At 44.6% G+C, this 107,187-nt stretch overlaps 1 protein-coding gene and 1 pseudogene across 3 annotated transcripts; one reads left to right on the forward strand and one right to left on the reverse strand.

Moving 5' to 3' along the window:
• Positions 1-22,754: 22,754 nt before the first annotated feature.
• Positions 22,755-99,600, forward strand: MRTFA (myocardin related transcription factor A). 3 transcript variants are annotated; one of them, XR_008844832.1, is made up of 16 exons: positions 22,756-23,148; positions 48,069-48,324; positions 51,753-51,818; positions 53,377-53,432; positions 57,474-57,549; positions 61,456-61,617; positions 66,097-66,257; positions 70,724-70,858; positions 71,429-71,676; positions 80,144-80,318; positions 85,935-86,720; positions 88,245-88,325; positions 94,609-94,743; positions 95,962-96,022; positions 96,617-97,676; positions 97,932-99,600. XR_008844832.1 is itself a non-coding variant. In XM_056523714.1 (15 exons), exons 2-15 carry the CDS (start codon positions 48,117-48,119, stop codon positions 97,096-97,098), a joined length of 2,832 nt encoding a protein of 943 aa, XP_056379689.1. In that variant the 5' UTR covers positions 22,756-23,148; positions 48,069-48,116; the 3' UTR covers positions 97,099-99,600. The 3 variants fall into 3 exon arrangements, 2 of the variants coding, with proteins under 2 accessions (XP_056379690.1, XP_056379689.1); XM_056523714.1 differs by having other exon boundaries at positions 96,617-99,600; XM_056523715.1 differs by lacking the exon at positions 88,245-88,325 and having other exon boundaries at positions 22,755-23,148; positions 96,617-99,600.
• A 4,895-nt stretch (positions 99,601-104,495) lies between these two features.
• Positions 104,496-104,668, reverse strand: LOC130278147 (U2 spliceosomal RNA; annotated as a pseudogene).
• Between the last annotated feature and the right edge of the window lie 2,519 nt (positions 104,669-107,187).

Below are 107,187 nucleotides of genomic sequence, written 5' to 3' on the forward strand. Positions count from 1 at the left end.
ACACAATCGTGGCAGCCATCTTGAGACTTTTTATCATATGGTCATGCAGGATTTTTCAAATTTATGTGATAAATCTGTTATTTTTAAGGAAAACGATAATCTAACTTCTGCTGAGAGAATTGCAATTAAATCCATACAGAACAATAAATCTATTATTGTTCGCCCTGCAGATAAAGGTGGGGGGGGTTGCTGTTTTGAATAGGGCTCATTATAAAAATGAAGCCCTTAAAATTTTATCAGACCTTGAATATTATACTCCGCTTTCTTATGACCCTTCCCCTCATATTTTTTCACAGTATTGTTTGCTTATAGGTGAAGCTACAGAAAAACAATTGTTGGATAAAAGGGAGCACACATTTCTCAATATTAAAAATTATAATTTACCTATTTTTATTATCTACCCAAATTACATAAATGTTTAACCAATCCCCCTGGTAGACCTATTATTTCAGGTATTGGTTCGATTACTGCAAACCTTTCTCACTTTATAGATCTATTTCTTCAACCCTTTGTTTTACAATTACCATCTTATCTGAGAGATTCAGCCCAACTTATTTCTGAATTACATGCTCTATCCCTACCCCCTTATTATAGTTTTCTTACCCTGGATGTGTGCTCCCTTTATTCTAACATCTCCACTGATTTAGGTGTTCCTGCAAGTAAACATTTTTTACAAGAGGACCCTTCACTTAACCCCAGTCAGTCAGAATTTTTACTGGAGTCTATTAGATTTATTCTTCTCAATAATGTTTTTGAATTCAATCATATTATTTATCGGCAGAATAGGGGCTGTGCCATGGGGACTCGATTCGCCCCTAGTTACGCTAATTTGTTCATGGGGCGATTCGAGTCCCTTGTCATGGCACAGTCCCTGTATTTTAAGTCCATTTTTTTCTTTCGTCGTTATATAGACGACCTTTTTTTGATCTGGGTAGGTACCAAACATGAAGCTGACCTCTTTGTACAAGAGTTGAACACTAACACATGGGGTATAAAATTTACCATGCATTATGCAGAAAATTCCATCCAATTTTTAGACCTTGACATCCATAAAACAGTCGATGGCACTATTTCTACGAAGACTTTTTTCAAATCTGTCGATATTAACAGTTTTTTACAGTTCGACAGTGCACATTATCCAAGCTGGCTAAGAGGGGTGCCATTCGGCCAATATTTACGAATTCGTAGAAATTGTACCTCTGATTCAGATTTTATCTCTCAAGCTGAGGTTTTAAAACAACGCTTTATACAAAAGGGCTATCCTAAATTGCTTCTTACTAAGGCATATATGAAAGTGAAAGATAAAAAACAATCTGATTTGGTTACATCTATTTCTAAAAAATCCAGTTCTAATCAGCTTCATAACCCCTTTAGATACAATTTTGTTACGAATTTCAATATTGAGGCATCTAATATTAGAAAAATATTAACTAAAAATTGGCCCATTATTCAAAATGATAAAATTCTAAACCAATTAATTCCCCCAGTCCCTAATGTCACCTACAGACGTTCCAAAAATCTCAGCAATTTATTAGCCCCCAGCAGATTTTCCGAATATCGTACACCACAGAATTCCTGTTCTATTAAACCATATTGTTTTCCTTGTAAAAAAAAGTCGCTGCCTCTGTTGTGAATGGATTATCCAAACTGATACTTTTTCTTCCTTTTTTACACAAGAAACATTTAAAATTAAGGATTCACTAAATTGCGACACCACTTTTGCTATCTATTTATTAACCTGTGGTTGCGATCGCCAATACGTTGGCCGTACCACACAAACGGTGCGCTCCAGGATGAACAAACACAGATGGAACATAAAACATGGTTTTTTGTTGCATAGTCTTTCCCGTCACTTCACTCTTTATCATCAAAAAAACACTGAAACTTTAAAATTAATTATTTTAGAAACTATCCCCATTCATTTACCTAATAGAATACAAAGACTGAACAATCGCGAATCCTTTTGGATTCACAAACTACATACTTTGCACCCTCAAGGTTTTAATGAATGTATCGATACAGTTAAATAATTTGATAATTTGGGATTTAAAAATTTCCCATCTTTCCATATGGATTAATTTCGAAAATATTATACCTTGATTTTTTATTTGTTCACTCTGTATTGTTCACCCTGGAGCGCCCCACGGTGTATTTATTTATTCCTTATGTTTTATTATCTAAGTTTTGTTTATTTTCCTTTCTTTTTTACATATAAACATCTTTGTATTTTTAATTTATTTATTGTTTGTTAATCTGGATTCTTGTACGAATATTCACACCCTGTGTTTTCGCCGGTTGCTGTATTCAATACCGCATTAGTTAATTGAGTTCATTTTATTCTCTAAGTAGTGTTCATACATTTCCTTTTTGATCAGTTGCGGTTTGGTTTATCGCACTGTCATTTATATATTTTTTTACTATTTTATTTTTTAATAAGGTAGCGATATACAATTAAATAATAATTTTTCTATCTCTTGAATCAATTGACATGACTCTTTATATCATATATATTTTTTGAAATAATATCCAACTTGTGTTGTTGAATGCCGCACCGGCGATTTAGCGGTGCGATTTCTTGAGTCGCTTGTGGTGTTATATTCACATCACATGCGATAATTATAATTACCGTATATACTCGAGTATAAGCCGACCCGAGTATAAGCCGAGACCCCTAATTTCAACCCAAAATCCCAGGAAAAGTTATTGACTCGAGTATAAGCCTAGGGTGGGAAATACCTCATCCCCCCCTGTCATCATCCAGACCCGTCATTAACATCCTCATCATCCCCTTGTCATCATCCCACACATCCCCCCTTCATCATCCCCTTGTCATCATCCCACACATCCCCTTATCATCCCACACATCCCCCCTTCATCATCCCCTTGTCATCATCCCACACATCCCCTTATCATCCCACACATCCCCCCTTCATCATCCCCTTGTCATCATCCCACACATCCCCCCTTCATCATCCCCTTGTCATCATCCCACACATCCCCTTATCCCACACATCCCCCCTTCATCATCCCCTTGTCATCATCCCACACATCCCCCCTTCATCATCCCCTTGTCATCATCCCACACATCCCCTTATCATCCCACACATCCCCCCTTCATCATCCCCTTGTCATCATCCCACACATCCCCTTATCATCCCACACATCCCCCCTTCATCATCCCCTTGTAATCATCCCACACCCCCCCCCCTTCATCATCCCCACCCCCCTTCATCATCCCCACACCCCCCCCCCCTTCATCATCCTCTTCTCATCATTCGCCCTCAGTGGTCTTCAACCTGCGGACCTCCAGAGGTTTCAAAACTACAACTCCCAGCAAGCCCGGGCAGCCATCGGCTGTCCGGGCTTGCTGGGAGTTGTAGTTTTGAAACCTCCGGAGGTCCGCAGGTTGAAGACCACTGCGGCCTTCAACATCATCCAGCCCCCTCTCACCCCCTTTAGTTCTGAGTACTCACCTCCGCTCGGCGCTGGTCCGGTCCTGCAGGGCTGTCCGGTAAGGAGGTGGTCCGGTGAGGAGGTGGTCCGGGCTGCTATCTTCACCGGGGGCGCCTCTTCTCCGCGCTTCCGGCCCGGAATAGAGCCGTTGCCTAGACAACGACGCATCTGCGTCGTTGTCAAGGCAACGTGACTATTCTGAGGCCGGGCCCGAAGCGCTTAGAAGAGGCCTCCCCGGTGAAGATAGCAGCCCGGACCACCTCCTCACCGGACCACCTCCTTACCGGACAGCCCTGCAGGACCGGACCAGCGCCGAGCGGAGGTGAGTACTCAGAACTAAAGGGGGTGAGAGGGGGCTGGATGATGTTGAAGGCCGCAGTGGTCTTCAACCTGCGGACCTCCGGAGGTTTCAAAACTACAACTCCCAGCAAGCCCGGACAGCCGATGGCTGCCCTGGCTTGCTGGGAGTTGTAGTTTTGAAACCTCTGGAAGTCCGCAGGTTGAAGACCACTGCGGGTGGGGGAGTTCACTCGAGTATAAGCCGAGGGGGGTGTTTTCAGCACGAAAAATCGTGCTGAAAAACTCGGCTTATACTCGAGTATATACGGTATATTATATTATATATATTTATATACATATGTTTATAGGATTGCATCGTGCTTTCATATTGCTGCCTTATTACTATTTTTGTGATTTCTGTTTATATTTATATTTATTTATATATTTTTTTCATACATTGTCATATGGATATATAATTCTATGTAACAACTCTTTTTAAAAAGCACTCTAATGGTTAATTCCTGGAGGTATATATACCTGTTACCAGCCTCCCCTTGTCATGCCTGATGAAGCTGCGCATGCGCAGCGAAACGCGTTGCATCTAATAAATCCATTGATTTTACTTGGCTGTCTGATGGTTCCTCTCTGCGCCAGACAAACTCCTAATGGAATGTGAAGGGATGGGTGAAAATGACTTACCTGAAGAAGATCGGGATCTGAAGTTTCCACAATGTCTGGATCTCCAGGCACGTCCCCTGTAGGGGAAAAAATGGGGTGGACTGTACTGGAGGGGTTGGGTATGTTGTAGGTGTAGGTTGGATGGGACCTCTATTAGATGATCTATAAAATGAGGCATGGCTGGGAGAGCGGCCCCTTCCTCTCCCAGCCTTGTTGAAAACCTTAGGGGCAAAAACTTAATGGAGTCCTGGGCCTTGTCTAGACTAGAGAAAAGGCCCACATATTTTGAAATTTCTTTTATGAAGGATTCTCCAAAGAGAAGACCATAAGTAGAAGAAGAAGACTCTTGAGAGGCCAAATGAGCTAACTGAGGATTTAATTTCAATAGGATTGTTCTGCGTCTCTCAGAACAAAATGAATAATTAACATTGCCAAAGAGGAATATAGCCCTTTGGGCCCATCCTTTGAGGATGTCTACATTAACAGGTGTGTTTGAAGTAGAAGCGACCTCTGCGAAGTCCAAAATTTTTGTTAATGGGCCTAATAGGTCCAAAAATTTGTCCTGACAGGTTTTGAAGGATCTGTCTAAACCTTTTTTGGGGTTCTTCCCAGATTTTAAAAGGTATATTTTGAGAATGGGGTCAATGTCGGGAGTAACCGCTGCGTTCATCCGTAAAGATGGACGAGGGCATTCTGCCCGAAGTTTATTTCTAGCCGCCTTATCAATATTCCTCCTAATCCACAATGAGATATATTTTTGTACCTGTGGTTGGGGGACCCATTCTCCAGATCTCGGATGGCGAATCTGGGAGGGATCGAAAAATGGTACTCCATCACCGTCCATTAAAGTATCAGATTGATGGTCGTCAGGGACCGTGTCTTGTTCATATTCAGAAGTGTCTGAAATTTGTTCCAAATCCTCAATGTTAGAAGGATTGGATTCAATAGTGGAGATTCCACAAAAGAGTCTGGTTTGTGTCATTTGGCCCAAACCATATTGTCTTCCTCTCGGGCAGAGGGTCTATGGTGTGACTTGAGGACACCTGCATGAGGGCTAACATCTTTAGATGAGCCAGGTAATTGGTCTTGAGCTACTCCTTTATATATCCTGTTATGGACAGAGGAGGTATGGTCGTCAGAATTTAAATGGCGCTTTTTGGCGGTACGTTTGCAACCCCTAGAAACATGACTAGTCTCTTCAGCTGACCAAAATTGCTCGGAACGGGCCGAAACAGATGCTGGAAGAGAAATATGGGGATCATTTTGAGAATTATCAGTATTAGTAGGATGACAAATAGATCCTTGCATTGACATAATTGCCGCTTGAACGGCTGTTTGGATGGATTTAGATACAGAATCTTGAACTAAATTCCTAATTTCATCTCTGGACATATGTTCAGATTCCATGACTTCAGTTCTATCATGAGCCGACATGATAGACAGCTGAGTTGTAAATAATGAGTTAAATATCAATAGTCTATATAGAATTAATTAAATATTAATTATTTATTTATGTATTGAAAGTGATGAAATAAAATAAATGTAATGTATTCAATGAAATTATGGTAATGTTAGGATATGTATATATATGAAATGTAAATTATGTGAGGGGGAGAAAAAATAAAGGTTTTTAAAGGACAACTGCAGCGGAATTACACATATACCCTATCCACAGGATAGGGGATAAGTGTTTGATCGCGGGGAGTCCGACCGCTGGGACCCCCCTCGATCTTCCTAACGGGGCGCCGGCATTAGCGCCCATGGTGACGTAGCGTCAACCTAGAGGTCGACGGTGACGCCCCGTCTCCTCCCCGTCCCCATACAATTCTATGGGGGATGCGGGGAGGCACGAATGCTGCCTCCCCGCCTCTCCCACAGAGATGTATGGAGGAGGTGTGCTGGCCGCAACGTCATGCTGCGGCTGGCACGCCCCCTGCACGGGAGAGCTGCGGCCCCGTACAGCAGATCACAGGGGCCCCCAGCGTTCGGACCCCCTGCGATCAAACACTTATCCCCTATCCTGTGGATAGGGGATAAGTGTTTGTACCGCTGCAGATGTCCTTTAATATATTGGAAAAGCCACAGGGTCCTGGGAAAGCTGGGTAAGTATTAAATGTAATACCTGTAAAATAGCAGTAGGTGGTGTAGTATTACTAGAGAGAGAGCACAGTGAAGGAGTCGGCAAATTAATGCGGAGACGGAGGCTGACAAGCTGTGAGAAGACTGGCAGCGCTGAGGTACGTGTGCAGACTGTGAGGAGAATGTCACACTGAGGGGAGCGGCGGGAAACTTGAAATTTTATTGAATTAGCGCACGATAGCGCGAGCGGAGGGTCACGTGACCGGGAGACGGACAAGGAGAGATTATGCCCACAGTACACAAAGTGTAAGAGCGTGAGGAGTAATGAAGTAGTGGAATGAAGGAAATGGAAAGAGAGATAATAAAAGAAGTTGAATGGTGAAGAAAGGGAAAGTAAAGGGAATAAAGGGAAAAGGATAGGAGAGAGTTATGGAAGTGAATGAATAGATTAAATTAAATAGATTTTCTGGCCAATAGGATTAATAGGATTGGAAAGTAAATGAATTGAAATGAAATACTGAATATTAGCAAAATGATGAATTTTTTTTAATAAGATATATGATAAACTAATAGTACAATGAGATATGAAGTGAACATGTACTTAACTTTCTTGTAGCAGCAAAGAAAGAGGAGGTGGACTTGAGTATCTCACCTTATATCACCTGTGTGGTTACCTGATTAGTGCTTGTAAAGATAGCATGTTTGGCTGCACTGTTTCAAGTTCAGTTTTCTGTAACCTATTGTTATTAACCTTTTGTTTGCTGCTATTTAGGAAAAGAAAGAGTGCATGCATAATGTGAAAAATAAAATTTTATTTTTTTACAATAACATGCTGGAGTAGACCCCAACTTTACCTTTTCATAAGGGTTGAAAGGAGAAAAAGTCCCCCAAAATTTGTAAGGAAATTTCTCCCGAGTACAGAAATGCCCCATATGTGGCCCTAAACTGTTGCCTTGAAATACAACATGGCTCCAAAGTGAGAGAGTGCCATGCGCATTTGAGGCCTAAATTAGGGATTTGCATATAAACTGACACAGATGCAAGAATTAAACTTGCCTCTGATACCAAAATTACCCTACGGCAGTGTTTCCCAAACAGGGTGCCTCCAGCTGTTGTAAAACTCCCAGCATGCCTGGACAGTCAATGGCTGTCCAGCAATACTAGGGGTTGTTGTTTTGCAACAGCTGGAGGCTCAGTTTTTCATTTTTATTTGGGGGGGGGGGGGGAGAGGTAACTGTGTAGGGGTATGTGTATATGTAGTGTTTTACTTTTCATTTTGTGTTAGTGTAGTGTAGTATTTTAGGGTACATTCACACAGGCTGGGGTTTACAGCAAGTTTCTGCTGGGAGTTTGAGCTGCAGAGGAAAATTTGCCACAGCTCTAACTTGCAGCGAGAAACTCATTATAAACCCCCGTCCATGTGAATGTACCCTGTAACCTCCATGTAACCTCACAAAACTACAACTCCCAGCATGCCCTTTGGCTGTCCGTGCATGCTGGGGGTTGTAGTTATGCAACAGCTGGAGGAGCACTGGTTGCAAAACACAGAGTTTGTTATTTAACTCAGTGCTTCACAACCAGTGTGCCTCCAGCTGTTGCAAAACTACAACTCCCAGCATCTACGGTCTGTCAGTGCATGCTGGGAGTTGTAGTTTGCAACAGCTGGAGGCACACTGGTTGTGAAACACTGAGTTAGGTAACAGACAATGTTTCCCAAGCAGTGTGCCTCCAGTTGTTGCAAAACTACAACTCCCAGCATGCCCAGACAGCCGAAGGGCATGTTGGATGTTGTAGTTATGCAACAACTGGAGGAGAACAGTTTGGAGACCACTTTATAGTGGTGTCCAAACTGTAGCCCTACAGATGTTGCAAAACTTCAACTTCAGGCATGCCCAGACTGCCCAGGCATGCTAGGAGTTCTAGTTTGGCAACATCTGAAGGGCCAGATGTTACCAAACTACAACTCCCAGCATGCCTGGACAGTCTCGGCATGCTTTGAATTGTAGTTTTGCAACATCTGGAGGGCTGCAGTTTGGACACCACTGTATAGTAGTCTCCAGGCCTGCTGGGTGTTGTAGTTCGGCAACATCTAAAGGGCCAGATGTTGCCGAATTACAACTCCCAACATCCCTGGAGTATCTGGGCATGCTGAGAGTTGTAGTTTTGCAACATCTAGAATGGCACAGTGGTCTCCAAACTGTTGCCCTCCAGATGTTGCAAAACTACAACTCCCAGCATGCCCAGACTGCCAAAGGCTGTCTGGGCATGCTTGGAGTTGTAGATTTGAAACACCTAGAAGCAGCAGTGAAGATCACTTTACGGCGATCTTCACTGCTGCATCTGACACCGCCGCCACATCCACTTGCCTGCGCCAGTCCCCCGTTGCCTGCGGCGTTCCCCGCTGCCTGCTGCCGGTGATCAGGTAACTGCTGCCGGTCCTGCCGCCACGCTGGCCCCTGCAGCCATCTTCCCCTGCTCTGCCCGGACTTCCAGGGGCGGGCAGAGCAGGGGAAATGAACTGTCACCCCCCGCACCTGCCCTGCCCATTCGCCGGTCAGTCCTTTAGATGATTGGGGCTGTCTCTGACAGCTCGGATCATCCCTATTTTCTGGACAATCAGGTACCAGAGACCCGATCAGCCCAGAATCGCCGATCTGAATTGATTTGTCCCCCCCCCAGGCATTTACATGGGATGCCTGCTGAATGATTCCAGCAGGTATCCTGCTCCAGTCTCCACCCGGCGGGGACCGAAATTCCAGATACGCCCTTGGTCCTTAAGTACCAGGGTGTCAGGGCGTACCCGTACGCCTGTGGTCCTTAAAGGGTTATACAAAATTAGTATGTTTTAAATCACTCTTTCTGACCACTTTAACACTCTAATTTTTAAGTATACAGGGCTGGCTGAAGACTTAAAATTATTATTATTTTTTTACGTTCATGCCATTCACCGGGATAATTGGAGATTTTCCTTGTCCTTATGACGGAAAATATGGATTTTATTAAAGACAAGAAATGAACATTATGCATGCACTCTTTCTTTACTGAAAATTAGCAGCAAGTAAATAGTTAAATAAATATTACAGAAAAAACAAACTTGAATGGAGAACAGCCAAACATGCTATCATAGGTAATTACCAATCAGAGTAGAGTACAGGTATATAAGGTGGTGATGGTCAAACTGACTCCCTCTTTCTTTGGTGATGTAAATAAGTAAAAATAGTGTCCAAGTTTTTGAAGGTAAGTAAGTAAATAAATCACAGGAACTGAAAAAGTCCAAGAACAAAGTAGGAACATGAAGAATCGAGATGTGAAGATGAAGTCGTCTGCGAAGGTAGGTATCACAGGAATCTTATGATGACAAGGAGAAGTTGAAAAAATAACATTGAATCGTCCATGAAGATTTAATATGCTGAAAAATAAGAGAAAATATATATAGAATTATAGGGAAGGGATAAATGGAAGGGATAATGTTTGTCTCCTGTCTTTAATATAATCCATATTTTCCGTCATAAGGACTAGGAAAATCTCCAATGTTATTACAAGACGGAGACCTAAAAGCTTCTAAAAGTTGACTCAGAAGACCAATTTCCGGCTTTGAGAATGTCTGAAAGAGAAACTCTAGATTGAAGTAATTTAGTAAACATGGCACCTCTCGTGGAATGAGCACTAAAAGATTATATATCAATGCCAGCCAAAGCCACAGAGCCAGAGTAGCAGAAGAAACAGGTAAGTGGGGTTTACAGTAGGAAATAAGAAGTTGGGAAGAAGAAAGTCGTCTAAGAGGAGAAGTTACATAGTTACATAGTTAGTATGGTTGAAAAAAGACATACGTCCATCATGTCCAACCAGGGAATTGAAGTGAAGGGTGTAAGGGAAAGGGATGTAGTTTTATAATTCTGCATAAGCATTAATGTTATTTTGTTCCAGGAATGTATCTAACCCTGTTTTAAAGCTGTTAATTGTTCCTGCTGTGACCAGTTCCTGAGGTAGACCGTTCCATAAATTCACAGTCCTCACGGTAAAGAAGGCGTGTCGCCCCTTTAGACTAAACCTTTTCTTCTCCAGACGGAGGGAGTGCCCCCTCGTCCTTGGGGGGGGGTTAACCTGGAACAGTTTTTCTCCATATTTTTTGTATGGGCCATTAATATACTTATATACATTTATCATATCCCCCCTTTAACGTCTCTTCTCAAGACTAAACAATTGTAACTCCTTTAATTGCTCCTCATAGCTAAGATGTTCCATGCCCCATATTAGTTTAGTCGCGCGTCTCTGCACCCTTTCCAACTCCGCAGTGTCCCTTTTATGAACAGGCGACCAAAACTGAACAGCATATTCCAGGTGAGGCCGTACCAATGCTTTATAAAGGGGGAGTATTATGTCCCTGTCCCTCAAGTCCATGCCACTTTTTATACATGACAATATCCTGACATTGCATGCTATTCTGTAGTCTGTGATCTACAAGTACACCCAGATCCTTCTCTACCAGTGACTCTGCCAGTTTAATCCCCCCTAAGACATACGATGCATGCATGTTCTTAGTACCCAGATGCATAACTTTACATTTATCCACATTGAACCTCATTTGCCAAGTGGATGCCCAGACACTTAGTCTATCCAAGTCATCTTGTAACTTATGCACATCCTCTATAGACTGTACCGTGCTACAAAGCTTGGTGTAATCTGCAAAGATAGAAACAGAGCTGTTAATACCATCCTCTATATCATTGATAAATAAATTAAACAACAGCGGGCCCAGTACTGAACCTTGGGGTACACCACTAATTACCGGGGACCAATCAGAGTACGAATCATTGACCACCACTCTCTGGGTACGATCCATGAGCCAGTGTTCAATCCAGTTACAAACTAAAGTTTCCAAGCCCAAGGACCTTAACTTACCTGTCAGACGTCTGTGAGGGACAGTATCAAACGCTTTGGCAAAATCCAGAAACACTATATCCACAGCCATTCCTCTGTCAAGGCTTCTACTCACCTCTTCATAAAAGCAAATTAGATTGGTTTGACAACTTCTTTTCTTAGTAAACCCATGCTGGCTATCACTTATAATACTATTATCCCCTATGTATTCCTGTATGTAATCCCTTATAAGTCCTTCAAACAATTTACCCACAATGCACGTTAGACTTACCGGTCTATAATTGCCTGGCGAAGACCTAGAGCCCTTCTTGAAGATTGGTACCACATTTGCCTTGCGCCAGTCCCTTGGCACAATACCAGACACCAGAGAATCTCTAAATATCATGAACAAGGGTACAGATATTACTGAACTTACCCCTCTAAGAACTCTTGGGTGTAGTCCATCCGGCCCTGGAGATTTGCTTACATTTACTTTACTTAACTTACCTTGTACCATCTCTACATTAAGCCAGTTCAGTACATTACATGATGTGTTACCAGCACTGACCTGGCCAATGTCAGCTCCTATTTCCATAGTGTATACAGAACTAAAGAACCCATTCAGTAGCTCCGCCTTCTCTTGATCGCCCGTGACAACCTCCCCATTATCATTATTAAGGGGTCCTACATGCTCTGTCATTGTTTTTTTTTGTATTTATATATCTAAAAAAAATATTTAGGATTAGTTTTGCTTTCTTTGGCCACCTGTCTCTCATTTAGAATTTTTGCTGTTTTTATTACATTTTTACAGATTTTATTAAGCTCCTTGTACTGTTTAAATGTTATAGCTGACCCATCAGATTTGAATTTTTTGAAGGCTATTTTTTTGTTGTTTATTGCTCTTTTAACATCATTTGTCAGCCATGTAGGATTTAGTTTTAATCGTTTATATTTGTTCCCCTTTGGTATATATTTAGCTGTATAGTTATTTAGAGTTGATTTAAAGATGTCCCATTTACCTTCTGTATCAGTATTTGAGAACACCTCCCCCCAGTCTATGTCCTGTAGTGCAGCTCTCAGCCCAGGGAAATTTGCCTTTTTAAAGTTATATGTTTTTGCCTTCCCCGTCTGTCTTTGTTTTCTACATTTTAAGTCAAAAGTAACTATATTGTGGTCGCTATTACCAAGGTTTTCCCGGACAGTTACATTACCAACCAGCTCTGCGTTGTTGGAAATGATCAGATCCAACAAGGCATCACTTCTTGTTGGGTCCTCCACAAACTGGCCCATAAAATTATCCTGCAATTAATTTAGGGATTTTCTCCCCTTTGTAGTTTTAGCCAGCCCCCGGCCCCAATCTATATCTGGATAGTTAAAATCTCCCATTATTACCACTGTACCTGCCCTGGCGGCCCTCTCTATTTGTTTATACAGCTGACCTTCTCTCTCTTCAGTGATATTAGGGGGTCTGTAGATTATACCAAATATTATTTTTTCAGTATTTCCCCCCTTTTGTAATTCTACCCACAGTGATTCCACATCCTCAGAATCATCACACACTATGGCATCGTTCACACTGACTTTCATACTACTTCTTACATACAGACAGACTCCACCACCTTTTCTGTTCATTCTATCCTTGCGAAACAATGTAAACCCCTGCAGATTGACAGCCCAGTCATGTGAGGAGTCCAGCCATGTCTCAGTGACCCCAACTATATCAATATGTTCCTCCAGTATCAAGGCCTCAAGCTCCCCCATTTTATTTGCTAGGCTTCTGGCATTTGTGAACATACACTTTACATTTCCATTAAGTTTTACACATATATATGGACATTTATCAACGGGTTTAGTCAGGTTTTCTTTACTATAATTGTCGCAAAATTGTCGCAACTGCGACTACACGATTTTTCGTGCGACATTTTGACTGGAAAGCGAGAAAAGCAAGTTTTCCTAAAATTTACTATGTAGTAATAATTTTAAAATGGACTACGGGTAGTCAGGTATTTATTAACTGCGAAAGTCGCAACTGCGCAAAAAAAAGTCGCAACAGCGTTAAAAATTGACTAAATTTACTCCAGCTCAAACATGGAGCAGAAAAAGCTACTACTAAAGTAAAAAAGGAAAAATTGCTTACGTGAAAGAAAATTATCAACAGGCTGAAACCAGTTGATAAATACGTCGCACATAAGCAAAAAAAAAGTAAGGAAAAAATTACTAAAAAAAAGAATACATAAGCGAACATTGATAAATGTCCCTCAAAGTCTCTGGGATTTTCAGAGTTATTGGGGTTAATGTTATTATTTGAGTTAATGGGGCTTATTGTAGTTATTGAGGCTAATGGAATTTTTTGAATTATTGGGATTACAATTTTTCGGGCTACATTTATTTTTACGGCTGGTTTGTAACGCATGAATCTCCTTATCCACTGCTCTTAACCTCCCCCCACAGGACTCCTCTCCACCCACCATTATGTCCTGACCCCTCTCTAATCTATCCATCCCACTGTCTGCTTTCTTTGCTTTATTATCCTCCCCCCACTCACCTAGTTTAAATACTCTGCCACCCCTTCCAGGATTCTCTCCCCAGCACAGCGGACCCCCTTCCATTCAGGTGCAAATTATCCGTAGAATAGAGTTTGTACCCCAATGAAAAGTCAGCCCAGTGCTCTAAAAACCCAAACCCTTCCCCCTTACACCACGACTTAAGCCATGCATTTAACTCCCTAAGCTCCCGCTGTCTTTCCTGCGATGTGCATGGCACAGGAAGTATTCCAGAGAACACAACCTTAGAGGTCCTTCCCTTCAGCTTGGCACCTAGTTCCTTGTAATTATTCTTCAAGGACCTCCACCTACCATGTATTCTGTCGTTGGTTCCCACATGGACCACGACAGCTGGGTCATCCCCAGCCCCCCCCCCCCCCTAGTAATTTGTCCACCCTTTCCACCACATGCCGAACCCTGGCACCAGGGAGACAGCAAACCATTCGGTTGAGGTGGTGTTGGCGACAAATTATTCTATCCGTCTTCCTGATTATAGAATCCCCTACCACAACTAACTGTCTTGGCCTACCTGCGTTACCATCCCCCACACTACTAGTTGAGCTGTTCCGACGGCTGTTAGGGAGACCAGTTTCCACTAGGGTTGCCATCTCTGATACTGAGGCCCTCGCATCATCGCCCAACTTGGCAATTTTACTTGGGAGATCAGAAGCAGAAGTGACCTTCCTTTTCCTTGCCCCCTTTCCAGTCCCTCTAACTACATTAACCCAGCTCCCTACTTGGGCCTCCTGGCTAGTTTCTCCAACCTCCATTTCTACCCCACTAACTGCTTGCTCTGTAAGATTGTCAATCGCCCTCAATGTAGCATTTTGCTCCTCTAGATTTCTAATACGAGCTTCCAGGTGGGCAACATGCTGACATTTGTCACAGCGGTATTCACCCTGAAGCTGCTGCTCCAGAGATGTATACATGTGGCACAATGTGCACTGAAGAAAACCTCCAATCCTGCTGTCCATATCCTTGGTGACAAACAGCTGTTATTAACTATTAAGAAAAGTGGTTCTGGTTTATAACAGCAGTGACCCACAGTGTATAATAGCAGTGGTTCTGGTTTATAACAGCAGTGACCCACAGTGTATTATAGTAGTGGTTCTGGTTTATAACAGCAGTGAACCCACAGTGTATTATAGCAGTGGTTCTGGTGTATAACAGCAGTGACCCACAGTGTATTATAGCAGTGGTTCTGGTTTATAACAGCAGTGACCCACAGTATATTATAGCAGTGGTTCTGGTTTATAACAGCAGTGACCCACAGTGTTTAATAGCAGTGGTTCTGGTTTATAACAGCAGTGACCCACAGTGTATTATAGTAGTGGTTCTGGTTTATAACTGCAGTGACCCACAGTGTATTATAGTAGTGGTTCTGGTTTATAACAGCAGTGACCCACAGTGTATTATAGCAGTGGTTCTGGTTGTTACGCCGAGCGCTCCGGGTCCCCGCTCCTCCCCGGAGCGCTCGCAACATCCTCGCTACTGCAGCGCCCCGGTCAGATCCACTGACCGGGTGCGCTGCGATACCGCCTCCAGCCGGGATGCGATTCGCGATGCGGGTGGCGCCCGCTCGCGATGCGCACCCCGGCTCCCGTACCTGACTCGCTCTCCGTCGGTCCTGTCCCGGCGCGCGCGGCCCCGCTCCCTAGGGCGCGCGCACGCCGGGTCTCTGCGATTTAAAGGGCCACTGCGCCACTGATTGGCGCAGTGGTTCCAATTAGTGTGTTCACCTGTGCACTCCCTATGTATACCTCACTTCCCCTGCACTCCCTCGCCGGATCTTGTTGCCATCGTGCCAGTGAAAGCGTTTCCTTGTGTGTTCCTAGCCTGTGTTCCAGACCTCCTGCCGTTGCCCCTGACTACGATCCTTGCTGCCTGCCCCGACCTTCTGCTACGTCCGACCTTGCTCTTGTCTACTCCCTTGTACCGCGCCTATCTTCAGCAGTCAGAGAGGTTGAGCCGTTGCTAGTGGATACGACCTGGTTACTACCGCCGCTGCAAGACCATCCTGCTTTGCGGCGGGCTCTGGTGAATACCAGTAGCAACTTAGAACCGGTCCACTAGCACGGTCCACGCCAATCCCTCTCTGGCACAGAGGATCCACCTCTTGCCAGCCGAATCGTGACAGTAGATCCGGCCATGGATCCCGCTGAATTTCCTCTGCCAGTTGTCGCCGACCTCACCACGGTGGTCGCCCAGCAGTCACAACAGATAGCGCAACAAGGCCATCAGCTGTCTCAACTGACCGTGATGCTACAGCAGCTACTACCACAGCTTCAGCAATCATCTCCTCCGCCAGCTCCTGCACCTCCTCTGCAGCGAGTGGCCGCTTCCAGCCTACGACTATCCTTGCCGGATAAATTTGATGGGGACTCTAAGTTTTGCCGTGGCTTTCTTTCACAATGTTCCCTGCACTTGGAGATGATGTCGGATCAGTTTCCTACTGAAAGGTCTAAGGTGGCTTTCGTAGTCAGCCTTCTGTCTGGAAAAGCTCTGTCATGGGCCACACCGCTCTGGGACCGCAATGACCCCGTCACTGCCTCTGTACACTCCTTCTTCTCGGAAATTCGAAGTGTCTTTGAGGAACCTGCCCGAGCCTCTTCTGCTGAGACTGCCCTGCTGAACCTGGTCCAGGGTAATTCTTCCGTTGGCGAGTACGCCATACAATTCCGTACTCTTGCTTCCGAATTATCCTGGAATGATGAGGCCCTCTGCGCGACCTTTAAAAAAGGCCTATCCAGCAACATTAAAGATGTTCTGGCCGCACAAGAAATTCCTGCTAACCTGCATGAACTCATTCATCTAGCCACTCGCATTGACATGCGTTTTTCCGAAAGGCGTCAGGAGCTCCGCCAGGATATGGACTTTGTTCGCACGAGGCGTTTTTTCTCCCCGGCTCCTCTCTCCTCTGGTCCTCTGCAATCCGTTCCTGTGCCTCCCGCCGTGGAGGCTATGCAAGTTGACCAGTCTCGCTTGACACCACAAGAGAGGACACGACGCCGCATGGAGAATCTTTGCCTGTACTGTGCCAGTACCGAACACTTCCTGAAGGATTGTCCTATCCGTCCTCCCCGCCTGGAAAGACGTACGCTGACTCCGCACGAAGGTGAGACAGTTCTTGATGTCAACTCTGCTTCTCCACGCCTTACTGTGCCTGTGCGGATATCTGCCTCTACCTTCTCCACTAAGGCCTTCCTGGATTCCGGATCTGCAGGAAACTTTATTTTGGCCTCTCTCAACAGGTTCAACATCCCAGTGACCAGTCTCGCCAGACCCCTCTACATCAATTGCGTTAACAATGAAAGATTGGACTGTGCCGTGCGTTACCGCACGGAACCCCTCCTAATGTGCATCGGACCTCATCACGAAAAAATTGAGTTTTTGGTCCTCTCCAATTGCACTTCCGAAATTCTCCTTGGACTACCATGGCTTCAACGCCATTCCCCAACCCTTGATTGGTCCACAGGAGAGATCAAGAGCTGGGGTACCTCTTGTTTCAAAGACTGCCTTAAACCGGTTCCCAGTATTCCCTGCCGTGACCCTGTGGTTCCCCCTGTAACCGGTCTCCCTAAGGTCTATATGGACTATGCTGACGTATTTTGCAAAAAACAAGCTGAGACTTTACCTCCTCACAGGCCTTATGACTGTCCTATTGACCTCCTCCCGGGCACTACTCCACCCCGGGGCAGAATTTATCCTCTGTCCGCCCCAGAGACTCTTGCTATGTCTGAATACATCCAGGAAAATTTAAAAAAGGGGTTTATCCGCAAATCCTCCTCTCCTGCCGGAGCTGGATTTTTCTTTGTGTCCAAGAAAGATGGCTCCCTACGTCCTTGCATTGACTACCGCGGATTTAATAAAATCACGGTAAAGAACCGCTACCCCCTACCTCTTATCTCTGAACTCTTTGATCGCCTCCAAGGTGCCCACATCTTTACCAAACTGGACTTAAGAGGTGCTTATAATCTCATCCGCATCAGGGAGGGGGACGAATGGAAAACTGCATTTAACACTAGAGATGGACACTTTGAGTATCTGGTCATGCCCTTTGGCCTGTGCAACGCCCCTGCCGTCTTCCAAGACTTTGTTAATGAAATTTTTCGTGATCTCTTATATTCCTGTGTTGTTGTGTATCTGGACGATATTCTGATTTTTTCTGCCAACTTAGAAGAACACCGCCAGCATGTCCGCATGGTTCTTCAGAGACTTCGAGACAATCAACTTTATGCCAAAATGGAGAAATGTCTGTTTGAATGTCAATCTCTTCCTTTCCTAGGATACTTGGTCTCTGGCCAGGGACTACAAATGGACCCAGATAAACTCTCTGCCGTCTTAGATTGGCCACGCCCCTCCGGACTCCGTGCTATCCAACGTTTTTTGGGGTTCGCCAATTATTACAGACAATTTATTCCACATTTTTCCACTATTGTGGCTCCTATCGTGGCTTTAACCAAGAAGAATGCCAATCCTAAGTCCTTGTCTCCTCAAGCGGAAGACGCATTTAAACGGCTCAAGTCTGCCTTTTCTTCTGCTCCCGTGCTCTCCAGACCTGACCCATCTAAACCCTTCCTATTGGAGGTTGATGCCTCCTCAGTGGGAGCTGGAGCGGTCCTTCTACAAAAAAATTCTTCCGGGCATGCTGTTACTTGTGGTTTTTTTTCTAGGACCTTCTCTCCGGCGGAGAGGAACTACTCCATCGGGGATCGAGAGTTACTGGCCATTAAATTAGCACTTGAGGAATGGAGGCATCTGCTGGAGGGATCAAAATTTCCAGTTATTATTTACACCGATCACAAGAATCTCTCCTATCTCCAGTCTGCCCAACGGCTGAATCCTCGCCAGGCCAGGTGGTCTCTGTTCTTTGCCTGGTTTAATTTTGAAATTCATTTTCGCCCTGCTGACAAGAACATTAGGGCCGATGCTCTCTCTCGTTCCTCGGATGCCTCGGAAGTAGAGCTCTCTCCGCAACACATCATTCCTCCTGACTGCCTGATCTCCACTTCTCCAGCCTCCATCAGGCAAACTCCTCCAGGGAAGACCTTCGTCTCTCCACGCCAACGCCTCGGAATCCTCAAATGGGGTCACTCCTCCCACCTCGCAGGCCATGCGGGCATCAAAAAATCCTTGCAACTCATCTCTCGTTTCTATTGGTGGCCGACTCTGGAGACGGATGTTGTTGATTTTGTGCGGGCCTGCACTGTCTGTGCCCGAGATAAGACTCCTCGCCAGAAGCCTGCTGGTCTCCTTCATCCTCTGCCTGTCCCCGAACAGCCTTGGTCTCTGATTGGTATGGACTTTATTACAGACTTACCCCCATCCTGTGGCAACACTGTTGTTTGGGTGGTCGTTGATCGATTTTCCAAGATGGCACATTTTATTCCTCTTCCTGGTCTTCCTTCAGCACCTCAGTTGGCAAAACAATTTTTTGTACACATGTTTCGTCTTCACGGTTTGCCCACGCAGATCGTCTCGGATAGAGGCGTCCAATTCGTGTCAAAATTCTGGAGGGCTCTCTGTAAACAACTCAAGATTAAATTAAACCTTTCTTCTGCTTATCATCCTCAATCCAATGGGCAAGTAGAAAGAATTAACCAAGTCCTGGGTGACTATTTACGGCATTTTGTTTCCTCCCGCCAGGATGACTGGGCAGATCTTCTACCATGGGCCGAATTCTCGTACAACTTCAGAGTCTCTGAATCTTCTTCCAAATCCCCATTTTTCGTGGTGTACGGCCGTCACCCTCTTCCCCCCCTCCCTACTCCCTTGCCCTCTGGTTTGCCCGCTGTGGATGAAATAACTTGTGATCTTTCCACCATATGGAAAGAGACCCAAAATTCTCTCTTACAGGCTTCATCGCGCATGAAAAGTTTGCCGATAAGAAAAGAAGAGCTCCCCCCATCTTTTCTCCCGGAGACAAGGTATGGCTCTCCGCTAAATATGTCCGCTTCCGTGTCCCCAGCTACAAATTGGGACCACGCTATCTTGGTCCTTTCAAAATCTTGTGCCAAATTAATCCTGTCTCTTACAAACTTCTTCTTCCTCCTTCTCTTCGTATTCCTAATGCCTTTCATGTCTCTCTTCTTAAACCACTCATCATCAACCGTTTCTCTCCCAAACTTGTTTCTCCCACTCCTGTTTCCGGTTCTTCTGACATCTTCTCTGTGAAGGAGATACTGGCCTCCAAAAAGGTCAGAGGGAAAACCTTTTTTTTGGTTGATTGGGAGGGCTGTGGTCCTGAAGAGAGATCCTGGGAACCTGAGGACAATATCCTAGACAAAAGTCTGGTCCTCAGGTTCTCAGGCTCCAAGAAGAGGGGGAGACCCAAGGGGGGGGGGGTACTGTTACGCCGAGCGCTCCGGGTCACCGCTCCTCCCCGGAGCGCTCGCAACATCCTCGCTACTGCAGCGCCCCGGTCAGATCCACTGACCGGGTGCGCTGCGATACCGCCTCCAGCCGGGATGCGATTCGCGATGCGGGTGGCGCCCGCTCGCGATGCGCACCCCGGCTCCCGTACCTGACTCGCTCTCCGTCGGTCCTGTCCCGGCGCGCGCGGCCCCGCTCCCTAGGGCGCGCGCGCGCCGGGTCTCTGCGATTTAAAGGGCCACTGCGCCACTGATTGGCGCAGTGGTTACAATTAGTGTGTTCACCTGTGCACTCCCTATGTATACCTCACTTCCCCTGCACTCCCTCGCCGGATCTTGTTGCCATCGTGCCAGTGAAAGCGTTTCCTTGTGTGTTCCTAGCCTGTGTTCCAGACCTCCTGCCGTTGCCCCTGACTACGATCCTTGCTGCCTGCCCCGACCTTCTGCTACGTCCGACCTTGCTCTTGTCTACTCCCTTGTACCGCGCCTATCTTCAGCAGTCAGAGAGGTTGAGCCGTTGCTAGTGGATACGACCTGGTTACTACCGCCGCTGCAAGACCATCCTGCTTTGCGGCGGGCTCTGGTGAATACCAGTAGTAACTTAGAACCGGTCCACTAGCACGGTCCACGCCAATCCCTCTCTGGCACAGAGGATCCACCTCTTGCCAGCCGAATCGTGACACTGGTTTATAACAGCAGTGACCCACAGTGTATAATAGCAGTGGTTCTGGTTTTTAACAGCAGTGACCCACAGTGTATAATAGCAGTGGTTCTGGTTTATAACAGCAGTGACCCACAGTGTATAATAGCAGTGGTTCTGGTTTATAACAGCAGTGACCCACAGTGTATAATAGCAGTGGTTCTGGTTTATAACAGCAGTGACCCGCAGTGTATAATAGCAGTGGTTCTGGTTTATAACAGCACTGACCCGCAGTGTATAATAGCAGTGGTTCTGGTTTATAACAGCAGTGACCCACAGTATATAATAGCAGTGGTTCTGGTTTATAACAGCAGTGACCCACAGTGTATTATAGCAGTGGTTCTGGTTTATAACAGCAGTGACCCACAGTATATTATAGCAGTGGTTCTGGTTTATAACAGCAGTGACCCACAGTGTATTATAGCAGTAGTTCTGGTTTATAACAGCAGTGAACCCACAGTGTATTATAGCAGTGGTTCTGGTTTATAACAGCAGTGACCCACAGTGTATTATAGCAGTGGTTCTGGTTTATAACAGCAGTAACCCACAGTGTATTATAGCAGTGGTTCTGGTTTATAACAGCAGTAACCCACAGTGTATTACAGCAGTGGTTCTGGTTTATAACAGCAGTGACCCACAGTGTATTATAGCAGTGGTTCTGGTGTATAACAGCAGTGACCCGCAGTGTATAATAGCAGTGGTTCTGGTTTATAACAGCAGTGACCCACAGTATATAATAGCAGTGGTTCTGGTTTATAACAGCAGTGACCCACAGTGTATTATAGCAGTGGTTCTGGTTTATAACAGCAGTGACCCACAGTATATTATAGCAATGGTTCTGGTTTATAACAGCAGTGACCCACAGTGTATTAGAGCAGTGGTTCTGGTTTATAACAGCAGTAACCCACAGTGTATTATAGCAGTGGTTCTGGTGTATAACAGCAGTGACCCACAGTGTATAATAGCAGTGGTTCTGGTGTATAACAGCAGTGACCCACAGTGTATTATAGCAGTGGTTCTGGTGTATAACAGCAGTGACCCACTGTGTATTATAGCAGTGGTTCTGGTGTATAACAGGAGTGACCCACTGTGTATTATAGCAGTGGTTCTGGTTTATAACAGCAGTAACCCACAGTGTATTATAGCAGTGGTTCTGGTGTATAACAGCAGTGACCCACAGTGTATAATAGCAGTGGTTCTGGTTTATAACAGCAGTAACCCACAGTGTATTATAGCAGTGGTTCTGGTGTATAACAGCAGTGACCCACAGTGTATAATAGCAGTGGTTCTGGTTTATAACAGCAGTGAGCCACAGTGTATTATAGCAGTGGTTCTGGTTTATAACAGCTGTGACTCACGTTGTATAATAGCAGTGGTTCTGGTTTATAACAGCAGTGACCCACAGTGTATTATAGCAGTGGTTCTGGTTTATAACAGCAGTGACCCACAGTGTATTATAGCAGTGGTTCTGGTTTATAACAGCAGTAACCCACAGTGTATCATAGCAGTGGTTCTGGTTTATAACAGCAGTGACCCACAGTATATTATAGCAGTGGTTCTGGTTTATAACAGCAGTGACCCAGGGTGTATTATAGCAGTGGTTCTGGTGTATAACAGCAGTGACCCATAGTATATTATAGCAGTGGTTCTGGTGTATAACAGCAGTGACCCACAGTGTATTATAGCAGTGGTTCTGGTTTATAACAGCAGTGACCCAGGGTGTATAACAGCAGTGACCCGCGGTATATAACGATAGTAGTCACTCCACTACATCACGGCAGTGACCTTGCAGAGGGGTCGCACCCTGGCGGTTTCTTGTAGCTTCTCCCCGCAGCAGCTCCCGTCTTGTCTCCGCTCAGTGCAGAAGCTGCTGCAGGGAGACGACCTGACAGGAACATAAACATCCTGCAGGCAGCCGCACACTTCCAGCGGCCCTCGCCATATTCTTCCGGGTTCAGACAGTCACTGTCGCCGAGTGGAACCCGGAAGTGCAGCGGCGGGTGAGTCACGGTGCGCACCGGATGCTTATACTGCGGAGTAGCGGGCGTACCGTGTCAGACGCCATGCTGTGCGGGTCCCGGCCGCTCCCGGTGAGGGGCTGTCACTGTGAGAGGAGCTGAGCCGGGCGGACACATGGGACTACTGTGCGGTGACCGGCTGCGATATCCGTGCCAGCCCCGACCAGGTAATGTGTACGAGGTCTGACGGCGGGGCGAGGATTTCCCGCCAATTGTCAGCAGCGGAGGGGGAGGGGTGTGGGCGCAGGTACAGTGTAGTCTATGGAGGGTGTACATAGCGTTATATAGAAGTCTATGGAGGGTGTACATAGTGTTATATAGAAGTCTATGGAGAGTGTACATAGCGTTATAGAGAAGTCTATGGAGGGTGTACATAGCGTTATAGAGAAGTCTACGGAGGGTGTACATAGCGTTATAGAGAAGTCTACGGAGGGTGTACATAGCGTTATAGAGAAGTCTACGGAGGGTGTACATAGCGTTATAGAGAAGTATACGGAGGGTGTACATAGCGTTATAGAGAAGTATACGGAGAGTGTACATGGCGTTATAGAGAAGTCTATGGAGGGTGTACATAGCGTTATAGAGAAGTCTACGGAGGGTGTACATAGCATTATAGAGAAGTATACGGAGAGTGTACATGGCGTTATAGAGAAGTCTATGGAGAGTGTACATAGCGTTATAGAGAAGTCTACGGAGGGTGTACATAGCGTTATAGAGAAGTATACGGAGAGTGTACATAGCGTTATAGAGAAGTCTATGGAGGGTGTACATAGCGTTATAGAGAAGTCTGTGAAGAGTGTACATAGCGTTATAGAGAAGTCTATGGAGGGTGTACATAGCGTTATAGAGAAGTCTACGGAGGGTGTACATAGCGTTATAGAGAAGTATACGGAGGGTGTACATAGCGTTATAGAGAAGTCTATGGAGGGTGTACATAGCGTTATAGAGAAGTCTACGGAGGGTGTACATAGCATTATAGAGAAGTATACGGAGAGTGTACATGGCGTTATAGAGAAGTCTATGGAGAGTGTACATAGCGTTATAGAGAAGTCTACGGAGGGTGTACATGGCGTTATATAGAAGTCTATGGAGAGTGTACATAGCGTTATAGAGAAGTCTATGGAGAGTGTACATAGCGTTATAGAGAAGTCTACGGAGGGTGTACATAGCGTTATAGAGAAGTCTATGGAGGGTGTACATAGCGTTATAGAGAAGTCTATGGAGGGTGTACATAGCGTTATAGAGAAGTCTACGGAGGGTGTACATAGCGTTATAGAGAAGTCTACGGAGGGTGTACATAGCGTTATATAGAAGTCTATGGAGGGTGTACATAGCGTTATAGAGAAGTCTATGGAGGGTGTACATGGCGTTATATAGAAGTCTATGGAGAGTGTACATGGCGTTATATAGAAGTCTATGGAGAGTGTACATAGTGTTATATAGAAGTCTATGGAGGGTGTACATAGCGTTATAGAGAAGTCTACGGAGGGTGTACATAGCGTTATAGAGAAGTCTATGGAGGGTGTACTTAGTTTTATATAGAAGTCTATGGAGGGTGTACTTAGTTTTATAGAGAAGTCTACGGAGGGTGTACATAGCGTTATAGAGAAGTCTATGGAGGGTGTACATAGCGTTATAGAGAAGTCTATGGAGGGTGTACATAGCGTAATAGAGAAGTCTATGGAGGGTGTACATAGCGTTATATAGAAGTCTATGGAGGGTGTACATAGCGTTATAGAGAAGTCTACGGAGGGTGTACATAGCGTTATAGAGAAGTCTATGGAGGGTGTACATGGCGTTATATAGAAGTCTATGGAGAGTGTACATAGTGTTATATAGAAGTCTATGGAGGGTGTACATAGCGTTATAGAGAAGTCTATGGAGGGTGTACATAGCGTTATAGAGAAGTCTACGGAGGGTGTACATAGCGTTATAGAGAAGTCTACGGAGGGTGTACATAGCGTTATACAGAAGTCTATGGAGGGTGTACATAGCGTTATAGAGAAGTCTGTGAAGAGTGTACATAGCGTTATACAGAAGTCTATGGAGGGTGTACATAGCGTTATACAGAAGTCTATGGAGGGTGTACATAGCGTTATACAGAAGTCTACGGAGGGTGTACATAGCGTTATACAGAAGTCTATGGAGGGTGTACATAGCGTTATACAGAAGTCTACGGAGGGTGTACATAGCGTTATACAGAAGTCTATGGAGGGTGTACATGGCGTTATGGAGAAGTCTATGGAGGGTGTACATAGCGTTATAGAGAAGTCTATGGAGGGTGTACATAGCGTTATAGAGAAGTCTATGGAGGGTGTACATAGCGTTATACAGAAGTCTACGGAGGGTGTACATAGCGTTATAGAGAAGTCTATGGAGGTTGTATAGCACAAGGAGGGCTGTGCGGCCCCCAAAGAAATGCCACCCCACACCATTACTGACCCACCGCCAAACTGGTCCTGCTGGAGGATGTTCTCCACAGCGTCTCCAGACTCTCACATCAGTGTGACCCTGCTTTCATCTATGAAGAGCACAGGGTGCCAGTGGCGAATTTGCCAATCTTGGTGTTCTCTGGCAAATGCCAAACATCCTGCACGGTGTTGGGCTGTAAGCACAACCCCCACCTGTGGACGTCAGGCCCTCATACCACCCTCATGGAGTCTGTTTCTGACCGTTTGAGTGGACACATGCACATTTGTGGCCTGCTGGAGGTAATTTTACTGGGCTTTGGCAGTGCTCCTCCTGCTCCTCCTTGCACAAAGGCGGAGGTAGCGGTCCTGCTGCTGGGTTTTTGCCCTCCTGCAGCCTCCTCCACATCTCCTGATGTACTGGCCTGTCTCCTGGTAGCGCTTCCATGCTCTGGACACTACGCTGACAGACACCGCAAACCTTCTTGCCACAGCTCACATTGATGTGCCATCCTGGATGAGCTGCACTACCTGAACCACTTGTGTGGGTTGTAAACTCCGTCTCATTCTACCACTAGAGTGAAAGCACCGCCAGCATTCAAAAGTGACCAAAACATCAGCCAGGAAGCATAGGAACTGAGAAGTGGTCTGTGGCCATCACCTGCAGAACCACTCCTTTATTGGGGGTGTCTTGCTAATTGCCTATAATTTCCACCTGTTGTCTGTTCCATTTGCACAACAGCATGTGAAATTGATTGTCAATCAGTGTTGCTTCCTGAGTGGACAGTGGGATTTCACAGAAGTGTCATTGACTTAGAGTTACATTGTGTTGTTTAAGTGTTCCCTTTATTTATTTATTTTTTAGCAGTTTATTAAAAAGAAAAAAGAAATATATATATATACACACAGTCTGAACAAAAAACAAACATATTTCGTATTGATGTGAGTGGAAATGTCCAAACTGTTAAAAATATAACGTTCTTGATCCCGCCCAGTGAACGATGTACATAATCAAGAGCACAAATGACATCAAAATGGGGGTACTGATAAAACTGGGCGATCTTACAGCTCTGTAGACAAAGTTATAGATGTCAGAAAATGTCTTATAAAGCCCCTTTCACACTACAGGTATCATCCTGTAAAAAACCTCCGTTATTACTCCCGGCAAAAAGTCCATCACCTGCACAAAACAGGGTTAAAAACCTGATAAAAAAAAAAAAAAACGGATAACTGATGAACATCATTTTTTTAAAGAAAAAAAACAATTAAAAATAACGGATGATGGTAATCGGCTATTATCCATTATTACCAGTTATTGCATCCGTTTTTTTTTTCTTCATCCGTTATTGTAAATTAAAAGCAGTAAAAAAGCAGGATGATAACCTGTAGTGTGAAAGGGGCCTAATTTTTTTCAAAATTTTTTACTTATTCAAAACAATCTTTATTAGTTAGGAACAGGATAAACAGTGCAAACGTCCAACATAAGGAATAACAGCAAAGTATGCAGAATTGGCTTTAAAAAAAAAAACTGCAAACAGTCATCACATGAATCGGGCATATCAGGACACAACCAAGCGTAGGAGATATATTACTTCACAGGGAGCTCCATACAGTGCATATTCTCCAATGTAGAACTGAAACCAAAAAGAAGGTAAGAAGTAGGGTTCGACCGATTATCGGTATGGCCGATATTATCGGCCGGTGATCACGATTTTGGGCATTATCGGTATCGGCAATTACCTTGCCAAGAAGCCGATAATGCTGCCAGCCCCCCCGACCCGCCGCACCGCGACCGCCCCCCCCTGACCCACCTCGTCGCACCCCCACCGTAGTGCTGGGCGGTATACCGGTATGGATTTTTGCCCATACCGCTATACCGGTCGGGCCCCTCCCCCACCCTCCGAGTCAATAAAAATAAATAAACTTACCCGTAATGGGGGTGGTCCGGGCCATCCATCCTTCCTTCCTGTAGTGTCCGTCGCCATTCCGCGTGGAGGGTGAACCGGTCCGGGCTGTCCTTCTTCTCCGGCGGGCATCTTCTCCACTCCGGGCAGGCTCCGACCTAGTACACTGCATAGACGCCGCTACGCAGTGACGTCAGGTGCGTCGCTGCGCACAGGCCGGAGCCTGCCCGGAGTGGAGAAGATGACCGCCGGAGAAGGACAGCCCGGACCGGTTCACTCTTCACCCAGAATGCCGCAGGACACTACAGGAAGGATGGATGGCCCGGACCACACTGACAGGTAGGGGAGAGAAGCAGGTGGTGGTGGTGGCGGCGGCCTATGGCACCGCAAAAGCCACTGCAGTGCATTGATTTAAAGCGCCCGCTTTAAATCAATGACCTGCAGCGGTGTCGAGGGGGGATAAATAGCCGATAACTTATACCGGAATATAGGTATAAGTTATCGGCTATCGGCCCTAACCTCCACCGATTATCGGTATCGGCCCTAAAAAACCGATATCGGTCGATCCCTAGTAAGAAGAACATAAACAGTCCAGAAAAAATATTAATAAATAAAAATAAAAAACTTAAGTGGTAGTGGGGAATGGAAAAGGGAGGGGGGGGGCAGGGGAGAGAAAGAGAGGAGGTCAGGGAAGTCACCAACCTGAGTGTTCCCGTTCGTCCAGCGTCCACAATCTCCGTCACCACCCGTTATCCCACAATCCAGAGCTGGGGGAGTCCTTCTGAGAGGGGCCTACGTTTTTTAAAAGTAGTAAAACATGACCTCTTGTTGAGACTTTGGCATTTTATAAGAAAATCTTGGCATAGAAGTCTGAGAGAGTGAAAAAACACCAAGAAAAACGTTATGTGGGTTTTAACTTTGGTGTTTTTGCAGGCGGTTTTTATTCTTTTTTTGAACTTTAGCGATCCAAAAAAAGTGATGGAGATACCATTTTTAATAAAATTTCGTAGGGTACCCTTAAAAAATAAAAATAAAATAAAAGATACAGTAGTGATGGAAAAATTGAATTTAACCAAATTTATCTTTTTTATAACAAAATTTTTATACAGGGATCAATTTATGTGGGCGGGCATGGAACTAAAAATGTAGCCGACAATAATAAAAATTTAGAAAGGGCCCATTTAAAGGTAAAAATAATATATTTTATATAATTAATTTTGTTAAATGTTTTATTAGTAATTAGTGTATTGTAATGTGTTGAATAAAGTGTGTGTGTGTGTGTGTTTAACTTTTTTTTCTTTTCTTTTTTTACATTTTTAGTTAGTACTGCTACTCCCAGCATGAAACACACTGTTCCATGATGGGAGTAGTAGTGCGTGTACTAATTGACAGATCGCCCTGGTTGTCACTTCTGACACCCGTTACGATACTCCTGTATAAAGTATAGATGCGGCCACCCGCTCTTCTATGGTCCTCTGCACTACCGTATATATACACCTATTCATATTTCCTGCAGAGAGCTGTGATTGGACAGATGGTTCCAGCCAATCACAACTCTCTGTGAGAAATATGAATAGGTGTAGATATACGGCAGTGCAGGGGACCATAGAAGAGCGGCTGCCCGCATCTATACATTATACAGGAGGATCACAACAGGTGTCAGAAGTCACTCACTGCGATCTGTCTATTAGTGCAGGTACTACAGCTCCCAGCATGGAGCAGAGTGTGCTCCATGTTGGGAGTAGTAGTACCTGCAGTTAAGGACAGATCACAGCGGGTGTCACTCCTGACACCCACTGCGATCGTCCTTCATCCCTGAGATGCGGAGCGGCTTTCTCCTGCGCTCCCATCCCTGCTCTGTACTCCGGCCGGCAAGTGATGTGAATATAAATTCACTTCATTGATTCATATTTCCCTCTGAGAGCGGGGATTGGCTGCAACCATCTGGCCAATCCCTACTCTGGGCAGAAAATATGAATGAGTGATCTGAATTTCTATTCACATCACTGGCCGGAGTACAGAGCAGAGATGCGAGCGCTGTATAGAGACCCTCTGCATCTCTGCAATAGTTAGGACGATCACATCGGGTGTCAGAAAAGACACCCGGGGTGATCAGTCTATTAGTACTGGAACTACTACTCCCATCATGGAACAGTGTGTTCCATGTTGGGAGTAGTAGTACTACCTAAACAATTTTAAAAAAATAAAGAAAAAAAGTTAAACGCACACTTTATTAAACACATTATTAAAATACATTACTAATAAAAAAAATTATTACTTATTCATTTTAACCTCTTAAGGACCCATGACGTACCGGTACGTCATGAGTCTGCTCCCGTTCTATAAAAAGAGTTTAAATAAAAATAAACATGTGGTATCGCCGCATACGGAAATTTCCGAATTATAAAAATATATATTGTTAATTAAACCGCACGGTCAAATAAATTCCAAAGTCCAAAATAGTGTATTTTTGGTCACTTTTTATATCAATAAGTCCTATTAATACAAAAATGGTACGGCGCAAAGAATGAGCCCTCATACCGCCCCATACGCGGAAGAATAAAAAAGTTATAGGGGTCAGAAGATGACAATTTTAAACGTATAAATTTTCCTGCATGTAGTTATTTTTTCCAGATGTACGACAATCAAACCTATATAAGTAGGGTATCATTTTAATCATATGGGCCTACAGAATAAAGAGAAGGTGTAGTTTTTACCAAAAAATGTACTACATAGAAACGGAAGCCCTTAAAATGTACAAAATGGCATTTTCTTTTCATTTTGTCTCACAATGATTTTTTTTCCCGTTTCACCGTAGATTTTTGGGTTAAATGACTGACGTCATTACAAAGTAGAATTGGTGGTGGAAAAAATAAGCCATCATATGGATTTTTAGGTGCAAAACTGAAAGAGTTATGATTTTTTTAAAGGTAAGGAGGAAAAAACGAAAATGCAAAAACGGAAAAACCCCGGGTCCTTAAGGGGTTAAAAAATATATTATTTTTACATTTAAATGGCCCCTTTCTACATTTTAATTATTGACTCTAAATTTTTAGGTCCCTCTGTCGGGTACATCTTTTTCCATCCCTGCTGCAACCTTTCCCTTTTTTTTTTTTTTTTTTTTTGGTACCCAACAAATGTAGAAAAAAAAAAACGCCAAAGGGGCCAAAAATAAAATTTTCACTCAAAGGCAAAAATGCCAGAAAAACCTGCCAAAACGTAGGAAAAAGCTGTGACAGTTTTTCTGGCATTTTTTGTGGAAGTGGAAACCTAGCCTTACTCCAGGAAGAAAACAAATCTGTTGGCGCTGTCACCACAAAGGATGATGTCATTGTGGAGTGTAAAAGCTTTATTGATCTCTGTAAATTACTTGTTTACCCGCCCCATCCTTAGATTAACCTCTTCAGGACGCAGGGTGTATGCATACGCCCTGCATCCCGAGTCCTTAAGGACGTGGGGCGTATGCATACGCCTCTTTGAATTCCGGTCCCCCGCCGCTAGCTGGTTGGGGACCGGACCTGGATGTCTGCTGGAATCATTCAGCAGGCATCCCAGCACACCTGAGACCCCCCCCCCCATGTCGGCGATCGGAGAAAATCGCATGTCAATTCAGACATGCGATTTTCTGCTATTCCGGGCTGATCGGGTCTCTGGTGACCCGGTCACCTGGAAAATAGGGATGATCGCAGCTGTCAGTGACAGCCCCGATCATCCTGAGGGATAGGAGCGAGGTCGCAGTGCTGCGAAGTCGGGCAGAACGGGGGGAGAAGATATTGTGGGGATCGCAGATCACCAGAGACATGGAGCAGGTATAAATACAGTCTAAAGCATAGATCACAAAGTCTGCACAGAATTTATCTTGAGCTGTGCGCCTTTTGATAAATTAGGCGCACAATAGACCGGCCTATACCCTCTGTAGTTTGATCTATATTGATGCGGGACATAGACAGCTTTGATAAATATCCCCCATTTTATTTGTGAATAAAAATAACATTTATTTGGAATATCCATTTTCCTTACAAGTAGAGAGCTTCAAAGTTAGAAAAATGCATATGAATATGTCACGAAAAAACAATCTCAGAATTTTCGGTAAAAGCATTTTAGAGTTATTAATGCGTAAAGTGACGGTGGTCAGAATTGCGAAAAAGGGCTCAGTCCTTAAGGTGAAAAAGGGCTGCGTTCTTAAGGGGTTAATGAGGGCATACATGATCAGCACACAGGACAGGAATAGGGCAGGAATTGTCAATAATATCAAGCAGTGATCACCGGTGATCTCTGAGGAGCTCGTATCTGCTGCTCTCCTTTGCCTTTGTTTAGTTTTAAATGGACATTTAATAAAGAATACAAGTTTTAATAGTTCACCTGGTGAATTCCACATTACATTTTCTATGCCTGGTTTCAATTTTGTTTTTAAATATGTTTAAGGGGTTCTCCGGGGAAGTTAAGAAAAATAGAAATGCCCCCAAACCACCATAATACCTGGTCTGTGTCCCCTGTAGTTATCCATGTGGTTATGACAGCTCTTGTGACCCCTGTAGTCTCCTGAATATTATATTTCCTTGCTTGCAGCACAGACTACAACTCCCAGAAGTCAGTGCAGCTCTGTGTAATGGATGCCAGCCAATTGCTTTCAATATCTGTGTGCATGCTGTTTTGTTGTTAACAGTCAGCAGCATACACTGTACATGTATTTTCTTTTCAACTACCCCCCCAGCAATAAATTATGCTATGCTCTGAATGGCAGCAGTCAGTTTACTGCAGGCAAAGAGCAGCGTTATGTGCTGAGCTGTGACCGACAATTTTCACTGGGCCTTTCTGCAGTAAGGTCCTCACACAGGGAGAGAAAGGGGAAGTGTGCCTGTGAATCCAGAAATCATGTGGTGTTTGTCTTGCAGGAGGGTGAGGGATAGGTCTCAGTGAGGGGTTTACACAAAGACAAGCAGGATCTTAATATGACATCTTTCTCCAACTCCCTGCATTAAGTGACAGCTGAAAGAGGCAAACTGCTAAATATAGCTAATCTATATACCGTATTTATCGGGGTACACCACGCACCGGCCTATAACACGCACCCTCATTTTTCCAAGGATATTTGGAAAAAAAAAAGTTTTCACCCAAATATCCTTGGTAAAATGAGGGTGCGTGTGTGTGCATGTGTATACCCTGATAGACTGTTTCTGACCAGAAGCGCTGCTTTTGCGGGGTCAGAGACTGCCGTCGCTGCACGCTTCTCTCCCCCCTGCCTTTCTTGGGGTCTAGAGTCCTGCTGCCACTGCTTCTCTCCCCCTGGCTATCCTGAGACTACCGCCGCTCCATTGCTGCCCCCATCCCTCCCCCATTTTATAATTACCTGTTCCCAGGGTCCACGCTGATTCTGGCTCCGGAGGTGTCCTTAGCTGTCACTGTGCGCCGGGCCACTGACGGTGACGTCGCGTTGAAGACGTCACTCGTCATTGCTCAGCGCATAGCAACAACGCAGGAGACCGCCGGAGCCAGAAGCAGCGCGGACCCCGGTAACAGGTAATTATAAAACCGGGGATGGGGGAGGCAATGGGGCAGCGGCAGCGGTGGTCTCTGGACCCCAGGATAGGCAGGGGCAGCGAAGGCAGGTCTCTGGACCTGCAAAAGCCTCTGCAGTTCATTGATTTAACGCGCCCTCTGTAAATCATTGAACGGCATATAACACGCAGATAAGATAAGATAAAATGTGTGTAATACGCCGATAAATACGGTACATAAAACTCAACGTGTGTGTGTAAGTTCCAGCGTCTTATATGTCCACTTAAAATATAGGATAGTTAATTTAACCCTTAACTACCCACATTTGTGAGGGTCAGGGTTTTTGTTTAAAGTCCCATGCAAATCTTTGGGAAATGTATGTTCCCACATAACTTCCATACGGCTGGAGATATTTCAATACCTGGTACACAAGGACGGGATATGAAGTCAAAAGCTTTCTCTGGTGATTTTCCTCCACAGCAAGGAATAAAAGGAAAAACCGGGCAACATCGGGTACTCAGCTAGTGAATGATATTTAGACAAATAAATAGACGGTGAGAAGGAAAGGACCTGCTATGTGTTAAGTTCCCCGGAGTACCCCAATAAGCACCACAGATTGATTTCTGCATTTTTGTTCACTCTATATATTGTTCACGCTCCATATATATATATATATATATATATATATATATATATATATATATAATATATGTGTGTGTGTGTGTGTATATACACTGCTCAAAAAAATAAAGGGAACATTTAACACCTTAAGGACACAGCTTTTTTGCGTTTTCATTTTTTTCCTCATCACCTTCTAAAAATCATAACCCTTTCAATTTTGCACGTAAAATTCCATATTATGGCTTATTTTTTTGCACCACCAAGCCGGTGACAGTAGTCATTTTACCAAAAAAATCCATGGCGAAATGGAAAAAAAATTCATTGTGCGACAAAATGTAAGAAAAAATGCCATTTTGTAACTTTTGGGGGCTTCCGTTTCTACGCAGTAAATTTTTCGGTAAAAATGACACCTTTTATCTTCTGTAGGTCCATAAGGTTAAAATGATACCCTACATATATGTTTGATTTTGTCTTGCTTCTGAAAAAAACTCACAACTACATGCAGGAAAATGTATACGTTAAAAATTCTCATCTTCGGACCCCTATAACTTTATTTATTTTTCCGCGTACGGGCTGGTATAAGGGCTCATTTTTTGCGCCGTGATCTGAAGGTTTTATCGGTACCATATTTGTATTTATCAGACTTTTTTTTTTTTTTAATGGGAAAGGGGGGTGGTTCAAACTTTTATTAGGGAAAGGGTTAAATTACCTTTTATTAACTTTTTTTTTCACTTATTTTTATTTTTTGCAGTGTTATAGCTCCCCTAGGGGGCTATAACACTGCACACACTGATCTTTTACAATGATCACTGCAAAGCCAGGCTTGGAGCAATCAATCGCTGATCGGACGCGACGGAGACAGTCAAGAGGAGCTCCGCTCGCGTGCTATCTGACCGGGACATTGCGATTAGCCCGACTGAGCTGCCGGGAAGCTTTTACTTCCATTTTCATTCTAAAGGGTTATTAGCGCGCGGCACAAGGATCGGCCGCGCGCTATTAGCCCAGGGTCCCGGCTATCATTAGCTGCCGGGACCGACCCGGTATGACCCCGCGTTATATACCGGGACCGGGGCGTACAGGTACGCCCTGTGTCCTTATAGGGGTACTCCTTTACTATCTTTTTATTTTTTTTTAGGTGAATTTGTTGTTGTTTAGGGATCGACCAATTATCGGTTTGGCCGATATTATTGGCCGATAATCACGATTTTGGGCATTATCGGTATCTGCAATTACCTTGCCGATAATGCCCCGCCCACACCGCGACCACCCGACCCACCGCGTTGCACCGCCCAGGCCCCATTGCCTCCCCCATCCCCGGTTTTATAATTACCTGTTCCCAGGGCCCACGCTACTTCTGGCTCGTGCTGCGTCCTGCGTTACGCTGTGCGCAATGACGAGTGACGTGACGTCACCGCCAGTGCGCACAGTGACAGCTCAGGAGGACGCCACCGGAGCCAGATGTAGAGTGGGTCCCGGGAACAGGTAATTATAAAACCGGGGATGGGGGAGGCAATGGGGCCGGGGTGGTGCGGCGGGTCGGTTGCGGTGCGGGGGGGCGCGGTCGCGGCGCAGTACGGTGCGGCAGTGGGGGGAGCGGTGGCGGTGATAGGACTCAGGGCCCCTGGACAGGCAGGGGGAGAGAAGCGGGTGGCGGCGGCCTATGGCACCGCAAAAGCCACTGCAGTGCATTGATTTAAAGCGCCCGCTTTAAATCAATGATCTGCAGTGGTGTCGCGGGGGGATAAATAGCCGATAACTTATACCGGAATATCGGTATAAGTTATCGGCTATCGGCCCTAACCTCCACAGATTATCGGTATCGGCCCTAAAAAAAACGATATCGGTAGATCCCTATTGTTGTTTGGTCGTTTTGTAGTTTGTTTACCTTTTGTTGCGATTTGTTTGTGCCTCTTTTTTCATCAGTTGTCTTAGTGTCCTGTGTGCTTCTTTTTATTGCCTTCTTCCTGTTCAGTGTTTTAGTCAAACTACGTTTCCCATCATGTCTTTGCGGCTGCAGACGTCATTTACTGGGCGTTTTTTTTCTTTCTTTACCAGTTTTTTGTTGTATCCGCCCTTGTTTCGGCCTCCTAATTTACTTATTCCACCCATTGTTTGTCTTTTTCTCCTTGTTTTAACGCCCCATTGCTTCATTGGTTTATTTTTGTCTGCTGACTGGCCACGTGTCCTTGCTGTGGTCATGTGATGACATCATGTGACCGCTGCTTAGTGTTTTCAGTTACGAAAGGCGCATGCGCATAGCTTACAGAGAGTGTTGCTATGGACGCTGAATTCCACGGCGGAACTACGTCACAGGAACTCCCAAAAGTACCCTGCGGCAGAACACTGCGCACGCGCATAAGACAACGAGTAATTGGAAGAGCGAGAGAAGCAAAACAAAAACAGGAGGAACAGACACGGAATAAAATTAGAATAATTAACTGAGGGGTGGCAACAGGAACGCCCAACCGAGGCCGGAAGACAACAGAGCCACCTGGGAAATCATGACATCACGAGCAAGACATGGCTGCCGAACGGGAAGGAACACGTGTTCAAGACTCACAGGACAGAGCCGAAACTACAAGACTTCCGCCCACAACTAACAGTAAGTAAAAAATATCTAATGTTTTTTAATTTAAATACTAACCCATACATACACATAACATACACTTTACATAGGCAAAAAAAGACAGGCATGGGAGTACCCCTTTAAGAGGTTAAACAACACAATGTAACTCCAAGTCAATGACACTTCTGTGAAATCACACTGTCCACTCAGGAAGCAACACTGATTGACAATCAATTTCACATGCTGTTGTGCAAATGGAACAGACAACAGGTGGAAATTATAGGCAATTAGCAAGACACCCCCAGTAAAGGAGTGGTTCTGCAGGAAGTGATGACCACATACCTCTTCTCAGTTGCTATGTTTCCTGGCTGATGTTTTGGTCACTTTTTAATGCTGGCGGTGCTTTCACTCTAGTGGTGGCATGATACTGAGTCTACAACCCACACAAGTAGCTCAGGTAGTGGAGCTCATTCAGGATGGCACCTCAGTGCGAGCTGTGGCAAGAAGGTTTGCAGTGTCTGTCAGCATAGTGTCCAGAGCATGGAGGTGCTACCAGGAGACAGACCAGTACATCAGGAGTGTCGTGCGGTAAGAACTCCATTATGAATTATGGTCATAAAAATAATTTATTAATTATTAATTAATGAAAAATTAAAATTTTTTGAAAATCATCAAAAATATCATAATTATGACCTGGTGAATTGTAGACAAAGCCAATCAATACAATTCACATCTGAGTCCGACGATTTCCTCAGATATCAACAAGGTCTTTTTATGACGGGATGACCTTAACACTTAACCCCTTAACAATGCAGGACTTAAATCTACATCCTGGTGAGCTGGTACTTAACGCACCAGGACGTACATTAACGTCCTCTGCATAACTGCGTGCATCGGAGCGATGCTCGCGTCATGCGTGGCAGGTCCCAGCTGCTGATAGCAGCCAGGGACCCACCCGTAATGGTAGACATCCACGGTCGCGCGGATGTCCGCCATTAACCCCTCAGATGCTGTGATCAATACAGATCACGGCATCTGCAGCATCGCGGTACTTTGAATGGATGATCGAATCGCCCGCAGCGCTGTAGCGTCAATCCGATCGTCCAGCATGGCAGCTGGAGGTCCCCCCACCTGCCTCCGCTGCCATCCACGGGTCTTCTGCTCTGGTCTGCGTTTGAGCAGACCAGAGCAGAAGATGACCGATAATACTGATCAATGCTATTCATAGCACTGAACAGTATTAGCAATCGAATGTTTGCTATAAATAGTCCCCTATGGGGACTATTAAAGTGTAAAAATAAAAGTTAAAAAAGTAAAAAAAAAAAATATTTGAAAAACCCCTCCCCTAATAAAAATGTAAATTGTCCCATTTTCCCTATTTCACCCCCAAAAAGTGTAAAAAAAAATAAATAAAAAATATATAAAAGAAATTTTTTATATACCGTATATACTCGAGTATAAGCCGACCCGAGTATAAGCCGAGACCCCTAATTTCAACCCAAAATCCCAGGAAAAGTTATTGACTCGAGTATAAACCTAGGGTGGGAAATACCTCATCCCCCCCTGTCATCATCCAGACCCGTCATTAACATCCTCATCATCCCCTTGTCATCATCCCACACATCCCCCCCTTCATCATCCCCTTGTCATCATCCCACACATCCCCTTATCATCCCACACATCCCCCCTTCATCATCCCCTTGTCATCATCCCACACATCCCCTTATCATCCCACACATCCCCCCTTCATCATCCCCTTGTCATCATCCCACACATCCCCCCTTCATCATCCCCTTGTCATCATCCCACACATCCCCTTATCCCACACATCCCCCCTTCATCATCCCCTTGTCATCATCCCACACATCCCCCCTTCATCATCCCCTTGTCATCATCCCACACATCCCCTTATCATCCCACACATCCCCCCTTCATCATCCCCTTGTCATCATCCCACACATCCCCTTATCCCACACATCCCCCCTTCATCATCCCCTTGTCATCATCCCACACATCCCCTTATCATCCCACACATCCCCCCTTCATCATCCCCTTGTCATCATCCCACACATCCCCTTATCATCCCACACATCCCCCCCTTCATCATCCCCTTGTAATCATCCCACACACCCCCCCCCTTCATCATCCCCACCCCCCTTCATCATCCCCACACCCCCCCCCCCCCTTCATCATCCTCTTCTCATCATTCGCCCTCAGTGGTCTTCAACCTGCGGACCTCCAGAGGTTTCAAAACTACAACTCCCAGCAAGCCCGGGCAGCCATCGGCTGTCCGGGCTTGCTGGGAGTTGTAGTTTTGAAACCTCCGGAGGTCCGCAGGTTGAAGACCACTGCGGCCTTCAACATGCGGACCTCCAGAGGTTTCAAAACTACAACTCCCAGCAAGCCCGGGCAGCCATCGGCTGTCCGGGCTTGCTGGGAGTTGTAGTTTTGAAACCTCCGGAGGTCCGCAGGTTGAAGACCACTGCGGCCTTCAACATGCGGACCTCCAGAGGTTTCAAAACCTCAACTCCCAGCAAGCCCGGGCAGCCATCGGCTGTCCGGGCTTGCTGGGAGTTGTAGTTTTGAAACCTCCGGAGGTCCGCAGGTTGAAGACCACTGCGGCCTTCAACATCATCCAGCCCCCTCTCACCCCCTTTAGTTCTGAGTACTCACCTCCGCTCGGCGCTGGTCCGGTCCTGCAGGGCTGTCCGGTAAGGAGGTGGTCCGGTGAGGAGGTGGTCCGGGCTGCTATCTTCACCGGGGGCGCCTCTTCTCCGCGCTTCCGGCCCGGAATAGAGCCGTTGCCTTGACAATGACGCATCTGCGTCGTTGTCAAGGCAACGTGACTATTCTGAGGCCGGGCCCGAAGCGCTTAGAAGAGGCCTCCCCGGTGAAGATAGCAGCCCGGAACCACTATCCCACCGGACCACCTCCTTACCGGACCACCTCCTCACCGGACAGCCCTGCAGGACCGGACCAGCGCCGAGCGGAGGTGAGTACTCAGAACTAAAGGGGGTGAGAGGGGGCTGGATGATGTTGAAGGCCGCAGTGGTCTTCAACCTGCGGACCTCCGGAGGTTTCAAAACTACAACTCCCAGCAAGCCCGGACAGCCGATGGCTGCCCGGGCTTGCTGGGAGTTGTAGTTTTGAAACCTCTGGAAGTCCGCAGGTTGAAGACCACTGCGGGTGGGGGAGTTCACTCGAGTATAAGCCGAGGGGGGTGTTTTCAGCACGAAAAATCGTGCTGAAAAACTCGGCTTATACTCGAGTATATACGGTACATATATGGTATCTATAATAATACCGTACGGTGAACGTAAACGCTTTTTTAAGCGCAACAGTAATAGAAAAGTATGTTATCATGGGTATCATTTTAATCATATTGACCCAAAGAATAAAGAACACATGTCATTTTTAGCGTAAATTGTACAGTGTGAAAACGCAACCTTCAAAAATTAGCAAAATTGTGGTTTTCTTTTTAATTTCCCCACACAAATAGTATTTTTTTGATTGTGCCATATATTTTATGGCAAAGTGAGTGGTGGCATTTCAACGGACAACTGGTCGCGCAGAAAACAAGCCCTCATACTCGTCTGTGGATGGAAATATAAAAGAGTTATGATTTTTTGAAGGCGAGGAGGAAAAACGAAAACGTAAAAATAAAATTGTCTGAGTCCTTAAAGGAGTAGTCCGGCGCGCACTTTTCTTATTTTATCCGGTTCGGGCTGCAAAAAAAAAAAGAAAAAACAAACGTTTTCTTGCCTGCCTACGTGCCCCCGGAGCTCCGGTACAGGTGTTCGGTCGCCGGGCTGTTTGCTTCTTACTTCCTGTTAGCCCGGCATGTCACACGGAGCTTCAGCCTATCACCGGCCGCAGCGATGTCCCGGAGCTCCGGGGGCACGTAGGCAGGCAAGAATTATTTTTTATTTTTTTTGCAGCCGGGACCGGATAAAATAAGAAAAGTGCGCGCCGGACTACTCCTTTTAAGGCCCAAATGGGCTGAGTCCTTAAGGGGTTAAAGATGTAGTTTTGCAATATACAATAATACACAGGTATTATAAAAGTATGCAGATTTATTGGTTATTAGATTATAAACATGAGTAATAAACACAATGATATATGCAAATGAATATCAATTATATATTTTTATATATAAACATTACAAGCTTGTTAATTGACTACATATAGTAGAACAATAAATGTGAATAGTAAGTAACAAAAGCTACTAGGTTAGGAATAGCATATAAGAAAAAGGTTACATATCACGCTATACAGAGGAACCTCATGATATTAAGATGGGCAATATCTAATCATAGACATCAATATGGAATGCTAAATACACTCCCCGCCTCTTCTAACTAACTACAAATCACATGATTCCAAGAATGGGCAAATCTATAAGGATATAAACATGGAAGAATACTTCCACCTCACTCTGGACTATTTTTATATACATAATCTTGGTAATACATTAAGACAAATAGCAGAGTTTTATGATCTTACTAGACTATATTTTAGGAGGAAAAATTTGAAACCAGTTTCCTGTGTGGGAAATATGCTTATAACACTTAGTTTGGCGAGTATGAAATCTATTAATATCTAAGCAATTATTTAATACTTTGATAGATTGAGTCCTGATTCTTCTGCAGGTAGAATGAAGTCTCACAATATCCTAAAACTATAATCTCAATATGGAGATAATCAATTAATTTAATTACTTAATTTATTCGCCAATCTAAATGGTATAATTCCATCCACATTATCCCAATTAGTCTTAATTAAATGGAATACCATTTTTGTGTCTCTTACAAAAGTCTCTGTAAGAACCTTGCTTCTAGTCCTAGGAAAATTGAACGGTCCATCTGATCTTCATGGATAGCCATTGGTCTGGTACCGTGTGATCAGTTCTTCTGCTTGAATCTCACATGGCTTTCCCACCTGGTTGGCCCTCTTTCCTGTGGAAGACCTCTTTGTCTTTGTGTGTTCTTTGCAGCCCAGTACAGTTCACAATCCACAGTTCCTAACATGTGGTTTACCAGACTTTTTAATTAGTTAGACACACCCTCCTAAATTGGAATTCCCCAATGAATGTAGGTTGGGCGTGTACATATGGTAATTACTGACATCACTATAATACCCAGAATGCATTGAGCATATCACCCATAATGCTTTTCCTGTCGGTGTAATGTCCACTACCCATACACTAGGAGGTGATATTGCATAAGCAATTAGCATCATTACCATAAAGGTTTAACTGTCAATAACTGGTCTCAAACCCACATTCCACACTTGATGTATGGAGCCATTTTAATTTAATCGGGATGACACATATAAGTAATTAAAACCTGGATTCTCATAGATGTAGAGTCATGAACTAGCCCCCCCTTATCTTGTCTTATCCAAACAGCCATAAATATCTAAAGAGATAACAAGTATTCTACTCCCAGACGGGCACTTGAATAGGAGAACTTAGAATACATTGTGGTCTATTTAGAACATACACAAAATGGCCGACATCATGCTATTAAACATAGTGATTCATTTTTTTGGGGGCCTACAAAAAATATGACAGAAGGCGTGGAGGAGGCCATAGGAGGGCACAACCCAGCAGCAGAATCGATGCCTCCACCTTTGTACAAGGGGGTGCACTGCCAGAGCCCTGCAAAATGACCTCCCACAGGCCACAAATGTGCATGTGTCCACTCAAACGTTCAGAAACGGACTCCATGAGGGTGGTATGAGGGCCCAACATCCACAGGTGGGGGTTGTGCTTACAGCTCAACACCGTGCAGGACGTTTGGCATTGGCACCCTGTGCTATTCACATATGAAAGCAGGTTCACACTGAGCACATTTGGCAGACGTGACAGAGTCTGGAGACGCAGTGGAGAACGTTCTGCTGCCGGCAACATCCTCCAGCATGACCAGTTTGGCGGTGAGTCAGTAATGGTGTGGGGTGGCATTTCTTTGGGGGGGCCGCACAGTCCTCCATGTGCTTGCCAGAGGTAGCCTGACTGCCATTAGGTACCGAGATGAGATCCTCAGACCCCTTGTGAGACCATATGCTGGTGCGGTTGGCCCTGGGTTCCTCCTAATGCAAGAGAATGCTAGACCTCATGTGGCTGGAGTGTGTCAGCAGTTCCTGCAAGAGGAAGGCATTGATGCTATGGACTGGCCCACCCGTTCCCCAGACCTGAACCTATTGAGCACATCTGGGACATCATGTCTCGCTCCATCCACGTTGCACCACAGACTGTCCAGGAGTTGGTGGATGCTTTAGTCCAGGTCTGGGAGGACATCCCTCAGGAGACCATCCGCCACCTCATCAGGAGAATGCCCAGGTGTTGTAGGGAGGTCATACAGGCACGTGGAGGCCACACACACTACGGAGCCTCATTGTGACTTGTTTTAAGGACATTACATAAAGTTGGATCAGCCTGTAGTGTGGTTTTCCACTGTGATTTTGAGTGTGACTCCATATCCAGACCTCCATGGGTTGATACATTTGATTTCCATTGATAAGTTTTGTGTGACTTTGTTGTCGGCACATATGTAAAGACGAAAGTATTTCATACGATTAGTTCATTAATTCAGATGTAGGATGTGTTATCTTAGTGTTCCCTTTATTTTATTTATTTATTTTTAGACTGAAACGGAGCACAATTCACTTGGCCTATGCTGGGATACTTAATAAGTTTAAAACTCAGAATATTCCCGTTTTAAAGGGGTTTACGATTTTAGGCATTTATGACTTAAAGGGATACTCCACTGGAAAAAAAAATGTTTTAATCAATTGGTGCCAGAAAGTTACAGATTTGTAAATTACTTCTATTTAAAAATCTTAATCCTTCCAGTACTTATCAGCTGCTATTTGCTCCACAGGAAGTTCTTTTCTTTTTGGATTTCCTTTCTGTCTGACCACAGTGCACTCTGCTGACAGCTCCCATGGCAAACAAATCCCCATGGCAAACCAGTGGAGTACCCCTTTAAGTACATCTCCATTAAAGTCTTTTAAGCTGTGCTATTTTCAGAAGACTTAAATGGTGCCGTTTCCCCATTGGACCCACGCCGCATCCCATTGATTTGAACGATCCGGACAGATTACCATATTGACTCTGGTCAGCTAATTTTTTTTAACCATATCCGTTTTATTGCTGGACTAAAAACCGTGACAGACCACAGCTTTGTCTGGCAACAAAACCAGATGTGGTCCTAAAAGGACTTCACAAAGTTCCGCCCATGCCCCAAGTTGGCTTCGGAACAGAAGATACAGAAGAAGATAGATGAGAAACGGGATCAAGTGTGGTTGTCATCAGTGTCACCTGTGCTACCTGTCTGTACCGACAGATTTCCTTTAACAAAAGGGTCAATGATTTGCTGACTGTCAGTGCCTCACAATAATGTTCTGTGCACCTTCACCTTCCTTCTGCCTTTGACACAGTCAACCACTCCCTCCTGCTACAAACTCTCTCATTCCTTTGCATCACAAATTTGTCCCTCTCCCTAGTTCTCCTCATACCTCACCAACCATGCATTCAGTGTCTCACTCACACTCACCTTTCCTTCTCACTGTTGGAGTCCTCTAAAGCTCTTTACCAGGGCTGCTACTCTTCTCCATCTGTACTTTTGGTTTTGGACATATCATATAATCCCATTGCTTAAAGTATCACTTTTATGGTGATGACACTCACGTCTACCTGTCTGGTCCGGATCTGGTCTGCAATCCACGATCCAACACAATGGCCCTCATTTACTAAGAGTGTCAGGTTTATCTCTGAGTGTTTCTTCATTTACTCCCTGTATTTTTCTCCCTGATTTACTAATGTGTCACACTGATTGTGTCGCACGGGTTAGAAATTGTGTCACGCGGTAAATTTTATATATGCCCCCGGCACAGCGCAATCATATGATCCCAGTAGTGCATGTGTGTGTGTATATATATATATATATATATATATATATATACCCCCCCCCCCCCCCCGCACAGCGCAAACATATGCCCCCAGCAGCGCATGTATGTATGCCCCCCGGCGCATCTATATACATATGCCTCAAGCGCTATCAAGGACAAGCATTTTATTAGCAGAGCATCACTCTGGGAAGTCGCTGCTCGATGCTCTGCTAATGCTCCGCTTGTCAATCATAGCGCTTCAGAGGCATATGTGTATAGAAGTGAAGTGGGGAGCAGACATATAGCCGTATCTGGTCCCCACTTTGCTTCTATACACAATCTTCAGCAAACACCTCAGCTGCCCCATCGCCTCCCCCATCCCCGGTGTTATAATTACCTGTTCCCCTGGCCCGCGCTTCTTCTGGCTCCGGCGCTGTGGCTGTGGCTCGGCATTGTGCATCGCAGCGCACAGCCACAGCGCCGGAGCCAGAAGAAGCGCGGGCCAGGGGAACAGGTAATTATGACACCGGGGATGGGGGAGGCGATGGGGCAGCTGAGGTGTTTGCTGAGGATTGTAGATGCGCCGGGGGCATATGTTTGCGCTGTGCGGGTGGTATATATATATGTATATGTATATGTATATATATGTATATATATATATATATGTATATATATATATATATATATATGTGTGTATATATATATATATAATATAATATGCGCGCTGCTGGGGGCATATGTTTGCGCTGTGCCGGGGGCATATATACTGTATATGCATGCGCTGCTGGGGGCATATGTTTGCGCTGTGCCGGGGGCATATATACTGTATATACATGCGCAGCTGGGGGCATATGATTGCGCTGTGCCGGGGGCATATATACTGTATATACATGCGCAGCTGGGGGCATATGTTTGCGCTGTGCAGTGGGCAAATATATATATCTCTTAACATAAAAAACTACTTTGTACAAACGTAAACATGTTTTTTACAACAGCTTGCAGCTGTCGGGGGGAAAAAAAAGGACAAAACCCGAGTAATGTTGTCGGAAAAATTGGTAAATCTGTGTGAAAGTAAGGTTTTGGTCGGGAAACGCCCCTTTTTCGGCTTTTCAGCAAGCCGAGTCGGGTGGTTCGGGAATTAGTGTTGCAACATGGCGCAGACAATCTGCGACAACATAAACCCGACAAATGCTGTCGGTTTGGTGATAGTAAATAAGGGCCAATCTGTCTTCTGTATCTCCCTTATTTTCTCCTGCCTTCTAAAACTCAACATGAATGAACATGTTCATTTTTTGGGGGAAACCACTAGGAAATGCATTACTATCGATGGAGACTGCACATACCGAGCTATCTTAGCGCCGTCTTGTTCTGCCAGTAGCTGCTGCCCATGCAGTCTCTGCCCGCCATCTTTCCATGCAGAGATTCGGTAGTATGAATGGGCACTTACCCTATGGATGGCTGCTTCCCTAGATGCTCACAGGAGACCATCTGTTTCCCTCTCTTCCCCTTGTAGATTGTAAGCCCTCACAGGCCGGGCCCTCTATATTCATCTGTAATTTACTGTGTCCTGTCCATGCCCTGTAGTTTAACCATTATCTTATGTACAGTGTTCTGGAGCCAATGGCGCTATTAAACAAAATGAATATTTAAAATATTTTCATTGTTTTATATCTGAATGTCACCAGTGCTGGAATAGATAGAGTGGAGTGTGTATCTCTAGCTGCAGCAAAACCAAAACATGCACACGTCCCCGTATGTTGTGCAATATTCTAAGGATACAAAATAAATATTAGTTAGTATGCGCTGCTGGAGAAAATGTGTGGTTATTCACAGAAAAAGGAGATGCATACCCGTTCCTGTAGGGGAAAGGAATGATTCAATGCTAACATTTAAATGGTGTGCATGTTTCTAAGAGACAAAATAAAAAAATGTGCTCAGAGATTATGTGCAATGTGCTCAGAGATTAGTCAGCGATCCTGAACTTGTGATTTAAAAAGGTTACGTGCTTCAAGCGGAACCTATGTTCAGACGTTACATTGATAGTGAATAGTAGTAACACTGATTACCGGTCACTGGCGGTATGTGCGGTCCTCGGATCCTGGTGATTTCCTTGCGCTGTTGTTCCGACTCTGTGTCCGTGGAGTTTCCTCCTGAGGTGCAGTGGGAGATATCCCCGGCCGGTGGCGTCTCAACCAAGCTGCTGTGCAGTTTGAAAGCTAAGTGAGGAGTAGTGACGTCACTACGGCAGCTCCTATGGTCCACAATACCCTTGACTAGTTTTGGAAACTTAGGGCGGTTTCCTCCAGATGAAGGAAACCACCCTAAGTTTCCGAAATTAATCGAGGGTATTGTGGACCATAGGACCGCCGTAGTGACGTCACTACTCCTCACTTTGCTGTCAAACTGCACAGCAGCTTAGTTGAGACGCCACCGGCCGGGGCAATCTCCCGCTGCACCCCAGGAAGAAACTCCACGGACACAGAGTCGGAACAACAGCGCAAGGAAATCACCAGGATCCGAGGACCGCACATACCGCCAGTGACCGGTAATCAGTGTTACTACTATTCACTATCAATGTAACTTCTGAACATAGGTTCCGTTCCTTGGCTTGAAGCACGTAACCTTTTTAATCACAAGTTCAGGATCTCTGACTAATCTGAGCACATTGCAAAGCTACCTATGTTTTTTTTATTTTTATTTTGTCTCTTAGAAACATGCACACCATGCAATAAGCCATCTATTTGAATAGACATCTCCCATAGCAACAAGCTACACGGACATTGCGAACACACTCAGCTGACGCAGAGTTGTGTCGGGTACGAGAGTATCATTTTAGCATCACATATTTAAGCACACAGAGCAGGAACCAAAAGACTGTTTTATAATTATCCCTTTTTTATGTGTTAGATCCAGCAAGCCTCCAGTCTTCAGTATTATTCCACACACCTGCTTCATATTTAAGTGTTAGCATTGGTTCATTCCTTTCCCCTACAGGAACAGGTTATTCTGTGAATAACCACACATTTTCTCCAGCAGCGCATACCAATCAATATTTATTTTCATTGTTTTACTGATCATTGCAGCGAGAGATGAAAATAACAGGAGGATGATCTGTCACATAGCGGGCACCAACAGCACTAATAGAGGACCACATTGCTAATTATGGGCTATGTTGAGTTTCTGCCATACTTTGTCATTTTCTGTAACATTTTAGCTCTGTAAACAGCGTATATCTTGTCATGAATCTTGTCTACCCAATGAATCTTTAACGCCTATGGTGCTGAATTGCTTTTCTTGTAAAGCATTGGGCCAGGAGTGGAGAACAACTTCTCTTTACATCAGCACTTACCTTATGTTAGTGTGACCCCATGATGAATAAGTGATCGTGTAGCCATGTGCTCCTGGTTGGTTTGTGGAACTTTCACTTTACTTTTTTGAAATATTGTATTTAAAGTTTACAGACAGGATTAAAGCTAACAAAGCAGTAGATTTTACTATATATAGCTCTTGGTAATGCAATATATCTGGTAAAAATCTTTATCCTCTCCATCCCTGGGGAAGTTATAAAGTCTCCCCCCTCCCCCCCCCCCCCCCCAGCTGCCCCGTAAGTAGTCCCCAGGGTGGGGAGTTATACTTACCAGGTCCGGTTGCTAGGGACACGTTGATGCCCTGTGTCATCGCTCTGCTCCAAGCTGTCAATCAAGCAGAGGGGGCGTCACTTCAGCTGGAGTGACGGGACTATGTAAGTATAACTTCCTGCCCAGGGAGCTACTTATGGAGTGGCCGGGGAGGACTTTATAACTTCAAATATTCACCGTCCTTTGGGTCAAAAACATCCCCTGGAAATAATTATTATAAATATTTTACCATATATATATATATATATATATATATATATATATATATATATATATATATATATATATATAATACCACGTTTCCAAGCATTATACAGTATATGGTAAAACTCTCCTGCTTGGTTCTTTTTAAGGTGCACACTTCAGTAATATTAGAAAAGTGTGTCTCTCATACAATCTCTTATGCATGAGTACCGTATGCTTGCCCAAAGAAATGACTGAAATTGTATGGTTATAAATGAAGGTTCAGGTTAAAGGTTACTTTGCTGGTGGTAAAACACTTGTTGGTTTGAAGTGATCATTAGGACAATATCAGTAAATCTGTACATCTTTTATTTGCAGGTACAAGTCATATAAAACAGGGTGGATTTTTTCAGCCTTTCTGGCCTGATGCCTCCCCCCTCATCAGATGGTGGACATGGAGGGGGAGGACACAAGAAGGAAGATGAATCGCTAATGATGGAAGGTCCCTCCACTCCTAGTCCAAAGAGTGAGGCAATCGCCAATGATCTGCAGGAACTCACTTTACAGCCAGGATGTGAGATGCTGGCGGCTGCATTCCGGCCCCAAAGTCCTCCACTCAGTGAACGGAAAAATGGTAACTTATAGACTTTACAATTAGTAGTTTGTATAATTCTGTTTAAGGGAATCTGTCAGCTGTATTTGCTGCTATGAGCTGCAGACAACCATTGGATAACTACTGAGGTATAAAAGCAAGATGTACCTTTTCTAGAGCTAATTGTGGTTCTTAACCTCGTAAAATCTCCTTTTTATTTCTTAGCCAAGTGTCGAGGAGGTGGACCTGAGCTTAAGTGCCGCAGCCTGGCATGCCTCTTAGCTTGCCTTCACCTCCCAGCCCCTCCTTCATAGACAAACAGAGCTGTGTACATTAGTCAATGAAGGGCTGAAAGGCAAGAGGGGGCCGGGCTGTAGCACTTGAGCAGCCTGGCCCCTCCATCTTGACACTCTGCTAAAGGATAAGTTATTAAGGTTGTCAACCTCCATCAGCCCCAGGAAAGGTACATCTTGCTTCTATATCCTAACACCTATCCAATTATGTCTGCAGATCTTAGCAGCAAATACAGCTGACCGATTCACTTTAAATGGTAAGATTATATTTTTAATGTGTATTTCTATATAGTATACACGTTGCATTAATGGACAACTCTTGACTAGGTCTATGCGAGGTGCTATCAATGGTACCCGGTTAAAAACATTACTCTGCCTTACACATGTCTTGAAGCTCCCTCCCCCCAGTAGTCACAAGCTCACCATAATAGTCACATAGCAAAACCCCAACTCCCAGCAATGTTCAGGTAGAGAATGGATAGAGCACTGGCTATGCACACTCTGTGCTCCATTCATTCGGTGGTACAAATTTCCTCTGTGATCAGTGGGGGTCCAGTGGTTGGACCCCCCACAATGATCAGCTTGTCATTCTATTTTGGAGATGGGAATGCCACTTTTATAAGACCAATGTTTGTTAAACAGGGTTACAGAGTTTCACTTCTAGGCCTAATTCCTTCTTCCCTGAATGTTCTGCATTCTGTATCTAATAAAAACAGAATAAATACAGACATGGAAACTATGCAAAATGAAACATGCTTTTTTAAATTCAACACAGTGACTCTGCTCTATACCTCTTCCTGCGATATTGCCCCTGCACTACTACAAAATATCATGGACTGTATCTCTGCTGTCTAAAACTTCTAAAAATCTTTCTGAAATTGAACTCCTTGTATTTTCTTCATTAATTAATCTACCTAAACCTGACCTTTTATATCTCTGTGTGTGTGTACTATAACTCTTGGGTAGCAAGATTTATCTTTCACTCCCTACATTTTGTCCCTTCTACGGTTATATTGCTTGTACCTCAAATACATGTAAACAAATATATGCCCTTTTCTTACTATTGGAGAAAATAAAGACAGAGATGGCGCTGATAGTGCGGTTACTGGCTGGTTACAGAACACCTAAGGAAAGATGAAACTGCTCACCTTTGTGTTGCGCATGCAGGCACAACACTGTTAAGAGATTTCTTTTTGGTTTCTCACAAACTGGTTTCGGGAGCTGCTGGCCGTCGGTACCGTCGGGACACGGTGCGGGTGCAGAAAAGAAGCGGATAGAAGCGTGGATTCCCTGGTCAGGAGCTTTAAAAAATAAAATAAAAAAGCGCTTCACCGAGATAGAGATAGATAGAGAGATATATATATATATATATATATATATATATATATATATATATATATATATATATATATATATATATATATATGAATTGTACAAAGGTTTAGTTGTAATTTTCTATAAACCTTTTATTTCAATAAAGATTATATACAGAAGTGTAGCGGACAAGGTATTTCTTAGGGCTCCCCTCCTGATGTATCATAACTTTATGCACACATAGTGCAATCTCCCAGCAGGAGAAAGTGGGCGTTTCCCAGCAGGCATGACATCACTGAAGCCTGCTGATGGACCACTTCCGCCCTCACATGGTTGCAGTGCTGTGATGAATAGAAGACCTCAGGCTCTGTGCATGTTTCAGTGAGGCTCTATATATGTTTCAGTTATTCTCTATGCATGTTTCAGTGAGGCTCTATATAGGTTTCAGTTATTCTCTATGCATGTTTCAGTGAGGCTCTTTGCAGCTTTCAGCCAGGCTCAATGCAGCTGTCAATCAAGCTCAGTGCAGAGAAGCCCTTCCTGAGTTCCGACTCCTGCCAGTCCGGGAGGAGACCAAACTCACTGTATTTTTGTGGCAGGGAAGAGAACAGAGCCACCATGAGGCCATTTTTTTATTTATTTATTTTTATTGCATTTTAAACATATTTATGTTCATAATTTTCAAAGCAAGGGAATGGGAAAATGTCTGCCAATTACACAAGGAACACTATATTAAAAGTCTGCAGAGCAGGGCAGAAATAGTGCTGCTCCTCATGTACACACAGGGCAGCCTATTCTGCAAAATCACTTAAAATGACAGCTTTATTGGCAACCTTTCATTGAATAAAGTCTATTTGTGCACCAAAACGAAAAAGTCTGAATCAAAAATGAAAATTCACTGGCTTAACCAAAAATTACTATTCCCCATACACTTTTTTTTTTTCTTATATAATTGTATTGTATTGTATTAGAACTACAACTCAAATAGCAGAAGTGTTGTACTATAAAGCAATGATCTGCAACCTATGTCTCTGTAGCTGGTGCAGAACTACAACTCCCAGCAGGCAGTGACAACTACCTACAATGCATAAGGGCCGGCAGTAGCACAAATTGGGAAAGTATTTTCTCTCTGTACTGGTGATGTGGAAGAGGAGAGGTTTATTTTCGGCCTTTAGTTTTTTTTTTCTAAACATTTAGGACGCCAAAACTTTAACGCATCCCTAATAAAATCAGAAATGATATGGGTCCAGAATAATGAAAGCTTGAATAAACCCTTACCGTACGGAAAGCAAACAGGGTCTTAGACATGCATGCTGTTCCTGCTCCATACAAACTCTATGGAAATTATGTATTTAGCCAAGTATTTAAAAGATTAAATAAAATAGTTCCCCTGCTTTTCTCTGACAGAATACATTAAGTTTATAGACATACCTATTCTTATACATTTTTTTTTTTTTCTTGCCGCCCAAACAGAACAGGAAGTTTTGTCATAACCTTGTAGTATTCTAACTGCAGGCTTGGTAACCTCAAGTATTAGAAAGCATCCGACGAAGTCATAAGCTTTTATTTTACATTTTTAATTTACACTAAAAGGCTTAAAAAATAATTCTACTCACTCTTCAGAAATACATTTTATCTTAACCGGTTGAAGAGCAATTCTATATTGTGTCTGTATATCTGTTTATCTTGCACTAAAATACCACAAGTAACTTCCTCCAGCAATGAAGATGACGGAAGCTGCAACGCTGCTGTGATCAGATCCACTTCTGCTATTTGAGAGGGTGGGGAGGGCTCCTCCAGTAGTACTAACAGGAGAAAACAATGAGGTGATGGTAGAACTTAAAGTTCTGTTCTTTCCTATAGTGTTGCAGCTGAAGCTTCAACAGAGGAGGACACGGGAGGAGCTGGTGAACCAAGGAATAATGCCACGTGAGTCCAACTTTATAAACTTAACCCCCCCTCCCTCCTTTAAATTAAAGTGTAACTCCAGTGGTGATATAACAATTGTCTATTGTGCAGCACTGTCATAGCTGTGCAAAATCCGTATTCCAGCCTGAGACCCAGTGTCATAGTATCACATTATACTGGACATGGATTCTGCAGACCGGGGGGGGGGGGGGTGAAAGGTGCCTTGTTTAAAGCCTATAGACCTAGAATCGAAAATGAAGATAATTTAGAAAAAATTCCTGTGGTGCACTGTAGTCACTTGTAATATCACCACTGGACTTACATTTCCAGTAAGTACATTTTCATGTTATGTTCTGTAAGGTGGAAAATCTGAAAATGTTTTAATCTCAAAAGCTAGTTTACTTTTACCTTCTTACTTTTATTTTGTTTACAACGTATCCTGCAACCCGTCTGAAAATACCTTTTTAAGGAAAATAAGTTTTGAGTGTTTGTAATGGTCATAAAGTAGGGGGAAACAATGTAATTTCCTTCTTTCCTGGGTGTCCTGCAGGTGTATGGTTGCTACTCTGTATTACTATGTGTTTATTGCCTGCAGAATTTTATTGGACACTAATGTATAGAAGTTTCTGGATTTTGATCTTTGTACTGTAGAAATAGTTTAGTTGTTATAATGAACACATTAAATTAAATAAATATTTATATTTTATTACTATTGCCTAGCAAAAATTGTCCAAGCATTGTGAAAATCTTTAATAGGTATTTGTATGTGATTTTGGTGCATGATGTGTAAGAAGACAAAATGTAATAGCAAACATTGTTTTGATCGCTAAAACAAAGGAACATAAAACTAAGCTGATCTCTTCTGCCCCTTTTGACCTGAACCTGTGTTGGTCAAAGCTTGATATTTCAAAAGTTGTTAAAAATGATAGGTATTCTTTTAAAGGTGGTTTCCAGGACTTTTTCATAGGTGGTCTATATTGAGGATCAGCATCTGTTGGGGTCTAACACTCTGCACACCACTGATCAGCGGTTTGCCAGGACCACAGCACATGTATACATAGTAAACAGAGTAGAAAGCCGACAGCTCCTTCCATCGTGTAGTGGTCGTGTTGGGTTACTGCAACCCAGTTGCTATGTGTGGCCACTAGACAGAGAATGGAGTTGTCTGCTCCCCGTGGCTCTGTTTCTCTATGTCAGAGCCACAGCTTGGGCAAACATCTGATTAGTGGGGTGCTGCTGTTGGATCCCCACCAATCCCATATTGGTGACCAATCTCCTGAGGATAGACAATCAGTATGCTGTGGCCAGAAAACCCTTTAACTCTGTTTGTCTGAATAAGATAGCTAAGTGTAGTGGCACTGCGCATATCCGACTGTCCATTCACGTGAAGGTACACTTGTCCCCCATTTTAATGCTCAGGGTCACACTGGTTGGCCCTTTTCCAATTGAACACTTCTCACTTATCCGAGATATAGGTAATAAGTTCTTATTATGGAAAGATGTGTAGATTTCTGTAGCAACAGCACTTGCATACAATACTTATAACACTGTATTTGAAACTTTTACCATTTTGTTTCAGCATTGAAGAGTCCGGCATCTTTCCATGAGCAGAGAAAGAGTTTGGAGCGAGCACGGGTAAGGAGCAACAAATAAATAGGATGTAGACTTTTTGGAAATCCTTAATCTTTCCTCCAACTTCTTTTCATATTTGTATAAAGAAAAGCTATTGGTGGTGGTTAGTCTTCGTGCATCTATGGAAAATTTTGCCAGGTTGTCGGTGGGTGCAGCATTCATCAATTGTGGTAACTTTTTAGTAGCTCTGTAGAGCTAAGCAGAAGTGTTGCCGCAACAATGGACGCATTAATATTGAAATAATTACAGACACTGGGTGAGTGCCAGATTTGTTTCGATATTGAATACTTTGTCTGTTCACATGCACTTCCCCACAGGGAAGTTTATATCCTGTTTCTGAAGGATTGAAGACTGTTGTTTGTTACCCCAGAATCAAATATAATACTGTGAGACGGTGTCCCTAAAGCAGTAGAATAAAACTTTACTTGTATTGGTTCGGTTACACTGTTAATGCCCACATGACACAATGCGTGTATGTATTGTAGTTGTTAGGGTAGTGTCACACGTAACGATTAAAATACGCTGTGGATTCGCCGGTGACCCAACCCATAGTGTGCCTCCAGCTGTTGCCACCCCTGCCTCAGCCTGCCCCCTGGCCTGCTTGCAGCGGCAATCTGCCGCTCCGAGCAGCCACACAGAGGCCTACGAGTCGCCGCACGCATGTGTTGTCTGAGTACACTGAGAGTGCACTCAGCGACTCGCCGGCCCCTGTATTACTGCTCAGAGTGACGGATTGCCGCTGCGAGCGGGGTGGGGGGCAACAGCTGGAGGCACACTATGGGTCAGATACGCTGTGGTCAAGGGTTATAGAGTGGGCTTAAGTCAGCTAAAATTCTATCCACAGATGGATCATTTCACTGAGGGATCATGTTACAGTCTGTGTTCACACTCTGATTGTTGGCCGTCTTTTGAACTGTAAACCGCTGAAAAACAGACCAAAAGGAAATAAAACTGCTGAAAAAAACCTTTGTGGGAACATACGGTAGCTATGTGCAAAAAATGGCTGAAAATATGAAGAACTGAGTGGGAACATAACCTTAGAAGACTATGGATAGCAGAAAATGTATAGGAAAGAATAGATGCTTGTGTGTCAATGACAAGCTCAGTCACTTCTGTAACCATACCATTTGCAGATGCTATAATTTTTTTATTATAAAAACAAAGTTGAATTTGCATAAGGCCAGTCAAGTATATATATTCAGCCGCGAAATCCCTGGGGTAATGGGTGTAAATAAGAGCCTTCCTTTCTCATCAGCCGCAAGCCGATAATGACGTGTACCTCTGCCATACTGGCTGCTAGGCACTCAAGCCATTTGCTGCATGCTTCAGGGATACAGTATATAGATTGACTGAGATCTATTCCTACAGCTTACATCTAATGTTTTATAGCAATGGCTATACAGATGCTGGAAGTTGAAGTTTTGCAAAGCCACAGTTTTGGAGGGCCATAGTTTGAGACCACTGTTTTACAGAGTGCATAGAGTGCACAAGTGTATTGCCTGTCCCTTGTAAACTCGTCTTTTTGATCCAATAGTCCTTTTCCCTTCACACGCATGATTTCTTTAAAAAAAAACAAAAAATAAAATCCCCCTCCCCATATGCCGAGATAGTCACTTACTTACTTCCTCACCTGCACACATCTAGTGTAGAGCATTAGTTGTTAGTATCTGATAGGGGCATTCATATTTCTTCTTTTTGCTAGCTCTGATAGTTGCTCATAATCTCTTTTCTAACTCTAGGGCACCTTTGAAAAGACAGAAATGCAGTTCCGCCCTGTATTCCACAAAGGAATGAACATGTTAGATTTTAGCAGTGCACACAGTTCAGCACAATCCAGTAAAGACAAAGGAAGGCTGCAGCAATGAAATCTCAATGTTCACATTGAGGAAATTCCACAAAAAAATTTCCTCTTTGGATTCATGCCGCCTGGAATAGTCACTAATCTTGCACAGTTTGCTGCCGAAATTAACCCTGAAATTCAAAGCCCTGTTTACTAATAGTGTTTACTAATAGGATATTCTGAGAGGATTCTGCCAAAAAGTGAACATCCATTCTTTCAGCAGAATTGAATACCTCTTGGAAGTTCTGCAATGGAACTTCCATTGTGTCAGAACTGAGCAGCTGTGTCTCATTGGGATCAGTGGGAGACCGCTTGTATTCCACTGGGAATGTTTACTTTAAATGGAGAGCTCCGGCAAAAGTAACCTTATCACAGGATAGGGGATAAGTAGCTATTCTTGGGGGGGGGGGGGGGTCTGACCGCTGGGACCCCCCGCTATCTCCGGGATGGGACCCGGCTCTCTGTGAGGAGCGGGTGTTGTCTGCCAGTAGACAGCACGCGCTCCATTAATTTCTATGAGAGCATCGATGATGCTCAAGTGCTGTACTCTGGTGGTCTTCCTTACTGAGCGCCGGGTCCTGTCCCGGTAATCGCGGGGGGTCCCAGTGCTTGGTGACCCCGTGATCAGCTACTTGTTTCCTATCCTGTGGGTAGAGGATACATTTATTTTTGCCGGATTTCTCCTTTAACTTCCAACAATGAGAATAAAAAGCTGACTCTATTAAAGGGGCTATGCCCTATCCACAGTAAAGGTGAAATCTAGCTGATTTGGTGGGGTCTGACCTCCAAAGTCCCACCAATCCTGAGAATGGGGGTCAATTGTCTCCCTCCCCGCCCCCCTTGTGAATGGCGTAGCAGCACACATGCTTAAAGGTGTATTCCAGGCAAAACCTTTTTTTATATATATCAACTGGCTCCGGAAAGTTAAACAGATTTGTAAATTACTTCTATTAAAAAGTCTTAATCCTTCCAATAGTTATTAGCTTCTGAAGTTTTCTGTCTAACTGCTCAATGATGATGTCACGTCCTGGGAGCTGTGCATGATGGGAGAATATCCCCATAGGAACTGCACAGCTCCCGGGACGTGAGTCATCAGAGAGCAGTTAGACAGAAAACTCAACTTCAGAAGCTAATAACTATTGGAAGGATTAAGATTTTTTAATAGAAGTAATTTACAAATCTGTTTATCCTTCTGGAGCCAGTTGAAAAAAAAAAGTTTTGGCCTAGAATACCCCTTTAATCACTGCCCCATTAATTCTCTGTGGGACTTCTAAATGTTGCCAAGTGCTGAACAATCTTTGATGTCTCATAGAATTTAGCAGTGGGTGAATATGTGTGCTGCTACTTCATTCACTTGTGGGACTATTGACCGCCATTCTTGTAATCAGTGGGGTCCCAGTGATCGGACCACTCCACAGATCAGCTAGTTATCCTCTATTCTGTAGATAAGGGGGTAACTTTTTAATGTCATTATTTGCAGTGATATGATTTGATTGATTGAGTTGAATTTGTCAAGGATACAAGGAGATGTCGGTTCCTCAGTAATTCTAGTCACATCTATGTTGTAAATGCTTCTATTTACAACAGAAGCCATGACATAATGCCTAAACCATCATATGAAATTTACTACCAGCAGCCTTGATTTGTAGTTCGGTCTGTCTGGATTTATAATTGTGTTCATCATTTGGAGGGAAAGAAAAGCGAATGTGAATTTGGGATAGAGCTTTCAATGCAAATGTGAACAGAGACTTTGACCATGTTCACACGGATGAATTTCCATGCGGAATTCCGCCTGAAATTTTTCCTGGAATTTACTGCACATTATGTTCAATGGGGTTCCGTTGTCCCATTTGGGAATTCCGCATTCCGCAAAAATTTAAGTCCAGTCTTATTATGTTTGTGCGGCATTGCGGAAATTCTGCCGTGTGAACATGGCTTTTGAGTGCTCCTAAGCCTTCAAAGCTTATTCACGTCCTGACTCCACCATATACATGCACACTTAGCTTGGCTGGGTGTTCATGTGTTCTCTGTGGGGAGAGAGGAGGAAGACACTGACAGGCATGTGTGGTGGCAGCCAATCAGGCAGCTTTGCTCTTATGTAAAGGGACATATCCTAAAAAATACTAAACCAAAACATTTGTTATACCAGCTGTTGGTTTTACTTCCCCATTCTACTAGGTTTGATTTATTTTTCTGCTTTCCAGACTGAGGACTATTTGAAGCGTAAGATCAGGTGTCGGCCGGAGCGCTCAGAGCTAGTGAGAATGCACATACTGGAAGGTATGGGAACAACATGTATGGTAAACTACCAACACAGAAAACAGAACTACCAAGGACAAAGTGCATTAAATAAAAAGTATATGCAAAGTTTATGCTGCCTTGCATGAGTATTCACCTCTTGAACTTTTCTACATTTTGTCATGGTAATACTATGGATTCAAGTTTATTTAATTACGATTTTATCGAATTGATCAACACAAAATAGTACATCATTTGGAAATGAGGGAAAATTACATTTACAAAATGTATTTATAAATAAAAATCGGAAAAGTGTTGAGTGTATATGTATTCACGCTTTTTACTAGGAAACCCCTAACAAAGGTTTGTTGTGACCAATTGCTTTCACAAGTCACATTTGCAAGTCACATATTTAGGTCAACATGTCTGCACTTTAAGCTCAGCACAAACACACCTCTTCTGTGAAGGCCTCAGAGTTTGTTAGAGAGCATTACTTAACAAACAGCAGCATGAAGACCAAGGAGCTCGCCAAACAGTTTGGGGATAAAGTTGTGGAAAAATACGAGGTTAGGAGGTTATTTAAAAAAAAAAAAAAATTACATATATCCCAGGCTTTGAACATCTCGCGGAAAATCATAAAATCCATCATTATAAAATGGAAAGAATGACAACTGCAAACCTACTAAGATAAGGCCATCCACCCAAACTGACAAGGCGGGAAAGGAGAAAATGAATCATAGACTCAATCAAGAAGCCCATAGTAACTCTGGAGGAACCGCAGAGTTCAACACCTGAGGTGGGAGAATCTATCAAGGACAACTATTAGTCATGTACTCCACAAGAATTTTCATTTTGTGTTTGCCATAAGCCATATGGGAGACACAGGAAACCTGTGTAAGAAGGTGCTCTGGTCAGATGAGACCAAAAGTTAACTTTTTGGTCACAAAATGCTTTGTATGGCAGAAGCCCTACACTGCCCATGACCCGGAGTTCACCACAGTAACACATGGTGGTGGTAACATTATGCTGTGGGGAAGCTTCTCTTTCAGCAGGACAATGGCCCTAAACATACAGCTAGAGCTACAATGGAATAGTTTAGATCAAAGCATTTCCTAAAATGGCCTAGACCTGAATCTGGCAAAACTTAAAAATTGCTGCTCATGCAATTCTCCATCCAGTCTGACTGAGCTTCAGCTCTTTAGCCAAGAAGAATAGACAAATTTTAATCTCTAGATGTGCAAAGCTGTTAGAGACAGACCCCAAAAGACTTTCAGCTGTAATTGCAGCGGAACTTGGTTCTACCAGGTCCAGTGAATACTTATACATCCAACAGATGTCAGCTATTCTGTTCCTGATGATGTTTTTAGCAATAAAATGTATTTGTGCTCAGGGCTTCCATTCGAGCGTGTGGTAGCATGCGCTGAATACACCACTAAGCAAACCATACATTGACTTACCAAGCGGACTGAGTTGTTCTGTACTTAAGACTGCACCTACATACAAACCTCTGTACCTATATAAATAAGAATGACTGACGAAGCGGTTGAGTTGTGCCCATAACCGCGTATGAGGGCACGCCTATAGAGGGCATACCCTATGGTGAATTGATAGAAATAAGGGAGGGTTGGGAGCGTAGCTGGAAACCACGTACGCCCCGCCTGTATGTTGCGGGGGTGTTTTATAGTGGTGCCCCCTGCATGGCCCCGCCTGTAGGTGCCGGGGGGCGTGGGAATTCACGCCCCCTTGCACAAATTCAGCCCAATAGGCTTCCTACTTAGCACTTTTCAAGTACTATTCTTGTTCTGTTGATCAAATAGTAAGTCTATTTGAATTCCAGTTTGTAACTAGTAAAACTGGGAAAAAGTCCAAGGGGGGTGAATACTTATGCTGGGCACTCACTGTACATACCTCTGAAATTAGTAGTTCTGATCATATGTATGATTATTTTTTATTTTTTTTATTGGTATTTTTAGAACATATAACAAAAACGTTGGATTCTAGTGTGAGATTTTATGGCAACAATAGTCTCAAAAAGCGCAATTCCTGGAATTTGTGTTGTAGATGTCACTTGTTTTGTAAACTAGATATACCGTATATCACAATGACTTGCCCTCCCCTCCTATCTTTTCTGTAATATCTGAAAGACAATAATAGTTTCATTTCTATACTATGCATATTGTCCAGTTTGTGTAGTAACGTATTCACATCATTTAAATGGGCACTGTCAGATAAAAAAAATTCTATGTTGTACATCTTGGCAAAACATTAACCTTTCTAATATAAGTCATAAGAAAATGTTATCTCCTTTTTATTGAAATCATGGCTTTTTCCAAGCTGAAGCACAGGCATGGAGTTCAGTTCAGTAAGTGAGTGTGGGCTAGTACTCCTCTGTGCTCTCTCCTGTCTGATAGGACTCCTCTGTGCTCTCTCCTGTCTGATAGCACTCCTCTGTGCTCTCTCTCCTGTCTGATAGCACTCCTCTGTGCTCTCTCTCCTGTCTGATAGCACTCCTCTGTGCTCTCTCTCCTGTCTGATAGCACTCCTCTGTGCTCTCTCTCTCCTGTCTGATAGCACTCCTCTGTGCTCTCTCTCTCCTGTCTGATAGCACTCCTCTGTGCTCTCTCTCTCCTGTCTGATAGCACTCCTCTGTGCTCTCTCTCTCCTGTCTGATAGCACTCCTCTGTGCTCTCTCTCTCCTGTCTGATAGCACTCCTCTGTGCTCTCTCTCTCCTGTCTGATAGCACTCCTCTGTGCTCTCTCTCTCCTGTCTGATAGCACTCCTCTGTGCTCTCTCTCTCCTGTCTGATAGCACTCCTCTGTGCTCTCTCTCTCCTGTCTGATAGCACTCCTCTGTGCTCTCTCTCTCCTGTCTGATAGCACTCCTCTGTGCTCTCTCTCTCCTGTCTGATAGCACTCCTCTGTGCTCTCTCTCTCTCCTGTCTGATAGCACTCCTCTGTGCTCTCTCTCTCTCTCTCCTGTCTGATAGCACTCCTCTGTGCTCTCTCTCTCCTGTCTGATAGCACTCCTCTGTGCTCTCTCTCTCCTGTCTGATAGCACTCCTCTGTGCTCTCTCTCTCCTGTCTGATAGCACTCCTCTGTGCTCTCTCTCTCCTGTCTGATAGCACTCCTCTGTGCTCTCTCTCTCCTGTCTGATAGCACTCCTCTGTGCTCTCTCTCTCCTGTCTGATAGCACTCCTCTGTGCTCTCTCTCTCTCCTGTCTGATAGCACTCCTCTGTGCTCTCTCTCTCTCTCTCCTGTCTGATAGCACTCCTCTGTGCTCTCTCTCTCTCTCTCCTGTCTGATAGCACTCCTCTGTGCTCTCTCTCTCTCTCTCCTGTCTGATAGCACTCCTCTGTGCTCTCTCTCTCTCTCTCCTGTCTGATAGCCCACCTCTGTGCTCTCTCTCTCTCTCTCCTGTCTGATAGCCCACCCTCACTTACTGGACTTTGTCCACACCTGTGCTTCAGCTTAGACAAAGCCATGATTTTATAAGCCATGATTTCTATAAAAAGGCAATAACATTTTCTTATGAACTATATTAGAAAGGTTAATGTTTTGCCAAGATGTACAAAATATAAAACCTTTTTTAATCTGACAGGGCCTATTTAATACCAGTCTTAAACCTTTGAAAATAGGGTGTTAATAGCACAAAAAGCCTAGCCATGCCTTTAAAAAATTGAAAGGGCACTAAATCGGGTACCAGATATGGGAATATGTGGTGCTAATAGTGTGCACCACATTTTAAGCAAATGTGGCGCAGCTAAAGCAAAAAAAAGTGGCACAAAATTCTTTAATATACCCCCCCCAAAAGTCTTGACTAAACAATTTCCTGGATGGAAGATATTTTGACCTGCTGGAAATCGAATATAATTTGGATCGTGTAATAAAAACTGATATTCTATCACAGTGCCGTGTTAGTTATAACTTTTTATATTACTTCACACAGAGACTTCAGCTGAGCCTTCCCTTCAAGCCAAACAACTAAAACTGAAAAGAGCACGACTTGCAGATGACCTAAATGAAAAAATCTCCCAGAGGCCCGGTCCCATGGAACTTGTGGTTAAGAATATTATTCCAGTAGAGACTAGCCTAAAGGAAGCCCTAATAGGTAAGCAGCAAAGCTGCACATCTACCTGGACACTTGATGTATGACAGCTTCTGGAAACTTATAGGGGGAAATTTATCAAAACCTGTCCAGAGACCTTTTCAAAAATGAAAGAATATATCTGGTTGCTATTGGCAACTCGGCAACTTTTCCACTGGACAGGTTTTGATAAAGTTCCCCCATAGTTTTTTTTTTTTTTTTCTCCAGTACAAGTCATATGTAGGGACCCTTAGAATAGGAACATGTACCCATACGATTAACTATATTATACATTATTTTCTTTTTGTACTGTTGACCAGCACTTCTCAAACTGAAGCACATTGTAATGTCTGGTCAGGGGTAGGGTTCCTGCCTATGTCAGCATTGCCACAAATCAGGCACTATAAAACAGAAACGGCACTGGTAAGGCCAGCCCTGTAGTCTCCATGGTTGGAATAGATAAAGGACCTGCAATAACATCGCATGAGCTCGCAGTCCTGCTCCTGACGCTCTTCCTTCCACCGTCGGCTTATTGTTGTCCTGTGTCTCCTGTGATGGGTGTATTGTGTTTTTTTTTTCTGTCCAGTTTACGCAGGCAGACACTTGAGTAATCCCTCTGCTTGGGGCTCCTCACTCCTGTAGAAGTATTTAGAATAGATCTTAGGGGTGGGAATGGGTAAAATGTGGTTTGTGGGGGAAGGACAGGTGAGAAGGGAGACAATGTAGCTGTCATAAGAAGAAGAGTTGCTATTAGTGAAGAGTTTGACAGGGGACAAAACTACCGGTTTGAAGGGGGTTGGTTGGAAATGTGAACAGATTGCTGCCCTTAGTGCTATATTGTGGTGTTTGGCATTGTTGGAGAGGTATGTTGTGCTGCACTGTGGCAATTGTTTGGTGCAGCTGGATAACTATGCTGCACTATGGCATTGTGACATATGGTGCTGCTGGAGAAGTATGTGGTGCTGCACTGTGATATTTTGTGCTGCTAGAGGCTGTTATTAGAGATGAGCGAACTTTCAGTAATTCGATTTGTCACAAACTTCTCGGCTCGTCGGTTGCTTACTTTATCCTGCATAAATTAGTTCAGCTTTCAGGTGCTCCGGTGGGCTGGAAAAGGTGGATACAGTCCTAGGAGAGAGTCTTCAGCCCACCGGAGCACCTGAAAGCTGAACTAATTTATGCAGGCTAAAGTCATCAATCGCCGAGCCGAGAAGTTTGTGACGAATCGAATTACTGTAAGTTCGCTCATCTCTAGCTGTTGTGTGCTGCATAATGCTATCAGAAGCAATATGAATGCTGCATTGTAGTATTTGGGGCTGCCTGGTAGTGTATGTTCATGGGCGAGGCTCCAGCATAAACCTAGCTTGTCTTATGAGGCCAGAGTAGCAAAAGTTTGAGAAGTCTTGCTGTATTAATGCTCTTTAAACACAAAGAAAGACTGGAGCCTTTGCTTAAATGACTGTGAAACACCCTGGGCTGCATCCTGGACAAATACTGGGTGTTGAATGCACCTATGTGGATTGCAGCTGTCATGTGAAAGTTAAAATTGGAACATTGCACAGATAACTATAGTCACTTCAGTGTTTTCCCTGAACATTGGCCCCTGCATTCTCCGTAATAGTGACCCAGGCTAGTATGTAAGTGGGTGCTGATACTCTTTAATTCAAAATATTTAATACTGGATAAATAGGCTCCTTCTGTACATCTACGAAAGATTTAAAACCTTAAAAGGACACTTCCGACATTATTGTTAGTCACATTGCAAGTAATATGTAGCTAGTGTGTTTTGTGTGTTTTATTATTCATTTGAATATTGTTATTATTATTATTTATTTCCATGTAAAATGGCGCCTGTCTTGTGTCTTTACCTTCCTCTCTTTTTTTTTAGCACAACAGTGAGGATTACCTAATACTCTCTCTGGAGGTTTCAATGGTGCAGCCAGGGAGGTGTTAGGGTAGTTACTCAGCTACAGCACCAAATTCCTGTATTTAAGTCAAACCATGAAGCTTTTATTAAGACTTAAGTTGCATAGAAAGTACAGCTTCAATGAACAGTACCGGTCCAGAGACCGAGGTAATACAATACAAAATATACAGTGGTACACTGACATAACAATCATAGAGAAGTGGCTCCCATAAAAAAAAACAAGAAGGGCAACAGTAGCATAAAAGAGTAAACCAGCTGGCTAACCCCCCCCCCCATGCAACCGGAAAAGATGCTCCCTCAATAAAGGTTCAGACAGTGAGTCATAGTAGGACTATATGGGGACAGCAACCACGGCTCACACACAATATTAATGCTGTCAACCATATCATCCCTAACTGCTGACAGCTTTTCATTTAGCATAAGGTTAACCCTCGAGATCACGGTACCCAGATGTAAAGTTGATTGCTTCCACTGGGAAGCAAGGTGAATCCTAGCTGCCATCAGGATGTGTTGTGCCAAACAAAAAGTTTTATAGCGCATTCTAATGGAGCGGGCGCCAAGTAGGCAGAAGGCAGGAGTCCTCGAGACATGACTAGGTAGAATGGAGTCTAGCAGATGCAGTACTCGTGTCCAGAATGTGGAGGCTACGGGACAAGACCACAAACTCCTGTATTTATACTGCTGCTTCTTATCCGAAGATAAATCTCCACACCCAGAGGGTAGCTCACTGTGTAGGTAAATTGCCACAGTTTTTACAGGTGAATCTGTTAAAAGTCCTTACAAACTGTAATAAAGACAAAATAACAAAAATAACTAAATTAGCAATATTAACAATGCAGAGCCTTGTTAAAGAAATCTAATTTGTGGTGTTAAAGGGGTACTCCGCCCCTAGTATCTTATCCCCTAACCCCTGGGAGGGGGCCATCACGCCCCCTCCCATAGACTTGCATTAAGGGGGTGGGCCGTGATGTCACGAGGGGGCGCTGCCGTGACATCACGATGTTCTGGACCCTGTATTGCCGGTCATTACGCACAGAGCGAGCGTGCTCTGCACTAATGATAGCGGGGTGCCGCAGAGGAGATCCCGGGGGTCTCCAGCAGCGGGACCCCGGCGATCTGACATCTTATCCCCTATCCTTTGGATAGAAGATAAGATGCCTAGGGGCGGAGTACCCCATTAATCCCGCTAGGCTTTGCAGGTGGCAAACTAATTTAAACATTTAGTTACCAAGCAATTTTATTTTTTGTTTTTTTTGGTCGCCTTCTAAGAACCATCACTTACTTTTGAGCGGGGGGACCAGGGCTAGGTAACTATAGTGTTTTTTGTTTTTTTTCTCCCCACCCCCAGAAGGATATACATTTTAGTAAGAGGCTGGATAAACCCTTTAACATCCTATTCCCCATTTAAACAATATATTTTATATTATATAAATCCCCTTAATATTTTTCAGTCACCCAGAGAAACCTGGGCCAATTAAAGTAGGGACCTGCTGCACAGCTGGTGCCCCCACTCATGAGCCGTGTCCTCACTGTGCTACTGACTAAAGTTATGGGGGTGAGAGGACAGTAAACTTGTCTCCTCAGGTGAGACTGACCTGCCCCCACCAAGTGATAGACATCTCTAACCTCCAAAAGATGGTTTCACCATTTCCCCTTTATCGCTTCTTCTTTTTCTATGTGTTTTAGAACGAAACGGAGCAAGTTGTGTTTTATCACATTACTGAAATCACTTGTTTATATACTTAGTTGCCTTATTTACAATGCTATTGTATATCTTTTTGATTCCATGTATTAAAAGTAGTTGATAAAATCTTTTTTTTATAGGTAGGGTCAGCAGTACAAGAGCGAGTTCCCTGCTGCGGCCAGGTAGCTCTGTGTGTGTCCGCTTGTATCGGCGGTTTTCCCGCTGTAGACACAGTGCCTGCTCGTAGCAGGACCGCAGCAAGAAATCTGCAGCTATGATCGGACACACAAAGCTACCTGGCCACAACAGGGACTTTGCTCTGGTGACTGCCCTCGGCCCTCGTGATATACGCTGGGGATGAGCTCCATGTGACCCTACCCTTAACTAGCAATTTAACAGATTTTTATTTAGGCACAAAGGGCTTCTTCCTGTATGTGGCCATGTAGGATACTGCATGTGCTTCTAGGAATAAGTGGATTATAGCTTGTACACTGGCAACGGTGCAGTGGTTTCTGTTCAATATTTATAGTCATGTAGTTGTATTTGTTGAGTTCCTTTAGTGGTTGATGATTTAGGTCCATAAAATAAAGGGAAATTTTCAAAGTAGGATTGATGGGAAGGGCCTAGGGTGAAAGGTTATGTGCATTGCATTTTAAAAAGAGTTAAAGGTTTTATTTGTATTGAGATTTCTGATAAGAGTATGTTTATTGGGTGTAACCTTAACCGTAACTTCCTTTAGGTTCTGATAACACCTGCCCAGTGGTTTAGAGTTGAACATTGTCACTTGGCAACCTCTGAAACACACTTCCTCATACGGTCTTAGTGGAAGATTGTTCTGTGCTCAAGTCCATTTAAGTTTCCTCAGATAAGTTTACCTCTGCTTATGTAACAGACGTGGATTATCCTAAGGTGGCGGACAGCTCTTCCTTCGATGAAGACAGCAGTGATGCCTTGTCTCCTGAACAGCCAGCTAGCCAGGATTCACAGGGCTCCGTACCATCTCCTGCAGATTACAAACCTAGTGATGTGGTGCCACTACTATCTCCAACACAGGTGAGAACAGTGAAATTTTTAATTGTACTCTTGGCTTGGCAGGGTGCCTAAGGGCCCATGCATGCTAACAATTTTTTTCTTTTAACCCCTTAACGATGCCGGACGTAAATGTACAACCTGGTGAGCTGGTACTTAACGCACCAGGACGTACATTTACGTCCTATACATAACCGTGTTAAACTAAAAAGGGGAAAGCTAGCAACTATATAGTACTGCACACCAAAAAAAGACAATGAAGAAAATACCATATATAATGAAAATCTCTTTATTCCACATATAAGAAAAAAGGGGATGAAGACACAGACATTTAAAAACAATTAAAATAACAAAAAGTATGTCTGGACGGAGGAATATAATCCTACTTCGTCCACCCTGTGTTGGGTAAATAATCCACAAAAAGGAGGAGGAGATCTCAGCCAAAGAATTTTGTATACATAACACCCTCAATATCAAATGCCACCTAAATAATAACAATAACTCTATAAATAGAAACTCCACAAATATCAATCAAATATCTCTACAATCTGCAGCTAGCATAATAAAACATCCTAGGAAGAGAAGCAAATACTGCCATGAAAAGTGAATCAAGTACACAATGAACAATCCCTAGAAATACTCATCAATGTAAAGTGCATGTGGCCTCAAAGGAGGTGTGTAGCAGTCGCTGGCTAGTCAGTATGTAATGGCTGGGGCATCCTCATCCAAACACTGGGGCAGCAGACTCCACGCGTTCCGCCTCCAGCTGTGGAGGCTTCCTCAGGAGTGATCTGTGTCCCAAATCCCTCTCCCTTATATTCTCAATATATCACGGTACACCTGTAAAGTGTTTACCTGTGTGGCGTCATGTAAGCCGCCCACCGATATACCGATATGTGGTATTCAAAACGAGGCTTGTTGTAGAGGAAAAGTGGCCGGAGCTACAAATTGAGCGCATAGTGCGCATGTCATTACATTTCAAAGCGAGGCTTGGTTGCCTCTGGTAAATTTGCGCATAATGCGCATTTCAAACCATTTCAGAACGAGACTTGGTTCCCCATGGCAGATTTGAGCATAATGCGCATGTCAATACTAGGGATCGACCGATTATCGGTTTGGCCGATAATCACGATTTTGGGCATTATCGATCGGTATCGGCAATTACCTAGCCGATATGCCCCGACCCCCGCACCGCCCCCCCTCCCCGAACCAACCGCACCGCGTCGAACCCCCCACCGCACCGCCCCGGACCCATTGCCTCCCCCATCCCCAGTTTTATAATTACCTGTTCCCGGAACGCGACGTGACGTCACCGACAGTGCGCACAGTGACAGCTCAGGAGGACGCCACCGGAGCCAGATGTAGAGTGGACCCCGTGAACAGGTAATTATAAAACAGGGGATGGGGGAGTCAATGGGGCCGGGGCGGTGCGGTGGGGGGTGCGACGCGGCGCGGTGGGGGGAGCGGTGGCGGTGATGGGAGCGGTGGCGGTGATGGGAGCGGTGGCGGTGATGGGACTCAGGACCCCCGGACAGGCAGGGGGAGAGAAGCGGGTGGCGGCGGCGGCCTATGGCACCACAAAAGCCACTGCAGTTCATTGATTTAAAGCACCCGCTTTAAATCATTGATCTGCAGCGGTGTCACGGGGGGGATAAATAGCCGATAACTTATACCGGAATATCGGTATAAGTTATCGGCTATCGGCCCTAACCTCCACCGATTATCGGTATCGGCCCTAAAAAAAAAACGATATCGGTCGATCCCTAGTCAATACATTTCAGAGCGAGACTTGGTTCCCTCTCTGAAAATCAAAGTGAGGCTTGGTAGGGTCTTTCTGTACAAAGCGCGCAAGCGCACAATATGCAATGTCAAGTGACCTAAAATGAAACTCTCTCTAGCGGATTTGCGCATAATGCGCATGTCATTACATTTCATAGCGAGGCTTGGCTCCCTATCTGAAAATCAGAGTAAGGTTTAGTGAGGCCATCATGCACCTAGCAATGCTCAGGTCATGTGCAGCAGGTACCAGCTACTGATAGCAGCCAGGGACCCGCCGGTAATGGTAGACATCCGCGATCACGTGGATGTCTGCCATTAACCGCTCAGATGCCATGATCAATACAGATCACGGCATCTGCAGCATTGTGGTCACTAAAATGGATGATCGGATTGCCCGCAGCGCTGCCACGGCGATCCGATCATCCAGGACGGCAGACGGAGGTCCCCTCCCCTGCCTCCGCTGCCTTCCACGGCCGAACGAGCAGACCAGAGCAGAAGATGACCGATAATACTGATCATAGCACTGAACAGTATTAGCAATCGAATGATTGCTATAAATAGCCCCCTATGGGACTATTAAAGTATAAAAATAAAAGGAAAAAAAGGAAAAAATCTAAGTAAAAAAAAAAAGTGAAAAGCCCCCTCCCCCAATAAAAACGTCAATTGTCTCATTTTTCCTATTTCACCCCCAAAAAGTGTAAAAATATTTTATATACATATTTGTTATCACTTCGTTCATAAATATCCAAACTATTCAAATAAACTATCGTATTTATGCGCCGCGCCGTTCAGCGCATAGCAACGACGCCGGGGACGCACTCCGGAGGCCTGCAGCAGCGCGGACCCGACTCAGGTAATTATGCCACCGGGGATGGGGGGAGGCAGCGGCGCCGGCAATGGGTGCCGCTGCCCCTTCTCTCCCCCTGGCTGTCGGCGCCGCTTCTCTCCCCCTGGCTATCGGCGCCGGCACCGATAGTCAGGGGGACAGAACGGGCAGCGGCGCCGATAGCCAGGGGGTGAGAAGGGCCGACAGCAGCGCTCTAGACCCCAGGAAAGGCAGGGGGAGAGAAGCGGGCAGCGACGGCCCTCTCTCCCCCTGCCTTTCCTGGGGGTTTATCGGGGTATACACGCGCACACACGCACCCTCATTTTACCATGGATATTAGGGTAAAAAACTTTTTTTACCCAAATATCCTTGGTAAAATGAGGGTGCATGTTATAGGCCGGTGCGTGGTATACCCCGATAAATACGGTATTAAAATAAAATGTTAATGATACCATACGGTGAAAAAAAAAAAAGTCCAAAATAGCTGCTTTTTTATAACATTTTATTTAAAAAAATTCATAAAAATGCATTAAGTTTTATATAAACAAATATGGCATCAATAAAAAGTACATATCACGGTGCAAAAAATGAGCCCTCATACCGCCGTTTATACGGAAAAATGAAAAAGTTATAGGTCTTCAAAATAGGGGGATTTTAAATGTACTAATTTTGTTAAAAAGTAAGCGATTTTTTTTTTTTTAAGCGCAACAGTAATAGAAAAGTATGTTAAGATGGGTATCATTTTAATCGTATTGACCCAAAGAATAAAGAACACATGTCATTTTTACTGTAAGTTGTACGGTGTGAAAACGAAACCTTCCAAAATTTGCTAAATTGTGGTTTTCTTTTTACTTTCCCCACACATAGTATTTTTTTGGTTGCGCCATATATTTTATGGTAAAGTGAGTGATGGCATTTCAACGGACAACTGGTCGCGCAAAAAACAAACCCTCATACTAGTCTGTGGATGAAAGTATTAAAAAAAATTATGATTTTTTAAAGGCGAAGTGAAAAAACGAAAACGTAAAAATAAAATTGTCTGAGTCTTTAAGGCCCAAATGGGCTGAGTCCTTAAGGGGTTAAATTAACTTCGAGCTGTATGTGCTTGCCACCGAATCCCATCGACCTCAATGGAGTTCTGCTTTGTGCACACTGTGGTGTGAATCAGAATGCTGCCAAGAGAATTAACATGGTCCTTCTTTCTATGGAATTCCATCCGCAAGCGCTCATTGTTAATTTGACTAAATTACTGCCTTTAACTTCAACAAATTTCTGTATTGTGCATGGGCCCTAAGGCCTAGGGCAGTATTTTCTTTCTTTTTTTGGAAACAAAGGTTTTAGTTTCTGAAGGGAAGCTCCTTGGTACCTTCAGTCACTTGTTGGTACAGTAGCAGCGTTAATAGACAGCAAAATGAATCACCGCTGAGGACCTGACCGTGTGATACTCATCCACTTCCCGCCCCCAGGATTGAAGTGTGGGTGACAGTGATGAAAAACAATACTTACCACAGGTCTATCCGTGGCCCATTTTCCCATTATCCTCCTTATTCGGGCGGCAGGTTTGGTTGTCACGCCACCTCCCATGGACATGAATGGTAGGGGCGTCACAAGGGGGCGTGGCAGTGACGTCACAGCTCTGTCTCAGAGGTAGCGCCTAGAACAGAATGCCGAGGGCTGCACAGAGATTGCGGGGGGCCCAGCAGCAGGACCCCTGTGATCAGACATCTTATCCCCTATCCTTTGGATAGGGGATAGGGTGTAAAGCCGGAATACCTCTTTTAGGTGCTTTAGAGCCGTAACAATAAATTGACATGAGATTGTGTCAAAAAAAAGTTTCCTTTTTGATATTTTTTCTTTAATTTTTACAACTGTTCCTTATTTGCAGACTCTGTTTCGGGTTCAGCTAGGATCAGAACGTGCAGAAAAAAACATTCCCTCTGAGCTGTCACAGTCCACCAATCTCAACATCAGCAATGGTTTCTCTGTCACAGTCAACAAATCCTTTTCAGCGGTCATAAAGGTAAATAATGCGTGTATACTGATTAATTTAATCTGTTCTGGGTAAAACAAAGTACATTTTTTTTATATGCAACAGCTGTCAACTCTATCAACCCATTATGAACCTTTAACTTGCCATGTCTAAACTCTAATAAAGATTTCATCCCCTTAGTCTGATTTAAGCAGTTTCAAGGGACATAGAAACATAGGGGGACATTTATCAACGTTAGTGTAAGGTAGTAAAGATTATACCCCTGTTTGCTTGGTGTATTGTTTGCACAGTTGCTCACAATTTACCATGAAGGCGCACAGGACTTAATAAATTTTGCACAATTATAGAAAGCAGTGAGCTGAAGAGCTAGGTTTAAGCTTTGTGCTCTGACACTTTTGTACATGTCCTGTTAGGTGGTGTAGGTATGCGCAAAAAAAGTAGGCTTTACGAGAACTTCATGGAATGAAGTGGCATTGGAGGATCAAGAGGGGGAATAAAGTGGCACAAGTTGTTTGTGCATTTATCTTCCGGATCTTTTGTACATCTTGTGGTTTCCTAATTTTTTTTATATTATTATTTTTTTTTTGTTTAATATTTCAGCAAAACCATTCAAAACAATGTCATGATAAATTTCGAGCAAAGAAACTTAAGGATACCAAACCTAAGGTGAAGAAACTGAAGTATCACCAGTATATACCCCCTGATCAAAAACAGAAAGGTTCTCTCGCAATGGATTCCTCTTACGCAAAAATTCTGCAACAGCAGCAGCTTTTTCTTCAGCTGCAAATCCTTAACCAACAGCAGCAGCAGCATTACAACTACCAGACCATCCTCCCAGCACCGCCAAAGTAAGCTAACCCGTGTTGATTCACTGGGTCACTACATTTCTTGGTAGTTGTTATAATATTATATACATACACACACACACCAAGAAATGCTGATTGTTGTTGTCATTGCAGCCCCCATGTCTGCCATATGTATAATTCTATTAGGCCCTACCTAAGGAAATACCTAAAAAGAAAGAGTGCACAGGATAAGTATTGCAATGTTTTAAGTGAGCCATGAGAAGATCCCACCAGAGCTGCAAGGAGCCTTAAAGGGGTACTCCGGTGGAAACCTTTTTTTTTTTTATTTTATTTATTTATTTTTTTATTTTTTTAAATGAACTGGTTCCAGAAAGTTAAACAGACTTGTAAATGACTTCTATTAAAAAATCTTAATCCTTTCAGTACTTTTTTTTTTTTATCAGCTGTTTGCTACAGAGGAAAATCTTTATTTTTTATTTTTTTGTTGTCCACAGTGCTCTCTGCTGACACCTGATGCCCATATCAGGAACTGTCAAGAGCAGGAGAAAATCCCCATATCAAACCTATGCTCCTCTGGACAGTTCCTGACATGGACAGAGGTGTCAGCAGAGAGCACTGTGGACAACACAAAAAAGAAATTCAAAAAGTAAAGAATTTCCTCTGTAGCATACAGCTGCTAAAAATTACTAAAAGGATTAAGATTTTTTAATAGAAGTAATTTACAAATCTGTTTAACTTTCTGGCACCGGTTCATTTACAAAAAAAAAAAAGTTTTCCACCGGAGTACCCTTTTAACCCCTTAAGGACCCTTGACGTACGCGTACGTCATGACACCCTGGTACTTAAGGACTCATGACGTACGCGTACGTCATGGAGAATTCCGTCCCCCGCCACGCAGCGGGCGGGGATCGGACCGGGATGCCTGCTGAAATCATTCAGCAGGCATCCCGTACAAACGCCCAGGGGGGTTCATCAGACCCCACCCCCCACCCCCATGTCGGCGATCGCGGCAAATCGCAAGTGAATTCGTACTTGCGATTTGCGCGATTACGGGTCTATAGTGACCTGGAATATAAGGGGGATCGCGGTTGTCCAAGACACCCACGATCCCCCTGAAGGCATAGGAGTGAGGTGGCAGGGGTGCCACCCCTCCTATCCCTGCTATTGGTGGTCTAGACCGATCCAGGCGGGCGACGGAGGCTGCGGGCTACGGAGATCGGCAGGCGGCGATGACGTGCGGCTGGATCCGACGGAAGCCGGTGAGTTGCCTAGCAACATCTAGAGGGTACAGTTTGAGACCATTATACAGTGGTCTCTAACTGTAGCCCTCCAGATGTTGCAAAATTACAACTCCCAGCATGCCCGGACAGCTGTTTGGGCATGCTGGGAGTTGTAGTTTTGCAACAGCTGGAGGGCTACAGTTTGAGACCACTATATAGTGGTCCCTAAACTGTAGCCCTCCAGATCTTGCAAAACTACAACTCCTAGCATGCCCAAACAACTGTTTGCTGTCAGGGCATGCTGGAATTTGTAGTTTTGCAACAGCTGGAGGACCACAGTTTGGAGATCACCTTGCAGTGTTCTCTAAAACTGTAGCCCTCCAGATGTTGCAAAACTGCAAATCCCAGCATGTCCAAACAGCTGTCTCGGTATGCTGGGAGTTGTAGTTGCGTACCTCCAGCTATTGCATAACTACATCTCCCAGCATGCCCTTCGGCCATCAGTACATGCTGGGAGTTGTAGTTTTGCAACAGCTGGAGGCACACTGGTTGGAAAATACTGAGTTAGGTAACAGTACCTAACTGAAGGTTTTCCAAACAGTGTGTCTACAGCTGTTGCAAAAGTACAACTCCCAGCATGCACGGTCTGTCAGTACATGCTGGGAGTTGTAGTTTTGAAACAGCTGGAGGTTTGTTCCCCCATGTGAACGTACAGGGTACATTCACACGGGCAGGCTTACAGTAAGTTTTCTGCTTCAAGTTTGGGCTGCGGCAAATTTTTCACCGCAGCGCAAACTCCTAGCGGGAAACTCACCGTAACACGCCAGTGCGAATGTACCCTAAACTCACCGTAAAGCCAGTGCGAATGTACCCTAAAAACACTACACTACACTAACACATAATAAAGGGTAAAACACTACATATACACCCCCTTATACTGTTTCCCCCCCCCCCACCCCAATAAAATGAAAAACGTATTGTATGGCAGTGTTTCCAAAATGGAGCCTCCAGCTGTTGCAAAACAACAACTCCCAGCATTTCCGGACAGCCACTGACTGTCCAGGCATGTTGGGAATTTAGCAACAGCTGGAGGCACCCTGTTAGGGATATTCTACGCCAGTGATTCCCAATGTCCACCCCTATGCAATCCCTAATTTAGTCCTCAAATGCGCATGGAGCTCTCTCACTTCGGAGCCCTGTCGTATTTCAAGGAAACAGTTTAGGGCCACATATGGGGTATGTCCGTACTCGGGAGAAATTGCACTACAAATTTTGGTGGGCTTTTTCTCCTTTTTACCCCTTATGAAAAGGAAAAGTTGTAAAACTCTGTGGTAGAACTGTGTATTCTCCAGCTGTGTGCCTCCAGCTCTTGCAAAACTACAGACAAAGGATGTGTGGGCATGCTGGGAGTTTTAGTTTTGCAAAACTTCAACTCCCAGCATGCTTGAACAGCCAAAGCTTTTTCTGACTGCTGAATGACAAAGAAGCTGATCAGACATTCAGGAGTCTGTGAAAGCTGAATGACACACACAGTGACAGCTATGTTGATTAGCATCCAGCTTTACTAGGAAAAGATAGAAAATGATGATTGAAAACTACTGTGCAGTGATTTGCAGAATGCCAGGCTGCTCCCAGACTCAGAGCAGATGAGTCATCCACAGTGAGGGAGAGAGACGGACACCCCCCCTCCACAAGGCAAGATAACAAAGCAAGTGAGCAAGATATAAATGCTGTTTGTTAGGGATATATAGGTCCAAGATGCATAAAAATGTTATATGTACATGATCAAGATTAGGTACTGAATAACATACCAAATTTTATTTTTTTTTTCAAAATGACAGGTACGCTTTAACTTCCCTTCCTCCGCTCCCTAATTGCCTCCGGTATCAGGGCACTCAGTCTCCCTCCAGTCTCTGCTGATAGTCTGCCTCCCGGAGCTGGCTAGAGCTGTAGTGACGCTGTGTGACGTCACAGTTCCCCTCGGCGGTGGTGAAACCGCAGAAAAAGCACCCTGATTCTGCAGCTACAAGGGAGTAGAGGAAGAAGAGTTAAAGTTATTAATATTTTATTAGGCAGTCTGGGGACATTGCAAAAAAAAAAAAAAAATTTCACCAGACAACCCGTTAAAATAAATTGATGTATTGTAATATTACAGGGAACCTGTCAGCTCTATATTACGCCCAGAGCTGCAGATACAGAGATAAAACACAAGATACTGGTTTCTTAGATGATGGATGTTTATTTATAGATTTATAGAATAAAGTTTATAGAATAAAGTTTTACTTCTAAGTAGGGATCGACCGATTATCGGTATGGCCGATATTATCGGCCGATAATCACGATTTTGGGCATTATCGGTATCTGCAATTATCTTGCCGATAAGCCAATAATGCCCCGCACCGCCCCCACCGCACCGCGACCGCCACCGACCCACTGCGTCGCACCCCCCACCGTGATGCTAGGCGGTATACCGGTATGGATTTTTTCCCATACCGCTATACCGGTCGGGCCCCTCCCCCACCCTCTGAGTGAATAAAAAAATTAAACTTACCCGTAATGGGGGTGGTCCAGGCCATCCTTCCTTCATGTAGTGTCCGGGGGCGTTCCGGGTGGAGGGTGGTCCGGGCTGTCCTTCTTCTCCCACGGTCTTCTTCTCCACTCCGGGCAGGCTCCGGCCTAGTACGCTGCATAGACGCCGCTACGCCGTGACGTCAGGTGCGTCGCTGCGCACGGGCGTCACTGGGCAGCGACGTCTATGAAGCGTACTAGGCCGGAGCCTGCCCGGAGTGGAGAAGAGGCCCGCCGGAGAAGGACAGCCCGGACCGGACCACCCTCCACCCGGAACGCCCCCGGACACTACAGGAACGATGGATGGATGGCCCGGAGCACCCTGGCAGGTAGGGGAGAGAAGCGGGTGGTGGCGGCCTATGGCCCCGCAAACGCCACTGCAGATCATTGATTTAAAGCGCCCGCTTTAAATCAATGATCTGCAGAGACGCGCGACTAAACTAATATGGGGCATGGAACATCTTAGCTATGAGGAGCGATTAAAGGAGTTACAATTGTTTAGTCTTGAGAAGAGACGTTTAAGGGGGGATATGATAAACGTATATAAGTATATTAATGGCCCATACAAAAAATATGGAGAAAAACTGTTCCAGGTTAAACCCCCCCAAAGGACGAGGGGGCACTCCCTCCGTCTGGAGAAAAAAAAGTTTAGTCTCAAGGGGCGACACGCCTTCTTTACCGTGAGGACTGTGAATTTATGGAACGGTCTACCTCAGGAACTGGTCACAGCAGGAACAATTAACAGCTTTAAAACAGGATTAGATACATTCCTGGAACAAAATAAGATTAATGCTTATGAAGAAATATAAAATCTCATCCCTTCCCCAATATCGCGCCACACCCCTACCCCTTAATTCCCTGGTTGAACTTGATGGACATATGTCTTTTTTCGACCGTACTAACTATGTAACTATGTAACTATGTAACTATGATGTCGCAGGGGGTTAAATAGCCGATAACTTATACCGGAATATCGTTATAAGTTATCGGCTATCGGCCCTAACCTGCACCGATTATCGGTATGGGCCCTAAAAAACCGATATCGGTCGATCCCTACTTCTAAGCTCGAGTGGTAGAGGCTGTAGTGAGCAGCAGCATGCACACCTCCTCCCTCCCTCACCCCTCTCTACCCTGCTTGGCTTCCAGCACTGGGCCCTGTAGTTCAAGAAGTCAAGGTAGGTAGGGGTGGGGGGAGGGAGGAGGTGTGCATTCTGCAGCTCATTGACACCTTCTTGACACTTGAGCTTCTAGCATGATATATAGCTGACAGATTTCCTTCACAGCTAATTTTATTGAAGGTGCTTTATACTGCTTTTCTCGAACCCTCTTCATTGGGGGACACAGAGACCATTGGTGGACACAGAGACCATTGGTATATGCTCTTGCCACTAGGAGGCGCTGACACTAGACAAAAAAAGTCGGCTCCTCCTTGGCAGGATATACCCGCCCACTGGAAGTGAGGTAATCAGTTTTAGCTAGTGTCAGTAGAAGGCAAGACACAGGTCTGGGAGCTCCCCAGACCTGGTCTTTTTTGATTATTTTCTAGTAAGGGCTTTTCCTCCCTTTTTGTTTCTCATTTTCAGGAGGGGGTTCAGGAGCATGGCACTTCCTGTTCCCCCATATGCGGCAAAGGGGCACAGACATAGAGTATTTACTGTTAACCCCTTCTCTCTAACGGCCAGCACCTGGAGGTTGTACCCTGGGTCCCCCACTGTCCCTGCTCTCCCCGCTATCTTAGCCTGGTATGATGCAGCGTGGCCATAAGCTGGTTGAAGCCGTCTGGGTGAGTATATCATCCCTTCCACCCCCCCGCCAGTGGACTCACAGTTACGGCAGCAGTTTCTGTCTCAGGGCAGCCACCGGCTTTTGCAGCGGCTCCCTATACTTTCTGCGGCCGCTGATTTTCTTTACTTCAGCTGGCCGAATCTCCTCCAACACTTGCTGGCCAGCAGGACCCATAATAATGGCAGGTAGCTCCGCCCCTTCTCCCCGTGCTTGGCGTGGGAATCTGGAGACTGAGGGAGGACTCTCTCCCCCTCTGTCGGCGTTGTCTTGGGAGCACCGGACAGGAAAAGCCCAGCGCCAGTGCTCCCGGAATCTCCAGGGACCGCTACCACGGTTCACATATGCTCCCTCACAGAGTGAGAACTCTGCAGAATTAGGTATGGCAGAGGCATAGGGCAAAAAACATTGTGCTGATAGCGCTATCTGGGGAAAAAGTCGGACCCCTATACAGTCCCAGAAAAGGACCCATCAGATATTAATCTGATAAAAACAGATATTACGGGCAAAAAACTGTAATAGCTATGAGCTATGACCTGGAGATTTCGGGAGCACTGGCGCTGGGCTTTTCCTGTCCGGCGCTCCCAAGACAACGCCGTCCTCCTTCAGTCTCCAGATTCCCGCGCCAAGCACGGGGAGAAGGGGGGCGGAGCTACCTGCCACCATTATGGGTCCCGCTGGCCAGCAAGTGTCGGAGGAGATTCGGCCAGCTGAAGTAAAGAAAATCAGCGGCCGCAGAAAGTATAGGGAGCCGCTGCAAAAGCCGGTGGCTGCCCTGAGACAGAAATGGCTGCCGTAACTGTGAGTCCACTGGCGGGCGGGTGGAGGGGATGATATACTCACCCAGACGGCTTCAACCAGCTTATGGCCACGCTGCATCATACCAGGCTAAGATAGCGGGGCGAGCAGGGACAGTGGGGGACCCAGGGTACAACCTCCAGGTGCTGGCCGTTAGCGAGAAGGGGTTAACAGTACATACTCTATGTCTGTGCCCCTTTGTCGCATATGGGGGAACACTTTCTTCTGCCAAGAAGCCATCTTGAACTTCCCCCATGGTGGGGTACCTTGCTGGACCTTTGTTGTTTTGCTGGGAGCGTTCGGAAGTGCTTTTTGCCGGCTCTGCTTGTGTGCTTACTGCTCACTATTGCAGCCTGGCTCTCCTCCTGTTTCTGGATGTCTACTGTTGTTCATGCAGCTAGGGCATTTGCCTCTGTAGGAGGGGTTTATGCAATCGTGTATAGCTCAGCGACAGCCAGTCTGCCATTGCTCTCTTCCTTCCTTGGCGTAATATCCGGGAAGGGTGTGCTCATCCTTCCCTGTGTCAGTGCGCTACACTGCCACTCCGATCTTTTGGAGTAACTTTCTTGTGCCCAGAGCCTGGGAGTCCCAGCTTGGTCCCCTTTTGCTTTTCGCTCCATTTCCGTCCTGATGAGACGTTGCTGGGAGTGCTCTGGTGCGCTCCGACCGCTGGGTCAAAGACCAATTAATGCTTGTTTTGGGCTCTCTCCTAGACTGCTGTGGTGTACCTTTTTTATTTTCTGGGTCTGTCCTCCTAGTCCTTTGGGCCTTTGTGATGATTGCAGTCTCAGGCACGTGTAGTGCTCCTGCCCAGGCTTCTCCACGATTCCATTGTTAGGCGGTCGTTCTGTGCCGCTCTTCTTCTTGTCCCGACATAGCAGTGTGTTGCTCGGAGCGTTTCGCGGTTGTTGGTTTTGCTCCCCTTACAGGTGGGGTACCTCCCAGTGTCTCGGGAGTCTCCAGTTCCATGTCGCTGTTCCGGTTTTCCGGGTTACTCCTTACTTTCCTTCTCCTCCTTTGGGTCCATTTACTCTGGGGTTGGACGGCAAGTCTGTCTACCAGGTTGTTCCAGTCAGGCCATTTTTTCGGCTGTAGCATGGCTGTAGTTTTTTCCTGCTGTTCAGCCTGTGTGGAGTCCTCTGAGTCCACTCTTCTCCCCGGGTGCTCGCGCTGTTACCCCTTGGACAGTGTTTTTTGGTGCCTACACCTTTTTGGTTCGGATCTTCTGCACTATGCCTTTCCAGAGAAGGTTTCTGTCTCTCTTTTCCAGAAGTTTCTGGTCTTCACCTTGACTGCCTCTCCTTTGGCTCTCCCTGGCGTTTTCTCACCAGGTCCACTGGTTTCGGTTGGTTCTCTGTATGGGGTTCTCTTATCGTTCCCTTTTCCTTTTTTGTTCCCAACCGGGCTCTCCCTCTGTCATGTTCTGTGCTTCTTGGAGTTGGTTTCCTACTTCCTTCCAGGTTGGTTCGGCCCATCGGGTCTCTACATCGCCCCTTCTTTTCTCTCTCTGTGGCCTGTTGGTTTAGAGTCTCTTCTAAGGACGGTCCCTTCCTTGGCATCCTAGTCCATCTCCAAGGACAGTGGGAACTGCCGGATGCTCAGTTACAGGCCTCGGTTGCCTTTTAGCCCAGGGTCTCGTATGTGAGCTTGCGCCCGGCTGGACTGACTCCCTTCCTCTGGTGGTGTTCCTCTCACCCCAGGGACGCTTTGGTACATCCCATGGCCTCTGTGTCCCCCAATGAAGAGCGACCGAGAAAAGGAGATTTTTTTTGTACGCCCGGTAAAATCTCTTTCTCATAGCCTTCATTGGGGGACACAGCACCCACCCGTGTCTTCATTCTTTTCCGGATAGCCTTTTCTGTTTCTTGAGTGTTTCTCCGGGATTCCTTTCTAGGGTCCTTCGGACTAGTCTCTTCTCCTGCTTTGTGACAAAACTGATTACCTCACTTCCAGTGGGCGGGTATATCCTGCCAGGGAGGAGCAGACTTTTTTTTTCCTAGGGTCAGCGCCTCCAAGTGGCAAGAGCATATACCCATGGTCTCTGTGTCCCCCAATGAAGGCTACAAGAAAGATTTTATGGTGAGTACGAAAAAAATCTCCTTTCATCTAACATGATTTTACTTTGTCCTTACTATTACTAGGCTAGTGCATACAGACCTGCAGGCCACTGCTGTTACCACCACCACTGCTGTGCGCACATTACCTACAGTCAGCATCTCTACTCATTGTGCCCCTATAGGATTTAAACAGAACAGCAGTATGCCTCCTACTGCAACAAAAACAGGGCCTCTGCCAACCAATTTGGATGATATGAAGGTAAAGTGAATGTAAAGTATCCCCTATCATTCAATGAGATGTACAGACAATTAACCCAAAATAGCATCCCAAAAAATGACATCTCATTTCCCCTCTCCATTGCTGGTATGCTATTGAATACTAGCAAATACATATGCCATTTTTTTTTTTTATAAAAAAAGAAAAGAATTTTTTTTAGTAAAAAGCAAAATGTTACATGTATCACAGAATGGTACCAATAAAAATGTAATCTTTTTCTGGAAGAATGTCTTAGCATGCCAAAAGTTTATTTATTTTTATGTCTGAGGCTCTAGAGCCACATACTTTTATCATCTTCAGCGCTCGGGGAAAAAAAAAATTAAGTTGCATTTATCTATCAAGTAAAATTCTCACATTTTTATCGACATTCTGGTGTTTTTCACCAAAAAAATCTGAAAGTATCAATTAAAATTTTGTGTTACCATTAGAGCTGCAACGATTAATCGATAAAATCGATTAAATTCGATAACTGGGTTCGTTGTCGACGAATCCCGTTATCGAATAATCGCCCGATTCGTTGTCCGCGGCGGCAATGAATGAATGAAGCTGACATGTCCCGCATGTAGGCTACATTCATTCACCGCCGCCGCCCGACATGTCCCTGCTGCTGCTCTACTCCTATGAGCAGCAGAGAATAGACATGTCCCAGCGGTGCGCTAATTGCGCTAGGAGTAGAGCAGCAGCAACGACATGTCGGGCGGTGGCAGTGAATGGAAGTATCGGGCCAGTACTAGCAATTTGCATGGTATCGGGGACTCATTCAGTGTCCCCGATACCAAAACCAATACCTTCTTCTCTCGTTCTCCCATCCTCATCCCGTCCCATGGAGGAGCATGTGACACACACGTCACTCCACCTCCTCCCCCGCGCAGCATAACGCATACAGAGGAAGCAGAGTGCATGTCACATGCTCCTCCATAGGACGACATGATGCGAACGGGGCAGAGGACAGCCGCAGGTGAGTGCTTTCTACAAGGGTGGGGGCTGCGTCTACTGGAGGGGCTGCTAATAATGTCTAAAGTGGGGTGGCCCTGCTGTCTAAAGGGGGAACAAGGGTGCGATGCTCTGCACATACCCCCCCCCCACGTGTATAGCAGTGTATGTACATTCCTATACAGATGGGGGTATGTGCAGACTGCATAGCATTGCACCCTGCGGTCTGCACATACCCCCATGTGTATAGGAGTGCTATATAAAAAAAAAAAGCAACAAAAAAATGTAATGCAGGGGGGGAGCAAGTTGGGGGGGGGGGGGGGGCTAGGAATCCTATGGATGGGGGACCCTAGTGAGCCCTGACAGGGGAGATGTAGTGAGGGCTACCCCTGCTTGCACAGGGACCGTCGGAGCACTCGTCCTAAAAAGGACGACCCCTGCCCGATCTATCCATTGGTCTGTCCCTGCAAAAAAGACCCATAACAACCTGAAAGAAGGAAAGCCCAACTCGTTTCCCCCACGTGAAGTTGGTTCATCAGGGGCTGTAAACAATCAAAACAATGGGGGTGCCAGAATGGAACACCACCAATGCCACACAGAAACCACAAATGCACAAATATACAGTACTCAGATATTAACAGCTAGTATTATAAAGTGCAGTGGGTGTGCAAAAACAGCACAGAACCATGTGCAGCATAAAGTGCCCTAAAAAGTACAGTACATTGATAACAGTAAACCATATCTTAAAGTGCATAGCAAGGTGTCGTATGTGAACGTCCCATGGTACAGAACATTAACTGAGTAACATGCTGGTATAGATACAGACCGTTCACATATAGCCAGGACAGAGCCCTGTCCTGGCTGTAACTCACGTGACCGAACCCGCAGTTTCGGATGACGTGAAAATTCCCCCCTGCAGTGGCAGGGTATGTGGTCCCGGTTGTGTCATCCACGCTGCCCGATCGGCGGCATGGCGTGGTATATATAGATGTACAGGTACTCACCGGGCCGCGCTCATTAGCCATGATGCGCGCCGAATCCGGACGCCGGCGTCACTTCCGGGCGCCGACGTCAGTTCCGGAGGCGCCGCTAGTACTACGGAGAGAGCGTCTTCATTGCTAAGCAGCGCTCCGATAGTAAACAGAGCGCTGTCAACGCAAGGTGTAATGATTACATGAGTGTGAGGGCTGTGATATCTGGCAGAGCGGGAGTTCCTCATAAAAACCAGGCACATTAGAGGAATTAATTGATAAGTAATAGAATAAATGAAAATTGATGATAAGTTAAGAATAAACAAAAAGGGGATAAATGAGACAAGGCCCAATGATATAACAGCAAAAAGAGGGGAGCATAGGATCACCCCCATGTGCCTTCTCGACATGTCTAGCGATAGGCTTGTCCACCTTTCGTGTGATATCCCTGAGATGTTCCCCTATTCTGCGCCTGAATTCACGGATGGTTTTTCCAACATATTCGAGGCCACAAGTACACGTGGCCTTGTATATTATACCTTGGATCGACAGTTAATAAAATCTGTGATCACAAAGGAGCGACCTGTCACAGAGCTGGTGAATGACTTGGTGGCATGTATGGAATTACAGGCTATGCACCCACTACACCTGAAACACCCCGTGGTCTGGCGATCCAGCCAGATGGGGGCCGTCTTGGGTCGCACAAAGTGACTGCGCACCAGACGGTCCCCAATACTGCGGCCACGTCTAAATGATATTTGGGGGCGCTCACCTAATATAAGTTTTAGGTCAGGGTCCATTTGCAGTACATGCCAATATTTTTCAAGGATCATCTTCACCTCTCTGGTACCACCATCAAAGGTGGCCACTATACGCATGATGTCATCTGTTTATGGTTTGGGTTTCAGTACCATAAGTTCGCTCCGGTCTCTATGCTGTGTTTCATGATATGCCCTACTCAGGACCCAATCCGGGTAATCCCGGTCTCTGAACCTCTGCCTGAGGTCAGCTGCCTGTTTTTTGAACTCAAGGGTTGTGGAACAGTTTCTCTTCATCCTAAGGTACTGCCCTTTGGGTATACCTTTGCACAATGGTCTGGGGTGGTGACTGTGCCAGTTTAATAAAGAGTTTGTGGCCGTAGGTTTACGATAGACGGTCGTATCAAGCGACCCTCTACCATTTTTGCTAATGAGAACATCTAGGAAGGGGAGTTCCTGAGGATGAATCTCATATGTAAACCTCAAACCGACCTCATTGATGTTCAGAGCCGCCACAAAACTAGCAAACTGCTCAGTGGTACCGTTCCAGAGGATGAACACGTCATCAATGTATCGAGCCCACAAGCCAACTAGTTCCGTATGATGTTGTAATGCCTCACTGAACACAACTGACTCCTCCCACCAGCCCAGATAGAAATTTGCATAGGTGGGGGCACATGGGCTCCCCATGGCCATTCCTCTGAGCTGGTGGTAGGTGCGCTTGTCAAACACAAAGAAATTTGTGTGAATCTCAGGAGGTCAAGAACCAACTGGCTGTGGGCTCGAAACTGTATGCCTCTACTCCGTAAGAAGAATTCTAAAGCCTGTAAACCTAGCTCATTAGGTATAGACGTATATAGCGATTCTACGTCAATGCTAGCTAGCAGGCAGTTACCCTCAAGAATCAGACCGTCCAACTTTTGTAGCAGATCAGTGGTGTCCCTGGTGTAGCAAGGTAACGCCAGAACGAAGGGCTTAAGGATTGTGTCAATGTAAGTGCCCACGTTCTGTGTAATATTTCCCTCACCGGAGACTGTCTACCCTTGATGGGTGAGGTGCCCTTGTGCACCTTCGGTAGGGCGTAAAAGGTAGCCGTTACAGGAAAGCGTGGTACTAAGAATTCTGCCTCCTCAGTATTCAGTAGACCAGTACTATCGGAGTGCTGCTTAGCAATGAACACGCTCTCTCCGTAGTACTAGCGGCGCCTCCGGAACGGACGTCTGCGTCCGGATTCGGCGCGCATCACGGCTGATGAGCGCGGCCCGGTGAGTTACCTGTACATCTATATATACCATGCCATGCCGCCGATCAGGCAGCGTGGATCACACAACCGGGACCACATACCCTGCAGGGGGGAATTTTCACGCCATCCGCCACTGCGGGTTCGGTCACGTGAGTTACAGCCAGGACAGGGCTCTGTCCTGGCTATATGTGAACTGTCTGTATCTATACCAGCATGTTACTCAGTTAATGTTCTGTACCATGTTAACGTTCACATTCGACTCCTTGCTATGCACTTTAAGATACGGTTTACTGTTATCAATGTACTGTATTTTTAGGGCACTTTATGCTGCACATGGTTTTGTGCTGTTTTTGCACACCCACTGCACTTTATAATACTAGCTGCTAATATATGAGTACTGTATATTTGTGCATTTGTGGTTTCTGTGTGGCATTGGTGGTGTTCCATACTGGCACCCCCATTGTTTTGATTGTTTACAGCCCCTGATGAACCCACTTCACGTGGGGGAAACTCATTGGGCTTTCCTTCTTTCAGGTTGTTATTGGTCTTTTTTGCAGGGACAGACCAAGGGATAGATCGGGCAGGGGTCGTCCTTTTTAGGACGAGTGCTCAGACGGTCTCTGTGCGAGCAGGAGTAGCCCTCACTACATCCCCCCTGTCAAGGCTCACTAGGGTCCCCCATCCATAGGATTCCTAGACCCCCCCCCCCCCCCCAACTTGCTCCCCCTTCATTATCATCGAGAGGAGTCAAACGGCTGCACCTTGGTGCTATTATCCCGTTTGGTCTGCGGTAGTTGTGACACATGCGTCGCACTTGTGCTGTGCTACATGTTAGTGGGTTTTTTGCATTTTAACAGGTACTCATTAAATTTTATGTTTTAAGTGTTTACCCCCTCTGTGAACTTAATACTTCAGACAGTTAACCATGCGGCAATATCAAATGTATGCTGGTTTCTGTACAGGCTCATTAATAATGACAGCAACCGGCACGTTAAAACGTAAAAAAAAAAAAAAAAAAAAAGCCAAAATTGCTGCTGTTTGGTCACATCACATGCTATAAACTTTTAATATGGCCATTGTACATAATTTTTCAAAGTAGAATCAGCTGAACCCCTTATTTGGCATTTTTTAATTTTTCCCAATTAATCGATTATTAAAATAATCGTTAGCTGCAGCCCTAGTTACCATAAAGTACTGTTAAATTGTGTAATTTGAAATTATTTATCGGGGTATAACATGCATCCTAATTTTTCCAAGGAAATTTGGGTAAAAAACTTTGGGTAAAATACCCCGATAAACTCTTTCTGGCCCCCACAGAAGCCACTGTGGTTCATTGATTTAAGGCAGCTGCTTTAAATCGTGTAACTGCAGTGGCTTCTGGGGGCCAGAGTCCTGCCGCCACCAGATTCCTATGTCCATCCCCGGCTTTCATTTACCTGTCAGCGAACTCCTGCAAGCTCCGGCGGCATCCTGTGCTGTCGCTGTGTGCTGGCAAGTGACATCCTCAACGCAATGTCACTCATCAGTGCACAGCGACAGCGCAGGACGCCGCCGGAGCCTGCAGGAGCGCACATATAGGTAAATATCATTATGTCTTGTTTACACTAGTTTTAAATTTTATATTGTTGCTTTTTTTTTCCGTTTAAATGCATGTTTTCTGTTTTAATGCCCTTGTTATGTTGATCGTGATCAGGTCGCAGAGTTGAAACAAGAGCTAAAGCAGCGTGGCCTACATGTGTCTGGGACAAAGGTTGACCTCCTTGAAAGACTTAAGGCAACACAAGATCTTGGCACTGTCCATCTGAAACCTGCCCCAGTTCAACAGCCTAAGCCTTGTGAGGTGATACCAGTGACCCCAAACATATATGCTCCTCAGTCAGTGACAGACCCAGTAAGCTTAGGCAGCTTTAGCTCTACACCACCATGTTCACCTTGCCCTTCAGAAGTTTCTGTGGCCAGCGCAGATGATATGATCACCACTGGGGACTCCTCAGCAGAAACTGTTTCCTCTCCCCTCACACAACTCCTCCTCTTGCCATCTCCAGTACCAGTCATGGAGAAGTCCTCTACAGATGTCAGGGACAAGGACATTATGCTCCGAGAGAAAGATAGGCAGATTGAAGAACTAACTAGGAGGTTGAAACAGAAGCAAGAGTTGGTGGAAAGACTAAAACAACAGCTTGAACAAGAGAAGAGAACGCAACAATCTCAACCCTCTAATGATCACCAGACTTCGATTCTTCAAGTCAAACAGGAAATTGGTCAGGCCACTTGTGATTCCAGCAGGTGTATGGATACCTCAAATCCAAAAGCCACAGTAAAGCGAGAACCTAGCAGTCTGCAAAAACCACACAACTTTATAAATTCTTCAAAAAAGAATGCAGTGAAAATCAATGGGTCATCTGAAGCCCAGGTGGTCTTCGCAGTTAACAAGCCAAGCGCTCTGCAAGCGGAGAACAAAAAATCTGTCATACCGCAGGTTGGTAGAAACATTATTTTAGTTAAAGGGACATGTATATCTCTGGAGCACTTACACTAAAATCACTAGGAGACTGAATTGATATAACAGCTAAATTCCACAGCATCGTTCATTGTGCTATTGGTCTAGATCAAGGTATAAGTTAAAAAGTTGGACATATTACAATGCTGATGATTTCACTGGCAAAATAACCCACATTCAAGATAATGGGGGAGATTTATCAAAAACTGTCCAGCGGAAAAGTTGCTGAGTTGTCCATAGCAACCAATCAGATCGCTTCTTTCATTTTTCAGAGACCTTTTCAAAAATGAAAGAAGCAATCTGGTTACTATGGGCAATTCAGCAACTTTTCCTCTGGACAGGTTTTGATAAATCTCCTGCAATGTGTACATAGGTCTGATTTCCAAAATATCTGATTTACTCAGAACCACAAACTAAGAGTATGGACCTAAGATAAGACTTCAGTCCAAAATGTAATTAGAACTTTTTCCACATTTTAAAAATCCCCCCAAAAAATGACTTTGTCTGTGTGTACTGTTAGCAAGGCAAAGAGGATTTACTTAACCCTTTACCGACAATGGATGTACCGGTATATTTACGTCCATTGCCGGCTCCAGCTGTATGACGCACACTCAGGAGCTGAGCGCTCTTCATACCCAGTGGGTCTCGTTTGCTATCAGACTTGCTAACCAGGACCTGCAGCTAATGCTGGACATTGCTGATCGGGCTGATGTCCGGCATTAACCCTTTAGGCGCCATGATCACAGTAGGCCGATCAGGACCACCATGACGAAATTGCAGCATCCCGATCTGCTGATAGGATGGCGAGAGGTCCCTCACCTGGCTTCCCACCATCCAAATGGGGCTCCAGTGCTCCACTCAGCCATCGCAGGCTGGAGCAATGGATCACCAGTAACATTGATCAATGCTATGCAATGGAATAGCATTGAATAGTGTATGCAATCTAATGATTGCGTGTAATAGTCCAATGGGGACTAAAAAAAAGTTGTGAATTAATCCATCCGCTAATAAAAGTTTGAATCACCCCCCCCCCCCCCCCTTTTTCTTAGTTTTTTTTTTTTTTATAAAATTTAAATGTAACATTAATTAAACTGCACGGTCAATGGCATATGCATAAAAAAAAAATACCAAGTCCAAAATTGCGTATTTTTGGTCACTTCATAGATCATTAAAAAAAAAGCGATCAAAAAGTCCCATCACAACAAAAATTGTTCCGATACAGAAAAACAAAAAAGTTGTAGGGGGTCAGAATAGGAGAATTTTAAGCATACTCATTTTTGTACAAAAAGTTATCATTTTTCAAACTAGTAAAATAAAACAAAACCTATAAAAATCATTTTATTCGTAGGCTATAGGCGACATACGCCCATACAGACAGGAGGCTCAAACATGGTGTAAATGGAGCCTAGATACCTAAAAGAAGTTAGCATTGTTTTGTGTGCAGTCTTTATTGATATCCTCTTTTTTCTATTCTTACGGTAATTACATTTTTCTCTTTTAAAGACTCTTCCTATAAAGCAGGAGGCTTCCCAGCAAAATAAACAGCCAGAAACAAAGGTGCTCCTTGCCCAGCCTTCATCATCGGTTAGATTTGTATTGTTTTGTATCTTGTTGTTTTCACTAAATAGGCATTTAACATCAATGGAAACATTGGTTTAACCACTTTAAGCTGTGTTCACATGGCGGAATTTACACAATTCTGCACTAATTCCGTTCAGCAAAGCTTGCTGAACAGAATTGTGTTAGAATTTCTGTGTTCTCGGAACACAGAATTCTGCCTAAATTCAATCCCTGACTTTAACCCCTTAAGGACCAAGGCCATTTTCACCTTAAGGACCAGAGCGTTTTTTGAACATCTGACCACTGTCACTTTAAGCATTAATAACTCTGGAATGCTTTTACTTATGAATTTGATTCTGAGATTGTTTTTTCGTGACATATTCTACTTTAACATAGTGAAAATTTTCGCCTATACTTGCATGATTTCTTGGTGAAAAATTCCAAAATTTCATGAAAAATTAAAAAAATTTGCATTTTTCTAACTTTTAAGCTCTCTGCTTGTAAGGAAAATGGACATCCCAAATAAATGATATATTGATTCACATATACAATATGTCTACTTTGTTTGCATCATAAAGTTGACATGTTTTTACTTTTGGAAGACATCAGAGGGCTTCAAAGTTCAGCAGCAATTTTCTAATTTTTCAAAATCTGAATTTTTCAGGGACCAATTCAGTTTTGAAGTGGATTTGAAGGGCCTTCATATTAGAAATAACCCATAAATGACCGCATTATAGAAACTGCACCCGTCAAAGTATTCAAAATGACATTCAGAAAGTTTGACCCTTTAGGTGTTTCACAGGAATAGCAGCAAAGTGAAGGAGAAAATTCAAAATCTTCATTTTTTTACACTCTCATGTTCTTGTAGACCCAGTTTTTGAATTTTTACAAGGGGTAATAGGAGAAAAAGCCCCCCAAAACTTGTAACCCAATTTCTCTCGAGTAAGGAAATTCCTCATGATTATGTGAAGTGTTCGGTGGGCGCAGTAGAGGGCTCAGAAGGGAAGGAGCGACAATGGGATTTTGGAGAGTGAATTTTGCTGAAATGATTTTTGGGGGGCATTTCGCATTTAGGAAGCCCCTATTGTGCCAGAACAGCAAAAAAACAAACACACACATGGCATACTATTTTGGAAACTACAAACTATTTTGGAGAAAATGCCCCCCAAAATTAGTAACCCTATCTCTTCTGAGTATGGAAAACCCCATGTTGGGACATAAAATGCTCTGCGGGTGAACTACAATGCTCAGAAGAGAAGGAGTCACATTTGGCTTTTGGAAAGCAAATTTTGCTGAAATGGTTTTTGGGGGGGGGCATTTCACATTTAGGAAGCCCCTATTGTGCCAGAACAGCAAAAAACAAACAAACACATGGCATACTATTTTGGAAACTACACCCCTCAAGGAACGAAACAAGGGTTACAGTGAGCCTTAACACCCCACAGGTGTTTGGCGACTTTTTGGGTTGGGTAAATGAGAAAATTAATTTTTTTCACTAAAATGCTGGTTTTTCCCAAAATTTTACATTTTTACAAGGGGTAATAGGAGAAAATGCCCCCCATAATTTGTAACTCCATTTCTTCTGAGTATGGAAATACCCCCATATGTGGATGTAAAGTGAGATTTTGGAGAGAGAATTTGATTGGAATGGAAGTCAGGGGCCATGTGCATTTACAAAGCCCCCGTGTTGTCAGAACAGTGGACCCCACATGTGACCCCATTTTGGAAACTACACCCCTCACGTATGTATGTAATAAGGGGTGCAGTGAGCATTTATACCCCACTGGCGTTTGACACAACTTTGGACGGATCTTTCACGGACCACTGTTCCAAAAATCTGTCAGACACCTGTGGGGCGTAAATGCCTACTGCACTCCTTATTACATTACGTGAGGGGTGTAGTTTCCAAAATGGGGTCACATTTGGGGGGTCCATTGTTCTGGCACTATGGGGGCTTTAAAAACACACGAGGCCTTCAATTACGGACACATTTTCTCTCCAAAAGCCCAATGGCGCTCCTTCTCTTCGGAGCGTTGTAGTTAGCCCGCAGAGCACGTTACATCCACATTTGGGGTATGTTCTTACTCAGAAGAAATGGGATTACAAATCCCCTCCCCCCCCCTATTTTCCCTTGTGAAATTGAAAAATGTAGGGTAACACCAGCATTTTAGTGAAAAAATTTATATTTTTTCATTTTCCCATCCAACTTTAACGAAAATTCGTCAAACACCTGTGGGGTGTTAAGGCTCACTATACCCCTTGTTACATTCTGTGAGGGGTGTAGTTTCCAAAATGGGGTCACATGTGGGTATTTTTGTTTGCGTTTATGTCAGAACCGCTGTAAAATCAGCCACCCCTGTGCAAATCAATTTAGGCCTCAACTGTACATAGTGCGCTCTCACTCCTGAGCCTTTTTGTGCGCCCGCAGAGCATTTTACGCCCACATATGGAGTATTTCCGTACTCAGGAGAAATTGTGTTACAAATTTTGGGGGTCTTTTTTTCCTTTTACCACTTGTGAAAATAAAAAGTATGGGGCAACGCAAACTTACAGACCATGCATGCTGGGAGTTGTACTTTTGCAATAGCTGGAGGCACACTGGTTGGAAAACCTTCAGTTAGGTTCTGTTACCTATCTCAGTATTTTCCAGCCAGTGTGCCTCCAGCTGTTGCAAAACTACAACTCCCAGCATGTACTGATTGCCGAAGGGCATGCTGGGAGATGTAGTTATGCAACAGCTGGAGGTACCCAACTACAGCTCCCAGCATGCAGAGACAGCTGTTTGGGCATGCTGGGAGTTGTAGTTTTGCAAGATCTGAAGAGCCACAGTTTAGAGACCACTGTACACTGATCTTGAAACCCTCCACATGTTGCAAAATTACAAATCCCTGCATGCCCAGACAGCCAACTGCTGTGTGGGCATGCTGGGAGTTGTAGTTTTGCAAGATCTAGAGGGCCACAGTTTAGAGAAAACTGCACAGTGTTCTCCAAACCGTAGCCCTCCAGCTGTTACAAAACTGCAAATCCCAGCATGCCCAAACAGCAAACAGCTGTCTGGGCATGCCGGGAGTTGTAATTTTGCAACATCTGGAGGGCTACAGTTTAGAGACCACTGTATATGGGGGGAGGGGGTCCTTAAGTACCAGGGAGCGAAGGTGTACCTGTACACTCTTGGTCCCTAAGTGGTTAATGGCATTACGCTGCAGCATTCTGCAAAATATAAGACTTATGGTAGATAACCCCTTTAAAGCATAACTCCGATGATGGTCCGGCAGCAGCAAACCTGTTTATTTCTCCTGGCAACAGTAATCTGCGACTTGTCCGAGACAATAGTGATAAGGGGATAAGGGGATAAGATGTGTAAGCACCGGAGAACCCCTTTAACCCCTTAATGACCATGTACGTCCTGGTGCAGAGGTACTTCGCACACCAGGATGTACATTTACGTCCTGTACATGGCCGCAAGCATTTGAGCGATGATTGGGTCATGTGCAGCAGGTACCGGCTGTTAATAGTAGCCAGGGACCCGCTGGTAATGGCCGACATCCGCGATCGTGCGGATGCCTGCCATTAACCCCTCAGATGCCATGATCAATACAGATCTGAGGCAGCGTGGCTACATTTTATGCTGATCTGATCGCCGCGGGACGGCCACGGGGATCAGATCAGCTAACATGGCGGACGGAGGTCCCCTCACTTGCCTCTCCAACCTTCCCGGCTTCTTCTGATCTGGTCTGAGATCGAGCAGACCAGAGCTGAAGATAGCCGATAACACTGATCAGTGCTATGCCCTATGCATATCACTGAACAGTATTAGCAATCAAATGATTGCTATACATAGTCCCCTATGGGGATACAAAAAGTTAAAAACCACAACTCAATAAAAATGTAAAATGTCCCTTTTTCCCATTTTACCCCCAAAAAAAGTGTAAAAATAAATAAATAAAAAAAGTTACATATTTTGTATCGCTTTGTGCGTAAATGTCTGATCTATTAAAATATAATATTAATGATCCCGTACGGTGAACAGCGCGAAAGTTAAAAAAAAAAAAAAAAAAAAAGTCCAAAATTGCTGCTTTTTTTTTGCCAAATTTTATTTAAAAAAGTTTTATTTCTCGAGCGCTTCAATGGGGGACTCAGGACCATGGGTATATGCTGCTTGCCACTAGGAGGCTGTCACTAGGCAAAAAAACAAAAGAAGGCTGTCTCCTCCTGGCAGAATGTACCCGCCTCATGACTCTGAGCAACTCATTCACCTCTTCCGCTACCGGTCTCGGAAATGGCAGCCCTCTCCTGCGGTTCCCACTTTCTGGTGGTTCACCAGGACAAGGTGGTTCTTCGGCCGGTGCCCTCTTTCCAGCCTAAGGTCGTGTCTCCCTTCCACCTGAATGAAGAAATCATGTTACCTTCCTTCTGTCCGTCCCCTTCCCACCCGCGGGAGCGCCAGCTTCATAAGCTGGACTTGGTCCGGGCGGTACAGACCTATTTGTCGGTCACTTCCTCCTTTCGGAGGAGTGACTCCCTGTTTGTGCTCCCCGAGGGGTGGCGCAGGAGGCTCCCTGCCTCAAATTCCACGATCTCCCGGTGGACTCGTTCCGCCATTTCGGAGGCGTACCGATGTAAGGGTCAGGTGCCTCCCTTCCGCATGACGGCTCACTCCACCCGTGCGGTGTGGGCCTCCTGGGTGGTCTGTCACAGGGCCTCGGCCCTGCAGGTTTGCAAGGCAGCGACTTGGTCGTCGCTGCATACCTTTACTAAGTTCTACCGTGTGCATACTTTTGCGTCCTCAGACACTGGCCTGGGCCGCAAGGTTTTGCAGGCGGCGGTTCGGGAGTCCGTCTGAGTCTTCTTCTGTCGGGGTTGGCTTGCCCTCCCCAGGAACTGCCCTAACACATCCCATGGTCCTGTGTCCCCCAATGAAGTGCTCGAGAAAAGTAGATTTTTGGACTTACCGTAAAATCTCCTTTTCTGAGCTTCTATTGGGAGGGACACAGCACCCACCCACTGTTTTTTGTTGCCGCCAGCCGGTTCCGCCCTTCTGGGGTGGAGGTGTTTTTCCGTTGTGGTCGGTTTTCCGTTTTTCTCTGGGTGTTCAGATTGTTTGTTTTTTTTTTTGTTTTTTTTTTTCTGGGTTGGCTCTCCTTCTGCTTTGGGACTAAAACTGAGTTGCTCCGAGTCAGGAGGCGGGTATATTCTGCTGGGAGGAGCCAGCCTTCTTTTGTTTTTTTTCCTAGTGTCAGCCTCCTAGTGGCAAGCAGCATATACACATGGTCCTGTGTCCCCCATTAGAAGCTCCGAGAAAGAGATTTTATGGTAAGTCCAAAAATCTACTTATACACAAATGTGGTAACAATAAAAAGTACAGATCATGGAGCAAAAAAATGATCCCTCATACTGCCGAAAATGAAAAAGTTATAGGTCGTTAAAATAGAGGAATTTTAAACGTACTAATTTGGTGAAAAAGTTTTCTATTGTTGCACTTAAAAAAATTTAATAAAAAAAATTGCAAAGTAATTGTGGGTATAATTTTAATTGTATTGACCCACAGAATAAAGAACACGTCATTTTTACCATAAATTGTACATCGTGAAAACGAAACCTTAAAAAATTAGCGAAATTGCGGTTTTCTTTTTAATTTCCCCATACAAATAGTATTTTTTTGGTTGCACCATACATTTTATGGTAAAATGAATGATGTCATTACAAAGGACAACTGGTCGTGCAAAAAACAAGCCCTTATACTAGTCTGTGGATGAAAGTATAAAAGAGTTACGATTTTTAGAAGGCGAGAAGGGAAAAAAACGAAAATGCAAACATAAAATTGGCCTGGTCCTTAAGGTCAAAATAGGCTTGGTCCTTAAGGAGTTAAAGGACTTTTCCACGCAAATTCCCTTTCTTAATGTGATTACATAAACTTCCAATGGCATGTGGTTACAATATTTTCATCATACAACGTTTTTTTTTTTTTTTGTTTTTTTTTGGACTATTGTAACTGGAACCAATTAATAGTGTAACTTCAGGGATCAATGTACATGGTGGGAGGTTGCGTTGCAGTGGAAATCATCCAAAATACAAAGGGGGAGATTTATCAATACCTGTGCAGAGGAAAAGTTGCCCAGTTGCCCATAGCAACCAATCAGATTGCTTCTTTCATTTTTAACAAGGCCTCTGCAAAATGAAAGAAGCGATCTGATTGGTTACTATGGGCAACTTTTTCTTTGCACAGGTTTTGATAAATCTCCCCCCAAAGTGTTCCTGGACACCCCCTTTTAAGATGATTTAAAATTTTTCTGTTGTTCTTTTCTAGAACTCAAGATCAGCTATTCAACTGAATCCATGTACTACTCTGTCTAATGCCATACCTCCTAATATGGAGGCATTTTCGGATATGAAGCAGTCAGACTTCAGAGAGGAGGCTCCTTTATGCTGCTCTCCAAAATCGGTATTTCCTCTCTATGCATTACTATTAGATATGTTTTTAGATCCCTTATTTTCCTGATTTCTCTCCCTTACCCTTCTCTCTCCTCACATTGAGGATTCTGAGAGCGCCCTGCACCAACTGATTCAGGGACGGCAATGTATTCCATGCAGATTTTCTAAAAGAATGACAGAGATGATTCTTTCGGCAGTTGAATTCCAGCTGTGGGAACTCCACCACTGAAATTCTGTAGTCTGCACTGTGAAACCGATTCCCATAAAAAGCAATGGGATTCTGCTGCATTGGAATATCAGTGTAATTTCTTAGCAGAATTCTTCTTGGAAATTCCTCAATCTTAACCCTGCCTTACCATGTGCCTAGTTGGATAATGCCTTTGGGTCACATCGATCTTCTAAAGATAAAGACCTTTATCCCTTTTTTTTTTTTTTTTTTTTTTTTTTAGTATTTTCCCAAAAATAATTACGACATCAAACTTTTTATCAAAACAAAGTATGTAAATTATTGTAAAAATACATAGTGGCCTTGTCACTTAAAAAAAAAAAAAAAAAAAAAAACTTTATATGTCTGTGTGACTTGTCAAATGTTTTTTAAACTGTCAGGGTCTTGGGTGTTCAGACCATCACTGATCATTAGATAGAGCTGAAAGAAATGCTCAACTAAGCGTTTCACTCCCCAGCTGGCTGCCACTTCTATCCAATTGCAGGAGTCTACGGAGTCCGTCTCCTGAAGAAAGACTGGGAGAACCAGACCCTTGACCAATCAGAACTTATGACAGATCAAATGTTTTTTAGTTTTTTCAGAGTGACAGGGACATTTAACCCTACCAACAGTTTGGAATCTTCCTAATTTGGAGACTTCTGTTGATTGACACCATGTAGATTTTCTGTAGTCTGACTCAAAGGGGGTTTTCTAGAGAAAATTATTTCATTCATTTATTTATATATTTATTTATTTATTTAAATCAATGTAATAATTGTGTTGGTTTAACCCCAAGGGTATAGTCCATATTTAAAATAAAAAATGTCCCCTGCAAAAAAGAAATATGTTTATATACAGTACTAACCATTAAATTGTCATTCTGTTCCATTCTCCATTTCTACCCCATTTTGCAAGTTAAAATTAAATGGTGCACTGTTTCTTCCTTGGTTATAATGTTAAATAGATTTACTTTGGTGTTTGTGTAAAATTTCTTAATTTCTTTGTTATTTACTTATTTACTAGGAAGGGCAACCCACAAGAATGCAAACTGATGACTTTTTGGACAATTTTATACACAATTTAGGTAAGTTTATTCCTTTAGTTAAATTCTAAACATGTATTAAAGTGAGCTGTACTTGCCCCGACTTTCACTGCAGATGTGCCAGAGTAGTTTTCTTGTATGTGGATCCTCAGTCAAACCATGATGACTCTTCTGGAGACTGGGACCGCCCACATGACTCTTTTTGGGTAAATTAAGCCCTCTGTGTAACATGTTTTTATACATAATGCTAACATGAACTGTTGACAGGTAGAAAGCTAATTTCTAACAGTTGGTGGTTAAGTAGCCAAAAAACTTATTGTCAGGACCCTTTAAATGTACACAGGGCCCCCTATAAGTGGCTGCAATGCTTTTGGGACTACTAGAAAAAGAGATGCTTTCCACAAAGATAAATCCTATGATTTTTGCACTGCTTGAGCATCTAACATTACTGATTACGTCTGGATTAAGTGAATGTCCTTATTTTGGTCCCATTATCTCTGCTTCGTTCACAACCCACTACCCATTTAGCATTTAATAACTCTTCTATAATTGCTGCTTCTATTTTTGCGGACTGATATTTTCATTAAGTTTAGTTTTTTTATTGGTTTTAATCATATCCAATTATTTGATTGACAGAATTAGCTACAAAAAGTAAAGAAAGTTACATGCCAAGCATGAAACAAACATCTCCAACTCCTGTCGTAAATGAGGTGCCACAGAGCGAGTTGCACCAACTACTTGCTCCTACAACACCAGACCGACTAGAAGATTTTCTTGAGGCTTCGACAGGCACAAAGATACTTCATGGAGATGGGGATGAGGATGGTGCAATGGCGTTGACACTTATTGATGAACTGCACAGTCAGATGCTGAGCAGTTTAGCTATCCTGGATCACCCTACCTCGTCTATGGACACATCTGACTTGCACTTCTCTCCTGAAGGAGGCCCATTAGGACTGGACATATCTGGATCTCACCTTGATAGTATGGACTGGCTTGAGCTGTCAGAGCCTCCAGCAATGAATCTGACTCCACTCAGTACAGCAACACCAAGTGTCTTTTCTACAGAGTTTTTGGACAGCCATGACTTGCAGCTACAATGGGACTCCTGTTTATAACCTAGTGGTTGTTAAAGTTGAGATTTTGGCTTGAGCTACACAACTTTGGCCGTATGACATTAAGAACACTGCTAAGTTGTGTTACGACCGAGACATGACCTCAGTGGAAATCCAGACCTGTTGGATTTCACACATCCACATTCACTATCTTTAGTAGCGCAAAACTGCAAACTTAATGTCACACAACCAAACTTGTCAAATAGTCCAAGCCAGCATATTGCACTTGCCCTGCATTTTTTCTGCCAAATACTTCTCACTTAAACAGACAGCATTAAAAAGAAAGAAATATGAGGTGCCAATGTTTAAAGAAGAATACGCTGCCATTTTCAATGTCTTAAAGGGGGTTATCCAGTGTTTAGTATAAACTAATATGGTGCTGGGGCAGGAGGAAACTAACCGGTCTTCTCTCTTCTTACTGCTTCGGAGACAAACACTCAATGACTGGCCGCAGCAGTGTTCTGTGTTGGCCAGTGACTGGCTGATCCAGCAGGTCCTGCATTGAGCACTGGTCTCCGAAGCAGAAAGGGTAGAGAACATCATGGGACCAGCAAGAGACTGGAGCTAGGTGTGTTAGGGTTGTTTTTTTTTTACCCCTCTTATTCTCCCCCCCCCCCCCCCCCCACAGTATTTTTACTAAACATTGCATAAGCCCTGTAAAGACTCCTCCTTTAGCTTAACATTTGTTTCTTTGTCGACCCTCAGCATTTTTCCAACCTTAGCTCTTCTAGAGTTCAAGATGGAATTCTCTTAATATGGAAACATTCACACGTATTTGTTTTCTTCTCTTTAAATTTGGGAGCTACTTGAGTTTTAGTCCTTCGTATAACTGGCAGCTGTAGTAATTATCACATAATTGGATTTGAGTGCTTTAATGAAGTTTATAAAGCATCTAACCTAGATGATGACAAGTTTACTTAGGCATGTTCATTTTGTCAAGTTAAAATCAAAATCAAATGTTATTGTCATTTAAAAAACAAACAAAAAAACTTGTAACAAACAAAAAGTTTTTGGGATTTTTGGAAGCTGGGACCCCCACTGATCTCAAGAACAAGTGAGCGCTTCTCTCCCCATCTCTCCTCAATGCTGGAGCCTGATTCTATAGTAAGTCTATAGAGCCGGGCTCCTGCAGTGAGGAGAGAGACTGGGAGAGGTGCGCAAATAAGCACTTCTCTTCACTTGGTCTAAGCGATTGGTGGGGGTCTGTGCACCCAGACCTATTTTCTGTATGACCTGGTAAAAGTTTAAATGACTGTGACATTTGAGTTTTATTGAGTGTTTATTAAAAAAAAAAAAGTAAATAAAAGTTGGAATCTTTATAAAATAGGCATACTCACATCCCCTTTCTTTTTCATTCCAATGTAGGCCAAGTTCCCCACCGGTCTCTTCTACTTCATGTTTTTTCTGAACACATGATCTATTACTTCTGTAGCTGGTTACTGCTTAGACCAGTGATTGCCTGCGTCAGTCACATGTTGAGCGTCGAGAGAAACTAGGAAATAGAGATGGGTGGTGGACTAGAAGAATGCCAGACCAGGAATGTCAGGGAATTGATAGTGTTGTTTTTTATTTTATTTTACAAGGTTCCCAGATTTTTTTCTTTAATAAAAGATTCAAATAAATGGACAACCCCCCCCCCCCCCCCCCCCCCCCCTTAAATTCTTATTAAATTAGCTTGATGCTACAGCAGACCTGTAGCTTTTAAGGGCCTATTTAGATGGCTGAATATCCACCTGGAAAAGTTCCGGGTGGACATCCCGCAGGCGCTGACTTAATCAAGTTGGTGCTAGGGCTACTCTGACATACCCAATCAGAGCCCCAAATTTGAATTTCCGCAACAGAATTTTCCACTGTGGAAGTTCTGCCATATGCACGCTCAGTGGAATTCCATTGAAAACAATGAGAGGCTGCTGCACAGGAATTTCTGAGCTGAATTATTCCACTAGATTATGCTCAGAAATTTGCAATGGGAATGGTTTTAGCATCTGGCCTAAAGGCAGCTCAATTTCTTCTTTTCTGTGCACCCCCCATTACTGCACCTGAGACTTATCCCACAAACATATTCATTCTATTGTTATTTCATGGCATTTATTACTAAATTGTGACTTTGACTATATGCATTTTCTGGTATTCAGAACAACTAGTAATTGTTCCGTTATTATTTTTCTTGTTGCTGCCAAACAAGTTACCTTTCTGCCAAAGACACTTTACCCGTACGGACTACTTTCCTCACAATCGTATTATGGCCCTTAGAAGATGGCTTAACCATACCACATTGTTAATGCTTAATCTGCTAATACTGAGTGTTATTTTGGTCTGATTCAGATGCAGGGTGAGTGATTTATAATTTTTTTTTTTATCATGCTACATGTACGTGGATATATTTGCTTGGTACAATTACCATTACAAACGCTGGGTATCTGGAATTTTCATCCATACAAATGAATGTATAAAATAAATGATGTACACCAAATGTAGAGTTGAATAAAAATTGCTGAAAAATCAGACAGATCAAGGGGCCCATGAGACATACCGAAGCCCCTTATTTGTTATGTCTTATTTTGCATGTAGTCTGTTGCAGGGTTTCCCCACCAGGGTGCCTCTAGCTGTTGCAAAACAACAACTCTCAGCATGTTCGGGCAGTAAAACTGCCCAAAAACATCAGTCATCAGAGGGTGGGTGGTGGAGCCTTCATCTCTTGAATACATCAGACACCTGCCTAACAGTGGTGGGATTGCACTGAAACAAATAAACTGTAAGGCTATGTTCGCATATCGGAATGTCTGCATGGAAAATCGAACATGCTGTAAACTGCGGGCACAATATGCCGGCTCTAGGACCACATGGGAATGCGCCGTCTCATAGACTGCTATGCATTCCATGCAGAGTCTGCAGAAAGAATGAACAGGTTAATTCTTTGTGCGGACACAGAATTCGGAAGTGGAAGTTCCGCCGTATGCACAGCGCTACAGAATTTGCTGCAGTGGAATTTCTGTACAAAATTCCAAGCTGAATTCCGCACAGAAATTCCGAGGTGTGAACATAGCCTAAGTTCTACAAAGTTACAAGATATGCTGAAATTAAAATATCACTTTTATGCTGCCCCTAGAGAGGACAACATTAATGTGCTGCTTTCATCCCTTTAGAGCATAACTCTGACGATGATCTGGTGGCATGATACCTATTTAAATTTACTGGCACGTTTGTAGCTCAAAACTACAGCAATTCATTCAATGGGTTCCGCAAGCGGAATTTTAGCTGTCGGAAACCTGTGCTATGTGACCCCCTTCTCTTAACCTGTTTTATCCCCACTTGCTCCATTGTTAAAAGTACCTGTCACCAAATAAACTGTTTTAAATTAACTCAGGCTATGTTCCCTAGCTACTCCTAACACTTCTCCCATCCAACAAGCTGTGTTTCTTACTTTTATTCTTGCACACACAGTGCAATTTCCCAGCTTAAGAAAGTGGGTGTTTGCATGACATTACTGAAGCCTGCTCGGGGACCACTTCCACCCTCACATCGTTGCAGTGCTGTGATAAATAGAAGACCTCAAGCTCTGTGCAGCAGCTTTCAGTCTGTGTATCTTTCAGTGAGGCTCTGTGCAGCTGTCAATCAAGGTCAGTGCAGAGGAACTCTTCCTGAGTTTGGTCTTCTGCCATTACAAGCAGGAGACCAAAAAAGGAGATTTTATTTTTTGTACTCACCGTAAAATCTTGTACCCTTCATTGGAGGACACAGGAGACCATGGGTATTATGTTGTTGCCACGAGGAGGCTGACACTAGGCAAAAAAAGTCTGCTCCTCCCAGCAGGATACACCTGCCCACAGGCACAGAGCTAATCAGTGGTGTCACAAAGCAGTAGGACAAGCCAAACAACAAAGGAGATAAGTCCGAAGGACACCAGAAAGGAACAGGCAACCCGACCATAAACCGTAAATGGGTGGGTGCTGTGTCCCCCAAAGAAGGCTACGAGAAAGAGATTTTACATTGAGTACAAAAAAAAAAATCTCCTTTTCTCGGATGCTTCATTGGGGGACACAGGAGACCATGGGACGTACCAAAGCAGTCCCTGGGGTGGGAAAACAACCGCCAGAAAAGGGCAGGTCAGGCCAGAGACTGAGCCATATCTCTTTGCAGAAGAAAGTGGACAAGACCCAGAGGAATTTGGAAAACAAAAACCCCCAGAAAACATGAGGGGTGAGCCAGGACCCAAAAGGAAGGAATCTTGCAGAGACTGGGGTCCGATAACTGACTAAAACGGAAATAAATGGCCACTCCGGAGGCCAACCAGGCCGAATACGACCTCGTAGGAGCGGAAATCCCCTACCAAGAAAAGACATAAGATGCAGGATGGGTGGGGCCTGACAAACGAGGAAGAGAAAGCGACAAGAGAACCCTAATCAGAGATTCTTCAAAGCAAGAGAACGTGGCGAAAAAAATGCCAGCTCCTAGGAGGGAAACTAGCTGGAAGGCACGAATAGAGAGCCCTACCACGAGGCAGCTGCAACAGAAGGGCTGAAGCTGAGGAGGGAGAAGACAAGAATAAGGCAGCTGAGCACACCCAGCAGAGTGCAATAACTCAGAAGGATGCAAACCAGAAGCTGCTGGCAAAGAAAAGCGAGAGAGAGATACAGAGCAAGATCCATGCCCGAACAAACTGGCCCGGAAGAAGGTTAGGGCATGGAGCCTGCCTGCTATCACCCAAACTGAGATGACAAAGTGTGCAACGAGAGGACTACCCAGTCGAAGAAGGGTGCATTGGCTAGACAGGGCCAACCAGACTGACCGAAAAGCCCTGGGCCATGAGGTCCACATGGCCCAGGAGGGAGGTAAACAGGCCGGTAAGGAAGGAAGAGCTGTCTGGAAACCCCGGGGCAGCCACCATCAGAACCAGAGGCTCTCAGATCCAGAAATAAGGTAAGGGACCGCGGAGACCCACACCAGTAGACTCCTTGCAACTACAAGCGTGTGCGAAACGCCCCAAGCGACATGCTCCAAGGCAGAGGCAGATCGCGGAGGGGGCCAGGATAAGAACCTCGCTAGGCTAGAGACAACACAGGGAAACCATTCCGGAGACAGCAACTGTAACAGCCACCTGGAAGACAGTACTATGCAAGAAGGTGCTGAAAAGGCAGAATATCGAGGGAGAGGATATGAACGAGTCTGGGACCTGCAAGGAAGTAGTGATAGACCCTACGGGGGAAGGGCGGGCAGAGGGACAAGCATCGCTAACACTGAGCTTCCTGCGCTGCCCAGCTACCACAGACACAAGGAATGTGAGGACAGACGTGGCCGAATAAGCAGTGAATCCCAACGGTCAGAACGGACTGGATGACTAAGTAAAAAGCAGAGAAAAACAGTTACAGAGAGGGAGACGGGGGACATCCACCAAGAAAGTCGTCCAAGCATGGAACAGACACACACCCAGAGGGAGGAATGACATGCCACCATTGAGACAGCTGTGGAACCTCAGGGAGCCACGAGGAGGCGGGTCCTAAGACACTCCAAGTAAGAAGAAAGTGCTACCCCGAAGAAGAGTGCCACCTGAGGGATAGGGTAACCAGATTAGGAACCACATCAGGATCGCCAGCACCCCACCTGGAAAAAAGAAGGGGAGGGGGGTGGGTGGCAAGGTGGGAACCACCCTAGCAGTGCCAAGAAGAAAGACAAGGTGAACCCCAGCACAACAACAGCTGTAACTATGCCAAATCCCACAGCACTCCATCAACGGGGAGTTTGACAGATGGGAGAGGGAGAATGGGAACCAAGATATAAAACATCCTAGACTAGGAGGTCAAAGGACAACTGCTGCAAGAAGACAAACAGGAACCGTACAAGACCTGCAGAACTCCCTCTAGGAAAGAGAAGTGGAATGGCTGAAAACAGGAAGCCCACCAAGCAACCCCATGAAAGGGAGCAAGTAACAGAAGAATCATCTGGAGCAGAAGGCTCACAAGCTCCTATTATGCCCCCTGTGGGATGTGGAAAGAGAAGCCTGGACTAGCCAGAGCCAGAATCCACTAAACTTTGACATGAAGTCACCTTCACCCAATACCATGCAAACGACAGGAAGGGGGTAGTGAAATGGCTGTAGTGGCCAGTGCAGGCACTCCACAAACCTGCCCCTTCTAAAGAAGGGGGGAGTGCGTTGGCTGAGAGAGCTACAGCAGGTAGCCTGCAAATTACTACCCCTTGAAAACCACGGAAACTCCACAGAAGGAAGGAGGGGAAATGGACTCCATAACTGTCCATACTATTAGCAGGGTACCTGAACCGCCGTTGTGAAAGAAGCAATTTTAGCATGGACTTTCAATTAATGTGAAGTACCAGAGTGTTCTCCCACCAGAAGGCTTGAACTGGGGCTTCAGTTTTGCCAAACCAGTAATTTACCAGTGCTCTATCTAGGAGCCCTTCAGAGCCATAGCAGATACCACTGAAGAGCAACATTACACCACCCATGGCATTGGTAAAGTGGTCACTGCTGCTGTAGAATGTACCTTGTACAAGCAGGAACACAGCCATTGGATACCCCTAACAGGAAGGAGGGGGGAACCAAAGCTCAGCCACAAGTGCGGCAGACCACACACTCCCCTGGACGATGCAGAGAGCCCAACTTACTCGCAGGGAGACCCCTTCGCAACTCCCACGTGTAGTGGAGTACCGGAACTGCCAACATCCCTCTCTCCATGGGCATTGTGGAGGGTCCATATTACAGCGCTCCACTCCGGAACTGTACCTGCGGATACGGCAAACGTCACGCACTCCATGGGGAATCGTAGAGGGTCCATTGTACATCGGCCAACTCCCACTCACATGGGAGTGCCATAACTGCAACTGTGAATGTGGTTGACATCGCTCTCTCCATGGGCAGGGTAGAGGGTCTATATGACATTGGTCCACTCAATCCTATAGTGGAGTATCGGAAGTGCAGCCGCGGATGTGGTAGACATTGCCCTCTCCATGGGCATAGTAGAGAGTCCATAAGACATGGGTCCACTCACTCTTATAGTGGAGTATCAAAACTGCAGCCTCAGATACGGCAAACATCACGCGCTCCATGGGAAGCGGAGAAGGTCCATTGTACATCGGCCAAACTAACTCTCAGTGCCGGAACTGCAGCTGCTGCAGACTACGCTAACCATGGGTGCCGTAAAGAGTCCATTTGACACCGGTCTAGACCCCATGGAAGCTGCAGAGAGTCCCCTGCACATGCCAGGGCACCCATTTCAGCCACCTGGCACAGGTGGTGAGGTAACAGGACTTCAGCCGCGGCGAACCACGCTGATGAGTGTCTCGAAGTCTGGACCTCTGTCAAAAAAAACTCCATACCCCAGTAAAATGGCCAGCAGGTAGCCACAAAAAAACGGGCCAAGGCCCGAAACAATCACTCAGAAAACAGAGGTTATGTGCCGCAAACAGAAGTAAACTTCCAAATCGGCCCCAGGTCTCAAAAATCCATTTAATATATGGTCCCCAGGTAGGGAGCATATCAGAAATGGGCACATCAGAAATTAAACTGATAAGAACAGATACTACACTTAATTGTTCAAAAAAAACCATGAGAAGCAATAGGAATGATCTCAAGGTCTGGGAGAGCATACTAGGAAGCAGGAGATCTGAGGATAATACTACAGACTACTAAATTGACAGGAGCCTGATAATGGCCAAAGAAAAACTATGCAGCTGCAATAACCACTTTTGGCCACTTTCTCCTAACACAGGAGAGAGAACAGTACTGAACAATTAGCCATTCCTGTCCGCATCTTCCCCTGCTCCCACCAAGGAAGAAGGGGTATGTTAATCCCTAGCGCACCTGTCCAAAAGAAAGACAGTAACGGCGCCACCACAGCAATGGCATAGGGAACAAACAGGGCCGGCTGTGACCATGCAGGCGGCAGAGAATGAAAGTAAAACTGCCGCCCGAAGATTCCCTCGCCGCCAGCTGGTTTAGCTGAGGCAAGGCGGGAGCAGGAGTGCGCGAAGCCTACCGTGTGCAGGTTCTGCAGGAAAAGGTGCCGAACTGTATACCATGGAGGAGAAACCTACTCCTGGCAGGGGGGGGGGAAAGGAATCAAGATAGACATCAATCATTATTTTGCCCACTTTCAGACACCAACTGATAATTTATGGTGAACAATTGTAAGAAGCTTTAGGCCATATTTACACATGGTTTTACTGCGATTTTTTTTAGTAATTGCAGCATAAAATGGCACTATAAATGGCACTATTTACACCAATTATGCAAATCACAGTAAAGTAGGATGTTTTTTTTTTTATTTGCATTCTAGTGGACATTTTATCCCTTCCTTTCAGGTGCTGTTTCACCCTCTTTTATTTTTATATACTTATTTTTTTTTTATTGTTTAAAAATTTTTTATTTTTTTTGCAGCGATTCTGGGTCATACGGGTCTCCGGTGACCCAGAAAATAAGGGGCAAGACACCCCCGATCCCCCTGAAGGGATAGGAGTAAGGTGGCTGGGGTGCCGACCAATAGCAGATCGGGGCGGGGGGGGGGGGTTAAAGTTCGGTTCCCCTGTAGTCAGGGCAGAACGGGGGAACTGTAGAGTGACCAACGGCGGAGGTCCACTTACCGGCGACCATCCTCTCCCTGGTGCGGCGATCCTGCGACTACGGAAGGCGGTGAGTTGTTGCCTAGCAACATCTGGAGGGCTACATCTGGATACTATACAGAGATCTCTAAACTGTAGCCCTCCAGATGTTGCAAAACTACAACTCCCAGCATGCCCAGACAGCTGTTTGGGCATGCTGGGATTTGTAGTTTTGCAACAGCTGGAGGGCTACAGTTTGGAGATCACTGTGCAGTGGCCCTCTAGATTTTGCAAAGTTACAACTCTCAGCATGCCCACAAAGCAGTTTGCGTCTGGGCATGCTAGGATTTGTAGTTTTGCAATATCTGGAGGGCCACAGTTTGGAGATCACTTTGCGGTGGTTTCTAAACCGTGGCCATCTAAATCTTGCAAAACTACAATTTGCAGAACCTAACTGAAGGTTTTCCAACCAGTGTGCCTCCAGCTTTACAAAAGTACAACTCCCACTATGCAAGGTCTGTCAGTGCATGCTGGGAGTTGTACTTTTGCAACATCTGGAGGTTTGCCCCCCCATGTGAATGTACAGGGTACATTCACACAGGCAGGTTAACAGTGCTTCAAGTTTGAGCTGCGGCAAATTTTCTGCCACAGCTCAAACTCCTAGCTTGAAACTCGCCGTAAACCCCCGCCTGTGTGAATGTACCCAAAAAACACTACACTACACCACACTAACACATAATAAAGAGTGAAACACTACATATTACCTTTACACTTACATTGTCCTCCCCTCCCCCTCCCCCCCAGTAAAAATGAAAAACGTATCATACGGCACTGTTTCCGAAACGTAACCTCCAGCTGTTGCAAAACAACAACTCCCAGCATTTCCGGACAGCCACTACATTGTGTTAAGTGTTCCCTTTATTTTTTTGTTTGGGCCTTTGTTAGGTCCTTGGCTGCTGTGGCACTGGACTGACAAAGGACTCACCCTGACTCACACTACGCTGACAGACACACCAAACCTTCTTGCCACAGCTCGCATTGATGTGCCATCCTAGATGAGCTGCACTACCTGAGCCACTTGTGTGGGTTGTAGACTCCGTCTCGTGCTACCACTAGAGTGAAAGCACTGTCAGCATTCAAAAGTGACCAAAACATCAGCCAGGAAGCATAGGAACTGAGAAGTAGTCTGTGGCCACCATCTGCAGAACCATTCCTTTATTGGGGGTGTCTAATTGCCAATAATTTCCACCTGTTGTCTGTTCCATTTGCACAACAGCATGTGAAATTGATTGTCAATCAGTGTTCTTCCTGAGTGGACAGTGTGATTTCACAGAAGTGTCATTGACTTGGAGTTACCTTGTGTTGTTTAAGTGTTACCTTTATTTTTTCAAGCAGTGTACATGCCCGATGTTTGGGCCTTTGTTAGGTCCTTGGCTGCTGTGGCACCGGACTGACAAAGGACTCACCCTGCCTCTGTTTTACCACCTTGATGCCACAATCTCTATTAATCGTGGTATCTAGGGTGTTATATGTCTGGGA

Source organism: Hyla sarda, chromosome 6 (assembly GCF_029499605.1).
Source record: "Hyla sarda isolate aHylSar1 chromosome 6, aHylSar1.hap1, whole genome shotgun sequence".
In the NCBI taxonomy this organism is placed as follows: domain Eukaryota; kingdom Metazoa; phylum Chordata; class Amphibia; order Anura; family Hylidae; genus Hyla; species Hyla sarda.

What these genes read in the sequence shown, in the direction of transcription:
- MRTFA (XM_056523714.1), top strand. Translation starts at nt 48,117, where the DNA reads ATGCCTCCCCCCTCATCAGATGGTGGACATGGAGGGGGAGGACACAAG. An exon ending in ATCCTCCCAGCACCGCCAAA is followed by an intron (nt 71,677 to 80,143) that starts GTAAGCTAACCC and finishes TACTATTACTAG; the next exon opens with GCTAGTGCATACAGACCTGC. An exon ending in CCAATTTGGATGATATGAAG is followed by an intron (nt 80,319 to 85,934) that starts GTAAAGTGAATG and finishes GATCGTGATCAG; the next exon opens with GTCGCAGAGTTGAAACAAGA.